This window comes from Petaurus breviceps, unplaced genomic scaffold, assembly GCF_028583685.1.
Source record: "Petaurus breviceps papuanus isolate PSGF00001 unplaced genomic scaffold, PetGlider_PUasm1.0 174, whole genome shotgun sequence".
Lineage (NCBI taxonomy): Eukaryota > Metazoa > Chordata > Mammalia > Diprotodontia > Petauridae > Petaurus > Petaurus breviceps.
This window is the reverse complement of record NW_027185761.1, coordinates 2,230,576-2,361,575: the sequence shown is the minus strand read 5'-3', so window position 1 is coordinate 2,361,575 and position 131,000 is coordinate 2,230,576. Positions and strand designations below refer to the sequence as shown.

Below are 131,000 nucleotides of genomic sequence, written 5' to 3'. Positions count from 1 at the left end.
TGTGTGTGTGTGTGTGTGTGTGTGTGTGTGTGTGTGTGTGTGTGTGTATAATGGATACACTTCAGCGGGGGAATTAGGGAAGACTTCATGGAAGAAGTAGCCTCTGAACTGGAGCAAGAAAGGGGATAGAATGTCAACAACAGGTGAAGACAAATGGGGATTATTATTCCAGGTTTGTTGCAAAGGTACAAAGGTGAGATAAGGTAGGAAAAGTCTGGGGAATAGCAGTCTACTTTGGGTGCAGCATAGAGTGCCCAAATGAGAGGGCCAAGAAATAAGTTTGGAAAGGTAAATTGAAATTAGATTTGGGAGTTATATTTTATTTGGTTGGCAATAGGCAGCCACGGGAGGTATTTGATTAGAGGAGTAAACTGTTTGAATGTGACTGAGGGGAAGGGAACAAGCAATAATTAGGCACCAACTACTGTATGTCAGCCACTGTGCTAAGTGCTTTACAGATATCTCATTTAAGTAGGAAGATTACTTTAGTAATGAAGAATGAATTGGAGAAGTTACAGGATGAAGGCAAGGATACCTTTAGGGAATGATCACCACATTCCAGGTGAGAGGTGATGAGGAAATGCTAGTGAGCATAGAAAAGAAGGGGTGAGAAAGATATTCTGTATAAAGAAAGCCTGGGACTTGTCATGTAAGGGATAAAGGAGAAAGGAAAGTACAAGGATGATACCGGGCAACCTCTAATCCGGAGGTTGCAATGCAATTCTTAGAATCATTCTAGCGTCATAGATTTTGACTTTTATGGCACTCAGTGTCTATCTAAAGGTTACAGTGGTAGCAAGTGACTAAGCCAGCATTCAAACTCATGGCACATAACAGAATAATTTTAAAATGGAGTACTCTATCAACCCCAATCTTATCATTTCATCCAGGGAACTACTCACGCAAATGACACTTTTGAAATTCTTGCTTTTTAAGTTCTTCTAAGTATATGTTATTTTTTTAAGCAAAGAAAACAGGAAGTAGGATTGCATGCAATATGAACACAGATAGGGCAGGGTATTAAGGGTGTAGGCTGGGAATCATAGTGTGTTGTTGGGATTACACTAAGGACAAGCCTAGACTTGGCATTTTGAAGCAGTTTAACAGGGCTGTCACTAAACTTAAAGATACTTGAGTCATTTACATTATGAATGTGTATGTGTGTGTGCCTGTGTGTATATAGATAAAGTAAAACAAATGTGGGGATCCAGGATATTTTTTTCAGAGACTTCTTTTCCTGCCCCTCACTCCATGCCATGCACCTCCCCCCCTATCCTGACCACACATACATGCACACATCAGAACTTCCTCTTTAGGCCACTGGGCCTGAATTCCCTGAATGTGGTCTCCTTACTTCTGCTCCCAGAAAAATGTTGATTTCTCTGGCACTGAAAATTTAACTATCTCATTGCTGGACATGAATTTTAGTAACAATACCAGGAAAAGGTTCCTGTTCCTTAAGCACTCCCCTCTCCCCCAAGCCCTTTTCTTTTGACATACCTATAAACTCAACAGAGGAAGCCCTCTGTGAATAACATCCTTCAACTGATAAATATCAGTTGGTATGTAACTGGTAAGTCTTAGTTGCCTGGAGGCACTGAAAATTTATTTGACTTGCCTGTCTATGATCACACATGGCAAGTACACATCAGAGGCAACCCAGGCCTTCATGACTTCAAAGCTGGCCCTCTAACCACCACGCAACACAGCCTAAAACTGAAAATGTCCTGAACAGGTCTATTTCCAAGTTCTGTATTTCAAAATTATTAACACATTTAGTAAATATTAAAGCCCAGATGCAAGCCCACGTCTCTCCTGGGTCCACTTAGAGTGTGCTTTCTGTTATGGCATGTGGTCTCTCCACATAGATTTGACAATCCTTGATTTCTAATTTTGTTTTCATTTTAATTAGGCATCAATAATATTTTGGTGGAATTGTCACTATTGGATTTTAAGTGAAATCTAGATGAATCTCTCTAATATCCAGTATTCCAATGGGTCTTCAAACTCATTAATGTGAATATTCCTTCCAGTGACATGGATCTCAGCCCCTCCAACCTATGTGATGTATGTCCATATTCTCCCATAAGTTTGCAATGAGAGTTCCACCAATCAATCGGCTGAGGCATCCTTCCCATTTTCTTAACATTACAAAGCTACCAGTGAAACATAGAGGCTGTCCATTGGTTCTCACTTTGGTCCATCTTGTTCATCGATAGATTTCTTTGATCACACAGAACTAAGAATTTTTATTCAGCTTGTGACAAGACACCAGAAGCATTTTTGATGTAATCCATCAGCAAATAAAAAGAAAAAATGGAATTTTAAAAAAATTTTAAAAATCTTCTATTTTGGTGATTTCATCTTTAAGGGGACCTTTGTAATAGTTATAGGAGAATTTATCAATCTTTATATAATAGTTGATTTTCTATAGTATTTTTCCCTTTTGGATTTACAAAGTGCTTTACAAACATGATACCACAAACCAGTGTATCTATCTTCTGTTAGTTACCTTCTTGTTCTTGTTTAATCATTCAGTTGTGTATGGATGTTACTGTCCAAGGGAGTTTTTTTTTTGGACAAAGATACTGGAATGGCTTGCCATTTCCTTCTCCAGTGGATTAAGGCAAACCGAGGTTAAGTGACTTGCCCATGTTCACACAGGTAGCGAGTATCTGATATCAGATTTGAACTCAGGTCTTCCTGGCTCCAGATGCTATCTCCACTCTACTTTTTGTTTTATTTTGTTTTAGGATGAGCAATTGTTTCAGAATAAGCAAGAAATGACCCATATCTTTGCTTGAAATGAGGTTACAAAAGTTGGGTTAATTTGTTCAAAGGGTTTAAAAATATTTTAAACTGCTGTTTCTGTGTGATTAAAAATGGAGGTAGCTGAAACATCACAGCAAAAGCTGGTGAATAGTAACTGTCCTTTATAGAGCTTTTCAGGGTTTACAAAGTATTTTCTTTACAACAACCCAATGACATAGGGAACACTGACTACATCACCTCCATTTTATAGAGGGGAAAAGTGAGGCTCTCAAGATCTTAGAAGATTTTCTTATGGATTTTGGGTGGTTGGAAACATTCAGATAATTGGGAAGAGGTTCTGAAAATGAAAAGATTTTTTAAAAGTTTTAAAAAAGTTTTAAGTAGAAGAAGTTATCAAAACAGAGGTATCATATTGGGATGTGACCTTATGTGTCATCTAGTTCAGTCCTGCACTTTATAGATATGGAAACTAATGCTCAAAGAAATTTTTGAAAAATTTTGAAATTTTTCCAAGGTCACACAAAACAGCAGAAGAGCAAAGATTTGAACATATGATCTCTGAAACCAAATTTTACATATTTCCCATTTAATAACAATAATAATAAAAGCTAATGTTTATATAATGCTTACTATGTGCCAGACTCTGTGATAATGCTTATCTCATTTGTTCCTTACAACAGCCTTGGGAAGTAGATGTTATTGTCCCCATTTTCCAGATGAGGAAACTGAGGCAAATGGAGGTTTAGTGATTTGTTCAAGGTCACATAGCTAGTGTCTAAAGTAAAATTTGAACTCATATCTTCCTGACTCCAGGTACAGAATTCTATCCACTGTGCCTTCTAGAGAGCTACACTTCCTCTTATTAGAAAGTACCTCTTGCATCATAAGTAAAATTTTATATTTAAAACTTAAATGTAAATTCACATACATGTATTACAAACTGAGTTTCTTCCTAACAGGTATGTGTTTTCACATAGTCTCTCTCCAGTGCTTAAACTACCATCTTTCTTTAACCCTTCTGAAATTAGGGGCATTTTCCAAACTATTTATACACTATGGCTGGTGGTAAATAGACATTTTTGTATATTCTCATCTCAGATAATATCATTCGGGAGAGAAGTTTGTGTCTGCCTAATTGTGGGCAAACCAGAACAGGACTGAAACTTATTCTTCATTCCAGACCCTTCAGGTCATCCTTAATGTTATTTCTGGGTCTTTGCCATAGAATATAGGCTTATGAAGGAACTATAGCAAACTGGATAAACAATGTTTAGACCTGTCTTATTGTGGATGCATCCATAGCCAGAGGCAGCTAGGTGGAGCGGTGGATAGAATGCTGTGCCCGGAGTCAGGAAGATCTGAGTTCAAATCTGAACTCAGCTATTTACTATCCGTGTGACACTGGGCAAATCACTTAACCTGTTTGCTTCTGTTTCCTCCTCTGTAAAAGGACCTGGAGAAGGAAATGGTAAAACACTCCATTATCTTTTCCAGGAAAACCCTAAATGGGGTCATGAAGAGTTGGACTTGACTGAAATTACTGAATAACAAAAACAACCATAGTTAGAGCTTAAGTCCCAATACACTATTTTATTTGCATAGTTATACAGTATATACACATATATAATACACACACTACTGTACATCTATCTATCTATCTATCTTTTCTGTATAATTTTCTAAAAACTTATTTCCAAGATGTTTTGATCAGAAATGATTTTTTTAATAGTCCACCTGTTTTATTTTGTTTTTTTTTTTAATCATCCCTACATGGCAATTGTTTATGTATGTGACTTACTCAACAGAGCTTTTTTTCAATTGGTATATTCATTATTTAATAATTCTTGAGAAGATACAGGCCACTGATTTTTTGCAATTTGCATAAGCACACTTTAACTTATGTTGAAAGCTGAGCTTTTTAGTCCTCTTGCTTTGGAAGTACATTAATATTTCTGTGACCTTTACTAGATGGCAGATGAGAAGTATTCAAAAAAGACAACCAAAAATAAAAAAAATCAAATCCCCTGCCACCCTAACATGTATGCATCTGACATGTAAGTAAAACAAGTAAAACAGAGAGAAGTCCTTTCCAGAGGGAATAAGAAAAACAATGTGACTTGCAAAGTTCAAATGGAGTGTCCATTGTTATTGATGGTCTTATGTCAATGTATTTTTCAATATGTGATCATTTTTCACTGTCTAATTAACAGTAAATGGAATTTGAGTTCTTTATATATATATGTGTGCATAATATTACATATTATTTATATATCCAGACATGTATGGTATGTACCTATGTCTATAAACATACATGTGTATATACATGTACACATGAATTTGTGATTTCATTGGTATAGGGAACTCCCAGGGTGCAAATACTCTCCAACAAAATTGATGGGTAAGTATGTATGTGTGCATATACATACATATATATGTATATATAAAATATATAATGTGTACACATTTATATACATACATTTTTGTTCATTTTTTTGTGAATTCATGGACTTTGGCATGCCAATATTGTCTATGTTTTTGTTTTGTTTTGTTTTTGGCAAAGATTCTGGACTGGTTTGCCATTTCCTTCTCCAGAGGATTAAGGCAAACAGAGGTTAAATAGACTTGCCTGGGGTCACACAGCTAGTAAGTGTCTGAGGCCAAATTTAAACTCAGGTCTTCCTGACTCCAAGCTCAGAACTCTATCCATTGATGCATTTAACTGCCTCTCATATGTGCTTATATTAATATAAACTTAATATGAGAATATATAAAACTAAGTAACTTCTCATAGTACCAGAAACATTGTTTTAAGTTGAACAGATATGAGGTAATTAATTTATCATAAATGCACACAGAAACAGTATATTCTATACAAATAGGGAAATAGTATATCTATACCAACAACAATAAAAATGTACAAATGTGTCAAAAGTTGAGCTACCATAAAATGTTTCATTGCTGTAAACTAACTACTTCAATGCTGCTTTCTAGACCAAAACCATCCAGTTTTACTCAAGAAACTAAATTCCAGCTAAGCATCATTGTTTCTGAGAGCCAAACTCTACACAGAAAAATAGTTCTCAGGCTGTACAGTCCACAGGTAAAAAAAAGAATAGGTGTCATCTGAATTTTCGGTAAAGTTAAATGTCATTGGTTGGTGAGCAGTCTAAATGTATTGGGGACAGAGAAGAGTTGCTTTGAGAACAGTTATTGTTAGCATAGCCATACCACCAATAATAAAGGATGTGCAAATATATCAAATAAAGGAACAATACTACTCTTACAGGTTTCTGCTAAGTTGCATGAGTATTTGTTATGACAACAGTATCAAACTCCATATAGAGAAAAAGCATTCACATTTAGCAAAGAACAAGATTGGTCTATTGGCAAGATTTGTTTAAAACAATGAGTAGTCTTCATTTTCAAAAAATAGAATAATTCCTAAGAAGAATGATCTTGAGTACAATTAAATTTTCTTTTCTGGACATTTTAGGTATAAATTATCATTTGTGCATATGTACCTCTTACAGAGAGTCATGAAAACATTTTTGTATTTAAGTGAACTTTTTTTGTTGTTAGTAAAATGATACAAACTCATACACTGTTCTCTAGATGTAATTTTTGCCCTTGTCTGTGTTTATTATGGTCAAAATGCTTTAGATCCAGGCAAAAAATCAAACTCAGAAACATATTTGGGCATTCCCTTATTCAAGTAGGAGTTTGTTTCTCTGTGTGTTTTCTCACCTGTGTGTATAATGTATTTTATCCATCTTGGCCATTCTTATTTTGAAGCATAAAAATTATAATATAGTATTATATAATTCCTTGGGAATGAGCTGGCCAGTTGTACTTTTCCTATTCACTAGCTACAGCTATTCAGAATAAATGATAATAATAGAATTTCTATGTCAACTTATAGTTCATAAAGTGCTTTATGTATGTTATTCAAATCTCTCAACAAGCATTTGGAGCATATACTATAAAGAACTTTATCTACCTTTTAAATTTTTAGGAAACTGAGGCTATCATTCATTTAATAAGGAATTATTAACTGCTTGCCATGTTTTATTCATTAGGGATACAAAAACAAAAGCAAAAACAATCCCTGATCTCAAGAGGCTTACAATCTCACCAAGGAAGACAGCACATATTTACAGTAGTAATATAGAAAATGGACACAGGATGATTTGGCGGTGAAGGGACTAGTGGTTGGTAGCATCAGGAAAGGTGGCATTTCAGCTGAACCTTGAAGGAAGCCAGGAATTCTGAGAAGCAGAGGTGGCAAGGGAATACATTCCAAGCATGGAGGACTAAGGGATGGTGGCAAAGAGATAGACTGACCTGTATGAGGAGCAGCAAGAAGACCAGTTTGATTGGACCACAGTGGGTTAGAATGGAGTAATGTGCAATAAGGATGTAAAGGTAGATTGTAGTCTAGTTGTGAAGAGTTTCAAATGCCAAAGAGGAATTTATATTTGATCTTAGAAGTAGCAGGCAAATGATGGAGTTTTTCCTCCACTTAAAAGTATTTATTTTTTCCAATTACATGTAAAGATAGTTTTCAACATTTACTTTCATAAGATTTTGAGTTCCAATTTTTTTCCCTTCCCTTCTTCCTTTCCCTCCCCCTTCCCCAAGACAGCATGCAATATAATAGAGGCTATATGTGTAAGGTAATATTAAACACATTTCCACATTAGTCATATTGTGAAAAGAAAAGTCAGAATAAAAGGGAAAAACCACAAGAAAGAAAAAAAGAGAAAATAGCATGCTTTGATCTGCTTTCAGACTCCATAGTCCTTTCTCTGAATGTGTGTAGCATTTTCCATCATAAGTCTTTTGGAATTGTCTTAGGTCTTCAAGTGTGGTCCTTTGACTGAATCCAAATTTCACAGAAAAAGTCCGCATAATGAATGGATTTGTTTTGTAAAACTTGGATTCAGTCAAAAAGCCACACCCAAGGACCTAGAAGGCCACATGTACCCTTGAGGCCACAGGTTCCCCACCTGTCTCAGATCAATATATTGCTGAGAAGAGCTAAGTCTATCAAAGTTGATCATTATACAATGTTGCCGTTACTGTGTATAATGTTCTCCTGTTCTGCTCACATTACTCAGTATCAGTTCATATAAGTCTTTACAGGTTTTTCTGAAATCTGCCTGATCATGCTATCTTATAGCTCAATAGTGTTCTATTACAGTCATATACTAGTTCAGTCATTCCCTAATTGATGGGCATCCCTCCAAATTTTAATTCTTTGCCACCACAAAAAGAGTTGCACATGTAGGTTCTTTCCCCTTTTTATGATCTCTTTGGGATATAGACCAAGTAGTGGTATTGCTAGATAAAAAGGTATGCACAGTTTTATAGCCCTTTGGGCATAGTTCCAAATTGCTCTCCAGAATGGTTGGGTAAGTTCATAACTCCACCAATAATGCATCTGTATTTCAATTTTCCCACATCTTCTCCAACAATAAATGAAGTTTTTTTTTTAGGGCAATTTGGGGTTAATTGACTTGCCCAAGGTCACATGGCTAGTTTTTGTGTTAATTGTCTGAGGTCTGGTTTGAACTCAGGTCCTCCTGACTCCAGGGCTGGTGCTCTATCCACTGTGCCACCTAGCTGCCCCAGTAAAGTTTTTAAAGCAGAGGTTAAGTGACTTTTCTAGGATCATCCAACTAGCAAGTATCAGGTCTCATTCTGACACTCCACCTGTTCTGCCTTCCTTAATTTAGGGGATTCTGACTTATGAAGAAAGATGAGATGGCAATTTGGGATAGTAAGTGGTGTGAGCATTTGATTGGGATCCAGGAACCTGGCTGTGTGTGCCTTTGGGCAAATCATTTTATATTCATAGGTTTCAACCTTCTCACCCATAAAACAAATATGTTTATCTGAGATTCCTCCAAGCAATGTCTATTTATGAACACCTGACTCAAGGAACATTTAAGTTGGATGGAAATTTAGAGATAATCTGGTCTAATCACCTTGTTTTATAGATGAAAGGACTGAGGCTCAGAGAGATTAATTTATCTTCTGAGGTCATGCATGTACTAAGTCAATACTTGGGGTAAAGTTGTTTAATTTGTGTGTGTGTGTGTGTGTGTGTATGTGTGTGATGGAATCCTTCAGTAGTCAGGGGAAGCCCGGGGATTCCTTCTCAGAATAATGTTTTTAAATGCTTTAATATTCCATTTTTAATAATCTCTTATTTTACAATTAGAATCTTTTAGATCAAAGATTCTTATGTGGGGTCCATAGATCCCCAAGGGGTCCATGGATAGATTTCAGGGGGTTTGTGAACTTGGATGCAAAAAAAAATCAATCTTTATGTTCATTAACCCCTAAATGAAATTTGACATTTTCTTTAATTATGAATTTTTAAAAAATATTTTGAGAAGGCAGCAGACTTAACCAAACTGCCAAAGAGCTAAACAACACAACAAAGGATAGAAACCTCTGTGTAACAGATTATAGACCTCCAAACTTCTATTTAGTTAGATACTGCATAGTAGTTGGTGCTGTGATCCTCAGTCCAGGAAGACAGGTACCTATCTAAGCCATTCAACACAGATAAGAGGAGCTTAGCCTTGACAAATAGTATTCGTTAAAAAAAAAAAAAGGCAACAACCCCCCCACTTCTGATGTAGTGAGTGTTTAATACATGTTTATTGTGTTGAAGTGAAGCATTACAACTGATAAACCTACAGACACACAATGTGGAGTTTTTTCTGCAATTTTTTATTAGCATAGAGTATACACTTAATGACACTTACTGGACAGGATGCTCAAATGGCTTAACAGTTTGTTTTACCATCCCATTGAAAGAGTTGTATGGTTCCACCAGAGTAACCATTTTTGATAAAGGTCCCATGTGCCGATAATTAGGCACGTCCTTACTTTCCCATATGGTGCTGTAATTAGAAAAAAAAAGCATTTAACAAATATGAAACCACAAATCCTTATGTCTTGAAGCTATTATTCATTCATAGGTGCTCATATAAATTTGGAGAGCTGTAGAGCACATTGGACTGGGTGTAGGAGACACAGGTACTTCTAGTTTGAAGTACATCCCAACTTGTACACAAATTGTGGATCTTCATAGAACATTCCTAACAAGTCACCATGCAGCCTCTAATTTAAAGATTTTCAGCAATGAAGAGCTCATTATGTCATGGGATAGCCCATTCTATTTTTGGACACAGGGAGAGAAGTAAAACAAACATGGCTGCTTAATCACCTTATAGAACTTTCCATTCTGACACATGAAATATATGTCTTTTCCATCTACCTTTTCAGTAATGGTCAGGCATTTCAGACTTGTTTCCCATTAAAACTTACCTTCAAAAAATGCTCCTACTACTTCTAACTGACCTAGATGACAAATAATATAAATTCTGGTCATAGATTTTTGGATTTTTAAAGGGGCTAAGCTTTTTCTTTCCCAGTCCTGAAGAATGTAAATTAAATGCACTGACTCATTTAAACAGAATCTGGAGTTACTCTCCAGTTAAATAGGGGACGGAGTCACAAGTATTAGGTACGATTATAAGCACAGCTTCTTTTTTTCTCATGCTTTTAAGTTGTGGTTTAGGTAAAGAATCAAGTAGATGAAGAAATCCTACAGTGTTAAGTTTTTATTCTAATGATCATTCTAATGAAGATAGAGCTAGCATGCATGATTTGTGCTTGCCCTAGACCTTCTGAGCCCAAATTTTGAGAAAAGGCATTCCAAAATGTTTTATTATTAGCTTTTAGAGAAGGTAGCATGCAAGTATGAAAGTCCCCATCTTCTAGGATTCTACTGAATTTGGAGAATTAAGCAAATGCATTCAATGGTTCCAAGCAATTCCTGGACATCAGTATTATTTTTTTTCAGTATCAATAATCTCTCACAGAAAAGAAGCATGGTATAATAGAGAGAGGGCTGGGATTCAGTCATGAAAACTTGGTTTCAAATCCTACCTCTGACATAAGACTACATATCCTTCATTTAATGTCTCTCTGATGATACCTAGCTGTGAATTATGGAATAACACCATCTCCAAAGAATCAAAATTGCAAATGACAATGTAAGTGACAAGAGACAATGGAAAATGACACAGTAAGCATCATGGGCAGCTGTATGGTCCCATTTCTCATTCAAGAAATGGCATAAAGGATTTCACCCGGGAATTGTACAATGAGAAAAGAAGATGTGTTGGTTATTTATTGAGAGTGAAGAATAACAGAGAGCCTGAGTGCTGCACTGGTACCTAGAAAATGTTGTAAGGCCTACAAAGTTGTAGGTAAAGACTCAGTAGAGGATCCATGGGAGAATGTACACAGGAATAGGATGGGAGTAAGGAGGGAGGGGAAGGGAATAACCATATATACATACATATATATAATACTGTGCTAAATGCTTTAGATATATTATTTCATTTGTTCTTCAAAACAACCTGTGAGGTTGGTGCTATTATTATCCTCATTTGACAGTGGAGGAAACTGAGGCAAACAGTGGTTGAATGACTTGACCGGGGCCACATAGCTTGTAGGTGTTTTGGGTGTGGAGTTGAACTCAGGTCTTCCTGATTTCACTAGGTGGTGCAGTAGATAGAGTGCAGGTCCTGAAGTCAGGAAAACACCTTCCTATTTTTAAATCTGGCCTCAGACATTTATTAGCTGTGTGACCCAGGGCAAGTCACCTAACCCTGTTTGTGTCATTTTTCTCATCTGTAAAATGAGCTGGAGAGGGAAATGGCAAACTACTTTAGTATCTTTGCCAAGAAAACCCCAAACAGGGTCATGAAGAGTCAGACACAAATGAAATGATCAAAGAACTACCACATTGATTCCAGACCCAGAGCTCTACCATCTGGATACCTGTATGAGAATGCATGGATTTTTTCCAGACTGCACTGATGAAGACCACAAATCCATCCATGTACTGAAGGATAACAATTTTTAAGACTACCTTCTAGGTCTTTAAGTATATGTTTTTAAAATAAATTTTTAAAATGCACTATATCTCCACTTATATGATGAGAGAGATTGAATTAGTTATTGGACACAGATAAGCTCATTTCTTTTTTGAAATTGACACTCCAATTACATCATGTAAAAATGTATTAATTTTTTATGCTTCAATTAATTACCTGTAAGTAGAAATCAACAGATGAGAATCATACCCAGGTGATAATACCCTTCAGGATGCTTTAAGTAATGCTTAGTTCAGGATCACAGAGCTAGAAGAAATCTTGAGCTCTTATAGTATATGAGTTCACTGTCTTCACACAGCAGCCTGTCCACACTACCCAGAATAAGTCTTAACTCTTCTATTCTTTTTTTTTTGCTTTTTTTTTGGAGGGCAGTTGGGTTTAAGTGACTTGCCAAGGTCACACAGCTAGTTTTTGTGTTAAGTGTCTGAGGCCGGATTTGAACTCAGGTCCTCCTGACTCCAGGGGTGGTGCTCTATTCACTGTGCCACCTAGCCACCCCCTTAACTCTTCTACTCTTAAAGAGCAGATTATCTAGATCTAGTAATAACAAGAACCTTTTAGTTGTTTTCCCTGAATTCAGACCCCTCCTTTCCTTCATCCTTCATACATCCAATTGGATATTACTAAGACACAGAGCTGACCATGTCACTTCCCTGACCTAAAAGCCTTAGTGTCTCCAGGATAACATACAAAATCTTCTAATTGGTATTTGATATTTAAAGGCTATTTCTGTCTAGTTACAACTGATCTTTCTAGGTTAATTATACATATATATGTATATGTATATGTATGTATATACATACATACACACACATTTCTCCCCTTGCACACTGTACTTGATACTGCATCTTTTGCCTCCATGTTTCTGTATTTCAGTGCTTTGAATGCTCTCTCCACTCACCTCCACCTGTTCAATCAATCAATAAACATTTTCTAATTAACTGCTACATTCCAAAAACTGTGCTAGGCATTGGGGATACAGTGATAAAAAGAAAACAGTCTATGGCTCCAGGAAACTTATATTCTATTGGGATAGACAACATATACACATATAAGTAAAAACAAATTCTATCAAAATAAATACAAGGTAGTTGAGGGAGTATCTGTGGTAGTTGAGTTGATATGAAAGAAACCATGTGCCTAGAGGTCAGCCTGTTCTAAGACACAGAGATGAAAAATGGAAGGGAGTTTGTGAGGAATAACAAGAAATCTAATTTGGTTCTTCCCACCAAAATCCTTGGCACTGTCAAGTGGTGAAATGCCAGAAACTGATATGTTTTTATCAGGGGAAATAATCTTAAAGAACAGGCATTCACATCTACTTTGTTACTGTCCCGTAAGGTCCATGGGATCTTTCCATCTGATTTGCAGCTGAAACTTTTCCAACTTTCCAGTTGTCTTCTCCAATAAAGTAAGAATAAATAAATAATAGAAGCCCTTGATAGCTCTTTGATAGTCTGGATGAGAATCCAGATTAGGATAATGGTCATGTGAGTGGACCAAAGTGGACAGATCTGAGAAATGATGAGGAGGTGGAATTTATTAGATATAGGTAGGCGATGAGAATGAAAAGTTGAATGAAGTTCCTTGATAGATTAAAGTCCCTGTCTTGCTAAAGTCTCCTGGTACTTAGCACAGTGCTTTGTAAATTATAAAATCTTAATAAACATTTCATTCATTCATTCATTCATTGTATGGGTATGTATTCTAGAAAAGTCCTTGAAAAATAGGTTAGATTACATAGCATTCTTCAAGGTCCAGCTCAAGTACCTCCCATGATATGAGGTCTTTCCTGATTCCTCCAGTTGTTAGGGCCCCCATATTACTTTGCATTTACTTATTTGTGTGTATGTGCTCTCCCACCCCCAGTAGATTATAAGTTCCTTGACAGTAGGGGCTATTTTATTATTTGCCTTTACATCACAGAGCCTAACAGAGTGGCTGGCACATCGTAGACAATAAATACTTGCTGAATTGATTTCAATAAAGTATAATAAGGTAATGTTAGAAATTGAGTATTGGGGAGGTCGAAATGACCTTGTTGCTCTGAGGGTACGGAAAAATTTTGGAACACCCACTAAAAGGAATTCAATAGGAAGTTAACAAGGGATAAATAAAAGAAAAATGAAGCAGCAGTGCAGGCTCATTTGGTAATAGGTTGCAGAAATCTGTCATGGCCCCAGTCAGTATATCTTCATAGCAATAAGAGTAAAAATGTATCAAGCTGAACAATTAGGAGAAAATTAGTTCATTAGCTTCTTGTGATCTACCTGTCATAGTTAGTCCTGGACTTAATCATTAGAGGTATTTTTTTTAATGGAAAACAAAAACCACTGAATGGCTTCTTACAAAGAAATAAAAGTTAGCTACATAGTAAAGGTCAGGTGAAATTGACCCTTAAAGGTCAAAGGTCAAAGTTAACTCTCTTGCATCACAGAAAACTTGAGACTGCTTAAATTCAGTACACTGTGTTTCTTGATTAGAGAATTCTAACCCAGTGTAAGCAGGATGATTTTCTCTGTTAAACTGTATTTTCACAGTTCATTAAGTATTATATTTCTGTAAAATATCACTGTTTTTCAGCAATCTCACTGTAAGAAATCAAGTAGATGTTAACTGTTATAAAGCTGAGAGAGGACAGCTTGAATAGTTGGATCCAATACCAACCTTTGTCAATCATCTCTTAGGGTCCAATTCCACCCAACAAACAATTATTAAATGCCTTCTAGTCAATGAATTAGGTGCAGGGGATTAAAAACAATAACAAAAAAGCAAAGTTCTTGTCCTCAGGTAACATACATTTTACATATACACAGATAAGTAAACAGAAGGCAATTTGGAGAGGGAAAGTTACAACAGGGGTGGGGGGAAATAAAGGAGATTTCCACTGAGAAGGTAATACCTGAGCTGAATCTTGAAGGAAGATAAGGATTCTGAGAAATGGAACAGAAGGAGTGTATTTGGGCATGGGGTGAGTGAGTTGTACCAATGTACAAAGGCTGGGGATGGAAAACAGTCTGGGAAGTAATTCAGCTGGAATTTAGGGTCTGTAAGGGAGAATAATGTAACATAAGGCTGGAAAGAGAAGTTGGAGCCAGACTGTAAAAGGTCTTAATTCCCAATGTCTGAGTTTATATTTTGCCCTATAGATGAAACAGGGCTATTGCAAGATTTTAGTTAAGGGATCATATCACAAATAGATTTTTAGCTTAATGAGATTACTTTGGCAACTTTAAGGAAGATGTATTAGACAAGAGAGAATGTAAGCAAGTAAATACAAAAGGGGTTATTACAATAGCCCATTTTAGAGATAATGAGGGCTTGAATAAGGATGGTGGTGATATGAGTGGAGATAATAGAGAAATAGAAGCAATGTTATGGTGGTAGGATCAATAAGACTTGGCAACTGATTGTGTTGGGTAATAGAGAAAGGTAAATCAAGGATGACTTTCAACCTGAGGAATTGGAAGAATGGTCATATCCTCATAACAGAACTTAGAGGAAAAGTAACTTTAGCAGTGAAAGAATATTATTCCCTTTTGGACATATTGAGTTTGAGATGTCAGTGGGAACTCCTGGTGAAGATATCCTGGTATCAATTAGCAATAGATGACTAGGGTTAAGGACAGAGATAAGACAGACAGATCAACATATAGCTAGCCTCCTGGATAGAGAGTTAAGCTACATAGATTTGGTAAGTATTTACATGAAGCTGATAATTGAATATATGAAACTGGTGAACACAAATGGAGAGAGGGTCAAATGAGAAGAAGGTTCAGTCTAGACACTTGAGGACACCATGCGTGGGAGGTAGGAAATGGATGAGTAAATAGGAAAGAAAAATGAAAAGTAAGAGTCATAAAAGTAAGAAGAGTGAGTAAGTAAAGTCATAAAAGAAGAGAGTAGTGTTGCAAAGGCCAACAGTAAAGAAAATATGCAGGAGAAGAGGCTAGTTGATATTCCCAAATTAAAGAGAAATCAAGAATTTAATAGTTAAGAGTTTTTTTTGAAACCTTGGAGGGAACAGTTTTAGTAGAGTGGTAAGGTAAGAGGCAGCATAAGAAATTAATGTGTGTGCAATTGGGGAAATAAGATATATAGGCACTGGGGTATAGAAATCCATCTTGCCCTACTAGAAAGTTATAGGGGAAAGGGGGAGGATATAAGAGAGAGCAGATCGGGGAAAGGGCTATTCATTAGGCTTGCTATCTTGGGGTGGGGTAGGGGAAAGACGGGGAGAAAATTTGTAACTCAAAATCGGTGGAAATTAATGTTGAAAACCAAAAATGAATAGATAAAATAAATTTTAAAAAATTAATGTGTGGGTAGTGAAGAAGTAGAGATGAATAGGAGTAGACAAATCTTTCTAGGAGATTGGCAGTGAATGGGAGGGGAGTTCTACAGGCCAATAGGTTGAGGGGATGGCGTGGTTAAAATTTTTTTTTAAGGATGTGGGAAACCTGGTTATACTTGTAGATGTTAGGGGAGGAAAGAAGTAGAAAGAGAAAGACTGAAGATGACTGAGAAGGAAGAAATGTTTTCTGAGACAAGTGCCTGGAGTAAATAAGAGATGAAAGGGCACAACTGAGAGATTAGCTTGACAAGGAAGAGGAAACTGGAGCAAAGTTTAAGTGACTTCCCTATGGCCATAAAGTTAGTACACACTAGAGACCAGACTAGATATAGGACCTTCCTAACTTCTAGGGTGGTTCTTTATCCATCACATCACACTAGCTCACTATTTAAGAAAATTAAATTTGTAATGGACCCAGTCAGCATAGTTTTATGACATTCCAATGGCATATTATAACATCAGAGTGGAAGCGAAGCAAGCAGGGATCATCCAATGTTAAGGATTGGCCGGGCATAAATACCAGAAGGAGTAGAGGACAAGGGATTCAAGAGTATAATTGAACTGATAATCTATGAAGTCAAGACTATGAAAAGTAGAAATTGTGATCAAAAGAAAGATGTTGGAGAAAGAAAAGAGAAATGATAGTGGGAATGGAAGTCTTGGTAAGGATGAAGAATTGGTTCAAGACAAATGACCCTGAGGGAGAGATGAAACTAATGAGGTTTATCAACAGAAAATGGAATGTTAGAATTTGAGATTATGGAGACACAGAACAGGGTGATGGTGAGTTATAAATTTAGGAAATTTTCCTTATGTCTGCCTGAAATTTGCTTCTAACTTTCTTTGCTTTTCAGGCAAAAGATCCCCAGCTCCTTCAACCAGTCCTCATATAGGACGATCTTCAGTTATCTCCCCATTTTTGTTGGTCTCTTGTGGGCATGCTTAGTCCTGCCCATGTTCTCCATGTAACAACCATGACTGAGCACAGTACTACAGACATGGGCTGATCAGGTGTAACATTAATGGGATAATAAGATCTTCCCCACCCACTAACAGGCCTTACATAGAGTCCATTGGGGGAGGGACTTGCCAAAGGAGGAGCTTGCTTAGGGGGAGGCTTGCTTGTAGGAAGTCTTCCACACCTTTTGGTACTAAGTTGATTAAGTACTGAGTCATGAGGATTGTGATTCCTTATGGCTCTGAGAAGTATATATGTACTCTGAGTTGGTAGTGATTCCTTCTGGCTCTGAGAAGTATATATCTATATATATATATACATATATATATATATACACTCTGAGTTGATATTTTGCTTTGATGGTTCACTTATGAGAAGGACTGTTTGATTTCCTGGTCAAGCCTCTAAGTAGCCACATGTTCAAAGCCCCTCCAACTATTCAGATATTGTCTGTACTCCCTCGATCCAGTGATGTATGTAAAGTGTATAGCAATATTGCTTTCCTCAGACAGCTGGAGCCTTGTCTGCTGGTCTTTATGCTAATTTCTCTGTATTTTCTCTGACATGCAGGGTGCTGACCTTTTCCCTGAACTAGTGAATGTAATTAAAAATAGAATTGGTAACCCTTTTCTGAGCAGTCTTTCCTAGAATAGCAGATAAAAGAACCTGTGCTTGCAGGGCATTCTGTGTATACTAGGGTGCTTGCTGTTACATCAGGGCAAAGGACTTTCTGTATTTTCATAGCACAACTCTTTGTGTTGAATCAGAACTAATATCACCCATGGATTTGGAATGTTTGATTTTTATGCTGTCATGAAGATACTTCATTAACGACAAAGACTAGTGATCCTGAGGTTCCATCATGAAGACTCCCAATGGTACATCAGAACCATTATAGAATATATATTGGACTTGTTAAATTCCCAGTGGCACAAGGATGAGTTATCAAGTGAGCCAATCACATGCTAGTAAATATTTCTCTTTTTGAGAACAAACATAAATTATAGCTTGCAGAGTCGTCTTAATGTGGATTTTTATCTCTTTAAAAAAAAGTTTTCCTCATATGAAATAAACAAAATACTCAGTTTTACTTAATTTTCAAAGATTATACTTAAATCCTATTGCCTGGAAGTTGATTCACCTTTAAGTAAACTCTACAAAAACATAGCTGCACCTTGTGGGTATGGGTGGCATTTGAAGAGTTGAATTTAGAACAAACTGACAGTTCAAAACCATTACATTTAAGACCTTTGTTGTGTTGGGTTTTAACTTTGCCTTCTGTTCTCTATTGTCTCAACTTTGTCATAACAGGAAAAACACTGGTTTACCTAAGTTCAGGTACAGTTTCTTCTGAACCAGATTGATGAAGAGATAGTGGGGCCCCTTAGAAAGCAAGAGCCTTGCTTTTCTTTAACTAACATCAGGGCGCATTTAATGCCATGTGAAATACAGAGGGACTGGTAAAATATTATTAATAAATAATTTGAATACTGAAATGTAAAAAGCTACTAAGGTAGTTGAGCTATCCAGTTTCCCCTACTGCTAAAAAAGGAGATTGCTGTAACGACTCCCTTGAGCAGAAAAAAAGATAACAACATGAAATATGACTTCACCATGATTTTCTGAGTTGTGCTGTCTAGGAAAATATGGTCAAGGAGATGGTTCCAAGTCTTTTGATGGGTACAACATTTGAGACCTTACCTGAACATATCTATGACATATCCCTAATTATGCCTCCCTTTTAAAGATGAATGGCTCTTTTTACTTTAGGTGGATCTCTGATTCAACAAAGGGAGAAAATATATACATTCAGTCACTTGAGGGGGTAAGTAGGTGAGGGAAGACATTCTCCTCATCCACTTCAAAAGGAACATTTATGGACAAAATCATAGAATTTTGGAGTTAGTGGCAGAATTAGGGTTAGGGTTAGGGTTAATCTATATCTGAAAAATAATACTCTCTACAACATACCTAACAAATGGTCACTTACCTTTGGCTAAAGAACCCCAATATTGGAAAACCCACTACCTCCTAAAAAGCCTATTCCATTTTTAAAAAGCTATATTTGTTAATTTTTTTATATCAAATCTAAATTTTTGCACATTGCCATTTGTCCCATGGGGCCAAGCAGAACAAGTATAACCCTTATGTGATATGACTAATAATTAAAATATCATATATTTAAGATAGCTATCATTTTTCCCTACTCCCTTCCCAGGCTTCTCTTGTCCTAGTTAACCATCCCCATTCCTTCCACTTGATTTACATATAGGATGAACTCAAGAATCTTCATCATCCTCATTGCTCTCTTCTGTACTGGGTTAATTTGAATTTATAAATGTCCTTCCTAAAATATGGATATTTTTAGTGTTGTCCCATATGCTGTTTTATTTTTATTTATTGTTTTTCTGAACTTGAAAAACACCAATGAACACAAATATTTCTACATACAAAGAACTAAAAAAGAGGATTGTAAACGGAACTATCAATATCCATTATATACATCTTGGTTTTTTAAAGTATGTACTGAATTCAGCAAGTTAGATCCAAAGGGGTCCTATCTGGTTGCATTTGCTTCTGAACCTTCTGCTCTACAATGTGCATTTTAAAAATGCTTCAAGGACACTCTTTTCTATTCTTTTTTTTCCTATGTTCATAACACAGCACTTGGATTTATTGAGGTTTTCTTATATCAAATACAATATCTCTTTCACATATTGAACATCTAGAAGCTTAATGTAAAATTTGTGGTCCAGGAAAATTTCTAACAGGTTTAAATTTAGACCATCAAAGTTAATGCTACTTTATCACAATAGCTATAGGTCTATGCTTTGTTTTGGAAAAAAATAGAGATAAATAGAAAGAGATAAAAGATAGATATATACGTAGATGAGATGGGTGGGTTGATAGAAAGGAGAGGTGATGGATGAATAGATGACAGATGGGTGGAGAGATGGTGGTAGATGGATGGAGAGATAGGGACAGAAAGACAGAGAGACAGACCAGCAGGCAAACAGGCAGGCAGATCATTTTGAGTGATTTGACACTATGATGAAGTTAAAACAAAGAACTGAACGTTAAATAGAGTAGCTCTTTTTTTTTTTTCAATCAGTTATTGATGAGTCATTGCAGACTAGCACCTCTAATATTGGTTTGTGCCATTTTCACATTTTCAGGACCAGTTACACTTTGGAGTTTTATAGTTTCTTTACTCTAACAAAGTAGAACCAGGGGCCAAAATGTCACTAATTTATCCACTTAATAGAAACCCATAGATGCCAGCAGCACATTCACATTTATACTCCTATGGTCATTTGAAGGCAGTGCTTCAAAAAATCACTTTTAACTTGATGGCAGTCTCTGCACTGGTCAAGGAAAGAGTACCAGGGATACCCAAGAGAAAGGCCCTTTTGATGAGTTGATGGCAGACTCCAGGTCCTATCTGGACAGAGTAAGGACCTATCCCAGATTATACCATTTCCTTTATCTACAAAAAAGAGTCATTCTGAATCTATTTGAGACATGGATTTACATTTTTAGCAATGCATTATTTTATTTCTAAGACCAAGGCTTCTAGCTTGTGCTTTCAAATTTGAATTATAATAAGCAATAAAGCGGTTTGTTTCTTTACTGGCAGCTTCAAACCAAGAAGCCTTCAGGAAGCTAGCATCTAACAGCTGTTCTTTTCAATTTGTAAATGTGATGTTTGAAAGATGGTTATTATCTTCAATAGGATTTTCTGTTTTCTGAGAAATAATGCAATTATTCCCAGGAAAAAAAAAGTGATTCACAGACAAATGAAAAATGTACATGGTTTCTAAACAGCATGCATTTATTTAGTTATTGCAGGTACATGTGTTGAAATGCAGAACTGCAAGTCTAACTAGCAAGGTTGAGTCCAAGCTAAAGCAAAGCAAGTTCATGCTTCTTTCCACATACATCAACTTTTGAAACCCTGATGGGTGAGGACTGATACTGATCCCTTGAAGTGTGAAAATGAACTCATCCTTTTTCTTGAAAAAAAATGTTGCTCCTTCATTTTTTTAACCAAAGCAAATTCATTTTTAGTATTTAATTGTTCTTTAATGAAATAACCATAATTAGGATTTTCCCTCTAATGGATCTAAACAAATTGAATAATAGTCTTTGTACTTACCTCCGAACTGCTGAACTTATGGATGGGATTGTTGGTGGAACATCAGAATTTGCTGGGTGGGTAGCTGTGAAATGAACCTTGGCAGCATATCCCGGAATATTTCCAGTGCTGAAGAAAAAAAGTTAAAGAGAAAGAAGGGAAGAAATTAGAAGAATAAAATGTAAAAAAAATCATGTTGTGTTTTTGTTGTTTTTTTTTAGAAGAAAAGGAAAAAAAATCTATGCCCTATATTTTCCCCTTCTAAATTTGAAGGAATGGAGTCTGACTGCTGAAACTGGGATGAAAGGCATAAATTTGTGGCATGATCATATACAGAAATTTCAATTTTCTCTTGTTCTGGGGTAAAAAACAAGCACACAAAAAACCCTGACAATGTTCAAAACATCAATTGCAATTTTCCCTTTTCCTATTATTTAGAACTTGCATATATTTTACAACTATGATTCATTGTCAAGAATGACATTTCATAAGAAGGAAAAATCAGGAACTAGTGGTTTACAAAAATATCAGGCATCAAGTTCATATATAACCTGGCAATGCTTATTTGAATATTTGTCCTCAAAACCACTTACATTTGCATTAACTCTGTTATTTTTCAAATTGTCACTGGGACACTGTATTCTGTATAAGTGATTTAGGATATTCTTGAAAATGTGAACTGTTAATTTTAATATAGCGACATATGAGTCTGTGTCAATATCATTTAATATCCTACCAAAAACAGAGGCAAGAGGAAGGAAGAAAAAGTGAGAAGACAGGAAGAGAGAATAATTGGGTTCTTTTTTATTGTAAATATTCTATAATAAAAGCTTATTTAACAGTGAGATTTATTTTTTAATGCCTAAAGAAAATAGTTTAAGCAATCATTTTCATAACTAGTTCATAAGGTTAAAAAAATAAAATTAGATAGATGAAGTAATGTGAGTGTAAAAACTTACTCTATATTCTAATTTCAAAAAGATCATTGACTCAGAGTTTGAAAAGGCCTTTCTAGAGTTTCTAATTCCAATTCCCTCATTTTACAGATGAGAAAACTGAGATCACTCTTTCTACTATACAACATTGCCACAGATCTTGATTTCTTCCATGTTGAATACTTCCTCTACCAATCTAGCCCTAGGCTAAAAAACACGGATGCAAAGTGAGTAGGAAATTGGAAAAGTGTATGTAAAGGGCATGTGTGCAGTGTGAAAAGATACATTTCTTCAGTGACATATCAGTCAATAGATCAAGAGATGTCATCAACATCAACTCAATTCCTAGTTTATTACAATAAAAGTTATTGAACTAAGGAGAAAAGAATGTAGAATCTCTGAGATAGAAGACATTGAGATGAAGTGGCAAGACTTGTGGATTAAGATTCAGAAGGAACCTTAAAAATCTATTTAAACCCCTTCATTTTAGAGATGAGTAAATAAACTATGAAAGACAATAGAATTTACACAAAGTTCCAAAGCTAATTTGTGGTCATGCTATGTTTAGAAACCAGGTATCTAGATTAGAATTCTAGTCTACTGTTCTTTGCCTAATTATCTAATATTACATGAATACCTCTTTTGTCCAACATCACCAAAGAAGGAGTTGTTCTTCATGGATGAGTTTTCCAAATAACTGAAACTCATCCAATTAAAGTGTAAAGATTTAAAACAATTAAATTATTTTTGATGGGTCTTTTTATAAAATATATCATAAGGTGGGCACCCATTGTTTGGGAAATGGCTAGATGAATATGGTATATGAGTGTAATGAAATATTATTTTGTGGCAAGAAATAACATATATGAAGAATTCCTGGGAAGACAAATGAAGCACTATAGAGTGAAGTAAGTAGAAAAAGGAAGGACAGAATGCACAAGGGACACAATAATATAAAGAAAAATAATTGTAAAAGGAGGATTTGCCTTGAATAACTATGAAGGCCAATCCTGATTATGGAGAACAGATAATGAAACGAACCTCCCTCCTCTTGGCCAAGAGGTAGAGGACTCTGGATGCAGAATTTTACAGACATCATCAGAAGTGTCAATTATTTATATTGAACCATTTCCTTTGTTACAAGGAGATGTTGAATGTGAGAATGGTCAGGATTAGTGCCCCAAATGACTATCATATAAAAACAAAAGTCCTCAATGAAGCATTTTAAAATTAAATAAAAATTATTACATATTTCCAAATTTTCTGAAAGCAAATATACTAAATAACAAACACTATGCAATAACATATAGGGTCACTACACTAAATGGGGCCAGACTATTAGGCTGTTGAGTTTTTGTGTCTCTTATTTTTTCTTCTTTGCAGTCAGACTATCAGCTTTCACTTCATGCTGTTGTCACTGTGTTTGTCTCTTAACAGTTCCTTTTATCAACTAACTTTCTAATTTAGTGATTATACTCTGCCTTGGGTTGGAGAACCAGAAAGTAAACCTTCTTAAAACTGTGTCTAAAATAAAAATGAATGGACTCTGAATGAGATACTTTGGAGGTTCTGCTATGTGTAGATTGCATGATCCATATTGCAAGGACTTTGTAGTATTCACTCTAGACTCTGTGGTGTTAACTTCAGCCTTTTGTAATATTCATCTTGTCCATCCTCAGGCCTTCAGAAACAACAACAAACTTATCCAGAGACTCAGTCATATCTTAGAGCTGAGATTCTTAATTTCATTTTTATGTCATAGACTCATTTGGCAGCCTAGCAAAGAACTCTTATGAAAGGTATAAAATATATGAGATTACAGAAGAAATTGATTATATTGAAATACAGTTAGAAAACTATTTTAAGACAACACATTCTTGGACCCCAGGTTAAGGACTCTTGCCTTAGAGAGCTGAGGATACAGAATAAATGACTTATGGATTAGTAGGATGACATGGATATCATATCAGAATTTTGAGAAGGTAGCAAGGTGGTGAAGTGGGAAGAACACCAGATTTGGAGACAGGAAAATCTGAGTTCAAATTCAGCCCCAGAACGTTACTAGCTGAATAACCCTGGGCAAGTTACAACTTTCCTCAGCCTGATTTTTCTCCTCTCTGAGGTGGGGACAATAATAACCCCTACCCCACAAGGTTATTGTAAGAATTAATAATTAACAAGCCTTTATTGAACATCTACAATTTTTCAGACACTGTGTTAAGCACTGAGATAACCTTTGTAACATGCTTTTTAAACCTTAAAGTTCGAGATAAATGTTGAATATTATTATTGTATTCATAATAATGTATCTGTGAAAAAATTAAAAAACAAAAATATTCATTGAGTAGCTCTTATCATGTGTAAGGTACTGTGATGTATACTGTGGGAAATACGAGCAAGTAGAAGATAATTATCTTTGCCTTTGAGGAACTTCCAATCTAGTTGGAGAAGTGGGGGCAAGTGAGGTTTTCTACTGTATTCTACCTACATAAGGCCAGAGCTGAAGTCCTGTGATCTTTTTGGAGGGCCACGTTGTAGGAAGAATATTGATAAGCTAGAGAGAGTCCAGAGGGGAGTGACCAGGATGGCAAAGGAACCATACAAATATCATTATTGGGTCATTTAACCTGGGGCAGAAAATGCTTAGAGTACTTCAAGAGCTCTCATGTGGAAAAGAGGTGCCCTGTATCAAAATGCTTAAAATATTGATTTTTTGGCAATTAGGAGCAAAAATGTTTCAACATTTATTAGATTTATCTAGAGGCAGACTTAGCTGCCTAAGGAGATAGTAGGTAGCCTTGCACTTGAGGTCTCCAAGTAAAGACTAAATTGACTATTTGTTGGTATGTTGTTGAGGGGATTCTTGGTCTGGTATCTTCTGAGGTGCCTCTTAATTTTGATAGTATATGATCTTGACCTCAACATTCTGAAAATGTAAATAACTATGTTTTAAATAATAGTTAAACAGAATTAAGGAACAGGCGAGATGACTCAAAATAATACATGGTTAATCATTAATCATTCCTCTTTGATTTACCCTGGGAGTTGAATAGAGTCAGTAGCAGGGATATGGTGCATTCACGTCATCAGACACAATGAAATAAGGAAATTGCTTTTGGAATCTTCATTTCAGAGTATTTGTTATCAACTTTTCTTATTTCTTTTGTGTTTTCTCAGAAAGTGAGAAAAGATTCTATACCACAATGATAAAACTGAGAGAAACAGGCACAAGGTTACAAACTTGGCCTTTGTGCCAAGTTATTTAATGTGGTTCCAACTTCTCATCACTGGGGTCTCTTTCTGTCAGTGTGACGTCTCACTTGGAGATCCTCTCCTCTGGTTCCTCATTACTGCACTGGGGCACAGTCAAAATGCAAAGGAGGAGAAATGACCAAAACCACAGACAAAGGCAAACAAAGAACCCACCTAAGGATTGCTTACTGATAGATGCTTTCTATTTAACTCTAAGAAGACCAGGTCTTTATACAGAATGAAGAGACCTAGATGTGCAGACAGAGGACCTGGGTTCAACAACCAGCTCTACTACTTAGTACCCGTGTGCCCTTGGATAGTTTACTTCCCATCTCTGAGCCTCAGTTTCCTCATCTGTAATGAAGAGAATTGGGCTAGATGATCTTTAACATCCTTTTCAGCTCTAAATATATGATTCTGTGAGCAAAAGCAAGAAAGTGTCAGGTGTGTTCTCAGGACACGGCAAATAGTTCCATTTGGTGAGGGTGCAGGATGTCTGAGGATAGATTGCAGTCAAATAGTGAATGTCAGTTGAAAGAGTTCGAGCATTTTCTGGCATGCAATCAATGACTTCCATGGCTTATGGACAATAGAATGTAAGATCATTGAGAGCAGAGTCTATTTTCACTTTTGTCTTCTTATGTTCAGTGTCTAGTACTACTTGTTACGCAATAGGCAATAATCAATGATTATTGATGGGGCAACAAGGTGGCACCTTGGACAGAGCACCAGGACTGGACTCAAGAAGACCTGAGTTCAAATCCAGCTGTAGACACTAGCTGTGTGACCCTGGGCAAGTTACTTAACCCTGTTAGCCTCAGTTTTCTCATCTGCAAAATGAGTTGGAGAAGGAAATGGCAAACCACTCCAGTATTTTTGCCAAGAAAACCTTGAAGGGGTCATAAAGAGTCACACATGACTGAAACAAGTGAACAACAACATCAATAAATGATTTATTGAATTTAATTGGTACTGGTATATATTATTGATCTTTTCCTTGTTAATATTTGCCTGGAAGAAAGCAAATTTTGGAATATGCCTTTGTCCCTCATTGACCTAGATAAATGTTTGTTGAATGACTTATGTTGAGCACCCTGAAACTAACTTAAGGAGAGAATGACATCAAGAACAATGTGAAATAAATAGTATAGCTTGCTAGATTCCATAACACTAAAATAATTGTTGTGTTGTAATCACAGGGATCTAAAGAGTGAATTTTAAAAATCCATTTGGATAACCTATATCAGACATACATGTAGCACCTAGCATGTTAACTCAAAAAATTTCAGTCATGTTTGTATGAATTGCCATTGCCTAAATGTTGACCACTGGCCTTGAGGTTTAGTTTGGGATTTCCTTATACGAAAGTGGCAGCAAATGAGAGAAGTAATAACAGTGGAGCAAAATTATTGAAGTATGTCTGTCTCCCCAAGCATTAATTAAAGCTTCCATGCATATTACAAAGGAAATCCCCATCAACTGTGCTGGAGATTTTTTCCACTCACCCTAAGACACCTGCAAAATAAAAATATATCACTTAGGTTACAGCCTCCTATTACAGGGCTTTCATAAAGGAAAGAATTTAATGTGAAGGGCTTGGTAATCATGGTGGATTTTCAATAAACATATTTTGAATGAATTTTTAAAAATTGTATTGCACAGGGGAATGCATACTCACATATATAGTATATATATATTTACACAGGGTTTCCAAAAGTCTTAATGCAGCTTTAAGCTCAAAATGACCTAAAACTGCACTAAGATTTGGGTATATAGTAGATGTAAACAAATCTATGTATATATATATATATATATATATATATATATATATATATACACACACACACACACACACACATACATACATACATATGAAGAATGAAACTAGCAGACTGAATTTAGAAGTCTGTTGAGCTTTGAGAAATGAATGGAAGAACACAACTGATTTATCTTGGTCACTTGATAAATATCTGAGAAAAAGGCATCACTGATATTGCTTGTAATTCATTCTTGCTTAAGCTTGGAGCAGGTATGAGAAAAAGGAGTTATTTCTCAGCCTTGATGCATCCATCAGGACCTGGTGTCCAACAAGCATCCATCACCCCAGTTGGGGGCACTGTGAGGCTGCCCGATGGTGCTCACTGACTTGTTAAAGAGGGATGGAAACAATATAAGAGTGAACAGTGGGGTTGACAGAGGCTGGCAAATTGATTTTCAGCTTCTGTGCATGATGCAACACTGCCCCCATTTGTGGATATCAGACAGAAACCTTAGCTACCTTTAACTGGAGAGGTTGTAAATTTCATTCTGATTCACTGAATCACAACCTTTCGTATGATTTTTATTCCTGGATGTTAAAATTATGTGGCACTGACATAAGTGGCTCATTTTCCTTCTGTTTGTGTGGAGCCTGATTTGATTTGTGAAAGAAAAAAAGTTACTAGTTGGTCCCCTAATTTTATAACCACTTATTTTTTTTTGCCTCTGAATCATGAAAAAAGAGACAATGAGGAAACTAAATAATCTTAGAAGACAAAGGAATAGGAAGATGGCCATCTTGTTTTGCTTTTTCTATTTTCTTCTTAGTTCTTTCTATCTTTCTTAATCTTAATTTTTTCCATCCATCTTCCTATTTCTTTGTCTTCCAAGATTGTGTGTGTATGTGTATAATAATTCACATTCCAGATGTTTCTTTCACTAAATCTGACTTTCTTTATTATTTCAGGGGTGGGGAACCTGTGGCTTCAAGGCCACATGTGGCCCTCTAGTACCTCAAGTGTGGCGCTTGGACTGAATCCAAACTTCACAGAACAAATCCCCTTAATAAAAATATTTGTTCTGTAAAACTTGGACTCAGTCAAAAGGCTGCACCCGAGGACCTAGAAAGCCACATGTGGCCCTGAGGCTTCAGGTTGCCTTCCCTGCAACAGTAGGGATGGGCCTTGATTTGATTTGTGAAAGGGAAAAACTAAATAAATGATCATTTAATTTATTGTGTATAAAAGTATATTTTTGGTTTAAAAAATTAAGGCAATTATTTTATCTCTCTAGATCCAGAATCTTTCAGTGAAGGAAGAAAGGTAGGGTTTTGCATATCAAGACCTCCTGGGAACTTGGGCTCATTGGACTCTGATAGGAAGGGGTTCCTCTCATCCTGACTTCTGGGAGGAAGAAGGGGGAGGCAGGGCTTCAAGAACATTAGCTACTGTAAATAGAAGCATACTGTCCAGCTCTCAGTTCTATAGGCAGAAAGCCTCAGCACGGCTGGTAGACAGTGGCAGCTGAAATAGCAGTACTTTAATCAATCAACAAGCTTTAATGACATCCCCTTTAATATTACCTTCCACCTACTTGTATTTATCTTGTATATTCTGATTTATATATGATGTCTCTCCATTAGAATGTAAGCTCCTTGAGGACAGGGGTTGTTTTACTTTTTCTTTGCTCATATACCCAATGCTTAGCACAGTGCCTAGAAAAATGGTTGTGCTTTGTAAATACCTGTTAATTGATATTAAATATATACTATGTGTCAGGCACATAGAGCAACACAAAGACATAAGTGAAACAAGTTCTTGCCCTCAAGGAGCTTAAACTCTAATGCTGAGAGTTTGATTCCTTAGGAGTAAGAAGTCTTAGACTCCTCTGGAAGGAGACCTTGGAGCACAGGAATAAGGGGATGGAGGAAGATGCATGTAAACTCATTAAAATGTTCAATGTGGGGCGGCCAAATAGCACAGCGAGTAAGAGCACCGGCTGTAGTGTCGGGATGACCTGGAGATTGAATCCCAGGCTCAGACACTTAGCACCCACCCAGAAACACCTGGCCGTGTAACCTTGAGCAAGTTACTTAACCCCGATAGCTTAAAAAAAAAAAGTTCAATGTCTCTAAAGAGCATTTCCTGGACTTGAACTATTTCTGCCTGTAATATATAGCCGCGAATATGGTGTTGGAGAAGAGGAAACACTGTGATCTCTGGGGCTTAGTCTTTGGGTGGAGAAATTACCCAATTTTAAATTCTCCAGGTGGTGGCAGTGGAAAAATGACCCAGGGCAAACAGCTGTAGAAACTCAGCTGTGAGTATTCTTTCCTTGAGGGTCACCCTGGGGTGCCCTATTTTTCCACTCCCTTAGAAAAATGGTCTAGGTTCAAGTCCATCAAGTAAGATTCACAAGAGTTTTATCAACTTTATTACCTTTAGTCATACCTAAAGTGGCTGGGTCTTGTTCTTTCCTCAGTTGCCAATTCAACTGAATTCAAACAAGCATACATTTCTATTATAATCATTAATTGCTGTTGTTGTACAGTCATTTTTATCTGTGTCTGACTCTTCCTGACTCAATTTGGGGGTTTTTTGGTAAAGATACTAGAGTGGTTTGCCATTTCCTTCTCCAGCTCATTTTACAGTAATAACTAACTTTTTTTAGAGTTTTAATATTTCCAAAGTTCTTTATATACATAATCTTTTATTGGGTTCCTACCATGGGCAAGAGACTAAGCTAGGTAGCAGGGACATCCTAACACCCATAGAAATTAAGTAATACCCATCTTTAAGGAATTGCATTCTACTGGGGGACACAACATTTACACAGATTAGTAGTTACAAGATAAACTGGGAAGGGAAAGAGAGGACTAATGATTAGGGACACAGTGGTGAAATGGATATAATGTTGGGTCAGTAGTCAGGAAGACCCAAGTCCAAATCTATCCTCAAACAATTACCAGCTGTTTAACCTAGGGAAACCATTTAAACTCTGTCTACCTCAGTTTTCTCATCTGTAAAATGGGGATAATAACAACACCTACTTCACAGTCTTGTGAAAAGTTATTATTTGCAAAGCTCCTTGAAAACCTTAAAGCACTATATGAATGTTAGCTACTCTAGCAGGAAGTTGCTCTTAACATAAGTGTTGAAGGATGTTATGGATTCTAAGAGGAAGAGGCAAGAAGGGGGTGAAAGTCATGTGTAGGAGATAACCTAAGCAAAGGCACAAAGAAGGAGAAAGAGTGTTAATTTCAGGTAACAGCAAGTCAGGCAGTTTGGCTGGAACAGATTTGTGAAGAGCCTGGAAAATTAGGTTGGAGTTAGGCTGTGGATTAGCAGTTTTAAATAGCAAGCTGAGAATTCATGTTTTATCCTAGAGGCAAGAAGGAGCCATTGAAACTTCATGATCAGGGACAGATGTGACAGGCTGACTTGTTACTTGTTGCTCTCATTGAGGAGGTGTGAACTACTGGAAAGAGAATGGAACTGAGAATCAGGATACCCAGACTCCCATCTGGTTCATACCTTAGGGATATGATCTAAATTCTCTGACTCAGCAGTCTCATTGGTAAAACAGAAATAATCATACCTCTCCATACCTACTTACAAGATTTTTGCGAGGTGGATGAGTAAAATAAAATAGATATGAAAATACTTCAAAAATATTAAAGTGTTATACTATCATAAGGCTTTGCCATTCTTCTTATTGATAACATCATCATTATTCTCCAACCTAAGATATGATGAATGAAAGAAACAATACCCCTACAGAAAGCTGCTATGTCATGTAACTCGACCTCCACTTCCTGTAACTGATTATGGTTGAGGACCATAATCTAGGCAGTGCCATGGATAGACTTCATATGTTGCCCTGAGTAAGTTACTTATTTAATTTATGCTTTGATATTTCCATCTGGAATAGCAATTCTCAAACATTTTTACTTCAGGACCTCTCAATTCTTAAAAATTATTGAAAATTCCCAAGGAGCTTTTGTTTATGTGAGTTAAATCTCTTGATACAGTATTAGAAATAAAAAAAAAATCTTGGGATCATTATGAAAATAGTTCTGATCTCATCGACCCCGTAAAAGGATCTCAGGAATTCCTAGGGACCACACTTTGAAAACTACTAATCTAGAATATTCAGATAATATCTATCCACCCCACATAAACCATCAAAGTGAAACAAATATGAGATACTTTGAAGTACTTGAAAGTAAAAAAAAGAAAAAAATCATCTCAGTATTTAGAAGGCAATGGGGGAAATTGTCTTTTCTGAAAAAGAAAGAAAACCACTGAAAACTGCCTGTATTGTAGTAGAGGCAGGACATGTATAAGACTGAGGTGAAATCACTTCTGATTCTGTTTGGCTAATGTTTAGCTGCAAAACTACAATTGAAGGGACTACCCAAGACAATGGGACCACAAATGGAGTTGTGTTAATATAATTGTTATTGTTTCTACATTATGTTGTCTTTTATCTAGTTGTTCCTTTGGCTCTCTGTTCAGCCTACATATTTTGATTATATTTATCATGTAAATCACTATTTTAATTGAATTATGATCTACAAAAGAGGTGCTTAAAATTTTTGTTTCTCTTCCTTTATTGATCAGTTTTTAAATGTCCTGTACATTTTGAATAAAAAGTAAATTCTCAAATAAGCCATTTAGTTCATTACATATAACTGTAAGATATAATTTCCCAGCACTCCATTCAATTGTGTGATTTTTCTTATTTACCTTTATGATTGACTTATTGATGTATTCTAAAAGTAGGGTGCTGAATTCTTCCACTATAATGTTTTTGCTTTACATCCTTTGGCAATTCAATTAATTTTGTCTTTAAAAAAGTTCAGTGTTATGCTACTAGATGTATATACAATCAATACAGACATTATTTTGCTGTTAATGGTACTTTTTAAAAATATATAATGTCAAACTTATTTCCCTTAGAGTACTTCCAAGTACTGAAGTCATACCGTAACTTCTAATTTTCTGTAATTAGCTGATGCCTAACTCATCCCCACTCCCAACAACTCATTTTAAATGATCTAAAATAAGGATAGAATATCTTTCTGGCATAGTTGTGTTTTCTATGTAGGCAAGCTATTGTTGAGTTTTCTATTTTCATTTTATTTGTAACCCATTTTGTTTCTTTAGGAAAATCCAATGTATTAGTGTTCAAGATTATGTATACACCAGATCAAATCCTGATGGGGAAAGCAAGGAAAAGTGAGTTATTTTTCCAGCCCAGGTTTCCATAGGTAGACAGACAGAGAGGTCTGTGAACTGGTTTGGGCCCAAAGCACGCACCTAGGTGGAAGTAGTGTAGCAGGGTATGAAGAGGGCCCAGATTCATATCCCTCAGAGCCATACCAGGGCACTGCAACAGGGACAGGTGCAAACGGCCAGTTTTATCACCTATTCTTCAGCTGGCACAGATGCAAGTTGGACTGAGAAGGGGAATTGTGCATAGGGGTGTTATTCCTGGGTAGGTAAGTGGTGTACCAAAGAGGAAGGAAGTTTAGAAACCAGCATCAGCAGTAATGGGATTCAGACCCCAGGCTTAGGACAGAATCTCATATCTAGCTTGTAACCTAACATGCAGAACAATAACCAGGATAGGAATCCTAGGCCAAAGAAAAGATTATTATTCTGAACCAACAGAATTTGTCAGTTGGCTGGTAGAGGATGAATGCAGCAGTAGTCTCTGCTGGCTCAGACCCAAACCCAGTTCTGGAACTTACAGAGTTCAGACTGGGGGACAGCAATCAGACTTTGTCCTGATCAGATCACTTTGAGAGCACTGAAAGCTTTCGGGTCCCTAGACTGACTTTGAAATCCTAGAAAACATATCACTTGAAACTCCCAGAAAGCAACAACAGTACTAGATCTTTCCTCCAGAGGTGCTGCAGATCCCTGCCTCTCCTGAATATTCCAAAGTCAGGAATTAGTATGGAAGAATGAGCAAACAAAAAAAGAATTTCAACATAAAGAGCTAGTATGGTGGCAGGAAAGTTCAAGAAACAAACCCAGAAGAAGAGAATAAACTATAAGCAAAGCCTCAGAGAAAAACATAGCCCACACCAAAATTCAGTGATAATTCCTTGAAGACATGAAAAATTAAGAAAGAGTTAAAATATGTTTAAATAAATAAAACGAAAACATGAGGGAGAATGAAAAAGAAATGAGTGCTATAAAAGAAAAAAATTGAAAAAGGAATTAACAACTTGTAGCAAAAGGTACAAAAATCACTCAAGCAACAAACTCTAAATATTAGAATGGGCCAAATAGAAGCCAATGACTCCATGAAATAATAAGTATTAAAACAAAGTAAAAACACCCCTAAATAATAGAAGAAAATTCAAAGTACTTCATAGCCAAAGCAAATGACCTAGAAAACAGATGGAGGAGAAAAAATTTAAAAATCATTCCACTATCTGAATACCATAACTAAAAGAAGGGCTTAGACATCAGATTTCAAGAAATCTTAAAAGAAAATTGCCCAGATAGATCTCTTAGATGTAGAGGGTAAAGTGGAAATAGAAAGAATCAAACAGTCACCTCCTATAAGAAACCCTCGAATAAAAACTTCCAGTAATAGGATAGCCAAATTTATAATTTCAGGTCAAATCAAAAATACTTCACATAGCCAGGAAAGAATTCAAGTATTGAGGCTCCACAGTTAGCATCACACATAACTTAGAAGCCACCACTATGTAGGAGCAGAGAACTTGGAATACATGGCAAAGAATTTGCCAGGAGGCAAAGAGTATGGCCTTATAACCTCTTGGCTGTGATAACTTAGCCAGAAAAATTGAGTATAATGCTTAAGACAAAAAAGACCTTTGACAAAAGAGAAGCCTTCCAAACATTCCTGATGAAAAGAACAGAGATGCAAATAAAGAATTTGAAGTTCAAACAAGAGTTAAGAGAACATAAAAAGATAGACATGAATGAATGATGATAAAAGACTAAACAAAGATAAACTGTTTACAGTCAAATATGGGGAGATGATACATGGGTCTCTTCTAAACCCTATCATCACCAAGCTTGACAGAGAGAATTCATTTAGACAAGGCCTATGCGTGGTTCTGTTATACCTTAATAATCTTAAGAATAGAGAGGGGAAGAGAAATATACTAAGGAAAGGGGGGAGAGAAGGGCAAGGAAAGTTAGGGGAAATGATCTTACATAGTCAAGGTATACAAGTAGACATCTATACTATCACGAAGGAAGGAATCAGGGGTAATGACTGGCACTTGAACCTCATTTTCATGTGAACTGATTAAAAGAAGAGAAAATACACACAAACAAATTTGGGTGTAGAAATATATTTCACTCAACAGAGAAATAAGAGAGAAAGGGATAAAGTGAGCAGGGGGAATTTGAGGGAGAATAGATTAAGAGAATGACTCCTAAGAAAAACAAGCTTTAAGAATACATACAAATATGTGTAGCTCTCTGAGGTGGTGAAAAATGGTAATGTGAGAGCGTACCCATAAATTGGGGAATGGATGAACAAGTTGTTATGTATAAATGTTATGGAATGCCATTGTGTGATTTCTTATCAGAGTAATGATCAACCATAATTCCAGAGGACTGATGATGAAACATGTTACCCATCTCATAATAAAAAGATGAAGGACTCAGAATGTAGCATGAGACCATTTTGGGGGGTGGGAGGCATCGCCAATATGGAAATTTGCTTTGATAACTATACATGAATATAATGGTTTTTATTGTTCTTATGTTCTCAGTTAGGGCAGGGGCCAGGAGGGGGACTGTAATGCCATGCACAGAAGCTTTCCAGAACTGCTACTGTGAACAGCTTTTTTAAAGTTCTGATTACTCAGTATAGTGATCACTCTATTTATTCCATAACAAAGCAAAACATCCATGAAGAATCAAGGTACAGCATAATTCAAAATACAGCATTCACTATATTTCAACTTATCACAGAAAATCACAATATAATATTCACAACATAGTCTCAAAGTAAAATAGTCACTCTTAAGTTAATTCAATCAGTCACTTATCAGTTGTATCAAAGTACACAGTCAAAGTCTGCCACTCTTGGAACAAAGTCTTGATTAACTCAATTAGTCACTAATCAGTAGTATCAAAGTCTTCCACTCTTGGGCAAAGTCTTGATTAACTCAATCAGTCACTTATCAGTAACCATAGCCAAAGTACTCAAAGTACAATCGGTCACTTATTTAGCAAAGTCTTACTAAGTATCATACATAAAACCCTCCACCCACCTTAGGTCACTAGTAAACTATAATTCCATAATCACTCAGTACCCAAGGAGAGGGCTTTTCATCTTGTTCTCATGGTCTCAGATTCCCTGGATCCTCTTCCATGGTCCCAGATTCTACCTGGATTCAATGGCAGACAGCTCCCAGTTCCTTGACCAGCTCTCTGGGCAGGTCTTGCTCCACACTGGCATTCACAGCGTCTAGTGCATGTCAGCTCCTTCCCCATTTCTGCTCCAAGGAATTCAAGGCTCAATCAAGCCACAAACAAAGTCTCAGAATCCTGGTCGTGCTTCAGTCACCTGGGCTCCTGGGCTCCTGGCTCCAGATTCTGGGCTCCTGGCCCCTGGCTCTGGGGTCCTGGGATCCTGTTCAGAAGAAGCTCCACAACCACAAGTTTTCAGGACTCAGTTCAACATTCTTCTCCTGTTATGTCAGTAACAAGGGGCAGGAGTCCATACCTTCTGTTCCCCCAATCAGAGGCTTGATCAGTTACTAAATTAAGTACCTGTTACTTTTTGCCAACACAAAGGGATCTTCAAATTCAAAATTACATTACCATTACAGGGACTTGGAGTAGAAGTAAGGTTTGCCTAATTAAAACAAATAACATAAAATTTACTGGAAACTAGTATTTAAGTTCTTTGCATGTTTTGAGTTTCCCTATGCCCTCCCCAACCGTTCTATCAATATTGGCTTGTATAGTTTTCACACCTTTTTTTTTTTAGCTGCAGTGTCTTTTTACCTTATTTTGCCACTTTCTTTCTCATGTCTGCCTTCCAAAGCAGTGATTTTCTCATTCATTTCATGCTTTTATTCATTTTCTACTGCTATCTTTATGATTAAGTCTTACTTTTTCTGATAATTAATTCCAGATTACAGATAATCATTTTTTTAAATGATGCCCAATCCTTTTTCATTTTCTTTTAAAGAATTTTTAATACAACTTAATATGTCATTACAAGCCTTGTTTCTGGACCTGTTGTAATTAGTTATTTTCACTTTCCAGTGACTTCTTAGGCTCTTTAATCTATATATAATATGTGTTCATCATCTTGAAGTTTTTCTGCTTGTTCATTTCCTTGTCCCTTCCTTTTCCTTTTTTGAGGTGCTTATCCTTATCTCATGAGGATATCTGGTTGAATCTCCTTTCCCTTCCCTTTTTCTTTTTTTATAATTTATTTATTTGTAGGCATTTCTGACTCTCTTCATGCAGATGATATGAGAATCCAGATCTTTTACAAGTTCTGTCTCTGCTACTTTGCTTGAACCAGAAAATCCATACTAAATAATGTTGAGGTCCTCATTGATTGTCAAGTACAAATGATGAGAAATTTGGAGGAAAAAAAACCATGCCATCTTGAAATTTGTAATAGATAATAGGTGGTGCAGTGCAGAGTGTCAGGCCTAGAGTCAGGAGGGCTCATCTTCATGAATTCAAATCCAAATTCAAATCCTGCCTCACTTACTAACTTACTAGTGTGACCTTGGACAAGTCACTGAACCCTGTTTGCCTCAGTTTCCTCATATGCAAAATAAGCTGGAGAAGAAAATGGCAAACTATTATAATACCTTTGCCAAAAAAAAAAAACCCCAAATGGGAGTAATTAAGAGTCAGACGTGATTGAAAAAAGACTGAACAACAAAGAAGGGAAAGTGCACCTTAGATTTTATGGAGAACAGATCTCAAAGAGTGCAAAGAAAGAATCCCTTAGGATCTCATTGCCTAAAATTCAATCCAGGAGGGCTGGCATGCTCTCCAGAACAAAATTTTAAGAGCACAAACACAAATGATCAAGAGGAAGAAGCAAAGAAGTAGATGTCTGAAGAAGAATTCATGGATGGCAAACTCATTGATCAACTTGGATTTTTAAAACTACATACAAAAGGTGGAAGAAATGGCAATGGAAGGTAACTGAGGTGAATTAGAAGTGGGGAGGTAGTCCTGTAATAGTATCAGGTGAACCAAAACTCAGCATGAGCTGAGGCTGATGATGAATGGTAAGTATAATAAAAAATGTGTTTTGTTTTAGCTATGCTGTGGGCAAGAGGGAAGTCAAAGAAGGGGTAAGGTTGCTACTTTGGTTTGAATAAGATCATGAAAAAAAATATACCTAATCTTGCTTCCATGTTACAGTCAGATATTAGGTCTCCCCTTGGAGTTAACTTTCTTAGAATAAATACTCTCACTTGTATTATTACATTCTGGTTTGGTATAGCATCTGATCCTCTTAGTAGCCTGTCTGCCCTAGTCTGAATGCACACCAGTGTATGAGTGCCCTTTCGATAATGTGGTACTGATGACCAAACACATTACTTAGGATACAATCCAACCAGATTTATCTCTAGATGTGGACAGAGGACAATGGGATGATATATATACCTCTCTCTTCCTAGGCAATGTATCTTAAAAAAAAGCCTAACATCCCATTTGTTAGGTTTTTTTTTTGTCTGCTGTGCTACTTTATTGTTCACATTTTTCTTTCCAATGACCTCTTGTCTTACCACATCTCTTATTTTGTCTTTGTTTCCTCTACCAAGGAGACCAGTTTTTGGATAGGATAGAACAAAAATGTTCAGTGGGGAAATAAGACAGAACAAAAGTGCAGAGGCAGTAGAAAGGCATTTAGGTGTCCTTAATGAGTTCATGTTGTAAGGCCCACATGATCTTGGTCCCAGGGGACTGTTTGAGAACAGTTTTGAAGGGATGACCTCTGAGATTCTTCATAACTTTGAGATCTTGTGAGTCTGTGCAGTGATGACCAGGCATCTTTTGAAAAGCACGAGACTGGCTCCAGGGGAATTGTTAAATGGTTCTTGCTTTAGAGAATACAGTGAATCCAGTAGCTAAATGTGAACCACTTTAAAAAGGAGTTAGACAGAAACAAGAAGAGCTAGTTAGTCAAAGCCATCAATTTTCCTGACAGTAATAGGCTGCTAGAACTGATTGAATCAGCCCTATCCTAATACTCAGTAGTAAAAAATCTGAGACCAATTTTGTTACGAATAAATAAGCAATATTAATCAATTGACTTCTTAGGAAAAGTTTGAGAAGAAATCATGAAAATGCTTTATGTCAAGACCAAGTTTTCAGAGTAAAGAAACATACCAATAAAGAAAAGGAAAGGCTTTTTGTTTTTTTCTTAAAGGAAACTGCAACCTTGGAGGACATCTAGTGCCCAAACCTGTTAATCACACATTTAACATATTCAGGACTGTGTTCTGTTTCCAAATACAATCCACAAAGAATTTAACTTTCTTCTTTCAAAAGAGTATATTGTCAGGTTGATAATGTAATTGAATGATATTAAATTTGAATGTTAAATTAATTCTAGAGCATTTAACATCTAATAAAGTGGTCCTAGAAATATTGTCATTTTAATAACTAAAATGGCATAGAGGAATGAATTGATCAGTGTTTAATTCTTTAGCAAGAATGAATTTGAGAACTATATATCCACAGTGCTTCCATATTAGACATAGTACAGACACTAATTTTATTTTACAATTAAAATTAAGATATGTGTTTGTGAGGAGAAAAACACTCACTAAATTTTTATGTATATTGAATATTTATTTGTAAGGCAGATTCTCATATGCTACTTTAAAATGACTATGAATCAACATATTCCTTGAAAGTAATTGCCTTTATGAAAGGATGAAAATTTTTGTGAGTAATGTGTGAGTGTACATATATATCCACACACATGTATATATCTTTTCTAGAATTTAAAAAAGATACAGTTGTATCCAAATCAATTTAAGTCAAATAAGTTGAACCAATAAGTCACATAATAGGAAAGCTGCCAGGAAAACAAAACATTTTAAACATTTTAAAAGGAAACAATTATCATAATTTTAAGCCTTCACAGTATACTTCCAATCTAATAACCTGCAGTTGAAAAAGCAATTTCTTTCCACAGATGCATGAAATTATATTGTTCTCTTTTAAAATTTTTTATAGAAGTATATTCTGACTGTATTCTAAAATCCTTCTGGGGGAGGGGTTTCAGGTGCCAGAATCTATGATGTCATAGGTAAAGACAGTTTCTGGGGAGGAAACTTCACCATCTTGGATCCACTCTTCTCTAATCTATAGCGTTAAAGGTTGCCTGGGACACTTGCCCAGGATCTCATATATTATATATGTCAGAAGGAAGGCTTGAATCATGTCTTACTGATTTGGAGACCAGAACTCTATTCTCTTTGCCATGTTTTTCCTGTTTCATGTCAGTTACCTCTAATAAATGAATGAATGATGGATGAATGAAAAATACGTTATGGCCTTTGTGGTAAGCACTGTGGATGAAATATAAAACTAAGATAATCCCTGCTCTCAAGTTGCTTACTCTAATACAGGGAAACAACACAGGAAGTTTCAGCAGCAAGTCATTTGGAAAGGACCAGTGGTCCTTAGGGTACAGTCAAAGCAGATCTTAATGAATAATAATACCCTGATAGGTGGTCAGATTAGAGTAGCACCTTTGCTGTGAAGGCTTGCTGAGCCCTTTTGAGGGCTGCTTATCCACGTTTGGGGTCCATTTTTCACCTGTGGCTCCACGAAGTTGTAGCATGCACAGTGGCCACACTCTCATAACTGTCTTGGCAGATGGCTCAGCCAGGTTGAGGCTAAACCAGGCCTCAAACCTCTGCGAGAATTAGGGAGAATGTTAATCCCAAGAATGAAGATTTCCTCTGGTGGAATGGGCAGATAAGAACAATTTTCTCCAACAATCTTGAAGGTGGCTGAGGCAGGTGCTGTGGGAGTGCTTAGAGCTTGATTAGGCATGAGACATCAAGGTCATCCTCCATCTTGAGCCATTGCTGGTTGTCTTGACTTTTGTCCTTCCATTGGACTTTGATGACTTAGGAAGAGAGAGGGAAGCTGATGATTGCACAGTTCTGCCTCTCTTAAATACAATTCATGTGCAAATCGAAACATCACCCATGATGTCATTGGTCCTTTTCAAAATGAAGATGAACAACCCGCTATGTTTCTGATATGCTTCTGACAATAACATGGACTTATGGACTTTAGCATGGAGGACTTTCTTGTACACATCTTCTGTAACTGGGGCTTCCAGGAAAGAGGGGCTATAGCACCTGTAGGGGTGTGGCTGTACAAGGGATGTTCCTATGGAGAATGGCTTCCAGGACAAAATGGAAGCAAAAATGGTGGCACTGGTATCCCTGGGATACCGGGACTTTGGGGAGTAGGGTCCATGTTCCCAGTGGAGTCTGAGGGGACATGGTAATTAAAGTGGAGGTGGCAGTTTGGTTCATCTGGCATAGATTATCTTTTTCTCCTGCTTCCAAAAATACTCTTACCATAAAGACTAATAGATAGTTGTGAGAAAAAAATTCATCAATAAATCTATACTGAATGTCTACCATGTGGTAGGAAGGCAGCATTAGGTACTATAAAGAATACAAAGATCTTTGTACAAGGCCAGATGCCCACCAATTTAGTATTTTTGTCAAGTACAAAATCAGTATTAGAGCTGACAATCAGATCCACATTTTTGACTACTCTTTTAATATTCTGTCAATGTCTTAAATCTATTTATCTAATGTGAGACACCCTTTTTACCCTTATATAGTAAATGAATACTTTTTTCAAGTAAGGTATATGTTTTCCTTTAGTCATTATTTTGTAGTTCTTCAAAATTTGAAAATGCTCAATGATAGTCATTAGTCAATCAACAACCATTTAAGTGCCAACTATGTGCCAGAAATACGTCAATTGAAACAATTCTTACTCTTAAGGAACTTACACTCTATCTCTAGAGGCAAATACACATGTGAGTATATATAGAATAAATATATACAGATAAATACAAAATAAATGTCAGGTAGTTAGAAAGAGAGGGCATTAATAATTGGGAGGTACAGATAGGCTCCCTATAGAAGGCAGTGTTTGATCAGTGTCTTGAAGGAAGAGAGGAATTTTGAGGTAGAGGTGAAGGGAGAGTGTATTCCAGGCTGTAGCAGCAAGCACCCCAAGCGTCCTCAGGGTTTGCTTCCCATACAGGTTCTTGGATCTGCTTTGATAAAGGAAAGTAACTCAAAATGGGTTAACAAGCTTACTTTAATCAGTCAGACATATATCGTTTACCTTGTTCAGGGGAAAAAGGTCAGCACCCCGAACTTCAAAGTATACAGGCAGAATTATCAAGACAGAAACAGACCAAGTAGACAGATTTCCAAACTGACCAACCATTACATCCATACCCAGTCAACATCTGGGTTTCCACATCTGGGTTTTTCAAAGCCGGGGGGCTCTGGACAATGGCTTCCCAGAATTCAGAACAAATCACAGAACACTTCTCAAAGTGAGCCCCCAAAACAAAGCTACACATCAGGGCTTATATAGCCTTCTCCTGGCTCAGAGAATGTAAGGACCTTATTGACTCACTGGCCAATCAAGAAGTATCTACTGAAAAACAAGCCTCCCACCCCAGGCTTCAGGTGCACTTTAGCCTAGGGGCAGGGAAGATCTTCCAAATTTGCATTCCCATTACACAGGCATAAAGGATGATCAGTGTAAAGGTGCTTAGATGGCAGATGGAGTGCTATGTATGAGGAAGACAGAAAAGGTGGATTTGATTGGACTGTTGGATGCAAGGAGAACAGTATATAGTGGGTCTGGAAAAGTAAGATGGGGTCAGGAAGAGAAGAGCTTCAAAAGTCAAATAGAGGAGTTTCTATTTTATCCTACAGGTAATAGAGAGTCATTGGAGTTCATTGAGTAAGTAGAGTGACAATGGTTGACTCTTCAATTAAGTGAAATCACAGGTGACTTTATGAAAGATGATGTAGAGTGGGAAGGGACTTGAGGCAGGGAGACCAGTTAAGGTGCTATTGTAATAGGGAAATAGTACTAATAACCATTAGTATGAAATATACAAATACTAAATAGGTTATAATTTGGTGGCAGATCTGTAGCAAACCAGAAATGGAAATGGTTCATTCCAGTTTTATGGCTGTCTTTGTCCCTTCCGATTGAGTTGTCTCTTCAAAGTGATCTTTCTTCTTACTCAGAAAAGACAGGTTTCCTCATTACTACGTGAAATAACTAAATGTTTATGTGGAATTTTTCCTTCTCAGACCTCCAAGAATTTTATATTCAAGTTAAACAAGCCTCATTAAGCTCATAATATGTCCAGAGGAAGAAGGGAAACAAACATTTATTAATGTCTTACTACATGCCAGGCACTGTGCTAAACACGAATCACATAATTTCACTGGATAATTATGACAACCAAAGGAGATAGGTGGTGTTATTATCCCCATTTTATAGTTGAGGAAACTGAGACAGATAGCAGGTTAGAGAATTGCTCAACATTATACAACTATTAATTATCTGAGGCTGGATTTGAACTCAAGTCTTCCTGACTCTAGGGTCGGCACTCTATCCACTGTGCCATAATCTACCTCTTGCTATGCCACTAGAAGAGATAGGGAGTTAATGCAAGCATTGTGCTTGTTGTCCTAGAATACACAGTTTAGTAGGGTGATAATACCCAAGAGGCAAATGGAGTCCTTGGGTAGCTAGGTGGCACAGTAGATAGAACCTTGGGCTTACAATCAGGAAGACTCATCTTCATGAGTTCAAATGTGGCTATAGACAACAAATGTGTGACCCCAGGAAAGTCACTTAACCTTGTTTACCTCAGTTTCCTCATCTATATAATGACTGGGAGAAGGAAATGGCAAACTACTCCAGAATCTTTGCCAAGAAAGTGCCAAAATGGGGTCATGAAGAGTCCGACAAGACTGAAACAACTTAACAACAGTAACAACTTATGACTACAAATCTAGTACTTTTGAGGTCAGTGAGGTGGCATAATTGAAAGAGTACTGAGCCGAGAGTCAGAAGAATCTGAGTTCAAATCCAGCCTCAGACACTGAATAGATATGTGACCCTAGATAAGTCACTTAATTCTGTTTGCTTCAGTTTCTCATCTGTAAAATGAGCAGGAGAAGAAAATGGCAAACCATTCCAGAATCTTTGCTAAGAATCTTTTGCCATAGCACTCCATCTGCCATCTCAGCACCTTTACATTGGTCCCAAAGGGGATCACAAAGAGTTGAACATGACTGAAAAGACTGGGAAACAACAGTACCACCCAAGAAGGTATCCATATCATTACAAAATAGTGCATTAGAGAGGCACAAAATAAAGTCCATATGGGGTCTGAGGTAGAATGGCATTGTCATGGAAGAAGGTGAGGACAGGAAGGTAGGTCATCATTTTTTTAAAACTGAATGGTTCTTATAGGATGATAGCAGATAGATAATGGCTACATATTTGAAATACTGAGGACTAAACTGAATAAACAATTTGCCCAAAGTAACAAAAGAAATCAAGGGAACTCTTAGATACTGTCTCCTGACTATGTTCAGTGACAGGAAACAGAAGAATGAAAAAGACAATAAATAGAACCAAGTTGTTTAAGCCAATAGGGAAGGAAAACAAAGCTCTGGTCTTCACATGCAAAAGGGCCCAGTTCTGAGTCTTGACCTCTCTGGAGCACAGTTTCCTTAACTGAAAAATATACATAAAAATGACACCATTACCTTACTCACAGGGTTGTTATAAAAATTAGTTGAAATACTAATTTTCAGGATGAATATTTACAAAAATATAAATTGCCAAGATCAATAGAAGAGGAAGTAGAATACTTAAATAACCCTATCTTAGGAAAAGAAACTGAACAAACCATAAATGAACACTCCCTAACAAAAAAATCACCAGGACCAAATGGATTTACAAATGAATTCTATTAAATATTTAAAGATCAATTCATTCTAATACTAAAAACTAGAAAGAAAAACAGGCAAAGAAAGAGTCCCCCCAAATTCCTTTTACAACACAAATATGGTGGTGATACCTAAGCTAGGAGGAGCAAAAATAGAGAAAGAAAACTAAAGACCAACTACCCTACTGAATAGTGTTGCAAAAATTTTCAGTAGAATGTTAGTAAGAAGATTACTACAGCAATATATCACAAAGATCATACACAATGACAAGTGGGATTTATACTAAAATTCAGGGATAATTAAATATTAGGAAAATTATCCACATAATTGACCATATCAATAACAAAAACAACAAAATCATATGATTAGCTCAGTAAAAAGAAAAAGCTTAAATAAAAAACTTATTCCTATTAAAAATACTACAAAGTATAGGAATAAATGGAGCTTTCCTTAAAATAATAAGTAGAATCTATATAAAACCCTCAGCAAGCATTATCTGTATTGGGGAATACACTAGAAGCCTTCCCAATAAGATCAAGGATGAATCAGTGATGCCCATTATCACCAGCTTGAAATGTTAGCCATAGCAACAAGAGAAAGAAAGGAAATTGAAGGAATTATATTAGCCATGAGGAAACAAAACTATCACTCTTTGCAGATGATATGATAATGTACTTAGAAAACCATGGAGAGTCAACTAAAAAAATTTTGTTGAAATGACTAACTTCACCAAAGTTGCAAGATATAAAATAAGCCCATTTAAATCATCAGTTTTTCTATATATATAAAACCAACAAATTCTATATATAACCAGCTGCAAGAGATAGAAAGAGAAATTCCATTTTAAAGTAACTGTAGATAATATAAAATACTTGGGCATCTACCTGCCAAGACAAATCCAGGAACTACGTGAATAAAATTACAAAACACTTCACACAAAGTCAGATCTAAACAAGTGGAGAAGTATTAATTACTCATAAGAAACTGAATCAATATAATTAAAATTATTATTCTATCTAAATTAATTTACTTATTCAGTGTCATACCAATCAAACTAGCAAAAATTATTTTATAGAGCTAGAAAATAAATAACAAAATTTATCTAGAAGTACAAAAGGTCAAGAATATCAAAGGAATCAATGAAAAAAAATGTGAAGGAAGGTGGCTCAGCATTACCAGATCTCAAACTGTATTACAAAGTGGTAATCATCAAAACAATCTGGTACTGGCTAAGAAATAGAATGATGGATCATTGGAATAGATTAGGTACACTATAAATAGGAGTAAATGACCATAATAATCTAGGGTTTGACAAATGCAAAGATCGAAGGCTTTGGGACAAAAACTCACTACATGACAAAAATTTTTGGGAAAACTGGGAAACAATATGGCACAAATTAATATAGACCAACAAATCACACTGAATACTAATATAAGGTCAAATAGGTACATGATTTAGAAACAAAGGGTGATATCATAAGCAAATTTTTTATGGTGTTATGATTATTATAGGGCCTTGTCTAGATTTCATTCTTTATTTCACCATACTAGCAAAGACAATACACCATTCTTCACATGCAGAAAATGTCATTGTGGACATCATTCTTCTCCAAATGACCTCCCTCCCCCATTAGCATAGTATTTTGAGGTTTTTTTTTTCTGGTAAAAGAGATAAAATGCACTAATCTCACCATATTGCCTCATCTGATTGGCAGCATTCTTTTGCAATGTAATATTTTTAAAATAGTTTTCACATAGGTGTAAAGGATTATCAATTTTACATTTAAAAGGATCTTAGAGATCTTTTGGCAGAGCTCCCTTTCACTTTACAGATTATAAAAATGAGCGTCTACATCCATATATGTACAAAATAGAGCTATGATTTAAATACAGATTGCTTAATTCTAAATTCTAAGAGAAAGGGTTGCATAGTAGATGGAGAGAATTCAGAGAACAGATGGTCCGGGTTCAAAACTTGTCTCTGACCCATATAGGCTCTGTGGCCTTGGGCAAGTCACCTAACCTCTCAGTGCCCTCAGGGGACTCTTATAAGAGCATAAATTGCAGAGCAGGTACATTGGTAGACAGGGTTTTGTCATCAGGACTTGCCTATTGCAATGGAATTGCAGTATCTGTACCAAAATTTCCAAATTCAGTTCTCTGCAAGCACATATTTCTCAGCCATATAGCCACTTTTCATTTTTTTGTAACTAAGTTAACCATTAATTTCCCGAATTAATGAACACCCATTTTTTCAAACACAGCTTACTAGCTTGTAGTTGTATAAAGTATCTTTGAGGTCCGAGGCTTGCCCAAAGATGTAAGGTCACCATCAGGATCATCTCTGTCATCAGGGTTTAATGACTCAGCATGACCACTGTGAGGATGAAAGAAATATATTATTTATAAGAAAAGTGGGAAGGGTAGGAGAACTCCTTTTCAAGTCCACTAGTCTATTTAGTAAGATGGCCCCAAAGTGTAAATGCCAACATACTCCTGCCATAGTATCCCTTTAGCATCATAAGTTTAGACATAATAGTAAGTACAGAAGTCATCTAGTCTAACCTCCTCATTTTACAGATGAGGAACTGAGGAGAAAGATGAAGTGATTTGCCCAAGGGCATAAAATAAGGAGCAGAGCTGGAATTTGAAGCCAGATCCTTTGATTCCAAACCCAGAACTCTTTCCATGGTAGAATGCTTGCTCTGCAGAAACATACAAGAGCAATGTCAATTTTTGAAATCATAGATCCTTAACCATTTATTGGATCTAATTCTGTGAAGTGATCAGTTTCAGGAAAACAGGAAAACTCTAACAGTAGGGGCTGAATCACCATTTTGTGAATGGAAATGAACTCTGAGACAAACTTTTGGGCTATGCTGTGGCCTTACTCTTCTTCTTTTAGTCAAAGTGGGCCCATCTGAAAGACAGGGTTGGTTAAAATGATAACAAGAGTTTTTCCCAGCTCAGAAATTCTATAATACCCCATAGAAGTCATGTATAATAGCTAATAATATTATAGTCAATTATCTAGGCTTGGGGGCAGTCAATCAATTGGCATTTATTAAGTGTCCACTATGGACCAAGCACTGTGCTACACCATTTAGATAAGTTGAGCTTGTTTTATCAATGATTTATAAGCAAGGCTAAAGGGCCCTGAGGCCCACTATCATTTTTATATCAGTTCCATATTTTTATTGCACAATAATAGAAAGTTTTACTTACGTGTACAGAGGAATGTATTGAGTTCTTCTACTTGGGCTCACACTAGGAAAAAGAGAGAAAACATCGGTAATTAATTTAGAGATAAGAATTTAATAACTGTTAGGACCAAAGATGAAACTAGTATTTCTAACCAGCCTGACCCTCCCTTCCCTAACCCCAGGAATAATAGGTTTTCGGGGACCTTGCTTTAATTAGTTCAGGGAACATTCTACTATCATCTAAACCAGTTCCTGAAGATTCTCTCAGGGCCTTAGCTCTAGCTTATTCTGATCCCCAGAACTCACCATAAAGGGAAGAATCGGACTTCAGAAGCCCTGCCCCATCAATGAACAACACATGATGAGAGAGCTCCGTTGGCACACCTTATATAGCCAGAAAACCATTTTATAAGTTGTCTCAACCTACCACAGCTGCTACTTCTTATTGATGCAAGCCTTGGAACTCCTGATAATGACCTGTTGCTCATTGACCCATTGTGATTTCTCCTGTATATTTCCCTTACTCTCTTTCTGGTTTGAACTCCCAATTTAAGATCCTGCTTCATGTTCTCCATATTCCACCATCTGCCTGAGTGATGCTTCCATCAACTCACTCTGAATGCTTTACTTAATCCCCTTACCCCATTTCACTTTTCCATAACCTATTTCACTTCTATCAATATACTATCAACATACTATCGATATACTTCATACCTGTCTAGTCACAGTAAGACACAGAAAGCCACCTCTTGTGAGCTGTTAACCAGAACAAATTGTATGGAGGAAGCCACAGGAATACTTGTTTCACAGTCATTTTTCAGTCATATCCCAGTCTTTGTGATCCCATTTGGCAAGGATACTGGAGTGCTTTTCCTTTTCCAGCTCATTTTACAGATGAGGAACTGAGGCAAACAGGGTTAAAGTGACTTGCCAAGGGCCACACAGCTACGAAGTGTCTAAGACCAGATTTGAATTCAGGAAGATGATTTTTCCTGACTCCAGGGCTGTTGTGCAATCCAACGCAACACCTACCTGCACAGCAGGGCTAGGTAGCCCTAGGTGATAATTAATTTTTGACCATTTGGAATTCCTTGTTGGAGGAACATCTAAGAGACAGATTGCAGAGTACATAGAAGAGAGTATGGTGGAAACCAGGAAAGGTCAGAAGGCATCAGGGTCTGAAAGGTTTTAAAAGTCAAACAGAAAATTTTATATTTCTGCTTGGAAGATTATTTTGACACCTGAGTGGAGGATGGGTAGAAATGGGGAGAGGCTTACAATAGGCAGACAAACCAGTAGGCAGTTGCAATAATCTAGGGATGAGGTAGTGAAAGCCTGCACCAGAGTGGTGGCAGTGTCAGAGGACAAAAGCGGTAATATATAATAGATATTATGAAGGGGCAGGATTTGGCAACTAATTGGACATGGGGCTAAGAGTGAAGAATCAAAGATGACATCTAGTTTGACATCCTCGGTTCCTGGGAGGATGGATAATTGTGGCCTCTGCAGGAAGAGGGAAGTTAGGAAAAGGGAAGAGTTTTGGGAAAAGACAATGAATATGAAGGTAATGAAAGTGAATTCCAAAGGGAAAGGGAAATTTTGCTCTGTGAGTTGGAGCTTTGAAGTTACTGGAATATTGTATTCTATGATATATATGTCTTTTTTATCATGATTTTTACTAATTAACCAAATTAATCAAAATTATTTAACTGTGAACTCAAGTTCTGACTGAATGTTAACCTATATCTGAGGGAATAGTCTGGGGAAAGGGAAGAGAGGAGGGGTTAACAAAATAGACAGGAAAGTAAGAAGGAAGGATGGAATGTCTGGCACTTGACAATGAACCTGCAGATTCCCTTCACCCATATCAAGTTCCTGTTGCAAAACCAGGTCCCACTGGTCCCAACTGATGACAACTGGATACTTGTCACATTAATGGGCACTTGGTTTTGGTATGATTATTTTCTTTCTTTTTTTTTACTCCCCCCACCCCCTTTATGCTTAGGAGAAGCTAAAGGATATTTCCTTTAAGCTCTATCTTTTTTCTTTCCTATTTTTTCTAGGCTATAATGTATATTGTATTTCTCAATGGTACTGTGAATCATATTTAAAACCACATTTTTTGTAAAGCTGAAAATATTAAGAAAAAATATTGTCTTCTAAAGCCTTTCCCAGACACCTGGGATAAATCTCTTCTAAAGGAAAATGATTATAAAATACTATTTTAAAAAGAAATTTAAGGAAAGCTATTTGTCTAGGACAAAAAACCATTTTTGGGGAGTTGGGGTGGGATGGGATTAAAGGTTTCATCTCAAAACAGATGAACTCTTTCCTTGTTTACATTATCAGCTCCCCTGTCTCCATCTGAAAGTGATTGGTGCTAGTACTCAACCTTTTCCATTAAGAAAAGATAAAGATATCAATAGAAGAGAGGAAGCCCCTTTGTTTAACTCCTGGAAGAAGTGGGATAGTGACTTAACTGCTCAATTCTGGGCATATCATACCTCAATTCAATCCCAACTTTATGTTAACATACTTTACAAAAAAAATTAAAATGGGAAGGGGAATAGACTTGATTATTGCTGCCATTGAAGTGCATCGGAAATCACTCCTGGAATTTTTTCTACTAGGTGATATGTCTCCCAACTCTGAATGAATTAAAAATTGTTTTTAATTTTTAAAAAATTTTAAAATTAAAAAAATTTATTATTACTATTAATTATTAGTATTATTAGCAATAATATGACATATAGAATGGATAATTGGACTGTCATTAAAAAAAACTATTGCTGAATCCAACAAGTACAAAAAAATGAAACTTACTAATTAATTGGTCTTTTTGGTGACGTGAAGGATCTTGTCTGAAATCTGTCCCAGAGGCTCCCAACAAACTAAAACAGTTCTCAGAATGAGTGGGGGGAAAAGCAGTTGATAAATCACTTACATTTTCAAGTTTTTTGACATATATTTAAGCAACACAATTTGACAGTAAGATTTTATGGCAAACAATAGAAGTAGTGGAGTTTTCAACTTTATCAAGGTCCATAATGCAAGTGAAAGGTTCTCAAAAGTGTTTCTAATATTTCCACATGTCCAGTGCTTATTTGACTTAGTCTTGATGTGACAATGTTTATGTTGATTTTTTTAGCTCACCTTTTTCTACTATCTCATCTATTTGCTCCTAATTAGAGAAAGTGATTGAGATATTGTGGACCTTATTTAATAACTGGAATCAGAAATTTTTTGTTTTTTTTTAAGTCAGAAACAAATATTCTGAAACAAAAGTGGAAAGGGGGGTAAAAAAAAAAGAACCTATATTGGTCAAGATATAGGCTTAGGTGCATCCATCAATTACTTCCCTGCTACAATGTCTCTTTACTAATAAGATAAACAATGCAAGGATAGAAAAAGGACCTATTTTTCATTCTCTGATTCTAGAGCAGAATTTGTTGATGGTGTTAATTGGGTTTAATCTGTTCATGTAACATCACAACAAAAATTGTGCCATTATAAAAATACTTTGGAGCCCTAGGTGGTGTTCCATTTATTTCCATCAACAAAACTTCTACGAAACAAAAGAATTTGGGCAACTTTTTGTTTTTTAATGGTACTGATTTTAAGGAATGGTAGTTTGTGTCCAGTACTGTGTAGTATAGTAGAAATTCCTTGAATTTAGGTGCATACTCTCCTCAGCATGGTTACAAGTTTAAGGGGTGATCCCACGATAGCCCTAACCAAAGGGCTTGAATCTACTCTGAAGTTTCCCTAAGAATTCAGGTCTGCTCCAAGGAAGTGCTGGGTCTTTAGGGTATATGAAATAAATTCAATTTGACAAATGTTCATTAAGTTCCTAGTATGCTTGGGCATTATGCCAGGTGCTAGAGACATAAAAATGAAATAGTTTGTTCCTTCATTGAGCTTATATTCTATTGTGGTGGAGGTAGGTTAAGGTTGATTTTATCAAGTCATATTAACTTAAGGAGCAGCACAACATAGTGGTCAGAGAGGTGGCCTCACAGTGACAATGACCCTGTGTGACCCTGGTGAAGTCACTAAACCTTTTAGGGTCCCAAGCAATTCTCTAAAATTAAACAATACCAAGGAGTTGCCATATACGTTCGTAGAGGGAGTTTCTCCACATATAGTTCTCGATGCCAACGAAATCACAAGTCCAGTGGCAAAAAAGGAAACACCAGAGAACCAACTTGACAAGGAATTTTACTGGAGAACTGTCAAACCCTTGCAGATTATTCACTTGAACATTGTAAAAATGCAGTTTGAAACCAGTTTTAAGACCCATTTATCATTCTAGAACTCTTCTATTTGCCTTCAGTCACAGGAACTCAGAGAGATCATTATAGATAGTTTGAGTTAGAAACAGTTTCATACATTCTAAAAAGTGAAAAACTGAATTAAAAAAAAATCTAAATGCTTTTAGCATGGAGCTCTAGAATAATTGAGTGACTGCTTGTAAAATGTATTAGCTTCACATCCTTTAAATTATTAATCATTTACTTTATTTACTATTTCCTTTGATCAGGGCGAACATGGAAATGGATCTGTTATTATGCCCTGAACACACTTACTTGTGCTACATTTGAATAACAAGAACAAGAAACTTGATGAGAAAAATTCACTGACCTGACTCATTGATGGCATCGCTTCATATCTTTTCAGTGTACTACTCTGTGCAACGGGGTCAGCCATCTTTTCAAATGTCGTTAGTGGTGGGTCAAGCTTTGGTGGATATATTTGATCCAATGGAACTGCTTCATACGCTCTATGTCATTGACAAAACAGGGATAATCTTTGGCCAAAGAATTGACAATTGGATTCAGCAAATGTAATACAATTGGATATAAAAAAGCAAACCTATTTTAGGTTTAGCAAAACCACTTTTCCTTGCTTACCAGGGTCCCCTCCAAATCCAGGTCCCCTGTGGGGGGGGGAGAAGACCATAAAATTTCCTTTGTCCCATTGCTTTCCTGATCCCCGATAAGAGCACACTACCCTGTTAGATGCCATCATTTTTTCCATGTTAGTTATGTTGCGAAAGAAAACACAGACATCCCCCCCCCAAAAAAAACTCAAGAAAAATAAAGAAAGTAAAGAAAAATATGCTTTGATCTAAATTCAGACTCCCCAGTTCTTTCTCTGCAGATGGGACAGCATTTTTTTTATCATAAGACCTTGGCATTGTGTTGGATCATTGGATTGCTGAGAATAAGTAAGTGATTCATAGTTGACCATTGTATAATATTGGTGTTACTGAGAACAATATTCTCTTGGTTTCACTCAATTCATTTTGCATGAGTCCATGTAAATCTTTCTAGGCTTTTCTGAGAGTCCCCTGCTTATCATTTCTTATAGCACAATAGTACTCCACCACAATCATATAGAACAACTTGTTCAGCCATTTCCCAATCGATAGGTATCCCCTTAATTTTCAATTCTTTGCCATCATTAAAAGAATAGGACTCATTTCTAAAATATACAGAGAACTGAGTCAAATCTATAAGAATACAAGTCATTCCCCAATTGATAAATGGTCAAAGGATATGAACAGGAAGTTTTCAGAGAAAGAAATTAAAGATATCTATAAGCACACGAAGAAATGCTCTAAATCACTATTGATTAGAGAGATGCAAATCAAAACAACTCTGAGGTACCACATCTCACCAGTCAGATTGGCTAAGATGACAAAACAGGAAAATGACAAATGCTGGAGAGGATGTGGACAAATTGGAACACTAATGCATTGCTGGTGGAGTTGTGAACTGATCCAGACTTTCTGGAGAGCAATCTGGAATTATGCCCAAAGGGCTATAAATAATTTCATACCCTTTGACCATACCACTTCTAGGGTTGTATCCCAAAGAGATCATAGAAGTGGGAAAAAGACCCATATGTACAAAAATATTTATAGTAGCTCTTTTTGTGGTAGCAAAGAATTGGAAATTAAGGGGGTGCCCATCAATTGGGGAATGGCTGAACAAGTTGTGGTATATGCATGTTATGGAATACTATTGTGCAATAAGAAATGAGGAGCAGATGGACTTCATATGTACCTAGAGAGGCTTATACAAACTGATGCTGAGGGAGAAGAGTAGAGGCAGGAGGAATTTGTACACAATTACAGACACAACATTATGTGTGATGACCAACTTTGATAAACTGGACTCTTCTCAGCAATCCAGAGACATAAGTCAAACCCAAAAGACTCATGATGGAGAGAGATGTTTACATCCAGAGAAAGAACTGCAATTGAACCCATATTGAAGCAAACTACCTGCCCTTTTTCGTTCTCTTGTTTGGTTTTGTTTCCTCTTTCCCATTCTTCATTCCATCTTTTACAATCCTTCTTTATAACCTGACTAATGCCTAATGAGAAAGTATTTGCAGATACTATACTTGATTGTATGCCACCATGGGGGGGAGAGGGAGGGAAGGAGAGAAAATTTGAAACTCAAGGAATTGTGGTAATGAATGTTGTAAACTAAAAGTAAACAAATTAATAAAGACCCCCCCAAAAAAAGAATTGCTATAAATATTTTTGTACATACAACCCCTTTCCCTTTTTATCTTTTTAGGATAAAATCACCAGTAGTGGTATTGCTGAGTCAAAAGGGTAGCCCTTTAGTCATAGTTTCAAATTGCTATCTAGAATGGTTGAATCAGCTCACAACTCCTCTATGTGCATTCATGTCTCAATTTTCCTACATCCTCTACAGTTATCATTTTCCTCTTCTGTCATATTAGCCAATTTGATAGGAATGTGGTGGTAGCTCAGAGTTGTTTTAATTTGTGTTTCTTTAATAAACACTAATTTAGAGCATTTTTGTATGCTTATAGATAGCTTTGATTACTTTGTCTGAAAACTGCCTGTTGATATCCTTTGACTATCAACTGAAGAATGACTCTTATTTTTATAAATCTGATTTAGTTCTCTACATCTTTGAGAAATGAAGTCTTTATCAGGAAAATTTGCTGTATTTTTTTTCACAGTTATGATTACTGTGTATTTCCCTCCATCCTATTTTCCCCTCTGTTTATCCTACTTTCTCTCTCCTTTTATCTGGTCCATCCTCAAAAGTATTTTGCCCAGGCTTTTACCTACCCAATACACCATCCCTTTTATCACTCTCCCCTTCTCTTATACCTTTCCCCCTCCTACTTTCTGATAGGGTAAGATAGATTTCTATACCCAACTGAGTCTGTATGTTACTTCTTCTTTGAACCAATAATGATGAGAGTAAGGTTCATTCACTCCTCTCTTCCACTTCCCCATCTTCCCCTCTACTATAAAAGCTCTTTTGTACCTCTTTTATATCAGATAATTTATCCCATCCTACCTCTTCCTTTCCCCTTATTCCAGTGTATACTTCTTTCTTAATCCTTATTTTTTCTTAAAAAATAATCATTCCATCATTTTAAATTCAAACCCATGTGGGGCGGCCAGGTAGCACAGCGAGTAAGAGCACCAGCTCCAGTGTTGAGAAGACCTGGAGATTGAATCCCAGGCTCAGACACTTAGCACCTACCCAGAAACACCTGGCTGTGTAACCTTGAGCAAGTTACTTAACCCCAATTGCTTAGGGGCGGCCAGGTGGCTCAGTGAGTAAGAGCACCGGCTCCAGTGTCGGGATGAGCTGGATCAAATCTGGGCTCAGATACTCAGCACCACACCCAGAAATAACTGGCCATGTAACCTTGAGCAAGTTACTTAACCCCAATTGCTTTAAAAAAAATTCAAACCCATGACTTTTATCTATATATACTTCTTACTGCCCTAACCATGAGAAATGTTTTAGGAGCTACAAGTATCATTTTCCCATGTAGGAATATAAGCAGTTTAAAATGATTGAAACCCTTATTATTTCTCTTTCCTGTTTACTTTTTTTATGTTTCTCTTGAGTTTTGTATTTGAAAGTCAGCTTGGTCTTTTCATCAGGAGTACTTGGAAGTCTTCTATTCCATTGAATATCAGTTTTTTTCTCCTGAAGGATTATATTCAATTTTGCTGAGTAGGTGATTCTTGGGTGTAATTGTAGCTCTTTAACCCTCTGGAATATAATGTTACAAGCACTCTGATATTTTAATGTAGACACTGCAAAATCTTGTGTTATTTTTACTACTATTCTGTGATATTTGAATTTTTTTCTTTCTGGTTGCTTGTAATATTTCTCTGTGACCCAGAAGCTCTAGAATTTGGCTGTAATATTCCTGGGAATCTTCATTTTGGGATCTCTTTCAGGAGGTGATCATTGGATTCTTTCAATTTCTATTCTACCCTCTGGTTCTAGAATATTGGGGCAGTTTTCCTTGATAATTTCTTAAATGATGATGTCTAATTTCTTTTTTTAGTCATGGCTTTCAGATAGTATGATAATTTTTAAACTATCTCCCTTGAATCTATTTTCAAGGTAAGTTATCTTTCCAATGAGACATTTCACATTTTCTTTTGTATTTTGTATTTTTTAATTTTGCTTTATTGTTTCTTGCTGTCTCATAAAGTCATTAACTTCCACTTGCCCAATTTTAATTTTTAAGGAATTATTTTATTCCATGAGCTTTTGTACCTCCTTTTCCATTTGGCCAATTCTACTTTTTAAGGACTTATTCCCTTCATTGGATTTTTGTAGCTCTTTTACCATTTGGTCTATTCTGTCTTTTTTTAAGGTATTTTCTTCAGTATTTTTTTTTTTGTGCCTCCTTTACCAAGTTGTTGATCCTTTTTAAAATGATTTTCTTACATCACTTTCATTTCTCTTCCCAATTTTTTCCTTTACCTCTCTTACTTGATTTTTAAAATCCTTTTTGAGCTTTTCCATGGCCTGAGACCAATTCACATTTTTATTTGAGGTTTTGGATGGGCAGTTTTGACGTTGTTGTCTTCTTCTGAATGTGTGTTTTGATTTTCCTTGCTACCATAGTAACTTTTTATAGCCAATTTTATTTTCTGTTGTTTGTTAATTTTCTAGCCTATTTATTGAATTCTAATTCTATGCTGAAGTGGGGCTCTGCTTTTGGGACTGAAAGGGCACTTTCCCAAGATTCAGGGTTTTTGTGCAGCTGATTTTGGAGATAATTTTAGGGACTTGTAAATTTTCACTTTTTCCAAGGTATCATGATCTAAGGAGAGGTGTATTTACTACTCTCTTGGACTCTGCTCTGGTCTGTGAGTGACAAAAAGCACTCTTTTCTGCTCTGGAACATTGACAACCAGAATCCCTGCTCCCCTGGGTTTCCAAGTTCTGGTGTGCTAGTGTTTCTCTTTACCCTAAGACTGTAACTCACCCAAGACCAAGACAGGGATGTGTGTATGGGTGATACAATAGAGCTGTGCCCTGGGGTCAGCAAAGGATCCCCTGTATTGTCCTAACTAGTTGTATAACTCCTCTTACTCTCTGTGGGCTGAGAGCACGGGAAATAGCCTCTGCCATAGCTGATTCAGTTGGTCCCAAGGTCTACTTCTAGTTGTCACTAGACTACACTCTGCTCTTATCCCCATGGGACAGACCTTTCCTACTGACTTTCTAAGTTGTCTTGGGTTGGAAAATTGTTTGACTTTGTCCTTTTATGGGTTCTGCTACTCCAGAATTTGTTTTAAGGCATTAGTTAAAATTATTTGGAGAGGAATTCAGGAGAACTGCCTTTTCTCCACCATCTTGGCTCTGCCCTATGAGTAAAGTTTTCAATAAACTTCTCAAAGTTAAAAAAAGTTTTTGAAATTATTTTGACAAAAGCATAAGAAAACCATAAGCACCAGCTTTCTGTAGTGGTTTCTGAAAAGTCAGCTTTTCTCTAAGTGAGCTTAAGAATGTTATCAAGGGGAGGCTAGGTGATGCAGTGAGTAAAGTGACGGCCCTAGAGTCGGGAAGATCCGAGTTTGGTTCCGTAACCTTGGGCAAGTTACTTAACCCCAATTGCCCTCCAAAAGGCAAAAAAAAAAGAATGTTATCAAGTGCATTTTTTAGGGGAAAAAAATGAAAAGCCTGCAATGGTAAAAAAAAAAAAAGCCATGTGACCTTGGGTAAGTCACTTAACCCCAACAGTCCTCCAAAAAAGCAAAAACAAAAACAAAAAAAATACAGTAACATTCCTGTAATGGATGGAAAACCATAAGCAATGTTTAGGAAGAATTCATGGGAACAATACAGTATTGAAATCTTTCTCATTGAAGAATTATCTTCCTAAAATCAGGTCAAGAAATTTTTAATTTGTTTTTTCCTAAGAAGAAAAAATATTAACCTCAGAGAAAAAAAATTATAAACCTACAAATATTAGCTCGTGGAAGGCAGAGGCTATTTAATATTTGTCTATATATTCTCTGTTCCTGTTCCAGTGCCTGGCACATGATAGGCACTGAAATGAATATCAATATTAATTGATTAATAAGAACTCTTTTGCTTGTTTCTTTTGTTGTTTTGTCTTTTTTTCTAAGGCCAATTCTTTCTTGGTATTCCCAGGGCTTGGTACAGGGCCTGGCATGTAGTAAAGTGCTTAATAACTGCTTACTGACTTCACTTGAATCTTTTAAATTGTGTCAAAGAGGAAGCTTTGTTCTGTTAATAGTACTTTCCTTGAGTTCTTTTGAGGCCTTAAAAGCTAGCATGGTCTAGAATCAGAGGACCTGGGCTTGATTTCCAGCTCTCCTATTTGTTACCTCTCTAGGAATAATACCTAGATTGTCTTAGAGATCTGCTGTGAAGGAAAGCAGTCTTTAAACCTTAAAGAGCTATATAAATGTATGTTAGCATGAGCAGCAGCTGACCTTCATGTTGTCCTTAAAAGCATACATGTATGTTACCTCATTTGATCCTTACAACACCCCTAAAGAAGTAGCTACCCTAATTTTATGGGAAGCAGAGGTTCAGGGAGGTTGGGTAACTAGTCTGAAGTTATATAGCGAATAACTCTGTGGTGGAATTGGAACCTGAATTTGAATTTGGTCTTCCTGCCTCCAAATCCAGTTCTCTAGCTACCCCATTCTGCTCCTACATCGACTGCTAAATCCAAAATGAAACAACTTACATATTTCTCAAATATTCAGCTACTGAAATGGAAATAAAGATTTTTGTAGGACCTTATTCTTAGGGAGTGAAGGGGGAACATAGAGGCTGTCAAGTTTAACTCCTTTATTGGATAGATAAGAAAACTGAAAGCCAGAGCTGACTGGTTCTAAATATCTGAGCCAGGATTTGAACCCAGGTATTCCTGGCTCCAAGTTTAGTGTCCTATCTGCTAGACTGTATTTTTAAATTTGGCAAAAATTCTATGACAGGAAAAAAGAATTGCTCACTTTTGTGTACTGGACTTGTAGAATGATTCCTTTACTTTCTGTTCCTCACTTAATGCTGCTGGAACTTTACCTTCTTCACTCTTTGGGAAACAATAAGAGTGACATCAAAATATGTTGGATGTGACTTTCAGATTAATTTACTAACTTTATTAAAGTAGCTAACATCTATATAAGCTTTCAAGTTTGCAAAGGACTTGACATTTCACTTGATCTTCAAAGTGAAGTCTGTGGTGTTATTATTATTCCCGATTTTTGGATAAAGTAACTGAGGATGAGACAAATTAAATGATTTGCCCAAGTGTCTGAGGCAGGATTTGAATTCAGATTTGAAATTTGAACTACTCCAAGTCCAGTAGTCTATCCAGTATGGTACCTAGCTCTCTATATGTGTCTTTCTCATAGGCCAGAAGTATCTGATACATGTTGTTATCGAGATTTTAGGATTGTAGATTCACTCTGGAAGAGTCTCTAGACTACATCTGGTTCAACATCCTCATTCTGGAGATGAGAAAACTGAAACTGAGGAATTTTAAGTGATCTGCTCAAAGCCAAATAAATAGTAAGTAACAGAGTCAGAACTGGCACCCATGCTTCCTGATTCCAAGCACTATTTCCATGCAATATTAATAGCCAGAATTTATATAGCTTTTTAATATCTGTTAAGCACTTTCCAAATACTATCTCATTTTATCTTCAGGACAATAGTAGGAGATAGTATTATTATTATCCCCATTTTCCAGATAAGAAAACTGGGGCAGACAGAAGTTAAGCTATTTGCCCAAGATCACACAGCTAGTAAGTTGCTGAGATAGTACTTAAACTCAGGTCTTCCTGAACTCCAAATGTTAGCATTCTCTCCACTGTACTACCTAGCTGCCTTTACCCCTAGTAGTGATATTTTATCTGTAGTCTCTAAAGCTAATGTGAAAGAGAAAAAAAAGTTTCCAAATAATAATGAAAAAGATAAAAAATAAAACAAAATCAATGTCAAACTATAGTGGATAAAGATATCTGTAATGGAAACAGTCATCAGTTCTATTCAGAATAATAAATATAACCGTTGTTAGCATTTTGAAAAGACATTGGATTTATTTCTTGATAAAATGAAAAACAATTTGTAAAGTGCTTAGCACAGTGCCTGGGATGAAATAGATGCTATCTATATCTTTATTCTTTCCCCTCTTCTTTGTTCTACTCCTCATGACCCTGATGATTAGTTACTTGGGAAGTACCTGATTTCTGGATTAATTCCCTGAGCAAGGTATAGACAATGAGTACCTTTTTCTGAGTAAAATCCCCAAAGCTTCTTAGCCAGAAGGTATTTTATCTCCTACCACAGAGAGGCACATTTTAGCCATGGGCAACAAGATTGTGGGATGCAGAACTTATTTGCAAAAAGTTACCAAATGAGATGGTGGAAGATTATGAATAATTTCATTCCCCTCCCCCCCCACCAAAGAAAAAACAACCCAAAACAACAACAGCAAAAATCAAAAGAAAAACAAAAATCTTGAGTGGTAGAAGAGAAAACAAGATTGCTGAAAGCTTGGTTTGAAACCAAATTAACTCAGATAATTCCAGGAACATTTCTATGCCCCAAGAGCATACATTACTTGAATGAAAATAAACTGATGAAATGGAACAAATCTGTCAACATTTCTATAACAAATTCTTTTCATCATTAGTGATAGTGGGAACAAAACATTTGGACTTTGACACATCAGTCTCTGATGTGATATATAAGTAAATATAAAGGGCACTAAGGATGACAATAAACAAAGCAAAGAGTCGACCATTTCAAGCACACAGAAAAAAAATCCATGCAGGAAATGATATGATTTTTAAATCATGGAGAGGTTAGTTTGTAGAACACCTTGTTGAGGGGTGATGGTAATTTGGAATCACAGATTTGAGAAGACTGAAAAGGAAGAAAGGGGCCAGGCTATGAAAAAAAGCCTTTAAGAACTCAAACCAAGAGCTTATATTTTCATTTAAAACTACACTAAGACTTTTGGAACACCCTACATGTCTTGGAAAAGAAAACTTTATCGGGGAAATTTGCTACAAAAAATTAGTTGTTTCCCTTTGAATCTTAGCTTTGTTGAATTTGTTTATGCAAAAACTAAAATTTCTTGCAATCAAAATTAACAATCTTATTTTCTAAAATTTTCCTGTCTCTTGTTTGGTCTTGAACTTTTTTTAATCCACAATTCTGATAATTTCTTCCATGTTTCTTTAATTTGTTTATGATATGATATTTTATATTTAGTCAATGTTTCCATTTGGACACTAGTTTAGTATAAGGCATGAAGTGGTCTAAATTTAACTCCTTTTGTAGTATAGTTTGAAATCTGGGACTGCTAGACTCCTTAATTCTTCCTTGTTCCTTGTTCTCTTGAGATTCTTGACCTTTTTTTAATCTCCATATACATTTTATTATTTTTTTATTTCTATGAAATAATCCTTTGGTAGTTTCATTGGTATGGCATCAAATAAGTTATTTTATGTAATATTGTCTTTTTATTGTATTGAGTCATCCTACCCATGAGAAGTGAATATTTTTCCAATTACTTAGTTCTCTGTTTATTTCTATAAATAGCTGTTGTTGTTTGTCCTTTGTTCTTGAAGAGGACCGTGACACCAAGGAGGTGATGCCATGACTGGCAAGTAAATTGGATTTAAGTGAGGGAGGGCTGTGCAAAGTCACCAGCCTTACTCTCTCCTCCAGAGCCATCTGGGTCCAGTGGCAAGATATAGATCAGGATCTATAAACAGTAGTTTGTGTCTAGATGGATATAGTTCTTAGATGTATATTGGTAGGTAGACTCCTAAGTATTTTATATATTCTCTAGTTCTTTTAAATGATATTTTTCTACCTTTCCTGCTGAGTTTTTTTTAGTACTACGTAAGAATGCTGATGATTTGTGTAGATTTATATTCTGCAAGACTGACCAAGTTATTAAGCGTTTCAAAAAATTTTTAATTGGCTCTTTATGTGTCTCTAAATATACCATCATATAATTGGCAAAAGTGATCATTTTGTTCCTTCTTTATATATACTTATCTCCTTAATTTTTTTATTTCCATATCTAGCATTTTTAGTACAGTGTCACATTGAAATGGTGACAATAGCCATTGTTGTTTAATTCCTGATTTTTTGGGAAAGAATTTTAGTTTATTCTCAATCAATTGATCAATAAACAAGCCAAGAGATATTTTATAAATTGTTGTATGATTGTTCACAGGAGATATTGTTTTATAGTTTTCTTTTCCTCTTTTAAGTATTCCTGGTTTATGTACCACAGCCATATTTTTGTCATAATATGAATTTGGGAAGATTCCTTCTTTTGCTATTTTGCAAAAAGTTCATGTAATATTGGAAGAATTCATTGATCTTTGAATGTTTGATGAAATTTACTTGTAATTCTATCTGGTTCTTGAGTTTCTTCTTTGAGAGTTCATTTATGGTTTGTTCATTTCTTACTCTGAAATTGGATTTTTAAAGTTTTCAATTTCTTGTTCTACTAATTTCAGTATTTTAATAAATATTCATTCATTTAAATTGTTGGTTGAATTCACAAAATAGTTCATTAAAAGTTTTAATAATACATCCTTTATTTTTTTCTTTATTTATTGCAGATTTTCCTTTTTAATTTTTAATATGGCTAATTTAGTTTTCCTTTTTTCTTTTTAATAAAATTGGCTAATGGTTCATTCATTTAAACCAGCTTCTGGTTCTATTTAGTTATATAATTTCTTTGTCTTAATTTTGTTAATTTTTAATTTTAGGGATGTCCATTTTGGTGCTTAATTTTGCTTTTCTATTATGTCGCATTTTTCAGTTGCATTCTAGTATTTTTAGTTATGTTCTCAATTCACTGATTTTACTTTTTCTTTCCACTGAATGCTGTCCCAGGCAGAATTCATGAATTTAGTTTCTTTGCATAGTCTATTGTGTTATATTTCTATCAGAGAAATTGTGCTAAAATGTTTCCATTGTTGAAGAACACTGCAGTTGGAGTAACTTATTACCCTCTGAGTAGGGGAGCAATGACTGAGCTCCCACTCAGTTCAGGATTAGGGAGAGCTTCAAAGGAACATGACATATCATTTTTAAAAAAAGCCTAAGAATCTGTTTCCAATGATTTTATGGGTTCTAAATTGATTGACTCTACCCCTATATGGGTATAGAGAAGATTGATCCATAAAGCAATGAGTAAATATCCATAGGAAAAATTCCATGATCTAACATTTCAAGAGTAAGAAGTGTATACTTCAATCAATGTGTTCTAGTCATTGGCTAGCTACAATGGAGAACTCCGGCTTCCCTTCTTGTAATGCCCAGAGGTAACTAGGTGGTACAGTGGATGGAGCACCTAGCCTGGAGTCAGGAAGACCTGAGTTCAAATCTGATCTTAGATGCTTTTTAGCTATATTACCCTATGCAAATAATTTAGCCTGTTTGTCTCTGTTTCCTCATCTGTAAAATGGGAATAAGAATAACACATACCTCCCAGGGGCTGTTACAAGGGTAATAATTAATAGTAACCATTATATAAATCTTAGCTATTATTACTGTAACAGTGGCTGGCCTCCAAAGAAATAAAGAATGAGTGTGCTAAGGAACATGTGGCCCCACATTTCACTTAAATTGTTAAATTTGTTGGCATATAATTGGGCAATGTAACTCCTGATAACTGTTTTGAATTCATCTTCATTAATGATATATTAACACTTTCCATATTTTATACTAGTGAATTGGTTTTCTTCTCTCCTTTTTTATCATATTAACCAAGGATTTATATATTTTATTGTTTTCTTCATAAAACCAACTTCTACTTTTATTTATTCATTCAATATTTTTCTTACACTCAATTTTATTAATCTCACCTTTACTTTTTAGGATTTCCAATTTGGTGTTTAATTGCAGATTTCTAATTTGTTCTTTTTCTAGTTTTTCTAATTACATACCCAGTTTATTGTTCTGTTCTTTCTCTATTTAATTGATGTAAGTATTTAAAGATATAAGTTATCCTCTGATTACTGTTTTGTTTTGATATGTTGTTTCACTATTATCATTTTCTTTAGTAAAATTATTTATTATTTCTGTGACTTTTTCTTTAACCTGCTCATTCTTTAACATTAGTTTATTTAGTCACCAATTAATTTTTAATTTATGTCTCCATGGCCCCTTATTAAATGTAAATTTTATTGCAGTATGATCTGGAAAAGGATGCATTTAATATTTGTGCTTTTCTGAATTTAATCATAATGTTTTCATGGCTTAATATATTGTTAATTTTTTAATGTACCATGTACATGTACTGAGAAAAAGGTGTATTCCTGTCTATTCCCATTTATTCCCATTCTAGTCCCTCTTCAGAGAGCTATCATAATTTAGATTATCTAAGATTCTATTCATCTCCTTTACTTAATTCTTTTTTTTTTTGTTAGATTCATCTAGTTCTGAGAAGGGAAAGTTGAAGTTCCCCACTATTATAGTTTTGCTATCTATTTCACATTGTAATTCATTTAGATTTTCCTTTAAAAATTTCAATAATATAGCATATGGTACATATAGGTTTAGTATTGGTATTACCTCATTATCTATGGTACCTTTTATCATAATGCAGTTTCTCTGTTTATATCTTTTAATCTATTTTACCTGTAACCTTTTCTGAAATCATAATTGCTACTACTGCTTTTTTTTGCATCAGCTGAATCATAATAAATTCTACTGCTGCCCTTTATTTTTACTCTATATGTATTTCTCATTTTTAAACGTGTTTCTTGTAAACAATTTATTACTGGATTCTGGCTTTTAATCTATTCTGCTATCCCATTTTATGGGTGAGTTCATCACATTCATGTTCAAAGCTATAATTACTAGTTGTACATTTTCCTCCATCCTATTTTTCATCATTTTTTATCCTTCTCTATCTCTTTTTTACCCTATCCCTCCTCAAACCTCTAAATAACTTCTAATCACTGCCTTCTTAGTCCACACACCTAAGAATTCCTCCCTTATCCCCTTCCCTTACCCTCCTATTACTTAATCTACCCACCCTTCTAAAAATCTCTCCCTTATCCTATCCCTTCACCCTCCTATTTCAAGGTAAGTTAAGGTTTTTATACTCTTCTAGATATGTTATTCCCTCTTTAGCATATGTATATATTATTCCCTTTTTAACATATGTATATATTATTTCCTCTTTAATCCAGTTCTGAGGAGAATAAGGTTCTAACTCTATCAACCTCCACCCCCTCCACCACCTCCTGCTGCTACTCCATTCACACCTCATTTGTATGAGATTAACTGTTCCATTTTTTACTTCTCCCTATTTCTATTTTACTCTCTTGTTCTAAAACTTCAGGACAATTTTCCTTAATTTCTTGAAGTATGTTGTCTAGATTTGTGATCATAACTTTCAGGTAGTTCAACAATTCTTATATTGTCTTCCCTTGGTCTCTTTTTCAAGTCAGTTGTTTTTCTAATGAGATGTTTGACATTCTCTTCTACTTTTTATTTTTAAAATTTTGTTTTATTATTTCTTGATCTTTTATGAAATCTTTATCTTCCTCTTTCCCAAATCTAACTTTATGGTTTTTTTCTGCAAATTTTTGGATCTCTTTTTCTAATGGTTGATTTTCTTTTCATAATTTTCTTGAGTTTCTCACATTACTCTAATTTTTTCCCTCAACTTCTTCAACCTCTCTTATTTGATTTTTAAAATACTTTTAAAGCTGTTCTAAAAACTTTTTGTGGGCTTATGACCATTTTGCTTTTATCTTTGAAATAAAAGTAGCTGTTTTAACTTCACTATTTTCATCTGAGTTTGAACCCAGATCTCCATCATATCTCCATTATCAGAGCAGCTATTTATGGTCAGGTTCTTTCTCTTTTGCTAACTCATGTTTTTTAGTGGCTAATTTCTTGTCTGTGAACTTTGTGTAAGAGTTAGGCTCTAGTCCCAAGTTGTGAAGGATAATGTCTCAGGTTTCAGGCTTTTTTGTGCTGATGTTTTCTGAGTGGTATTTAGGCAATTTTAAAGAGTTATTTTGCCCAATTAAAAACCTTGTTATGAAACCAGTAGACAAACAAGTATCTTTGGATACCTCAAAGGAGAAGGGAAGTCATTGGACCATTGTGCATACTGCAATCTGGCAAAGAATCATTTTGTTATTAATAATGTCTTTGTTAATTGTTGTCAGTGTGTTTCCAAAGAAGAGACTGCTGGGTTCAAATTCTTGTACTGGGAAATTCTAGCTTCAAGTCACTTGACCTCTCAATGCCTCTAAAAACTAAGGCCATGAGTTATAGATTCTTCAAAGGAGGGAATTATATATACCATGAGTTCTCCATACTGGCAAAATCCCAGGACAAGATCACTCCTCCCCTCAAAATAAGGTTCTTCCCTAATGTAGGATTTAGAATTTTTATACTATGTTCTTATTTTTGCCCCTGATTCACTGTCATTCTAGAGGAAAGTATCTAAAATTGGATAATTAAAATACTTTAACCTATAGAAAGGAAGGTTCCTATCTATTTTCTTTGATTAGGAATGAGCTCAAATGGTTAGTAAATTAACAAAAATAAATATTTTTTTCTTATAATATAGTGTTGATATTCAAGTCCACAGAATACAAAACAAATAAACCATAAAACAAATAGGATATGTCTTACTTTACATTTTGCATCATCAAATGAAAACCTTAATGTGCTTAAACTGCCTTGCATTTTAGATATATCAGGAATAACTTTCATTGGGCTTGTCCAACCTGAAAAAGAAAAAATATTGGGTTTTGAGCTAAGAAACTAATAAGGGTATCTTCTTTCTCATTGACCAGACACTTTTCCTGTTTGAAAAAATAAATATTAGGTTAACTAATTTTTCAGTGGTTGATATTACTTGTCTCAAATCATAAACAAAATGGAAACTAAGTATGAACAAGTAGAATATATGCAGAAAACTATTTAGTGGTTTACTGCTTATATTGTTTGTTATTATGAAGAAAAGAATGCTAATTTGATTAGAAAAGGACTATGTGGAGGGCTATAGGTTGCATGTTCTAGGTGCTAGGGTTGATCCTAATACTTAAAATCATTTTTCAAAGGACAGGGAGAGGAGAGACCAAAAGCACATTTTCCAGAAGTGACTGTATTTTGAGAGTACTGGAAAATGGTATGGAAAGATTTTCCAGGATACTGAAGGACTAATAGTTTGTTTAGAGACCTAAGAGACAGGACAGTAAGGAAAAAATTTTAGTGACCATCGGCAAGCACCATATTGTTCATCCTGTATAAAAATGATCACCAATTATCTCCCCCTGGCTCATTTACTTGGAATAGGTTCAATCTTAGGATTTCATGCTAAAATCTCTCTTTTGGCTTGTACCCTCATCCTAGGTTTCCCCTATGAAACATCAGAATTTGATATATTTTGACCACCCAAGGGTACTGCAAAAATATCATAATTTGGCTTCCATCTAGGTCTCCATAACACAAAGGGAAAAGAATTCTTAGTTTCCATGTAAGCACTAAGATTAATAATACATTAAATACAGGGCCTTCAATCTGACAAATATATGCTTAAAACAATAAACAATCAAAATAACTCCCCTCTCTTTTCCTGTGAGCTTCTAACTGCCCTATGAATATATGTAGTTTTCTAAGCCCATCATACTACTCTGGAGTTGAGGCCCCCACAAAAGCACCTAGGTTTCTAGAAAGTAAAGCAACCCATTTGCTTAAGTGAGTCCTACTCACTTTCCCCAGTGCCTATATATTTCTCCAGATTTATAATACTTAAGGTTAAGTTCTTCTTGAAAGGGAAAAGAATGAGGGATTGCTACGTAGACAAGTCCTGTTCCTTATACCTGAACCGTCTATGTAACTCACAGTACCTGTTAAAGGCAAGGTCTGAATTTATTCCTCCACAATGAGTTTTTTTCTTTTGTTTGTAAACTCTAGCTCCTGCTTGATCCAGGGGCTTCTTGCTGTTCTGTCTCTGGCTCCATCTGCTGACATTCATGGGGGTAATATAATTCTTCATGCTCTTATAGAGGGGATTCATGACATGGTTTGGGAACTGGACTAGATAACCTCAAAGGCTCCTTCAAACTCAGTAGTCTATGGATGTCTAATATTCACAATAGGCTTGCCTTGCAGTAATGGTAATGGTAATTTGAAGATCTTCCCTCCCCCTTGGCCCCTTGATGGTCTTCAGTGAATTTGAGGATCTTCCATGATTTGAAAATATACTCTGCCCCCTAACAGGCTGAATGGGATCACATGGAGCCTGTGGTGGGAGGTTTTCAGGAATGCTCACACCTTGTTACTTTGTGATTGGGCAGTGGGTCACGAGGGTTGTGATGGTCTCTGACCCTGAAGAAGGCTATGTATACTTCTGAGGTGAGGTTTCGCTTTGGGGCTTACTCATGGAAAGAGTTGTGTGATTTGGCCAGCTGAGACTCTGGGCAGCCGCTGAGACTCTGGGCAGCCGTTGAGCCCTTGGCTTTGAAAACCCAGATGTTGGTGCTTCTCTCTCTGGTAAGTAGCTAAGTATGGATATAATGGTCAGACAGCTGGAAGCCCTGTCTGCTGGTCGGTTTCTCTGTCTGTATTTTTTGTCTGCTTGTATTCTTTGAAGTTCTGGGTGCTAACTTTCCCCCCTGAACTAGGTAAATGAGATATATTTGATTAAAGTAAGATTGTTAACCCCTTTGGAGGTACTTTCCTTTAGAAAAGTGGATCAAAGAACCTGTGCTAGCAGCCATCCTGGTAGGGGGCTTGCTGCTACATTTGCATGGTTACCATATCTTCTTGGGAACTAAGTCCCTAACCTAATAATAATACTTCAATACCCCAGTGGATATGCAACTTCATTATTGCGGTTATTCCTTCTAATCGTACAGATGCAACATGTTCATATCTTATCCTATACCATTCTCATCCATGTGCTTCCAAAAATCCCTCAAAGAGATTCCCCTACCTAATAACAATGATGACGATGAAGATGATGATGGAAGCAAGAAAGCAGCAAGTGGTACAAAGGACAGAGCACTGGACTTGGTATCAGGAAAATTTGTGTTCAAACCCAGCCTCAGATATTTACTAGCTTTGTGACCGTGGGCAAGTCACTTAACCTCTGTCTGCCTCAGTTTCCTCACTTATAAAATGAGGATAATTATAGCATCTTCCTCCCAGAGTTGTTGTCAGGATTAAATGAGACATTTGTAAAGTTCTTCACAAACCTTAAAGTATGATATAAATGCTAGCTATTATTATTAATGAAATGACATTTAGAAAATGCTCTTAGTTTTATAAAGTACTTCCCGTACACAATCTCATTCATCTTCACAACAAATCTGGGAGGCAGGTGCTATAGGTGTTACTATCTTTGTGTCCTGCCCCCTTTTTAGAAATGAAGAAACTCCTCTTTTCCAAGAGTAATTATGTCACCTATGATCTTGATTTTATCACTACCTACTTCTTCTAAGACCTTCAATTTTAATTCAGATCAATGTTTATTCATCACCTCCAGTGCACAAAGCACACCTCCTCTCCACTTTCAACTATTCCCTCTTCATAAACTTGTCTTTTAAAAATTTAAACCAGTTTTTTAAATTTCTCCTTTCCATTAGCTCTTCTCTTTTGCCTTCTAGCAGACACAGGTGAGCCATATGCCATCATTTAAATAAATGAATTGCAAGTTATACCACCTGGGGTCATAATAGTTTTCTTAGGCCTCAGCTTATTTGAGGCTTTAACTTTGCTGATACTTTTTATTCAGGTCCATGTCCCTCTTTTATATTCTTCCTTACAAATGTACACTCATCCATATTTTGTAGATACCCTTTTAAAATAAAAATCATGAGAGAGCTCTCTATATAGTCCCATTATTTTCTTCAGATGCCACCTAGCCTTTTTCTTCATTTGGATAATTATTTTTATATGAAAGAAACTTTAGAGAACTCTGCTAATGAATATTGAATTAGAAGGATTGGTTGATATGTGGGGAAGAAGAGAAACCTGAAAGATGGTATTTGGTAATAGTAAAAGCTATAACAAGACAACTTTTGGGGGGTATTTGTAAGTGGGAATTAGTCCCCATTTATCAGTTAACAAAGTGGCCTAGATAGCAGGTTGGACTATAATCACATTATAGAGCTTCAAAAATGTAATCTAGAATTATTCTCATAGACCCCTTGGCCAAAAAAAAAAAAGTTGCATAAAATAATACCCTGAACAAAGGGTTTTTTGGCAGTCTAATCAAGTAAGTTTGCCAAAGCAAGACCTTTACCCAACCTAAAGAATTTATTCGTTTTGAGTACTGCTTATCTCTTTGAGTTCTGGATGGTATGCCTTCCATAGAAACACGAACCTAAAGGTCCCCAAACTTGTGCTCCTGACATAACCTAATCTACCAAAATGGCACATGTCCATGGAACTTGTTCACTCCTTCCTCCACCATACCTGACATTGAAAAGTTATAAGTACTGTAAAAAAAAAAAAAACACAGCCAAAAGCCACCTTTTGTTGGCTGGCCTCTGCATCTAACTTGATTTTAAATCAAGAAAAGAGGCTGGGTTTGCTTTACCTGTTATACTATTTGTAGTAACAATCTGAGGTTAGCTCTTGGAGGGTGTTCAAAAGCAAATTTCATCATCATCATCAACAAACATTTACTGCCTTGCCTTTCACAAATGGTAGAAGTTTGAGTCAACCCTTTCATTTTTTATGTAATAAATAAGCAAAACCTTTTATTAAAGGAAATTTTCACTTTTGGGAATAGAAGTATGAAGGTAAGCCCAATTTGTGAATTTGCTCTTCTTCTGTGTTCCAGACAAAGAATATTGGGTTTCCAGTTATTATATATATTGCACAAAATCATATGAATTGAATGGATTCACTGTAGGGAAAGGGTGGAGATTTAAAATATATTTACATTATCAACTCTGTCTATTGTGACTAAGAATCCAAAGCATCTTAATATGAATTATTTATGGCATATAAATAGAATTATTGTGTGGGGTATGGGGACCCCAAAAATCCCCTACTCAAAAATTAAAAACCAGAGGTGTCTCCAGGTAAGGACAGGAAGTTTTTATTCAGTTCTTGTGAGAAGAGGGCATTTCTTCCACCAGTGCAAACCAGTGGAATGAGGCATATTACAAAAGACAGAGAAAGGTTCTATACCCTAATGCAGACAATTCCCCTCCCACCACTGTCCCTTATTCCCATTGGCTGGGAGGCAGGCTTATAATTTAGGCTAGAAATTCTTCCCAATGACAAAAAGCAGAGAAGCCCACCACTGTCCCTTATTGGCTGGAAGTCGGATTCACAGTCTTAGCTCAAAAAAGGCCAAGAACAGGGAAACAGGATGTGGTTCATGTCCTTTGGCAAAGGCTAAATCAAGGGAGGGGAAAAAGTGTCAAGCAAGGGTGGGGGAAAGGGAGAAGGATCCTGAGTTGGGTAATTCCTTAGGAAAACAGGACTCAAGTCTGTCCCATCTCGTAAAGGTGTGTCTCTGGTTTTGAGATAGTTTCTCTCTCTTTCCCCAATCTGAGGAGTCTTCATTCACAAAGGGTGTATCCCACTCACTATGAAACTACAGAGATTCATAAAATTTAGGGTGGTTTGAATCCCCAGACAAGTACCAGATTCTAAAATGACTACTACAATTGAAAGACAAAGTACTACTGTAAAAATTATTTCAATTTCTTGTAAAAAGGTCACAAAACATAAATGGAAAAGCAGCTGCTGAAATAGTTAAAACCTCCCTTCTGGAGCAAACTTAAACGTTTCAACTTGATGCACTGGTCACCTAATGGATAAAGAAAATATGGTATTCTGTCTAACAACTTATTAGCTAGATATGTGACTAACAAGTAACCACAAAGAATGAATTTCACAGTCTGATTTTATAGAAAAATAAATTCTATTTCTTACATAGAAGAGTTTTCAAAACTGCAGAAATCATTCTGGCTTCAGGATAGAACATAAGAACTCAGTAATAATAGTAGCAAAAATAACAATACACATAACTGCACTGAGTTAGAACTGGAAGAAACCTTAAACCTCCTCTAGTCAAAACTTCCTTGTTTATAACAGATGAACAAAGTGAGGCCTTGAGAAGTTAAGTAAAGTTTCCCAAGGTCACATAGCTGATTAAGTAGCAAAGTTAGGATTCAAATCCAGGTCAACAGAGGATATGGATGGGGACGGGGTGGAGAACCTTGTTCCTTCACCATGCTATCAACTTAGTCTTGGATACTCAGACACCTTCCCATCTCCCTCAGTTTCCTATTGCCTCCAGTCATAGGGCTGGAGGGTAGAGTACCAACATCCTCCCAAAGCCTTTCTTTTAGAGGGCAGAAATCAGACTTCCAGTTCACTCCACTTTCCATCTGCAGTTCTGTTTGGTTTCAATTCCAAACTGGTGTTTTCCCCCACCTTTGTTTTGCAACTTACTTTTGTGTACTATCTTCCCCTGTTAGAGTATAAACTCCTTGAGGGCAGATACTTTTTCTTTTTCTTATTTGCATCCCTACACAGAGTAGGTGCTTAATAAAAGTTTATTGAATTAAGTTGAAATCTTATTCTTTGGAACTGAACCCAAGCAGAACTGCAAATAGAAAGGGGAGTGAGCTGAGTCTAATTTCTTTCTGCTAAAAAGGAATGTCTGGAGAAAAACTTAGTACTTCAGTCCCTAGCCCTCCAGTCTGAGGGGAGAAGAAGCTATGAAAGGTGGGAGGGCTTGAGTTATCAGTATAATGATGAGATTAGAAGTAATCAGCTTATTCCGAGAGGGGCATTTTGTTATATGGAGTTGAACCCCAAATGGAAATGCTCATGTGAGGCAGGAAGGAGAAAGGCATATTTAGGAAATGCTGAGAAGTCCTGTGTGTTTAGACTAGGGTTTCTTAAATTTTTTCCACTCTAGGCCCTTTTTCATGTTTTGGCAGTGTTCATTATCATTGCATGGCCTGAGAGCATGCTCAGTGCAAAGTGTACATGCTTTGTGTTCAGAAACAAGGCTGCAGTGAAGTTGCAAGATGCAACATTGCCAATTGCTGCTAGAAACACCTCTATTTGTTACACATTTGATTTTTAATACATTTTTATCATTGTGCATTCAGAAACCTTTTATTGTTGCCAAATTTATATGGGGTACTACCCATAGTATAAGAAGCACTGGTTTAGACTACAGAGATATATTAAAAAGTAGCAACAGTAGATAAGGCTAGAAAAGTAGATTAGAGTGAAAACAGAGATGGACTGAACAAAAAACAGAAGCAACAGCATTTAAGTGCTATGTGCCAGGTATTGTGCTAAGCACTGCATTTACAAATCCAAAAAAAGATAATCTCTTACCTCAAGGAAATTATATTTTGAAGGAGTAGCGAACATAGTGGCTACAGAAGACATTTTGGTCTTCGTGACGACACCAATGTAGTTGATTGACATCCTTTTTAGAAGCTATGGTAGTGTTGCTTAGATTACTTATTGTTCCAAGAGTAAGAGATGAAAAAGAAGTATGGGAGGAGCATGCTTCCAGGAAGACGGTTAGAGAAAAGAATGGTCTTGAACCTTGGAGGACTGAGATACAATCTTCATGAGATACAACACTATGTGAGTGCTTACCAAACTGAATAACATGGCCCCAGGGTTCCAAATGGCTTAGCTTCTCCAGGACATGGTCTCTGGAAGTCTGGCTGTGGCCAGAGAGAATAGTGAATCTGAATTTCAATTTTACTTAACAGGTAACAAGAGGCTAGCGATGCATTTTGAGCAGTGAACGGGATATTCAAAGTTATGATTGTATCTTGGATTTCTAGCCAAACCTATGGCACTTTACAACGAGACACTTCTTATTGGTAGAAAGATTGTTTAGGTGAAGCTTCTTGCCTTGATGAGGGACAGAGCTGATTTGAGAACTTTGGGTAGGAGAGACACTCTTCATTTTTCTCTCAGAAAAGATACATGGTTCTAACCTTTGTTCAAAACTGACTCCAGAAACATGGAGAGAGGCAGTGAGACTTTGAAAGCTATAGACATATATACTCAACATATCCTTGATTTCCAGCTTGCTTTCATAGAGACTTTGGGGAGTATCCCCTTGGGTGAAATCAGGTTGTTTTTCAGTTGAGTTCTCCAAAAAATAATGTAAAAGTGGTACTTTCAAGTTTGATCAGCATTACTATCACATTCTTATGTCTAGATAATCAACAGAACAATAAATCAACCCCCCCCCAACTGTAACTTGCCAGGTTCTGAGATATAACTATTCACTCTATAAATTCAATAATTGCATTTCCCAAGCTGGTTTGAACTGCCTTCAACTCAGAAGTCAAATACAGCTTTGAAGTTCCAAACATGGGTGATAGGTGACTTCAACAAAAGTTACTTTTTTTCCTTAGAAATATTTTCTTCCTTATGTCTGTCAAAGGTACCACCATTCTTCTAGTCTCCCATGCTTGTAATCTCAATAATTATCCTTCACTTTTCATTCTTCCTTACTCCACATTTCCAGTCAGTTGCTGAATCTTATTTCTATCCTTACAATATCTTCCATAGCTGACCTTCCACTCACAAAGCTACCACCTTAGTTTATAACCTCATCATCTCTTACCTAGATTATCACAGCAGCCTTCTAATCAATATCCCTATCCCAAATGCATCCCCACACCAATCTACTATGTGTTGTGCCTTGCACTGGGTATACAAACAAAAGTAAAAGGTAATTCCTACTCTCCAGGAACTCATCATCTTAATGGGAGAAGACTACACGTAAGTAGAAGCTGATGAGAGGAGGGTAGGGGAAGAATACCTGGCATGGGAGAATGAAGGACCTGGATCTAGATTGGAAATGATGAGATGAAAGCTGTGGGTCCCCTCTTTAAATGGAGACTATGGGAGCAGCTCTCTATTGTCTATCCTCCACCCTCTTTAATCCATTAATCCTACAGTTCCACTAAGCCCTTTTAAAGCATTTTACACTGAAGTGTTCTTTGCTTCTTGCCAACACTTACAACTTACTGTCTAACCTTTATTTTGGAATCAAACATGAACCTACTTGAGATGTTTACAATCGTATTCTCTCTACTTCATTCTTTTCCTTATGTCAATACACACTCCACATAGCTGCCAAAATGATTTTCTAAAGTATAGGTTTGACCATGTCACCTATCTGCTCAATAAACTCCAGTCTCTTTGAAGATCTCTAGGATCAAATGTAAACCTCTGTGTGGCATTTCAAGTTCTTTACAGACTCATCCTTTTGCTATCTTTTAGTTTTAGGTTTGTTTGTATTTTTTTGACATAATACTCCCCTCCATGCATTCTATGGGGCATCTACACTGGCTTACTTGCTTTTCCTCACACATTACAGTTCAATCTCTTTCCATGGTCTTGTACTGGTTGTTCTCTATGTCTAGAATGCTTTCCTTTCTAACCTTTAACTCTTAGAATCTGTCTTTCTTAAAGAATCAGGCCATTCTTCAGCAGACCTTCCTCTCTATGGATAACTTCTATCTATTCTGTGTTTAATGTGTATGTAACAATTTATGTATATGTTTTCTTCCCAAATAGCATGTAAGGTCCTTGAGAGCATACACTGTTTCTTCTTTTTTTATCCCCATGACTTAGGCAAAATTCCTGACATATAGTAAATGTTTCATCATTGCTTTATTGTTCAGTCATTTTTAGTTGTATCCAACTCTTCATGACCCTAGTTGGGGTCTTTCTTGGTAAAGATGCTATAGTGGTTTGCCATTTCCTTCTCCAGCTCGTTTTACAGATGAGGAAACTGAGGCAAGCAGGGTTGAGTGTCTTGCCCAGGGTGACACAGCAAGTGTCTGAGGCCAGATTTGAACACAGGAAGATGAGTCTTCCTGACTCTGGACCTGACACTCTATCCATTGTGTCACCTAGCTGCCCTCATAAATGCTTATTGATTAGGTCTTCTATTGTACTAAATTGTGTTATATGTTCTTTCCTTTTTATTTAGAACTTTCCAAATTCGTGTCTTATTGCCACAATTAGATAGTAAGCTTCTTGAAAGTTGGACTACATCTTCTTTGTATCTTCCATGTATAGGGTCAATCATGTAATATGTATAGGTATATTCTGTTTCAATTTAATAGATCTATGGACCACACCCCCACTCCTCTAACTGGGTAAAACATTCATGTGAGAGTAATAGCAATGATACTACATAACTAATTATTTTGAATTATTGGTGAGACTAAAGGAAAGACAATGAACTTTTTTGAATCACAGTTTCTATAGGCAGTGTTTACTGAAGGTAAATGAGTTCTCACTTGTCAGTCAATAAACTTAAGTGCCTACTATGTACCACTAATGATCTACCTTTGAATGGTTTGACCTACAAACATTCTAAGAGACAGTTGAATCAGATGATACCTTACAACTATAAAATCCTGACTCTCACAACTGTATTAAATATACATTATTTTTGTGTATTCTTCTTTCCTAATTAGAGATGTTTGCTTACAAGATTAAAAAAAATTCTTTCAAAGATGCTAACCTAGAATTATGTCTTAAGTCCCCTGGTTGGTGATCTATGTCTCTGAAGTCAAAGACAATTGACAGCTAATAAAGCTCTGTATGTAGGTGGCCTGAGTTATGATTTACATAAATTTTAGTGGCTACGTATTCTTTTTTGATAAGTAGAATATGAGTTTACTTAACAGTTAATTAGCTTCAGATCTCTTTCCTCTATTATTGTACATTTTATTTGGCATCTGGCAGCTGCCACTGCTGATACTTAATCTTCCACAAGATCTAATTTCTGATGGTTGTTGGTATCCTCTGGTAAATACACTTTACAGTAATTACATTGCCATCAGCTCTTGCCTTGATGACAGATTTTAATCCATAACAGGATTCCAAAACCTGTTATAATCTTGTTCTACTGACAAGGATTAAACTTCCTTATCCTATTAATTTTAGGATGGGGCAGTTTCTGATTTTGTTAGTGTTATGGTGGGGGTCTGCCCATGCCCAAAACTGTTGTGGTTTAAACACCTGGACACCAAAAACTGTTGGGGTTTCATGATGTGTTGTGGTAGAATCATCTCAAAGAATTCAGTCAGACTACCTGTAATCTAAGTATAGGGATTTATTGAGATTGATGCCTCTCATGAAGTAGGCTAAGTTCCAAGAAGAACCAGCAACTTCAGAGAAAGCAAGATAGACTTTTATAGGGTAAAGATGCAATTATGTAACAGAACTCATGAATACTAAAAAGGCAGGAGAGGTTTGTTAAGGGATTAGGTAACAGAGGAAGGGTCTCACTCACAGGAGAACTGTGCATGCAATTACCCAAAATGCATAAAGAAAAACCCATATATATATATATATATGATATGACATTATAGGGGTCCACATCCTGTTCGGACATCCTGTGCTGCTTTCTGATTGGCTGGCTATTGTGGTCCTGAGACTAGGTAGATGTGGTTGTGCTTGAGTGCATGGATACACCTGTTTCTGTGGGAATGGGTCTGGGGGCAGTGAATAGGTAGAGGCAGTGGCTGGGATCCCATCACATGGATATGCCCGCTGTTTCTGTGAGAACTATGAATTTATGGGCACACCTATTGCTCTAGTGAGCTGTGAGGCATATATGAAGAAATTAGGATACTGGTGGGGAGAGGGGGAGAGGCTAGGTAGGTACAGTGGTCCTGCTGTTCACTGGGGCCTATAATGAAGTTAGGATATTAGGGCTGGGGGAAGCTTTATTAGCATACCATCATTAGTATTTCCAGATTATTCCAAAGTTTAAACCAAAAATTAAACCAATCACTCAGTTAACAGAATAAGGTTAGAAGTTGAAGCTACATAGGAGAAGAATTTAGGAATAAGAGTGAAAAAGCCCACTTAATTATAAAAAATTATTATAAAAATTGAATGATAATGATCACAAACCTGAAAGTGATGGGTAGAAAATTTAGAATGAGGACATTAATTCAATATGAGGAATATATAAAACATCCCAATGATTAGAGCTATCTAAAACTAGAATGGGCTTCTTTTGAAGGGTTGTCAATTCTTTGTCACTGGAGGTTTTCAAGTGAAGGTTGGATGACCACTTATTAGGGATATTATAGACAGAATATACCATTTGGGTATGTTAGAAATAATCATCTTACCAAGAATTCCATCTGTCCATGAATGAATTTGGGGGAAAAAAAAGATTTTCATTTCACATTCAGACGACTTGACCTTTTACCCCTCATGAAAAGGCTCAAGCACCCTTTAAGATAGCTACAAAAGCCCTTTTTATACTCCTCCTGATTTGAATTTCCCACTTTGTTCTCCATTGGCTAGATGTAACCTCCTGAACCTCCCACTTCATGTTCTCCTCCCTGATAGGTTCCCCCTCTAACAGCTCCTTAAGCATGAGTATAAGCTTCTGACCTTTTACCTGATCAGAAGCCTGGTTCTGCTCTCTGATTAGAACCAGTCACCACTGACTCACACTCTGCTATCACTCAAAGCTGGTAGGAGCTTTAATCCTTTGGGAACAGAATTTCTTCGTTTTCCCACAGGTAGAAGTTGGATAAACGACCTTAGGAATCCTTTCCAGCAATGTAGTTCTGTGCAAACACTATATGTGTGTTGCTTTTTATTGCCATTCTGAAAGCAAAGTGCAACATCAATTCCGTTCTACTTCTGTTTTTCAAAAGGGTAATAATAGGCAATACAGGAGCATTGCTTATTCTGAAGGCTTAAAACATACGTATCAGAAGGTTAAAAACAAGTTCCATTTAGAATCCCCTCTAAGTTCTTATTCCAATGATTTATCATGATCTTCAAATATCCCTTGTGTTCTTGTAGGCTATACCAGGGGAGTGTAAGATTTGAAATATTATACCAAATTAGAAAGGCTTTGAATATAGACCCAGTGACAGACTGCAGAATTGTGATCCAAGGACCAGTCTTGCTAAAGTTGGAAAGAATTTCTCATAAAGTTGTTGATCAGTCAGTCAAAAAACATATGTTAAGTGCCTTCTGTGTGCCAGGCACTGGACTAAGCACTGGACATAGGACTAAACGTAAAAGACAGTCCTTGCGCTCAAGGAACTCACAGTCTAATAGAGGAAAGGATATGCAAATAACTATGTTCAAATAAACCATATAGAATAAACTGGAAATAACCAGCAGAGAGAAGGCACTAGAATTAAGGTTGGCTACAGGGTGGTGAATTTTTTTTTTTTTTTTACCATAGGAACTCCTAACAACCTACTACTAAGTTATAGTAGTAGTTTTGCTATTGCTGTCAATGGAGATCACTCTGATAAAATTATGAATTCATGAATATCAAAATGTATAAAGTATAATTCTATAAAAATCCTATGCAGATATCATTGTAGATTAGAAATAACCCTGGATTCCCAAAAAGATTCCTATGGAGTTGAAGGTCTGGAAGGTTCTATTAAGTTGGAAAGATTTTAAGCATGGCCCTTGCAACCCTTCCTACTCTCTCTGAAAAGAAAAAATGAAAACAAAATAAAATCCTTGTAACAAATAAGTATAATCAAGCAAAATAAATTTCTATAATAGACATGTCCAAAAAATGTCTCATTCTGTATATTAATCCATCATCTTTCTGTTAGTAGGGTGGGGGCATTCTTTACTATTAATCATCTCTAAACATGGTTGATGATTGAATTTATTTGAATTTTTAAGTCTTTCAAAACTATTAATTTTTATGTTGATATTAAATTGTTATCCTGGCTGTGCTAACTGTCCCTCTGCACCAGTTCATAAAAGTCTAACTAAGTTTCTCTAGAACTGTCTCTTCCAAGATTTCTTACAATACAAAGGTATTTCATTACATTCATATGGACTATAATACATATTAATTGGGATTCTTAGATTTGTTGCTTTACTAGTTTTCTTTTTTTAGTAGCATATCCAATTTATTCTTTCCCTTTTCTTGAAGAGAATGTTTAGAGACATAAAATTTTCCCTAAGGACTATTTTAGATGAATTTTTTAAAATTTGGCATGTTGCCTCATTGTCATTATTTTTAATGAAATTATCATTTCTTTGATTTTTTTCTTTGATCATAAATTCTTTAGGACTATGTTATTTAGTCTCTAGTTAATTGTTAGTATTTTCTTCAATGGCTCTTTATTTAATATAATTTTTTTTGCTTTTATTTTTTTGGGGGGAAGGCAGGGAAATTGGGGATTTAGTGACTTGCCCAAGGTCACACAGCTAGTAAGTGTTAAGTGTCTGAGACCAGATTTGAACTCAGATCCTCCTGACTCCAGGGCTGGTGCTCTATTCACTGCACCACCTAGCTGCCCCTTTAATATAATTTTTATTGTATTATAGTCAAGAGGTTTTTAACTGATGTTCTACATTTATTTGAGATATGCACTAATATATAGTTTTTGTAAAAATTTTATTTACAGTCAAAATATGTGTGTTCCTTTTTATTACCATTTAATAATTGCCAGATATTTATCATATGTAATTTTTTAAAATTCTGTTTAAGTCCTCAATTTTATTATTATTTTTTGTTAGATTTCTCTGGCTGTAAATGGGTTGCAATAAAATCCCCCCACTATAACAGTTTTACTCTCAATTTATTCCTACAACTCATTTAGCTTTTCCTTTAAGTAATTACATGCTATAACATTTGGCATATCTTTCTTAAGAATTTAAATTAATTCATTGCTTATGCTTCAGTTTTGAACATGTTCAGTTTAATTTTGTTTTGCTGTTTCCTGATGTCTTATGCAATCAATAGCTTCCAATTGCCCAATTCTAATTTTTAAGGAATTATTTTATTCAGTGAGCTTTTGTATGTCCTTTTCCATTTGGCCAATTGTACTTTTTAAGTTTTTTTCCCCAGTGAATATTTGTAAATCTTTTTTCCATTTAGCCAATTCTGCTTCTTAAAAAATTCTCTTTGGGCGGCTAGGTGGCACAGTGAATAGAGCACTGGCCCTGGAGGATCTGAGTTCAAATCTGGCCTCAGACACTTAACACTTACTAGCCGTATGACCTTGGGCAAGTCACTTAACCCCAATTTCCCTACCTTCCTCCCTCCAAAAAACAAAAAAAATTTTTTGAGTGAATTTTGATACATTTTTTCCATTTAGGTAATTCTGCTTTTTAAGGTGTTATTTTTTTAGTGGCTTTTTTTTTTTTTGCATTTGTAAAGCCAAGCACAAGCAGCTCTCCAAAGGACTGCTGCTGTGAATAGCTTTAACGTTTTGATCACATAGTATAATGAACTATATTTATTTTTATTCAGCAATAAAATAAAGCAAAACATTCACATAAATCAAAGTTCAACATTCACAGCAATATAACATAACAATTTACTACTAAAGTAGACACACAGTTTTAAATAAAAGATATCATCCTGGATACAAAGTACAAAGGTCTCCCAGCCTAGGCCACATTGTCTTAATCTTGTCAGTCAGAAAGTCTTCTTTCTTCTTGAATGGAGACTAGCTTCCAATCATCCTTAAGGGGTACAAAGAACAAAGTTCTCCCACCCTAGGTCAGAGCATATCATGATCTTGTCAGGCAGCACTAAGCACCCAAGGAAAGGTCCTTTCATCTTGGCTCTAGGCTGACTCCCAAATTCCATGGTTCCCCTTCCATGCTCCCAGTTCCTGTTTGAATTCACCTGTCACCTGGACCTACAAATAGGCAGCTCCCAGTTCTTGTTCCAGTTTGAAGCTCACAGTGACCAGTCCACCTCAAGCCCTTTGAAGTCTCTTTGCTGATAAGTATAATCTAGATGATCTCATATAATACTCTTTGATACTGATCACATAATAATTAGAACACATTTTATGTAATAAAATATTAGCTATTTTATCATTGATTTTATATAGCCCAGAATGCAATATTTTGTCTTAAGATCCATATTTTACTGCCACCAGCTGCTTAATTTTTTTAATAGTACACTCATACATTACTCACACATACATATAAATAATCCTTTCCCTCATTCTGGAACTAAAAAAAAATAAAACTATGTATTTTTATTTACCTCCAAGTCTTGCTCTGATGGAAGCATCAGATACTTTCCTGGAATTCCACCTTGGGTCCTCATTTAGTTCTTCTAATAGTGTTGTCCGCTTCTTAATTTCTGCCTTCAATCCATGGTCTGTTAAAGGGACTCGTTGTTGAGGCTTCACATCACAGTAACTTGCTAGGTTTGGGATAGTTTTGCCAACTCCAGGGAGCAAATCAGCATCGCCTCCAGGACTCATAAACCCTGAACAAGGATCACCCAATGGTACATCATCTCGATGTGGAAATAAAGCATAATCTTTCCCAGGAGGTGGGGGATAAGGACGATATAAGTGATAGTCTGGCTGGACAGGAGAAGGAAAAGGGTGAAATTTCAGGAAAGCAGGACTGCCTTTCTCTTCAAAACTGCCATATAAATGTCTATCCTCATTTCCTCTCACAAAGGGCATGTTCATTCTTTTCAGTAGACGACAGTAGTGGGGGTAATCCATTTTCTTCAATGGCACTTTTACTGCATTGATGGGATGCTTAGGGATAGTGATCTGTTCAAATCTATGATCTGATATCATTTTGGCTTTTTAAAAGTTTTAATGTATACAATTTAAAATAAAGACTTCATAAACGCTTTTCCAATAAATGGAAATTAGGGTTTGTGTAGGATAAAAATTTGTCCACACTTCTAACCTGCAGGGTAGTTTAAATTGCTTTAAAAAGGGGGAAAAATGATTTGCCCTCCTATCCCTGTCTCCAAAAGACAGTCATGTAGTAGAAGAACTTGGCTGCAGAAAGAATGATGAGTTACTTTGTTGCTTGGCAACAGTAAAACATTGACATGTATTGAATATGGAATTTTATACATCATAATATAATTCCTAGGAAAAACAAACAATTAGCCTTTGTTTATAATACTGCTGTGTTAGCATCTTTACCAGAACCCATGAAGATGTTTTCCCTTCTAAAAAAATTGAGTTTAATTATAACTAACTATAACTTATTAACTAATATTACTTGAGAAATATAAATCAAAATCTAATTGTCAGACTAAATATAAGTAAAAATATTCTAAGTATCTACTTGACATAGTGGTAGAGTCCTGGATAAGGAGTCAAAAAGATCCGAATATCTTGTCTCAGATATATACTAATTGTGTGAGCCTGGGCAAATAACTTAACCTATCTGCCTCAGTTTCCCCATCTGTAAAATGCAGGAAATAATATAATTTTTCTAGGTTTTGGAGAGGATAAAATGAGATGCTTTGTTAAAGTGTTTTGCAAATCTTAAAACGATATATTAAATGCTAGCTATCCTGCAATTATTTTCTGTACCTGCATGAAACAAATATTTGACACACTCTCAATAGAAGAATTGAGATGAGTTTATTTTCTTACTTATCCTAAATGACACTTAATCCCCTGAGTACTAATGAAGATATTCTTGCTGGACTTGGCTCTGAGGTCTTATAGTACTGAGCTAAAAAGGAGAATGAAAGTTTGTCGTATTCGGGGAAAAAACAGATTAAGAGATAACAAAAAGCTTAAATTGTCAATATTCCTCTCAAAAATAATACAGAAACATCAAAAAATGAAATGGGTACAAATGTGCAAGAGGATTTTTGGAGAGATGTTCAGATAAATGATCAAGTGAGATTATCAATGCAATAATAAAATTTTAACAATTAAGAGAGTTGAAGGTAGAAATGTCCGAGGAAAAATATGTTCAAACAATATCAACAGAAGTATCTGAAATAAAAGTTATTTCCTTAGAATACAGATAATGGATATAATGAAAGGATTGAGACTACTCTTCATTTGTACTATGACCTCCAATGCCTTGACCCCTCAATTTTCTTCCAGGCTATCCTCCCATGCATTAACCACTCTCTCAGCTGAGAAATCTTGTCTCACATTTTTCAGAAAAAAAAAATTGAGGCCATTCTCCATGACATCCCTCTTTTCTCATCTTTAGCTCCTGTCACTCAAGTATCTTCTACCTCTATTTTTCTTCACCCTGTCTCACAATTACTCTCACTAAGACTAATCGCTCTACTTGTTCAAGTGATCTGACCTCATCCCTTCACAACCTGAATCCAATCATCTTTCCAACATCATTACATAGTCCCCCTCTTTTCACATTCTTTGATCACAACAAATTGGCCTTCTCACACAAGGCCTTCTATCTCTGTGCCTTTGCACTGGCCTTCCCCCATACCTGGAAGGCACTTTTCCTCCTTATCCTTACTTCAAAGAACTCTTCTCTTCCTGGAAAACTCAAGTATGATCTTCTACATAGAGCCTTTCCTGATCTCTTCACTCCTCGTACTTCCAAATATCCTGTATGAAGCTACCTACTATTTAATTGGTATTTATTCTGGATATACCTAAATAATTTCACTCGATAGAATGGAATTTCCTCAAGAGTAGGGATTGTTTGTATTTGTATACCCTTACTTGCTCTTTAGAAAGGTCACTTTGACATCTGGATGGAGAATGGTTTGGAGGGGGGCAGAGATTTGTGGCAGGGAGAACCAACCATCAACCTAATGCAATAGTTCAAGTATGAGACCATGAATGGTAGCAACATTAGAGGAGAGAAGTGGCCTATGTAAGAATTATTAAAAATATAAAATGGAAAGGCCATGGAAACAGATTGGACCTGGAGGATGGGCGAGAGTGATGAGTCAACAACGATATCTAGGTTTTCAAGCCTAGATGACTGGGAAGAAGGGGGCACCGTTAACAACAGGGAAGTTGGGAAGAGGGAATAGTTTGAAAGGCAAGATAATTATTTAAGTTGTGGACATAATGATTTTAAGATTGTCTACTGGACATCCAATTCAAGATGTCCAGTAGGAGCCTGGAGGTCAGCAGAGAGGTTACGGCTGCACACATAGATTTATATTGCAAAGGAAGAATGAATAAGATTTAGTAATTCTAAAATTCTAGACCAGAATAGCTGGAAGAATATTGAACAGAAATATGGAAGAGTGGAGGGAGGATGGATTTTTAGGAAAATATGAGATCTCTTTTGGATATAATAAATTTGGATGTTAAATGGAAAGCTGAAGGGAGTTATCCAGTAGGTAACGGGCACTGTAGGACCGAATTTCTGGATGAGAAATTAGCAGACATCTGCTCCTGGCATCTGATCTTCTCCAAAAGATTGCAACCTCTGACATCCCCACTCTTTACATTTATCCCTCTCTACTGGCTCTTTTCCTATTGCTTACAGATATGCCCATGTCTCTCTCGGGCACTGGGCATACAAAGACATCCTTGGTAGGTACTAGGTATACAAATACTTGACAATTGAAAAATTAAACAAAGAAAAATGAACTAGTTCCTGCCACTTATTGTACTGTTTTTTCTGTGTGATGATTATTTGATACAAAGAGATTTAGAGGGAGAAGGAAGAGTATGAGCTTCATGTGAGAAATGGTAGGAAAGCAAATGAGACAGAAGGTGCCTTAGAATAATACAACCACAAACAGTACTCTCAGTTTTAAAGAGGAAGAAGGGAGATTAAAGTAAACCTGAGGAAAATGTGAAGGCATTGCATTTGGAATTGGAGGGTTTGGAAAACTTGGGTTGGAGGCACAGCTCTACAACTCAGTACCTGTAGAGCTTTGAACAAAACACTTTACTTTTCTGATTTCAGTTTCTTCATCTGTTAAATGAAGGAATTGCAGTCAATAACTTCTAAGGCTCTTCCAGCTCTAAATCTTATGATTCTAAAGCCCTGCCATGTGAGAAGTCCTTTGTGAAGAGTTCCTTTGGTTTGGCATGGCTGGAAAGCATCTCTTCTGTTACTTCTTAGAATCTTTAACTTTCTTCAAGGCTCAGTTCTACATGCCATCTATAGTCCTGTAAGAACTTTTTCTGGACTCTCCAGTTGTAATTGCTTCTCTAGTTTATCATGTATATACTTAACTCTTTATCACATATTGTGGTTTCACTAAAATTTCTTTCCATCTACTCTGCATTTTTATATGCTTAGTTATGACTATGTTGTCTTCTCTGTTAGAACTATAAGCTCTTTAAATAGACTGTTTTATTGTTTTTCCTTCATATCTCCGTCACTTAGCACAGTTTAGGAACACAGTAAAAAACCTAATAAATGCTTGTCCAGTAGTTTGTCCAGTAGATTGATGTAAGTAGTTCCCTACACATATGGATTGAAGTTCACATTTAGCCCACATAGGGGCAGCTAGGTGGCACAGCTTGGAGTCTTGAAGAGCTTAGTTCAAATCCTGCCTCAGTCACTTATTATCTGTGTGACCCTGGGCAAGTAACTTAACTACCCTCAGCCTCAGTTACTCCATCATCAAAACAGGAATAGTAAATAGCACTTACCTCACCAGCATTGTTGTGAGGATCAAATAATTTAACATAATTTTAAATAGCTACATAAATACTGGGTAATAGTATTTATAGATCTACAATACTATATAAAAGATATAAATTATGATATGACATGATGTGACATGACAAGATGACACAATATAATGTAACATATTATTAGTTATATAATTATACATTATGGCTATTATATATTAATAAAAGCTGTCACATTATTATATTATATGATAGAGCTATCATATTAATAAAAGCTATTATGTAATAATTATATTATATAGCCATTATATTAATAAAAGCTATTTTATAAGTTATGTAACTATATTATATAATTATTATATAAATTATGTAATAATTATATTATATAATTATTATATAAATCGTGTAATTATTATATTATAATATAATATAGCTATTATATATTAATGAAAGCTATTATATAAGAATTACATAATAAAAGATATCATCATTGTTTAGAATAATGCGTGACACCGAGTCACGCTTAATAATAGATGCTTAATAAATGTTTACTGATTATTATCTAGGTGGCTCAGTGGATAGAGTGCTGGGCCTACAACCAGGATTTGAGTTCAAATCTGAATTAAGACACAATAAATTCAGACCCTGGGCAAATCACTTAACCTGTTTACCTCAGTTTCCTCATCTGTAAAAATGAGCTGGAGAAGGAAATGACAAATCACTTCAGTATCTCTGCTAAGAAAACCCCAAAAAGGAGCTCCGAGGAAACACACACAACTGAAACGACTGAACAACAAAATTGATCACAAGTGTAGTTTCTGTTATATTGTATTCCCTCCCAGTAGAACAGCAACTTCGAGGCAAGACACTATTTTTTTTTTTCCTTTTGTGGGTGTGGTTCCTTGAAAAAAAGTTGTTGGGATGCTGGTTCAACTTGTGATTTCATTGGTTTAGGGAAAGCCCCTAATGAAGAAATTCGTTCTACCAGCGCAGGTCATCAGTTTCTCTGCAATTTTTAGTCTTTGAGGCTGCCTACAACACCAGTTCTCAAACTCTTTAGTCTCTGGACCCATTTACACTCTTAAAAATTATTAAGAACCCCCTGCCCCCAAGAATTTTTGTTTATAAAGCACCTCTTCTTTGATATTTATCTTATTAAAAATGAAGACATCTTAGTATTATTTTGCCCTTGTGAACACATGTGCCTTGCATAAGATAGTGAATACAGTTGAGGGAAGCTGCCCCCCTGGAGACACCCCCTGCCCCATGGGAACTGATGAACTCTCCAAGAGAAACCCTTGCTTTAGGGGGGACTGGGCAATCAAGTAACTGAAAGGTTCCAGAATCACAGTTGGAAGAAACTTCTTAAGTCGTCTAGTCTTGTCCCTAGTCTTACATCTTCTCCCTTCCTATCCCACGCATCTTTACTTATCTAAACTCTAAGAAGCCTCCACTCAGCGTCCCGTTCTCATTTCTGAGAAAACCCGCCCCCTCCACTCCCCTCCTATCACTGGTCCCATCGCTGGTCCAGCTCCCTCCCTCTTTCGCCCCGCCCCTGCGCTCTGTCCATTCCATTGGCGCAGGCGCAGACGAGCCGAGTTCATTTCGAGCTCCATGGCAACGATGTTCGACGTTCGAGGCCCAGTGCCAGTAAGAGGCGTCGTTGGGATGGAGGGCGCAGCCCGGGAAAGCCGCCTTCGTGGTTGTCGCCGCTCGCAGTACCTTTCTCCCCTTTCCATCCTCCTCTTGCTGTTCTTGCACCTCCAGGCGTCCCCATCAAGTAAGGCTCCTCAGGTTTGGCTCAGTGAGACAAGCCCCAGGGAGAAGGGAGTTGGAGAGGAGCAGGCAGACCAGGCAGGGATAAATCTAGCAAAGAAAGTGAGAGTAATATGGGGCGAGCCGGGACTCAAAGGGAAACGCCCCAGGGCCGTGGTGAATGGGACCTGTACTGTCCGAGTTCTTGAGAGGTAGAGCAGTGCAGTGGAATGTGCACTAGGTCTGGAGTGTCAGAGCTTTGGGGTTCGAATGCTCTCTAATCCCTATCTGTCTTGATTGCTCAGGGTTCAAGTTTTCTCATTTATATTGATTGACCTAGATGGCCTCTCAAGTTCTTTCTGGCTTAAAATTGTGATCCTGTGTATAATAAATTAACAAATGTCTGTCCTTTGTAAACCTTAAAGCACTGTGTATAATTGAGTTAATTATTTTTATACATTCTAGTAGTTTTTTTTTTTTTTTTAAGAAAATAACTTACCAATGACAATGGCCATTTTTTAGTGGAGGAAAATGAAGCTGATCTTTTAGTTTCTTTTGAAAGTTACTTAAACTCTCAGAGATCATCCCTTGTTAAATGAAGGAGTTAGATTATATTGACTGCTAAGGTCTCTTTCAGCTCTAAATCTATGATTTTATAGAATACAGTTTTCTTATGCGTGCTAAAAGTGTATGTTAAATATATTAATACTTAAGTGAAGGGGCAGTTATGAGGCAGTGGAGAGCGCTGGACTTGGAGTTAGGCAAATCTTTTTGAATCTTCCGTTAAACCTTTTCTAGCCTAGGCAAGTGACTCTGAGCTGTCTGTGCCTTAATTTCACCATTTGTAAAAGGAGAGGTTTGGATTTGACCTCCAAGTTCCCTTCCAGCTCTAAATCTGTGATCCCATGATGCTTTATAAACTACTCCAAAGCCAGAGTTCTGCATTTTAATGTGTTCTGTGTGTGTAACAGTCCAGTCATCTTATTGTTGTATTCACACAGTAGCGCAGCTGGATTTCACTTCTATTTCAGGGCATATGAGTTCAAGTACCGCCTTTCCAGTTGATTCTCACATCTATGTATCTAGCTATAATCATTCTCTTAAGTGCTAATCATGAATCAGCAGCTGCCTCCTGTTTATCTCCTACCAGATACAGGATAGGTGTCTCAAGCTGAATACTTACAAAATGTAACTCATTATTTCTTCTACCCTCAAAACCTGCCAAGCGTCCAAACTTCCCTGTTTCTGGTGAAAGTGCTAGCATCCTCCCAGGCACCCAGTTTTATAATCTTGGAGTCCTTTTTGTGTTTTTCCCCTTATTTTTATTACCTATATCTGATCATTTGCCAAGTCTTGTTAACATCTGTCAGCAACTTCTCTCACATCTGCCCTGTCTCTTCCTTTCTATTTACATGACCACCAACCCAGTACAGGCTCTCATCACCTTTCTCCTGCACTACTATAACATCCTCTTAATTGATTTGGCTGATTCTGGTCTCTCCTCTCCAAGCCATTTTCTACTTGATTTTCAGATAATCTTCAAAAAGTGATCATTGGTACTAACCTGTTAGGAAGATGACTTTCCCATTGCTTATTGGATAAAATACAGACTCGTTACCTTGACTTTGTAAGGTTCTCCATGGTCTTGTTCTTGCTCTATCCAGTTTTACTTTATACATTGCCCTTCACGAACAATACATTTTAGCCAAGCTTTACTACTAAACATTTCCCGATCTTGATAGTCCATCTACCATTTTGGGGTATTTGCACAAGCTTATTCAAACCATATCCTCTTTCCTCACATCTTCATTGCCCCCAGATCCTTGTTTTCCAAGCTCAACTAACCCCTGCTCTTCTAGTCGTAGTAGTAATCTCTCCCACAATTTCCTTTTACTATATTAATGTGTTTATATTTTGTGTACCCCAATAGAATGTAAACTCCTTGAGGGCAGAGACTTTTGTTTTTATCATTGTATTCTTAGTGTCTAGATAGAACATAGGAATATAGTAAAAGTTTAATGAATATTGGATTTGCTCCTGAATATAAATTTGAGCCATGAAGGTAGAAAAGATTAAGATTCTTATGTTTAAATTTGACTTTCTTTTTTTTTTTTGGTAGTTGATACATTTACAATTCAGTTCTTTAGTTAGATTTTTAAACTTTGCCCATACCTGCCCATATAGATATTTTGGTTTAATAAAATATGATGCTTCAACATTGTCACCTTGCTGTCAAAAAAAATTATTAATGATACTAGAGCTCCATCTATAGGTTTAAGGTGTACACAGCAGGAATTTTTTTAATTTTTAAAAATGTTTGTTTTGATGGCCTTGACTGTCATTGTAAACTCTTAAGCCTATGTCTTCATATTAGTTTAGAACTGTCCCTCTGATTTTTCTCTAGGATGGAAAATAACTTAGATAATTTAGAAATACTTATTAAATATTTCAATAAATGGTTGAAAGTTGATTAGCAAATTATAGGAAGTAGTTTACATTTAAAAGACTACTTTGCCCTTCATCTCAGAGGGTATCCTTTAACTGAGAAGTTTCCATCTATATTATCCTTTATTTTCTTGTTCTGTATTTAGGCAATTTTTAAAAATGAAAAACACTGTATGAACACATTACTAAGAAATTGTTGCAGAGTTTATTTAGAATGTAGAAACACTAGAGAGGTTGAGAAAAGTAGTCATCTTGTGGAAGTGTAGACTCAGGGTGGTTAGGCAGGAAAAATAAATGCATATAATGGGTGCTACCATATCTGTCGTGAATTAGAGGACAACAGAAATCCAGTAGTGGGTCTTCTACTGTTAATACTAGAACCATTGATCTTTCTTGACCCACAGAGAATCAGACTAGTTTTATTTACTTTCTTTCTTCCATCACCATGAACAGCATATACTTGAATGGACTCCTTCTGACTTCCTTATGCTGTAAATGCACCTCCATTAAACCAGTCACCCATATTCAAAACCTCTTTGTTGCTTTTGTTTCCCTTACCTTTTGCATCCAATCAGTCTTGTTGCTTCTGATTATCTCTTGAACCTGCCGGTTCTCACCACTAAATACAGATTCTCTGAACTTGATTGGCATGTACTTCATCACAGCAAACTAATTGGTTACCCTACCCCCCATGTCCATTCTTCACACTATTTTATAATTTTTATATTTTCCTTAGCACTTAGTACAGTGTGTTTGCATATCCATGAAGCATTTATTATACTCCTACTGTCTGCTGAGGGTCCTATATGTTAGGTGAAATAAAGAGTTAAAATATGGTCACAGTCCTCATGGTTTTTCAGGTCTTGTTAAGTAAATCCTTAGGAACAAACAATTATTGAAGTGTTTTTGCCAGTGGGCTCAATGCTGGGGAGTAGTTTTTATTAGAATTGCTCTGCCCTTATCCTCTCTGTAGAGTAGTTAGATAAATGAAGCTATACATAATATGCAAAAATCAATAAATAAGCAACACAGACTTCAGTATAATACAAATGGCAGCTGACATTCATGTAGCCATTTAAAGTTTACAATATGTTTAACATATTCTTACAGTTTATCCTGAAAATGATAGTAATAGTTTAGCATTTTCATAGCACTTTTAGCATTGTGAAGTCTTTATCTGTGTTATTTCATTTGATCCTCACAAGGATCCTGTGAGGCAGGTACTGTTATTATTCTTATTTTACAGATGAGGAAACTGAGGTAGAGAAGTTAAGCAAATTGCCTGAAATCACAGACATAGTAAGTGAGGGACGACTTAAACTCAGGTCTTAGACTCAAAATCTAGCAAAGTCAGTATTGCAAACATTATTCTTCTCATTGAGGAAACTGAACTTAAAAGGCCAACAAAAATGATAGCTGACATGTTGCACTTTAAGGTTTAGAAAGTGTTCTAAGTATATTATCTCACTTAATCTTCGCAATCCTATGAGATAGTTGCTATAGATCTTGTTTTCTCCATTTAGGAAACTGAGGCTTAGAGTAGATAAGTAGCTTTCCAAGATAGTGTCACATATATAGTGTCAAGGGAATAGTACTTGAACCCAAGCTAACGTGATTCTAGGCCTAGCCTTCCATCTGCTATATGACATTTATAAAAAGAACCATTTGGATTTAATTGAATGTATAGGGATGGTGGGCAAATCTCAGTTAGTGCTGCAAAGTGACTAATGAACATAGATTTTGGTTGGGCTGAGAAGATGTGGTGGGATGTAATTTATTTTTGGAGTAAAGCTAATAGACTATTGTAGGCATGGGAGACAGCTTTGCAAAGAATTGGATTCTGAAGAAGGAATAATGTGTAAATTCGACAGTGAAAGTGATTATGAATCAGGAGATGATTGCTGTTAGGCAGAATGAGAAAAGAACTAAGGCTGAAATTTGTGCCAGATGTTAATAGTATGGGCTTAATAAGCATTTATTAAATTCATTGTTGTTGCTGTTATTTTTAAGTGAATTATATTGCTGCCTTTGTTTTTATATCACACTTATTTATGGATCTCCCCTCCCCCATGTCTGTAATTGAACCCTCCCTTGTAACAAAGAACAGTTAAGCAAAATTAATCTCTTTGCCAAGAGGAGGGAGGTATGTTTCACTATATGTTGAATTTATATTCACATTGATCTCTTGGGTGTTAGGATGTTGCAGAAAAATTTTGAGAAGGTATTTGGTTGAATCTTTATGCTTTAGGGGTGTAATTTAATGTAGCCTTTTTGTATCTCAATCTGACCTTGCATTTTTAAGGTATGTAATTTCAGTTATTATGCTAGTAGTGAGATTTATGCAACTCAGTAAACATTTGATAAGAACCCACACTGTACAAAGTCCCATGCCAAGTGAATGGGGTTACAAAGACAAAAGAACCAGTCTCTTTCCTTATGGGAACTTTCATTCTGTGCCAGTGAGGGGAGGGCAGGGATTATTGTCCCTGTTGGGAAGTGAAAGGGTGAAAGGAAAGAGAAAACATTTCACTAGGAATATGTGAGGAAGAAGGAAACACTGCAGCTGGGAGGGAGAATGGTGGTGGAAGGTAGTACTAGAACTGAGCCTGGAAGGAAGAAGATAAGGTGTGTAAATAGGAGAAATCCCCACATTTCGGATTAGGCTTTTCAGTTGCAGGGTGGTGAGAGCTGTCATGTCTCCAGTTTGATTGTAACATAGCATGAGAGTGATGTGAAATGAGTAAGGCTGCACAAGGAAATTGGATTCTAGTTGTGCAGGACCTTGAATGACAATATGAGGAATTTGTATTTAATACTAAAGGAGCTAGGGGATCATTAAAGGATTTTGAGCAAGAGAGTGACATAGTCAACACTTGGCCTTAGTAAGATGATTTTGACAGTTCTATGGAGGTCAGATTGGGGAGGGGAGAGACCTGAACCAAGGGATACCATGTGGGACATCATTATAGTACAATGCATGTGATGATAAGGATCTTAGATCTAGGACTGTAGGATACCTCAGAAGATATCTGGTCCAGACTTGTCATTTTAAATTGAAACTGAGGAGGTTCTGACTTGTTCATTTCCTCACATAAATTAAGCATAAGAAGAGGAATTTGAACCAAGGCCCTCTGACTCCAGAGCTAATGCTATTTACACTATTCCTGAACCAGGATCGTGGCAGCAGAAATGAAGAGAAGGGGATTGATATGAGAAATGTTTTGGAAGTAGGGTTGATATGTTTCTACTGATTGGATGTTGTATGTGATGGAAGGATTATGAAATTTATAGAGACACAAAGATGATCAAGCTCTCACAACTTTTTTGGAGAAAATAACGACTTCAAGTTTTGGATATATTAATGTTCATTGGTTTATTTTGGCTATGAACTAGAATAATTAGGGAGTAGTCAAGAAGTGGCTTAGGCCTTAGACACTTCCTGGCTGTGTGACCTGGGGCAAGTAACTTAACCCTGTTTACCTCAGTTTCCTCATCTGTAAAGTGATCTGGAGAAAGCAAAGACAAACCACTCCAGTATCTTTGCTGGGAAAACCCCACACGGGGGTCCTGAAGAGTCCAACAGGACTGAAAACAACTGAATGATTAGAAATCTGTTAGGATTCTCTGGCAATGATGTCTTTCAGGCAGAGCACCCATAATTGATCTGAGTGGGGGATGATAAGGTCAGTGGACACTAAGTTTACATGATTGAGAAGGACTGAGGAGTCATTTTGTTTTATCCACACACATACTCATCCCTCTTATGCAAGGGCACACATTTGCAAAACAACTGGTTATGAAGATTGTAGAAGATAGAAAATTCATGAAATTATGCCAAATTTACTTCTCTTGCTGTCTTCTCTATCCCTAAACCCTAACCTGTTTGTAGGTAAACCTGATTCTCTGCCAAATGATATTTGGCATCAACTTTAGCTGATGTAGCACTTGTTGGGAGGAGTGGGAATGAAAAGGCTCTGAAACTCTCTGGTATCTAGGATCAGAGAAATGATTCCTTTTCATAGACTTAAAAAATACATATTGCTTTATCTTTGTAATCCCCAGTGCTTAGTATAATGCATTGCACATAGTAGACACTTAATAAATACTTGTTGATGGATTTTTTTAAACACCCCAACTGCAATTTTTTTCAAGTTATAATAGTCTGTATTTTTTAGATTTGATACACCTTTATTTTAAAATCTTCACTTTATTTTGGAAACTTCAGGGGGCAACTGGGTGGCACAGTTCATAGAGTGCTGGTCTTGGAGTCAGAAAAGACCCGAATTCAAATCCAGCCTTAGACATTTACTCACTGTGTGACGCTGGGCAAGTCATGTAACCTCATGTAATCATAAAGGTGATTAACCTTATCCTCAGTTTCCTCATTTGTAAAATGGAGGTAATAATAGGAACTTTCTCACAGGGCTGTTGTGAGAATTAAATAAAGCTACATGAAGTACTTTGCAGATCTTGAAGCACTAACTAAATACTAGCTATTATTTTTTTCTCTTTCTTGAGAAATTACCAACGTCTTTTGAAATAATTTGTGACAAGAGTTGGGCATTGCAGAACTTTAATTGAGACCACTGATTTAAATATTCTTTAAAAGTTACAGACACACTAAATTCTTGTTATCATACTTACCTATAAAAATTCTTTTCATAAGGCATTTCTGTGTGGGGAAAGAGAACAATTTAGAGGGAATTTAATTATTTAAATCCCTAAGGAACTTAAGTTTCCATCTAAGACATTACAGGATAACTAGCCAGTCTGATGTAGTAGAAAAGCCCCGGTTCGGGCAGCTAGGTGGTGCAGTGAATAGAGCGCTGGCCCTCGAGTCAGGAGGACCTGAGTTCAAATTCGGCCTCAGACACTTAATACTTACCAGTGGTGTGACCTTGGGCAAGTCACTTAACCCCAATTGCCCTGCCTTCCCCACTCCAAAAAGAAAAAAAAATGCCCCTGCATTTCAAATCGGGGAATCTGGTTTTGAATCCTTTTTATTACTTGTGTGAACATATGCAAGTCACTTAGATCTCAGGGTTGATTTTCTTATCACCTAAATGAGTGGTTAGAGTAAATGATGTCTAAGACTTCTTTTAGCTCTAAATCATCAGTTCTCTGTGAAACACAAGAGTAGTGTTATAGTAAGGCTAAGGCTGTGAATGTACATATTTCAAATTTGCTTTTTTCTTTTATATCAGTAGGAATAAAGTGTAGTCTGTGTCTTCTGGGGATATCTATATAATGCATCCCATGATAAATATTATTTTGAGCACACAAGCATGAATTTATTAAATTTAAATAAATAATTTGATAACAAATAATGTAGAGGGGCCTGAACTGATAGGACCATTTAATATTATTATGTATGTCCAGCACAGTCATTTGTTTTAATAAATGATCGTTGAAGGTCTGAACATTTGGTAATGTTTTCTTATAAAAAAAGCTATTAGTTCAGTGATAATAGGTTTACAATTCTCTTAGCAGTTTAATAACTGATGCTAATAATTTAGTGTAGACAACTTAACTTATCTTTTCTTTTATAACCTAAAGTACTGTTAATTTCTTTCAAATTTCTTTTATAGTTGGATATTTCTATCCCAAATGGTACTTAAGACAAGTCATTGAGGATGCAGACACAGTGAAATTAGTAGGATCAACAAACCTTCCAGGTATTCCTAAATTAAATAATAAACAATCAATGCTTCTGAGAAAGTAATATGCATACCTTCGATTAAAGTCCATTTTAGCCCCAGAAATTACAAGTCAGTGCTATGCCTGTTCATGTCCCCAGGATCATTTTTACCATGTGGTTCTGTCCATCCAAGTTCAACCTTGCATGTTGCACATACTTAAGGTTTTGTGAGTAAATGATATGTGAAGTATCTGGGCAATTAACCTTTCCTCAAAGTTAATTTAAACACTTAAAAATATATAAAGTATTATACCACTAGTGTCAAAGGCATACATTGTAGTTCTTGATGTAGTTTTAAAAATTAATTCTGTGCATAATCCAGATTTTGAATTCAGTCAATCCAAATTGATGTAGTTTTACTTTGAGATCCACAATATTTAAATGAGATTAGGAAAACCAGAGGGGGAAAAACTTGTTAATCTATTTATTTATTCTATTTTTGTTTGTTAAAGTAGGCTTCTTTTGAAACAGTGAAAGTTTAAATTTAACTTTTGGTACTTTGGTGGTCCTTCAAATTTTATTTTGTGTGGCATGCCAGGTTGATTTTAATTACTTGAGGAGGCTATTATTTTTGTTGTAATATTTTAATACCTTTTTCCTCTTTCTGCCTTCTCAAGTCTCATAATTCACTACTTTGCCTTTTTTCCCGATTCATGGTCCTCATTCCAACTTCTGGGTTTTCCAAGGTAACAATTCCCATTGTTCAGGACTTCACATTACTCCAATGACCTGAAGAAGGCATTTGTAACAGTAACAAATATATTCATTTGCATCCTAGAAGAAATTTAATATATTTTGCTTTTCAATTTACAATTTGTAACATTATGGAATATGAATTTTAGTTTGTTAATCTTGCAGCTGTTCTTGGTGATTATCATATAGCCCATTTAATTTAGTTATAAAATGGAAACATTGTTAAATACTGTAATTTGCTTTCTATTAAATTTTATACAGTGAGGACTTAAGCTGTATGAAAATAAGTAACAATTATATTGCAGAAGTAGGTCTGTATAGAAGTGTCAGACTCAAGGGTCGTAAAACTCACATAGCTGGAACCAGGTTAAAAATGTAATTTGGAAATGTTTAACAAAACAAATTAAATTATAATACATCATAGATAATGTTAATTTGTGATTATCTATTATGGGGCTCAGCTGTTTCTATTTGGGTTTGACTAAAATCATTAGACAGTATTTCTCTAGAGATGTAGTAATCTTGTTGTTTCTTACAGTTGCATATGTAATTTTTGTGGAATTGGTACAACTCTGGATTCCTAAAACAAAACCATAGTTGATTGTTTTTAAAATAAATTTTTATTGATATCTCAAAAAATTTTAAATTTTATTACAACACCAAAGCTTTTTCCAGTATCCTTTCTCCTCTTCCCTCCCAGAGAGCCATTCCATGTAAGTTGAAAGTTTTTAAGGCAGTCATCTATGAGCTTTCTGGTATCTTCAACTCAACCATCACATATTCTATTACTGTTTGATTGTTTTTTTTATAAATAAAGCAATAAGAAGACGGTTTGTATAGGATTGAGGGGGAAGGAGCACTAATGTCCCATTCAATTTTCTCACTTATCGTGGTCAAAACTTTTGGTTATACTTCATCTTCCCCCGTATTTTTATTGCTTCTGTGAATGAAGATGAAAAAAGATTTGTTAAAATTTGTTTATGTTTGAGGGGAAGAAGCAGAATGAGCTCATGTACACATAGTCCACATAGTCAAACCCAGGATAAATTGGGAGATAGAGAGAAAATGCCATCAAGTCTCTAGACTCTGACAAACTCCTTTCTTGGCTTCTGAAAGAAAGGGTGAATGTAATTGTTGAGCCACTGACAGATCTTAGGAAGATTTTGGAGAATATGAGAGGTCATAAAAGACTAGATGGCAGATATCTTCATTTGTTTTTTAAAAAAGAAAATATAGTAAAGTCTGTAAGTAATAGGCCAATAAATTGGACTTTTATTCCGTTTTGTAATCTCTTTTTTAAAGCAATGATTATTAAGTATCTACATGGCTAACGTTGATTACAGAGGGTCAGTGTAATCTGACTAAAGATATTCATGATGGGCTAACATTTTCCTTCTTTCTTTTTCTTCCTTCTTTTGAATGATGGGGGATTAGTAGCAGTAGTTTATTTATATTTTAACCAAATCTTTGACAAAGCCTCTCTTGCTATCGTTGTTGGAAAGTTGGTGAGCTATGATGTATTATGAGAGTTAGGGTATCTAAAACCATATAGGTAGTAGTCTAGCTATTCTCTTCCCAAGACAGATAATCTCTGGAATATTTGGTTCAGTTCTGGGACCACATTTTGGGGAGAGTGATGAGCTAGAGGGTGATCAGAGGAGAACAGATAGTATTTGAAGAGTCTTAAAATCATGCCATATGAGGACTGGTTAAAGGAGCTATAGATGTTTAATCTGGAGAGTTGTGTGTTTTGTTGTGTCTTGTGGGGTGGGGCAGAGGTGGTTTGTACATATTTTAAGAGTTGTAATTTCCAAGATCGTGGGTAGAGTATTTAGTGGTAGAGTGCTGGTCCTGGATTCAGGAAGACTAATCTTGAGGTCAAATCTGGCCTCAGACACTTACTTGCTCGTGACTTTGTGGGCAAGTCACTTAAACCTGTTTGCCTCTCTTCCTCATCTGTAAAATGATCTGGAGAAGAAAATGGCAAACCATTCTAATATCTTTGTGAAACGCATGTGTGCGCATACACAAACACACACACAAACCCATGAAGACTCAGATATGACTGAAATGAGTGAACAACAACAATTTTGAAGAAACATTAGACTTAATCTCAGAGGACTGAACTAGGAGCATAGGTGGAAGTTTTATATCACAGAATTGGGCTCATTATAAATGAAAACTTTTTAATAAATAGTGCTGTCCCATATTGGAAGGACAATAGGAGGCGCAGGTTTCTTCTTCCTTGAGGTTTTTAAGCAAAGTGTGATTGACCGCTTGTTGGGTATTTTGTAGAGTGTGTTCTTATCTTGATAAGGGTTGGACTAGATGGAATCAGAAGTCCCTTCTCTTTTTGTGTTACTCTGAAGAAACCTTAGAGATCATCTTGTCCAACCTCCTTATTTTTATAGATGATAAAACTGAAGCTTAAGAGGGCTTGTGTGACTTGCTACAAGCCACATAGCTTGGAATCTCTTTATTTTTATAGTTTCTTTTGAAGCTTTATTTTAAACTCTAGCAAAATGTGTGTGTGTGTACATAAGATATTAATTTATATGTGACTTAATTTCTTTAATTAAATTGAGTGTATACCTCATAAATATTCAACACTAGATATGTTATGAATATATGCATATTTGTTGGGGGTGGAGAATCTAAAGTTTAGACTTCAGCCCTCTGTTGTTTTTTTTTCACGTTGACCCATTTTGTTTCTCTAGTTGTCTGGTCTTGACACTTCACTATTGAGGCCAGAAGTTCATAGGAGTTGTCATGTATGATATTTGTGTTCTTGCTGATGTGTTACATATGGGTTTGTGTGTGTATGTGTATGTATATGTATGCATGCAAAGCCACTTCATCCATAGGGTAGTCAGCATCTAGATGAAAAGCTGCTGGCATCTTATACTGATTTTTTTTCTTGGAGACTCAAGGAAATGATTATGATTCTTAACATTAAGTTGTTTTGCTGATACATGGAATCTGCAGTTAGAACAAAGACTTGACATACTGTTTTTAAAATGTTGCTTGACTGTTTGGATTGAGTGGTAAAGAAAAGTCATATTGTGAAAATGCTTAAAAATGGGTCGATATACATCCCATAGAGGAAAACAGTAGACCTGAAACTTTCTGAGGAGGCACCCCAAAGATAAGTTTAATCAAATCATGTTATGTGGGAGGCCATGTTGTATGAGGGAAAGAGAACTGGCCTGGGAAATAGAAGTTAGTGAGTCATTCAACACTTAAGCACTGGGGATATGAATAAAGGTAAAAACCTTGTTCTTTTCCTAAAAGTTCACATTATCAGGAGGGAAGTTTATATATAAATACTACGTACATATAAAATATATTTATCTGCTACTTATTACCCTACCTTTATATGATTTTGGGTAAACAATTTAAATTCTTTGAATCTTACTTTTCCCATTTGCAAAAATGAGAATATTAGATAAACAATTTCTAATACTCCTCTTGTTCACAATTTGAATATGGAGGGAGGAGTAATATATTTCCTCTGTTCTAGAACATTGTTACCTGATTAACCTTAGGCAGGTCATTCAGCTTCTCTGAGTCTTGGTTTTGCATCTGCAAAATGAGAAAGCTAGCCTTCAGGATGATATGATCTCTGAGGGCCTAACTGGCTCTCAATCTATGATCCAGTCTTCCTCTGAATAGGAAAATCAGCTGTGATCCTTAAAAATGACAAGATGATTTCTAAATTCTCTTCAGCTCATGAAGAATCCAGTTATATGAGTTAGAAATAATCCTTTTGAAAATCAAGTAAGCAAAGTACCTTCGTGCATATGTAACTATTTGGTTATATGTTATCCCTGCAAATTGATTTCTAATTTTATATAGGAAGTTTATTTACTCTTCAGTTTAGGAATTCCTTCAATTTATAAACTATCTTTACAAAAGGAACAATAGACAGGACAAAGTTCAGGCAGGAGTATTTTAATCTGTGTTATAATTTCTGATTAAAGAATTCTCTTTTAAGAAGAATCTACATGATGGTAGGGAAGTAAAAGTATTGTTGAATTATAAAGAAATTTATTAGAGACATTGAAGGAAATTAATGGAAAAGGAAGGAAAAACATTTCTATTATTTTAAATTACTTTCTAGATTCATAAGGCAAAGCTAAAAATATTTTTCTTCTAGAAGTAATACTATATTATAGAATTAGAGTAACTATAAAAGAACACAACACAATCCTGACATCTTTGTTTTTATGGGGGAAATTTTATAATGCTAATATAGTATGTAAAAATCATTATAGAAATATAATTCACAATTTTTAATATTATATTTCAGTCAGAATTTATGTCATGTTGCATCACAACAGTCCTCATATACTATGTGTAACCAAAAGGCTGCGCAATGCAGAGTTGATAGACCCAGTATTCCACTGGCATGCACCAATTGGTAATGCTCTTCCAGGTAAGACTTTGTAATTTTTATTATAATTACTGAGAGACATATTTAATGTACTCAGTAGGGAAGGTTATGGTAATTGCCTCATAAGTGAATTTATCCCTTCACTTAATGTTTTCCTTTAATATTTAGATGAGGTTTTTTAGTTTATAGTCTAAGGTTGTAGTAACTATTTCCTAGGGAGGATAAATTTAAAGTAAGGAAATGCAGACACAGCACAGACCATTGAGCTGTTTGAGGGAGTTCTATAACCTCTAAATATTACAAAGGAAATTCCATACTGTTTGAAATATGCAACTTGCTTGTCTAGCTTAGATTATTTTGTTACCTCTTTAATTATTTGTATATATTTTGAGAAACATATTTGTTCTTTGGTGTCTAAGGGAGATGTAAATATGTACTTAGAGATATGTAGTCATAAATAGAGAGCTTTATTTTACTTGACTAGGCACACCCAGTAAGACTATTGGAGAATCAGTTCATAATAGCTTTTACAAATTGTTCTAAAATATTTTGCCAAATAAGATTTTTGACATAACATACTATTATATTTGTTTCAGTTTTTATTTTTATTAGTCACTGAATTACTATTCAGTATAATACATAGCATTTCTAAGTATTAAAAATTATGCTTTTAAGTATTCTCTACCCTTTGGTTTCACGTTAATCGTATATTAATGCCTGTAGTTATTTTGATTTAGCAGCTCTCCTCTGTTCCATATGTCATACTTTTTTTTATGTCTTCAATCTTTATTTCTGTGCTGACTCCTTTCCTTCTGCTTATAAACATACTCAAGTCTTCTATGTTCAAAAATCCTTCCTTTGATTTTACTGCTCTTTCAAATTGTCATCCTTTTTTCCTTCACTATCAAATTCTAGAAGGAATCATTTATACTTGCTACCTCAACTAAATCACCTACTCATGCCTCAGTTTCTTCCAGTTTAATCTTACTTCTATACCTATAATTTTATTGAAGATTTTTTTTAATCAGCAGGATGGCTGATAATGTCTTTATTTCCAAGGCTTATGACTTTTTTTCAGTTCCTCTTCCTACTTGGTATCCAGTATTTAATACTGCTGGATTACCTCCTCCTTGATACTCTCCCTTCTTTTGACTTCCAGATTAGTTCATTTTCTTTTACTGCGTCATCATCTTCCTCATAGACATTAAATATGGCTGACTGCCGAGAATCTGTTTCTTATGTTCTTCTCAGTCTTGGTTTTTCACCCTCTTCTCTTTGAAGTCAGGTATTTTTTTTGTGCCTCACTTCTAAGTCAGAACTTAGCACGGTCCCTACTCTATAGTAAGCACTTAATAGATGCTTATTCTATTTTTCTGATTCCTCAGGCACTTCAGTTATCAAAATGATGCCAAGTATACATCTTTTCTTTTGATATTTGCCTAACATACTAATTCTTTAATTCATAATGTATATTGGATATTTTCACCTGGTTGTCCTATTGACATCTAACACTCAATTTATTCAGAACCAAAGTGATCATCTTTTCTCCACACTTTGACATTCTTCCTAACCTTTCTATTTCTGTGGATGCTACTGTTGTCTTCCATTGTTCAAAATCTCTGTGCAAAACCTTGCCTTCAGCTTTGACCTTTTCCCTCTCATACTAGATCATTTCAGTTAAGTACTATATAGATTCTACCACCTCAGCATCTCTTAAATTTTCCCTTCTGATTCCCCCTTCAATCACCTCAGTTAAGGCCTTTATCGTCCTTTGACTATGTTCTCTTATAATAGCCTTCTAACTGTTCTTCCTCCAGTCTTTTCCCTCTTCGATATATCATTTACTTCTCCTAGTCTTCCTAATATAAGCAACACTGTTTGCATTGTTCTTCAATTTAAAAACTTTCAGTGCCTCATTTTTCACTGATTTAATAATGTATAACTCCTTATCTTTGTATTTCCACAATTCTGGCTCCAACTTGTTTCTGACTTTCTCTCATATTCCTTCTTATCACAGTCTGTACTACAGCCAAATAATATATCACCATATCCCTTTCACTTCTGCCCTTTGTTCACACAATCCTCAAAGCCTTGAACAGACTTCCCTTCTTCCTTTTAAATCCTTTACCTTCTTCAGGATCCAACTCATACAATACCTCCTTCATGAAGATTTTTAAAATTATTCTCAGTTGAATACATCACTACTTTCTCATATTTCTTGTTGCAGTCTATTAAGACTCTATCATTCTCAAGGAACATATTCTGCTTTCTATTAGGTGTGTTTTTTTGTTGTGGTTAATGTCTTATTTTTCCCCCCTTACCTTTTCCCACCATTCATCAATATTTCCTGAGGGAAAGAGTTATGTCTTATTTCATCTTTGTATGAGAAGCACCTATTAGAGTACTTTGCATATGACAGATACTATTTAAATGTTTGTTGAATTGCCTGGAAACAATACATTTATTTGCTGTTTACACACAAAGAATGGATTTGAGTCTGGCCTAGATAATAGGGTACATTTTACCAATCTAAATGAATAAATATAAAACTATCATTTGCAAAAGAGTGTTTCTATAGTCATTCATATTTGTGTTTCACAAATGTGTTTTTCTATTCTTTCCCATTCACTGTTGTAATTCTCAAAATGTTTTTTGCTTTTGCTTCTCATTTGGTAAAAAAATATATATTTTTTACCATTTAATTTAAAGAAATCCAAGTTAACATAGCTGTTTTTATGTTCAGGCCTGCCACAAATCCAGATTGATGCATTGTGCTCCTACTGACCTGTTGGAAGAAGCATCCAATCACCATCTCATTTCCTCTGGGAAGAGGTTTTTTTATTGCTCTATTCACCATTTTTTTCCTTACCCTGTTGGCATTGTGCGATTATGCCTAAGGATAAACATTTCTACTTCCCTGTACGTTTATCTTATTATCTTTAATGAAAGAAAAGAAGAGAGAAAAGCAGCATATGTAAATGTGTGCTAAAATCACAGCAAACATTTGTTTTTAGAAATAAAAACAGTCTAGTTCACATTTTTATCTAACTACAGAAACTCCTAATCCTGTACACTAGAGTTGGCATTCTTATATTCACTATAAAATATCACAGAAGAGTGTACCATACCAGATCAGACCGTTGTTAGTTATATCCATTCTTTCAAGAAGTACTTGACTACTTGCAATCTACTAATGTCTTTGAAAAATACAAAGCTGTAAGACTTGACTTTTCCCTCAAGAGCCCATAGTGGCTTCTCTAGCATTGATGATCTTATAGCCTTACTACTAATTAGATACTTATCACATTCTAATGGGTACTCACCTCATTCTTCCTACTATTTTGGAAGCTGCCTGAGGTTAGGGACTATATCTTACTTCTCTTTGTATGTTTTTGCCCCTAGACAAATACTGTCTACAGTACTATACATTGTTCTTACTGTATAGTTAAATATTTTTTGAATGAATGAAACCACTGTGTTTTTTTTCTAGGAAAGACCCCTATCTCTATAAAAGCATCATAGAATTCTCTTATTTTTACATTGCTATATGTGCAGCAGTATACAGGAAAAAAAGTTTGTTCCTATTATTGACTTATTCTATAGGAAAGATTTTTCATCTTTGGCACTAAACAGTTTTCTTCCTGTTAGAATATTCAGTGGTAGCTGATTACTTCTAGTTTTTAAAGTTATTTCCACCTCAAAAAGTAGTTTGGAACTATAATCAGACAGATAGCTACCCACAAATGAACATAAAACTTAACTGTGAAAAGCACACCCTCTTCCAGATTCAGGGGATTCTTGTCTTCCTCTCTCAGAAACACAAAAATACGTAAAAGGAAATCAATATTTAAAAATATCCAATTGTTAAAACTCAAGGGTACCTCTCCTGCATGAAATTACAATGAAAGAAGATAATTCACATTGCTGTTACTTTTATAAGAATGTGTTTTATTAAAATTAAAGATTCTTATCATATCCCTATGGAAGGAAATCCAAGTATTTGAAAGAAATGCAGTAAAATTGGGTTCTCGGTGGAATAAATCTTTTACCTTTCTTGTTGAGGCTTCTGTCAGGTTTCTGCACTAGTCTATTTGAAATTTAATCTTTTATTTTCTCTTGTTATCTTTACTTGATGATAAGAATAGTAACTAATATTCACATAGATTATATGCATAGTGTTTGGAAAGTTCTTTATATTCACTAATTTGACACTTATAACGACTCTGAAAGGTAGCTATTGCAGGTCTCCATTTTGTAGATGAGGAAATTGAGGCTTAGAGACCATGATCATACAACTTGTAGGTGTCAGAAGTGGGATTGAAATTCCATCTTCTTGACCTCCAAGTCTATCACTCTTTCAACTATGCCACATTGTCAGAAAGGTAGTTTTATTAGATATTTATGATTGAGCACTGGCCATGGAATCAGGAGACTCTGGGTTTGGATCTGGCCTCAGACACTTAACACAAAAACTAACCATGTGACCTTGGGCAAGTCACTGAACCCCAATTGCCCTCCAAAAAGCAAAAAAAAATTAACAACAACAAAAAAAAGCTTTAAAGTCAATGAATCTAAGTTCCTTATTGGGGTGTCCAGGTGGCGCAGTGAGAAAGAGTGCCAGCCCCAGCGTTTGGAGACCCAGGATCAGTTCTGGCCTCAGATACTTGGCACCCACACAAAATAACTGGCCATGTTACCTTGAGCAAGTTACTTAACCCCAATTGCTTTTAAAAAGAAAAGTATTTATGACTGGATATTCTTGACAAAATACGTTATCAGCCACTACAGTTGTGTGCAATTAAAGAATTGTGATTGCTAGTTTTATAAATAAGCATCTGTCATACTTAAGATCTCCTTTACTTCTTATAACAAAGTTTTTTTCTGTTCTATTTAGTAGTTGAGGACAATGATTTCTTTGATTTTAAAACTATTTAGATTATAGACATAAACTTTCTCCATTACCTTACAGTGGTGTGAATAATTATTGCAACTGTAAAAAAAAAACACTTGAAAAGGATTTATTAATCTAGATTTCTTTTATTCATCAAGCATTTTTGAGTTCCTCCATAAAAAATAGTGTAACACTGTGCTAAGTCCTTTGGGAGACATAAAAAAGGGAACTTGAATTTAACAATATACTTGAGGGGGAAAGAACATAATGAAACCATTAGAAAACAGTTGTGGAAAACAGCAAATGTTAAGTGAACATGGGTTAAAGGAATTAATATTGGAAGAAAGAGTTAAAGATTTCTTGGAGAGACTTCACTTTTGAACTGACTTATATAGAGAGTTTGGGTTAAGGATTAGTAGAGAAATTGGAGAAAGTCATGAGGTATAAAAACGGTAGTATGAGCCCAAGTAAGGATTAGAAAGTTTGTGTGATTTGTGCAGTAAAATATAAGGTTATAAAAGTAGTGGGGGGAAATTAGCATCATTGTGAATGTTATTCTAAGGTGGTTGTGTTACATGATGTAGTATGACTTGTGCCTATGAACAGTCAAAAATAAGTGAAATAACTGGGTGCTTGAGTTTTTTGACTTTGTCAAGGTATTGAAGCACAGGTTGCATTTAGATAAGCACTTGGAGTACATGTAGAATAAATGTGATTTATTATCTTTTCTGTCTTTGGCACTGTTAAGTTTTTTCTTCCCAGGAAGGACTTCAGGTGGACTGGACACTGTGAGCTTCAATATGGAGTGGGAACTCTATGGAGAGCTGGACAAGAAGCTGGGAGCTGTCTCCCTTTGAACTCAAGTGTCAGTTGGTTAGATTCAGGCGAGAGCTGGGACCATGGAAGAGGAGCCATGGAGACTGAAAGCCTACCCGGAGTAAAGATGAAAAGAGCTCTCCATGGGTACTTAGTAGTGACTGAAATTGTAATTTATAGTGACCTAGGAGTGGATGGCTTGTGTAGTTCCCACTACCCCTTAAGAGGGTATTGAATAATGACTGATGACTGACTAGTGATTGATTTGTAATTTAAAGTGCCCTGTGGGTGGAGGATGTTGACCTTTTTTACTTTATAGTTGAATTAAGTATTTTATGATTGACTAAATTAATGTACTTTGTTTAAAACTATGTGATGACTTTGGTGAAAACTATGTGGCCATTTTAGTGATAAGTCCTTGGATCCTCTGTTTGACTTTCACAACTCTTCATAAACCTAGCTCCTCCTCCATTCCCTGCACTTTTTGAGTCTTCTTACATCTCTCACTCCTCTTCCAACCATGTGTACTTCAGTCTAGTGACACTGGCCTCCTGGCTGTTACTTGAACAAGATTTTTTTTGTTATTTAAACATTTGAAAAAATGATTTAATTATTTTTAGTTTTCAGCATTCTCTTTTATAATATTTTGAGTTCTAAATGTTTCTCCTTCCTTCCCCTTCCCCCTCCCCAAGACAGCATGCAATCTGATATAGGCTATACATGTACAATCATATTAAACATATTTCTACCTTAGTTGTGAAAGAAGAATCAGAACAAAAGGGAAAAACTGTGAGAAAGTGTAATAGTAGTGAAATTTGAAGATCCCTTGTATTGCCAAGCTGAGAGGTACTTAGCAGCTAGTTTCAAATTAAGCCTCTGTTAGAGAAACAGAAGGTATGAACCCCTGTGGCTGACATAACAGGACGGGGTTGAACAGAGAGCCCTTTTTGCTGATATAACAGGAAGGGGCTGAAGAGGGAGGAGCAGTACTGTATATGAGGAAAAACCCCAGCTGGGAAAGTCAGAACTTCTTGGGATGAGCACCTGAAGGCTAGGATGCTGCTGCTGGACTGGGACTTCCATGGAGAAAGTGATTTTGATTTTGAGAATGGAACTTATGCTGCTGAGGACTTCCGAGGGCCAGCAAGAGCTGCTGAGGCTGCTGAGGGTTTCCAAGGATCAGCCGGAGCTTCCAGAGGAAGCATGACTGTAGTGTAACATTGTGAATGCTGTATTTTGATTTTCTATGAATGTTTTGTTCTGATGTGTTACTGAATAAGTAGAGAGCTCACTATACTATGTCATCAGAACCTTTAAAGCTGTTCACAGCAGCAGTCCTCTGGAAAGATGCTCCTGTGTGGCTTTACATTATGGCATAGTCAGCAGGATTACAAAGTATAGTGCCTCTATTTGTTCCAAGATCCATGGCCATTTGGATTGATATTGTATGGCCAAAGATCCTGGAGGGGTGGAATATAATAGTAATGAAATGTGAAGATCCCTTTGTATTGCTAAGCTGACAGGTACTTAGCACCTAGTTTCAAATTAAGCCTCTGTTAAAGAAACAGAAGGTATGAATCCTTGTTGCTGACATAACAGGAAGGGGACAAACAGGGAACCCCTGTTGCTGATGTAACAGGAAGGGATTGAACAGGGAGGAGCAATACTATATATATAAGGAAAAACACTATCTGGGAAAGTCAGAACTTCTTGGGATAAGCTTAGTGGAGGCAGAGCAGCTGCTGCAGCATCTGAAGGCTGGGCTACTGCTGCTGCTGCTGGACTGGAACTTCTGTGGAGAAAGTGATTTTGATTTTGAGAATGGAGCTTATGGTGCTGAGGATTTCTGAGGGCCAACTGGAGCTGCTGGAGCTGCTGAAGATTTCTGAGGGCCAGCTGAAGCTGCTGAAGACTGAGGAAGCATGACTGTAGTGCCAGTATTTTGTATAAATGTTGTTGTGGCTTTGTTAATGTGCATGAATGTTTTTGTAGCTTTGTTAAGCCTTAACTTCCTAGGAATAGAGACTGTGAAGGATTTAAGGTGGACTGGACACTGTAAGCTTCAGTGTAGAATAGGAACTTCACAGAGAGCTGGACAAGGAGCTGGGAGCTGTCTGCCTTTGAACCCAGGTGACAGTTTGGTGAATTCAGGTAGGAGCTGGGACCATGGAAGGGGAGCCAGGGAATCTGAGAGCCTCCCTCAGATCAAGATTTAAAAACCTCTCCGTGGATACTGAGTAGTGACTGATGAAATTGTAATTTATAACTGAGCGGTGGATGGCCTGTGTATTTTCCACAACCCCTTAAGAGAGTACTGAGTAGTGACTGATATTGTAACTTAATTGCATCCCATGGGTGGAGAACTTTGACTATTGTACTTTGTGTCACTTAAGGAGGCCTCCTTACAGATGAATGAGTTAAGGATTAAGGAGGCTCTCCTCCTTAAGACTGATTGAATTAAGGACTTAACTAAATGATTGATTGTCTAAATGAATGCACCTTGTTTAAAATAGAATCATCGAATGATTGAGTTACTAAATGATTGTACTTTGTTTAAAACTATGTGACCGCTTTGGTGAAAACTGTGTGGCCATTTTAGTCATAAATTGTTGAGTTGTGACATGTTGAATGCTGTATTTTTGATTTTCTGTGGTAAGTTGTAACATTGTGAATGCTGTACCTTGATATTCTGTGAATGTTTTGCTTTGATTTGTTATTGAATACATAAAGTGTTCACTATACTATGTAATCAGAACCTTGAAAGCTGTTCACAGCAGCCATCCTCTGGAAAGCTGCTTGTGCTTGGCTTTACAGGAAGGAAAAAGCAACAAAAAAGAGAGGAAATGGGATGCTTCAGTCTCTATTCAGATTCCATAGTTCTTTCTCTGAATATAGATGGGATTTTCCATCATGAGTCTTTTGGAGTTGTCTTAGATCATTGAATTGCTGAGAAGAGCTAAGTCTGTCAAAGTCACACAATGTTTATGTTATGGTATACAATGTTCTTCTGGTTCTGCTCACTTCAGTCAGCAGCAGTTCATACAAGTCTTTGTAGGGTTTTTGGAAGTCTGCCTGCTCATCATTTCATATAGAGAAATAATATTCTGTTGCTTTTGTATACCACAACATGTTCAGCCATTCCTAAACTGATGGTTATCCCCTCAATTTCCAATTTTTTGCCACCACAAAAAGAGTTGCTTAAGTATCTTTGTACATGTAGGTCCTTTTCATTTTTTGAATGATCTCTTTGTGATATAGACTTAGTAGTGGTATTGATGGATCAAAGCTGGATCACAGCTTTATAGCCCCTTGGGCCTAGTTGCAAACTGCTCTCCAGAATGGTTGGATCACTTCACAGCTCAACCAACAATGCATTAGTGTTCCAATTTTCCTGCATCTTCTCCAACATTTATAATTTTCCTGTTTTGTCATGTTAATGACTCTGATAAGGGTGAGATGATACCTCAGAGCTGTTTTAATTTGCATTTCTCTAATCAATAGTGATGTAGACAAGACTCTTTACTCCATTTTTTTTTTTACTTTGGGCATGTTCACTGTTTGTCTCCCTTGCCTAAAATACTCTCCCTCCTCAGTCTACCTCTTGACTTCCTGGCATCCTTCAAGTTCATCCTAAAATCCCACCTTCTACAGGAAACTCTTTCCAGTCCCTCTTAATTCAAATGACATGGTCAGACCAGTGCTGGAAATGTCATTTTGCCAACTTTGTGGAGAATGGAATCAAGAGAGTAGAACTTGGAACAATATTTACACACTTGTCTGGAAATTCACTGGTCAGGTGGGGTGAACATAGTGCAGAGCATTTTGTGTGTGAAAAGAGAGAAAAAGACAGAAGTAGTATCATTTTGGGAGGATACTACAGAATGCCAACCCAGATGAAGGAAAAGTATTCTGAATTTCTAATAAGATAAATAATGTACTTGTTGAGTAATATAGATCACAAACCTCATCCCCTGAAACTGTGTTTGGCCTGCTGCTGTTCAGTGTGGGTTAAAATAAAGAAATGCTGGAAGAATTGCATTGACTTCCAACTTCCATCTGCTAGAAACACCGTTTAACTGAAAGCATTGCAACTAATAAACTGCTGCCTTTTAGCATTTTCATCTCTTAGAAGTTGGGGAAGCAAGGAGGGGAATATTACTCTGGACTTAATTTTTGCTGAGGGAGGAGGAACTAATTGATAGAGTAGAAGTGATAGGAATCTTAGGAAAACTGATCATGTTTTATTAGAGTGTGTTATGACCAGGAGGGGAATTAGAAACATAGTCAGACATGTGACCTTTAGTCAACTTTTCCATCTAGGAAAGCATATTTAAAAAATTCACTCATCAGAAGTGATAAATACGATCCTATAAACTTCACCAAAAGGTAAGACAATTCGTATGCATGTTAGGAGCCCTTGTAAAAATTAAAATTTAATAATATAGATGTGAATTATCCTAATAAGGAAGAAAAGGAGAAGTCATTTAGAGATTGATTTTACTTCAGATTTTGGTCTGATTTTAAATGCACCTATACAAAAGACATATGGGGAGTATTACAACAAATTTCAACTGGCATTCACATAAGTACTTGTTAGTTATAAACAGGTCCATGTATAACAGAAGATTTGATTCTCATAAGGCCCCTGTCAGTGAAGTAATTAAGGACTGTCTCTGTTTTACATATGAGGTAGCAGGCCCAAAGATTATGTGACCTGCTCAAGATTAAATAACTGGTGGAGCCAGCACACAGACCAAGGTCTCTTGCCTCCTCTCTCACTGTACTTCCTAGTATGTCATAAATGCGTGGCATAGCCCTTTAAGGTTTACAAACACTAGAACTCAGCATGATTTAGGGAAAGATGGGTACAAAATGACTTTTGTATCTGTCTTTAGGATAATAACTGTAAGATCAAAGAGAAACCTCAAGTTTGGTTTATTAACAGGCAGAAAACAGAAACATCCAACTTCCATTTTGGTTATATTTTCACAGTAATGGAAAGACATCATATTTGAAAGGCCAAACAAATTTAACCAAAAAAAGAAATTGAAGGATTGTGGGAAGATAGCAATCAACAGACTCCAACAGAAAAAGCTAGAAAGAGAAATTCCATTGAGCATAAATACAGAAACTACAAAATACTTGGGAGCGTGTGTTCCAATTTTCACCCAGAAACTATATGGATCAACTATGAAACATTTTGCAGTATGTAATTTGAGAAACAGTAATTGTTCATGGATAGGCCAAGCTCACATAATAAAAAATAAAAATGCAGCCTAAATAATTTGCTATTCAATGTCGTACCAATTTTAGAGCTAGGAAAAAAAACAAAACAAAAAAATTCATATGGAGAAGAAAAAGGTCAAGAATTACCATAATAATGAAAATGTGAAAAGACCTAGAGAAAGATATCAGTCAATTGAGCAAATCTCTGTGGAGGAAATATGTGAGAACATGGACAAAAATTAAGGAAAAATATGGATTGTTGTGTTCAGCACCAATGGAGGGAAATACATTGGTGAAATCACAGACCTATTTGAAGTATTTAAATATTACAAGAATTGACTTATAAAGACAGTGCAAATTTTTCATTGATTTCTTGGTAAATGATAGTTTATGACTAATATAATTTCAGTTACATGTGACTGAATTTTCTACTTACGCTTCATTTGTTAGTAGATAATAACTTATGTAGAGGTGGTGCAGTGGATAAAGTGCTAGGTCTGGAGTCAAGAAAATTCATCTTCATGAATTCAAATCCAGCCTCAGACACTTACTAGCTATGTGACCCTGGACTAATCACTTATCCCTGTTTGCCTCAGTTTCCTCATCTGTAAAATGAGCTGGAGAAAGAAATGGCAAACCACTCATTACTAAGAAAACCCCAAATGGGGTCATAAATAGTCAAGACACAACTGAAAAATGACTGAACAGCAGCAACAACAAAATAGTTCATGTATATTATATGCTTGAATAAGAAGAGTTTGTATGTTAAAATAACATACCATATTTCAAATGTGAATATCAAATTTGATAGCTTTTAGACAAAAATAATTATAAATTAATTAGACTGTAATCCAATGTTGAAGAAATTTCTACTCTGAAAAATTTATATGTATGACTAGATTCTTGACATGTTTTCGTAGTCATGAAATTATCAGGCTTTGGTTCTAATTTGGATTAATGTAATGCTCTGATCTGGTGCAGTGATTCTTATATTATAAATATGGCTGTGTTTGATTTTTGGCCATCTTAATTTCTCTTGATTGTTGGTTTTATTTGACTAGATATTCTTTACTATAAAGGCTCTTGAACAAACGAAATTATTTGGGAGTTTGATTTGTGTATTTTAAAAGTAACTGTAATCATCCACCACCATTTTTAAAGACACACAGAGAGGCACAAATTAATTTGTGTGCTGGTGTGAATATACATATATATATATATATATATATATATATATATATATATATATATATATATATATATATATATCTTACAACTAAATCCTCTGATTGGATGCCTTTGCTGACAGGTCATCTGTAGGATAACCAATCAGTCTGGATTTATAGCATCTAATTAAAACAAGAGAAGGTAAGACATTACTTTGAATTTTAACAGATGTTACAAAATTTATCTTACTGTTGTAAGAAGGACTTTTGTATTAATTTTTGTACAAATCTATATGGTTGTAGGGAATAAATCATAGTCTCTAGCCCTGATGTGAACATTGAAGTGAATGCACATTCTAGCTGTAACATAGATAGAAAAATTTAAAACAGTTGCAGAATGGGATACTAGAATAACAAATTCTGTGATATTCTCAATAATAATAGCTTTATATTTTTAAAGTAAAAAATACTGTTAATACTTTATTTATATGTATTTCAAATTTTGAAGTATTGTTTTTTCCCTTTAGTATGTATGTGTATATTTTATATATGCATCTATATATAACATTATCCCAATTAGTACATATATTGAATGCCATGAAGTGTTTGCATATATTGAGTCACACTTTTAGAAGTTATACTTATGTGAAATAGTTGGTTCTAGCCCAGTGGAAATATACAATGTGAAATCGAATAACGCAGCCACTTTTGGGGATTCATTTTTTTGCACTCATTAGGACCTAGCTCTATATTGCTGCACACACACGCAAAATGAGCTAGGCATTCTGAAGACAATATGGCACAGTGGTTACAGAGCTGATCTTAGAATCAAAATCTGGATTCAAGTCCTGCCATTGACATACACTGGTTGTAACCCTGAGTGACTCACTTCACCTCTTAGCACCATAGGCTTTGTTAGAGCCAGTTTATTGAAACCACAGGTTCAGTAAAAAAAAAAAAAGTGGTCATTTATGGGATGAGTTGGCAAAGACATTATAGAATGAGATAGACCAGCAAAATATAGGTTTCTTCTAGATAAGAGAAAAACTTTATTTTGATACATCTGTAGAGAACATTTATCTTGCAACTTCAACTATCTGGAATCTACTGAAGAACTAAAAAGGAAGAAAAAATAGTAGAGTACCTTCTCTGTATGTGTGTGTATCTTCTATATATGTATATATGTTTATAGACACACACTCTATACATGCATATATATATATTCATTCCTACAAATAAGAAAGCTTGTAAATCCCTTCAGAGACTAATAATTTTTATTTTAGTCACAATTTTATAGGCTTTATTTGATTTTCCAGCCCAAAGCATACAAATGAGCAAAAAGTAATTTTTTTTCAGCAAAAAAAATTATTATTGAAAATAAGGGAGAATATAGGGAAAACTCCTAGCAAATATTAGAAATCAGACAGTTACATCTTTAGTCATTTAGTGATGGAGCAGGCAACCCTACATACTTTAATCCCCAAGGTCATTAATTAATTATAGGAGCACAATATTATTATCAATGTTCATGATGATGACCCTTAGCAAGAAAATTTTTCTTTATGTTTAGAATACTTTGTTCAGTTCAACAAACATTTTTCAAAACTGATTGTCCTTAAGACCTTATGCTAGATGTGAGTAAGAAGGTTAAGAGCTGTATGACCTGTTTTAGGAAAATATCCCTTAAAACAAATGTGTTGTCATTTTTAAGTTATTTAAATTCACACATGGGGAAAATGACTGATAATGCCAGAGATATATTATTGTAATTTAAGATCTTTACATTATTTCTCCTTTTTCTTATTAAAGTAAGATGATGTACATCATGGTGGTAGAAATTGGTAGGACTTTTTTTGATCGTTTGAGCAAAAAGAAGTATTACAAGGGAAAATTATTGTAGTTTGTATTGCTGAAAATAGTAGCTTTTGAAGTTTGTTGTGGGAATAGAGATAATGATGAAACTTTTGTGGTATGAAAAATATATAGGATTTGAGCTTTGACCTCAAGAGGTGTGTGTGTGTGTGTGTGTGTGTGTGTGTGTGTGTGTGTGTGTGTGTGATGGAGAATAATACATAAAGCTCTATTTTTTTTCAACCAGTATTGTGCTTGCTATGTATAGCACCCTTTACTTCTTTTTTTTTCAAAGCATTTGTGATATATAGTTGTGTGGCTGCAAGTCTTTGACTTTTCTGATTCATCACTCCTAAAAACCTACCCTTGCCTATCCCAGTCTTTGCACTGAAGTCACTAGGTATCAAAGTATATATATATTGATTTAATTTAAATGCCTTATCAAGTTCTTCATAGATTTTCTCTAACTTTTCATTCTCTGAAACAGATGTTGACACATGAGATAACAATTATTTTTCATGGTGGTCTTTTTGCAAATATTTATTATGAGTACTGCAATACAAGGACCAGACATCCCATGAAATGATTTCTAAATCAACTTCACCAACTCCATTATTTGTCTACCCAAGAAGAACTTGTGGGCCGTCCTTCAATTTAGTTGCAACTTCCTTTTGTCTTCTGGTTTCATTTATAGCAAGAATGTCAAGAGTGGAGGAAGGGTTCAGGATCAAGTGACAAGCAAGATGGTGGAGTAGTTGCTTCCAGCAACCATCACAAATCCCAAATCGCAGAAAAAGGAATTATGGGCCAGATATAGAGGAATTTCAGCTGAATTAAGAAGTTAAGAAGACAGAAAAACCATTCAAGGTAAAGAAAAAAAAACTTTATCAAATAACAGCGGAGAACTTGACTACTTAGAATTTTTACTTAGCATCCCACCCCACTCCTTCCCCTCTTCAGAAACTACTCCATCTGCACCAGGCATAATTGTCCAAGCAAACTTCAAACTTTTGGTCCAGATGTTGGAATCCCTGCCCATGTTCCCCATGATAGTTATTTATTCTGACTTCCTCTGCCCCCAAACCTTCTTCTACTCCATTGTCAAATGCCTACTGCATAAGAGGCAACATTCATTGATTTGCCAAGCCAGGTAAATCCTTTGGGAAGGGAAAGGTAATTCAAGGGAATAAGGTGGAAGACATAGGCAAAGTAGAAGGTGCAGGCAGTGCAAAGTATGGCAGAGAGACATAGGTTAGAGAGTAAGGAATGACTATGCCTAAGGAAATGGCGACTAGAATTCAGCTGGGTCAAGTTATATACCCGCAGAGGTCACTGAGTAGGAGCATAGGTATAACCATCCTCATGTCCCTCTGTACAAAGAAACTGGGGAAAACCAGTATGACCAGTCTTAGGATTCTGTGCATTAGTAGAATATGGAAGGACAAAGTGTAAAGGGAGGAAACAGAGACAGGTGGTTGGTAACAAATGAGAAATGTGGAAAGTGCAGAAGTTCCATGGAGAAAATAACTCACAAACAGATGAACAGAGTATACTAGAGACGGAAGAATGAATAAAACTTCAGAAAGAAGCCAGAGAACATGGATCAATTATTAGAAATATTAAGAACAACAAAACAAAATTGTCCAGTGAAAAAGGTAATTCTGCAGACCATCCCTTAGTTCATGGTAGAACAGCAATAAATTCTGAAATGGTTCAAAAGAGAAATAAAACTTTTTTTAAAAATGAAGAAATTAGGAATGAATTTAAATAAGAAATAATAGATCTCAAAGCAGAATAAAAAAATACAAATAGAGGAGTAGGAAAAATTAAAAATGTGATGAAAACTTTGCCCAAACAAGGAGATCTGGGAGATGTAGAGGAAACTGATTTAGAACATAAAATACTGACGCATAAAATACAAGGCAGAAGAGAAGTATAAGTGAGCAATGTCAAAAAAAACACATGACTTCTATACAAGTTAACTAACTTTGAAGACAGGAAGTCTACAGATAACTTATGGATCTTAGTACTTCCTGAAGAATGTGACAGATTAAAGAAAGAAAGAAAACAAAACAATAAACAAACATGAACACCCTACTATATGAAACAATACAAGAAAACTGTTTGGCCTTTGAATACAGACATCAAGTAACTCATTGATAACACAGATCACTGTGAAAAAGAAAAAAAATGCATCAACTTCTCAGGCATGAAGTGCTTAAATTTCACTACTGCAATAATAAACATTTTGGAAGCAACCAGGATAAAGACCTTCAAATTCCAGGTAGCTCAAATAATGAAGGATCATCATGTCATCAGAAGAAATTGCAGCAAAGAAGGAATAACATTCTCCAAAATCAAGGGGCTTAGGTTACCACCCTAAATAATATAATCTAAAACCAAGACCAGTGAACAATGAAAAATGATAGACTTTTCAGCCAGAGAGGCATTTGAGGCATTTCTGCTAAAAAAGAAAACAAAGTGCTAAACAAAGATGAGCAGATTATTTGACTTACAACTCTGAACAATAGAATCAGAAGAAAACAAATTCGATTCTCAATAAAAAGATTTGCTATTAAAATAAACTTCTTATTTTATAACAAGCTTAACTTGGAGATATTGCGGGTTTGGTTCCAGACCACCACAAAAACCGAGTATTACAATAAAATGTGTCACACAATTTTTTTTTGTTTACCAGTGCATATAAAAATGCCATTTTCACATAATGCCATAATCTATTAAGTGTGCAATAATATTATGCCTAAAAGACAGTATATATACCTTGATTAAAAAACTCTTTATTGCTAAAACATGCTCTCCATCATCTGAACCTTCAGCGAATCATAATCTTTTTTCTGGTGGAGGTTCTTGCCTTGATGTTGATGACTGCTGACTGATTAGAGTGGTGTTTGCCAAAGGTTGGAGTAGCTGTGGTGATTTCTTGTAATAAGACAACAATGAAGTTTGCCACACTGATTGACTCTTTCACTTGAACACTTAGAAGCTATTGTAGGGTTCTCAATTGGCTTAATTTCAACATTGTGTCTCAAAGGGGGAGCCCCAAAGAGAGGAGCAGAGATAGGAATAGCTGGTCAGTGCACACTGTCAGGACACACATTTATCAATTAAGTTTGCCATCTTATATATGGGCACAGTTTGTGGCGCTTCAGAACAATTGCAATAGTAACATCAAATGTCACTGATCACGGATCACCATTACAGATATAACAATAATGAAAATTTTAAAATATTGTGAGAATTACCAAAATGTAATACAGAGATATCAGGTCAGCACATGGTATTGGTAAAATGGCCCATTGGACTTGATCAATGCAGGATCGGCACAATTTGTAAAATTGTAAAAAAAAAAAAAAAAAGGCATTATCTACTAAACACAATAAAGTGAAGTGCAATAAAATGAGGTATGCCTGTACTGTGGAGTTGTTATTATTATTGTTTTGGTGGTTGTTTAAGGAATTCATTTTTGCTGGAAAGAATAGAGAGGGATCAAGGCACCATGAGAAAGAACCTGAGTCAATAGATATGAGGGGAAACTTTTAAAGAATCTGGAAAAGGAAAAGAGAGAATAATCTCTAAACTAAATCCCTTGACTCATTATAAGTAAATCAGTGTATTTTGTGGCAGTGACTATCAGATTGAGATGTTATACAAATGAGGGGAGGGAAGAAAATGGCAGAGGGGGGAGGCCATTCTCCTCTTCCAGGCCCATAGCTAAATTGTGAAATTATACTAATTATTTTAGTCTTTCAACCAGAGTAGAGATTATGAGAAACTAGGATAATAGCAATGACTAGGAGGCACTGGTATGGAGGGAATTAGAAGGAAGATCTCTGAAAGGTGTCAGTAAAGAACGTTCCCATAGAAGAGTTGCTATACATACATGCATACACACAACATGTGTGTTTGTATATGTATATGTGTGTGTATTTGCAGTGGAACACTGGTTCCATATAATGAATTTGTCTGGGAAAGGGGGAAATGTGTACATTAGGAGATCATCTCTGAGAAATGTTTGCACTTCTTTGGACATCATCTCTTCCAGGAGAGGGGATAAGAATCCTGAAAGGTGTCCAGCTAGCGATGGTGTTAGATTCTCATTCAGCCAGGGGTAGAATAATAATACTGCCTTGAGAATGAAATCTGACTATGGAAAAGGCAAGAGCTATGACTAGGTTTCATTTAAAAATGGAACACTATGACTTAACACTACACAGCACTGCTCCCATGTGATTGAGCTATTTCCTCAATTGATATTTCTAAGAAAATTTTCAGAAGAAAATAGGATGCTTTAAGATCTATAAATGCAACAACATAGGAGATAGAAGAGGGGGCTCACATTAGTCTTTCTAATGCAAAATTCACCTTCATGAGAACACAAAGTAAAGATGAAATAAAAAAGAGCACAGCCTATGAATCAGAAAATAAAGTCGAGAGTTAGAGTGGAAGGGAAGATAAATAATGAGGACAAAGCGAAAGAGAACTTCTTGGAAAAGTGCATGGAAAAAGAATGTTCTTGAAAGCAGAACCAAGAAAACAGTGTGCCCAATGATCACAAAAAATGTCTATGGGAAAACAGTAAGTCCTAGAATACTGAAACTGTATTTATAATTCTAATGGGAAAGTTTGCCCCCGAAGGAAAAAAAAATGGGAAAATGCCACATCACTCACCTGTATGAAGAGGTGGGTAGAATATTAGAGAGAGTATAGATTCAGAATCAGGAAGACCTGAATTTAAATTCTGCCACACTAGTTGTGTGACCCTAGACAAATCACTTATCCCTTCTGAACTTTACTTTTCTCATTGTAAAATGAGACCTTGAACTTGATGACTTCTGATGTCTCTGCCAATTCCAAATCTATGATTCTATGTCAGTCAATAAGCAGTTAATGAGAGTACTTATGTGCTAGATACTATGCTAAATACTGGGGTTACAAATAAAGACACACTTAGAGTTTAATGACGGAGACAACATGCAAATAAATATATACAAAGCCAGCTACCTACAGGATGAACAGGAAATAACGGAAGGAAGGCAGTAGAATTAGTAGCATTAGGAAAGGGTTCCTGGAGAAAATGGAATTTTAGTTGGGATTTGAAGAAAGCCAGGGAGATGAAGAGGAAGAACATTTCAGGCATGAGGGACAGTTAAAGAAGATACCTGGAACTGAGAAGTTCAGTGTCTTGTTCTTGAAAATGAAAGGCAGTCAGTTGTCACTGTATTGAAGAGTGTTGTTTGTCCTTCATTTTCAAAAAGACCATTGATGTCACAGGTGATGACTTGTACATGAATTGGATTTAAACAAGGCAGAGTTGCACAGAGTCATCATCAGCCTCACTCTCTTTTCCTGAGTCATTGAAGTTCAGTTGCAGGACAAATGTCAAGATGACCAGCAGTGGCTTGGGATGCATTGGATGACCTTGGCATCCAATCCCTGACCAAGTTCTAAGTGGAGGTGCTCCACAATGCCTGTTTCAGCTGCCTTTATGGCCAGTGAAACAAATTGTTCTCATCTGCCCATTATGCAGGAAAAGTCTTCACATTTTGGGGGTAAACATCGCCCTACTCACTGATAGATTGGAAGACTGTTGTTTACACTCAACCTGGTTTAGCCCCACTGCTGAGAAGGTTTACTGTGGCTTGGCCACTGTACATATATATCTTTTTGGAGCCATAGGTTAGGGTTGGGTAAATCAGGTATATAAGCAGTCCTGATGAGGGCTCAGAGATTCTAGACCTCTTGTACACCATAGGCCCATTGAAAAGTACATAGCAAGTGGAGGGAAGGTATTGTAAAGTATAAGATTGAAAAGGTGAGAGGGGTCTGAGTTATGAAGGGCTTTGAAAACCGAACAGAGGATTTTATATTTGAACTTGGAAGTGACAGGGAATCACTGGAGTTTATTGAATATGGGGAATGTGACATTGTCAGACTTGTGCTTTAGGAAAATCAGTTTGATGGACAAATGGCAGATGGAATAGAGTAGGAAGAAACTTGTAACAGGGAGACAAACCAGCAGGCTATTATAATAGTCTGTATATGAGGTGATGAGGGTCTGTACAAGAGTTGTGGAAGTATAGAGGAGAGAAGTGGGACTCATTTGAGAGATGTTGCAAAGGTTAAATTGACAGAAACAGATTGAATATGGAGTGCAAGAGATAGTGAGTATTCAAGTATGATGCCTAGGTTGTAAGCCTGGGGAATTGGGAAGATGATATGCCATTGATAGTAATAGGGAAGTTTGGAAAGGGAAAGGTTTTTTGGGGAAAATGAGTTCAGTTTTGGTCATGTTAAATTTAAAACGGCTTCTGGAAACCAGCTCTAGATGTCTGAAAGGCAGATGGAGACGTGAGACTGGAGATCATCTGAAAAGTTAGGTCAGGGTTGGTAGCTTTGAGAATCATCTGCCACAGGGATGATAAAGCTACCAGAGTTGATGAGATCATCAAGGGAAGTAGTATAGAAGAGGAAGAGAAGAGGAAAAAGGATAAAGCACTGTGGGACATCCTTATGCTTATTAGGCATGACTAGTATGAGGTTCTAGCAGAGGAAAGGAACTAAGAAGGAGGAGGAGAAGAACCAGGAGAGTGGTCTTTGTACAGTTGTACTTGGTTGTTGTGTTGGTTAGTTTTACACAATTGCTTTTTAGCCTTTTAAATTGTTATAAAGATGATTCCCTAATTATGGAAGAGGAAGAAGAGAGATATCAGTAATAAAGGTTATGTAAAATAGGATAAATAAAAATAGTAACAACACTAATTTGGGACAAAGTAATGACTTAAAGGAGGAAGGGAAGAAAAATTGATACAAAAGTAAAAAGTGAAGGAAAAACACAATCTTAACAATTATAGCTTTAAATGTGAATGCAAGCAATCTGTTAGTGCAGAATGGATAAGAAAGGAAAAATCAACAACATATTGAATGGTCTTCCAAAAGTCTTAGTGCATTTTAAAAGTTGTTATACCTTTAAACAGAAACATAAAGAATGAAAAAGGACTGATAATTATAAAAAAATTTTAATCATAGTGTTTCACAAAATAAAACAAAATTTTGAATGACAATATCCAGACATAAGCAAGGAAACCATCTTGTATTAATGAATAAATTAATTTTACTGATAAAAAGTTATAAAGTAAATGTTAATTGAATTGCTGGAAGATTCATATTATAAGGATAATTACAGGAATTATAATACTTCTCCTTTCAATGGATAAGTCTAAAAGAAAGGTAAAAAAGAAAATACAAGACAACAAACTTTTGGAGCAGTTAGGTCTGAAAGACTTAGGATCTCTAAGGAATGTGAAAAGTAAAGCATATACATATGTTATAGTACTACACATAAAAATAAACCATGTGCTTAGACACAGAACGTTTACAAATAAATGTAAAAAATAGAAATACTAAACATTCTTTTTTTTGGAGGGGTAAAGGCAAGGCAATTGAAATTAAGTGACTTGCCCAAGGTCACATAGCGAGTAAGTGTATCAAGTGCCTGAAACTGGATTTGAACTCAGGTCTTCCTGAATCCAGGGCCAGTGCTCTATTCACTGTACCACCTACCTGCCCCTAAACACATTCTTTACATATTTTAGTGCAGCGAAATTGGGAACATGAGCAAAAGATAGCTTTAGAAATGGAGATTTGAGTGGCATCCTGAATAATGAATGTGTTAAAGAACAAGTATATAAAGAACATTTACATGAACTAGAAAAATTATCAAATAGCATTCTAAAATTTATGGGATTCTATTTAATTGCATGATTGAAAAAATATTTCTTAAAAACCATCAAAATAGAAAAAAGAATTAATGAACTGAGTATGCAATTAAAAATGAGATAATCAACACATTCAAAGTAAGCACAAAAGAGGCTATCTTGAAAATTAGAGAAAGAAATAGATATAATGGAAAACAAAAAGACTATAGAAATGATAAACAAAATTAAATTGGCATTTTCAAAAAACTAACAGTGGATTAAACTTCAGGAAATTTGATTAAAATAAGAGTGAATAATGTCAAATTAATAAAAAATGAACAAGGAGAAATCACAGCAAACAGAAAAAAATATAGTTATCTGAGCCTACTACACACAATTAAATGCCAGAAAAACTCATAATTTTTTTAAACAGAGGACTACCTACAAAAATATAAAATAGCCAAATGATCAGCATGAAAAAAGAGAGCAACCAAATTTCAGAAGGTGAAACTGAACAAATTGTAAAGTAAATAAGAAAAGGGGTCAGTGGGAGAATAATCTAGTTTAAGCATTTATGAATGAATGCTATCAAATGTTCAAAAAAGCAGTTAATACCTACACTACAAAGATTATTTGCAAAAATTAAGAAAATAATACATTCCACCAAACTTACTTTTTGAGCAAATAAAGTCCTAATATGTGAACTAGGTAAGTTCAGAAAGGGAGGGTAGGTTTTTTGCAGGGAAAGATGAGTTCTGTTTCAGACATACTGGATTTTGAGTTGGCAATTGGTGATACTTTACCACTGATCCATTCCCTTTCTCTTCTACTCAGGGCCCATGCTTCTGCATGTTTGTGTAGGTAGCCACTTTCCCTAAGGCATTGATTGTTGGTAGGATTCAATAAACAACATTATTACATATTATGTATTAAGTAGTTTATAAAAATTTGGATTTGTGGAAGGGGTTTTTCAATTGTTTCAGTTACCTGTGACTCTTCCTGCCCCCATTTGGGGCTTTCTTGGTAAAGATACTGGAGTGCTATATTTTTCTTCCTCCAGGTCATTTTACAGATGAGAAAACTGAAGCAAAAACGTTTAAGTGACTTGTCCAGGGTCACACAGTTAGGAAGTGTGTAAGGCCAGATTTGAACTCAGGAACACTCATCTTCCTGACTCCAGGCCTGATGCTCTATCCACTGCACCACCTAGATTCTCTTTGTGGAAGGGGTAGTATAGGCTAATCAGACTCCTTTTCTCTCAGTGATAGTGGAGGGAGATGTTAAGGAAAAGTTTATGCATATATGAACCTAAGAGCTTTTAAAATACTAATCTGTGGAAATACTCCTGCCATCCTGGACTGATTCATATGTGGGACTCTGACTGAGCAGATATAGTCACTAAGAAAGGATGTAGAGGTGTTAGACCTCATTGAATGAGTTATATAGTGAAATTTGAAATAGGGAATGGGTACATATGTCTCATTTCCTAAACTAGATAGTATTTGGACATAAATCTTCTACTGGTATAGTTTTTAGGATCTTTTGATCCTAACCCTGATTCTGAAACACTTAGGTTTCAAATTCCAGGAATATTTAATCCTCTCTTCATTGCTTCCACTCAGAAGATGGTTCATATTGGTATAGAATTTCTTTCTTTACTATTTCTTTTTTAATAATTATTTTTTAAACTGCTTTGTATTTATTTTTGTTTTTTTTGGAGGGGAGAAGGCAGGGCAATTGGAGTTAAGTGACTTGGCCAAGGTCACACAGCTAGTAAGTGTTAAGTTTCTGAGGTTGGACTTGAACTGACTCCAGAGCCAGTGCTCTATTCACTGAGCTACCTAGCTGCCCCTTTACTATTTCTTAATAGTAATCTATTACTTAATAGTAAAGACAAAATCTTTAGAGACTTTTTTTCAGAAATTTATTCCTAGACACTAGATATGGCAGAAGAGTTTAAGGGATAAGCAGATAGTAGATATCTCCTACATTTAGCTCATTGCTTTGGATATGGTAGACCTCAACAGAGACCTCAATTATCAGCTTGTAAATCAGTAAGAAAGTAGTTTAAGACTAGAAATTCTAGTTTAGTTTTTTACTTGAAAGTCCTAAGTAATTAAATCCATTCTAAATGCAATATTTAACACATTTACAACTGAAACCATTGATTTCAAAATCATTAACAAGTGATAAACTTTGTTGTATTATTTGAAATGAATAGAGCATACTTTGCCTTCTGCATCAGATTTCCTGATAATCTTTCAGCTAGTTAAGTTAAAAATTCTATTTCTTGTAAGAAAAATAAGGTTTAAAAGTCCACTGAAATCCCTAATAATTTGGAGTACTAAAGAAACTTCGTATAGAAGTATTACATTATTTAGAGAAAGTAATGTTAGAACATAGATATAAATGTAAAACAGCAAAATTAGTCAGTTTAAGCAGTTTTACTCCTCATGGTCATGGCCATTGGTCAGCTTATTTAACTAGCACAGAGTCCAGCAGAAAAATGTTTTCCTGTTCATCTCTCTCCACCAACAGAAAAATTCTTGGTGCACCAATGTTCAGAAATTCTTTTAAGTTGTTAATGTTTTCTGTTTAGTGAAAGCTTGCCCTGAGTTAGGCTTCAGCCATGACAGGATTGTATTTATTTGCTGAAGACATAGCCTCTATTCCATTTTGATTCCTAAGGAGTTTTAATTCCCTGCCCCTGCCACCATGTCCTTTCAGTGGTTTCACTGGTACAGGGTATTTCCACTAAGGAAACTTTTACCGTTGAAGATTTGTAATTGATATGTAGCTTATATTCTTTGGGGGCTTCTTGCAACTTAGAGAGGTTCAGTGACCTCATGATCCAAAGACTAATATGTCAGAGGTGGTACTGGAATCTATGTCCTCTTGACTTAGAGTTTGACTTTCAACCCACTATGCTTTGATACTTCTCTTAAAGTTTATTATTAAACACATTATTTTCAAATGAGAATCAGGAAATTTTTCTGAGTATCATCTGAGGTGAATTCTAACTGTTATTTTTCATGGATGTGGTATGTTAAATTGATAGTTAAACATTTTATTATCTAAGAAAAATGGTTATCTGAAGCAGTATTGCCAACTTCCATATTGATATTCCAAACAGTAATTATATAGATATTGAAGGGGTTTTGTAGTCTATTCAGCCTATGTTCCCACAAAATATAGCAATCCTGTCTCATCATAGCCTCTAATATCTGCAGCGTCAAGAGTTTACTATCTCTTGATGCAACTGTTTCATTGCCGTATACCCCTAGTAGTGAAGAAGGTGTTTCTTTTCAATTTGACATTTGACTCTCTACATTATTCATTAACTTTTAAATGTTCATATATATTTTCATTCCAAATAGGCCATAAATTCCTTTAGGAGAGGGATTGTGTCTTTAATTTTCTTAGCACATCATAAGAGCTCAATAAATACTTGATTAATTGATCTTTCTCCCTATAACCTGCTTGACTACTTTATTTGCACTCTGAGGTCTTTTCCTGGAAACAAGATCCCCTTAGCTGACAGACATCATAATTAGTCCCTCCCCTTCTATAACCTTCTTAAATCTATGCCAATGTTAGAATCTTTGCAGTTGAATGTTGAGAGTTTTGTTTTGGTTAGAATTTTATTTTGGTCATTTATCATAAGAAATTAGATTAAAATTCAGTGATCAAGAACTATATTTTATTTCTTTATTAGGACACTCCTCTGTAAAAGTAACAACAACAGGAAGCCTTATATTTTCTAACTTCAGTGAAGAAATGAGTGGAATTTACACTTGTTCACTTTCATATAAACGTACAGCAGAAGAGATAGAAAAAACTATCCATCTAAAATATGTTTTATATGGTAAGAAGAACATTTTTTTCTGCCTTCAACTTTTTTCTTTGAAATGTATAATTTCATTAAAATTTTATAAAGACATATACTGTTTTTGCACACACGATCACAATATCCTTTTTCTTGGTTTGGGTAATAGCAATACTAAAATTAAACAAATGGAAACCATAATACTGAATAACAAGAAATTACATCAAATAATAATATTTGCTCAGCAATTGGATTGTTATATATATATGGGGTCTTTATTTTTTCAATGTCTTTCTTGTGGTATTCCACCAGGCTTATAAGCCTAGTAGTAGCAATTGTTAGTTACTTTATTTAATTCCAAATCGTTTTCCAAAATGGTTGTGCTGATTCTTAGTTCCATCAATAGTGCATTACATCATTACCATTTTGTAACTGAATGATTTAAAGTCTATAAAACCCCACTGTTCTTGTTTGTTGATTATGAAAATAACATTAATTTGGTAGAGTAAAACAGAAACTTACAGACTTTATTCCCACAAAAGTTCTTCATTACAAGATTCCTTGAAAAGTATAACAAGAGGAATAACCTTGTTCAGTAACTCTCTGAAAAGAAACATTATATAGACCATAAAATATTTATATGTTTGTCAGTTATATGCCTACCACTTTGGGAAAGATCCAGCATTACCTGTGTATGGTGAGAGAATGAGAGTGTATTGGATTGTCTTCAGGAGATTTCAGAGCTCCTTGAATGATCCCAAAGCTCTCCTGGAAACAGCAGCTCATCTTTTTAATACTAATATTTTTCCAGTTTTGTTGTGGTGGGTATGAGACATGGAACATAGTCATTTCTGAAGAATTGAAAATGACCATCATATGAAAGACAATGGGTTGGAGCACGGTGGGTATGAACAAGATGCAGCATATAACTAATGAAAGACTTTGAATAAGTCCTTCCTTGTATCTCCAGCACTTAGCACAGTGCCTGGCATACAGTAAGTGCATAATAAATGTTTGCTGATTGACATGTGGTAGTTAGGATTTGAACCCCAATCCTCAAATTCTAAATCTATCATTCTTTCCATAACACCATACTGTGAGGATATTGAGGGATTAATTCATAAGATATAAAAATTAGAGGAAGAAATTAATGAAATTACATCACTAATGACAGAAGCTTTAAAGTTTGTCACCATGATAACGTGGAACAATAATTCAAAAATGACAAAGGCAGTGGCTTCCAAGTTTTCTGATTGTACCAATGGAAGAAAAAGATGCAACTACTCTCAGCATTCAGAAACCTGTTTGGAAATGTTATGAAGGCAACTCAATATATCTGGTTTTTAAATCTGAAAAAAGTCAATTATTTTTGAGGGAACAGTATTTTGCGGGGAGAGTTGCAAAAGACAACTCACTGGAAATCCCCAACACAAGAAAGGTTCAAGGAGAATTTTTTAGAAGGTGCTGCACTCAGGTCTAGGAGGAAAACCTGTGGTCTCATCAATGTAAGTATTCATTCCAATCTAGAAAGCACAACCAATTCCTATTTGCCCATCTTGTATCCTGTATGATTTTTATCCATGTCCTTCCAAAAATCTGCAACCCAATCTGCTATAGATTTTTCTTGCTTTCTTCTCATATCACAAGGATATTGAAGAGAAGACTTAGGCTGTCCACTTGTCATTCTTTGTCCTCCCCATGGGTAAAGGCCACTTTTCCTTCCTATCACACATTTTCTCTGATGTCATCTTTTTTCCCTAAATAGTATGCTCCAGTTTGCATTCAGAATTCATCAGGTTCTTTCTCTGGAAATGGATAGCATTTTTCATTGTAAATCATTAGAATTATCTTGGATCATTGTATTTCTGAGAATAGCTATTGCTGTTACTGTATGCAGTGGTCTTATTTTGATCATTTCACTTTGCATCAATTCATGTAAGTCTTCCAGGTTTTTCTAAAAGCATTCTTCTCACTATATCTTAAAGCATAGTCATATTTCATTCCAAACATATGCCACAACTTGTTCTGTCATTTCTCAGTTGATGAGCATCCCCTCATTTTCCAATTCTTTGCCATCTCAAAAAGAGCTGTTATAAATATTTTTGTACATACAAGTCATTTTCCTTTTTATTTTGTTTCTTTGAGGGTAAAGACATCCTAGTGGTGTTGCTGACTGTGCCATTCTTAAATTTTGTACTGTGTATATATGGAAACATACATATAATATGATGTACATATGCTTATATTTACATGTAAACTGTTCTAAGTTTTTTGGGGGCATCCTGTATATAGAATTTAGTTTATATGTAAACACAAGGAGCTTTTGTTTTTGAATGATTCTTAAATAATTTAAACATTTTAATTAAAACCTATAATTTACTGAAAATGTTAATTTTGTTTTTCTCTATGCAGTGAATCTTACTTATGTTTTATTTGTCTTGCAGCTTATGTAAATCCTGATTTTTACTACCAGTTCACAGCTCGATATCATTCTGCACCCTGCAATAATATCTATAATGTCTCATTTGAGAAAAAGTTGCTTCAGATTTTGAGGAGACTAGTTCTCCATCTTTCCTGTGAAGTAAGATTATTGAAGTCTGAATGTCATCATGTTAAGATGCAGAGAGCTGGTTTACAAAACGAATTGTTCTTCACCTTTTCAGGTAGATATTATTCATCTTTTTAAGGATTCCTAACATTCTTAGGAAAAACAATTGGCTTAGTTTCACAACTGAAAAAAATTTTTGGGTTGTGAAATTCAATATTTTAGTGTATTTGCATTTTATGATTCAGTACTAGTGATATGGAAACAATCTCGCAGGATGGCGACTCAAGTAATCCAATAACCACAGGAACTCTTTTTTCCTGCATGTTGTTAAATCTTGGTGGTTTCCCTTCCATTTTTTTCTCTTCCACTTCTAGACTGATATAAACTTGGTATAGTTCTCTCTGGGCCTAAAGCCCTACGTAATCCAATCAAAAAACATTTATTAAATGCTAACTTTATGCTAATTTCAGTTGTAGTTTGGAGTTGGAAAGACAGTTTGAAATACATACTTCAACTTATAATGGGAAAAGAAATAGATGGAGGGAAAGGAAGACCAATCTCAACCTTTTTTCCCTTCCTCAAGCCCCTACAACTCCTTTGATAGTCTTATCTCTAGCATACAATATATCTCCTGCTAGCCCCCATTCCCCAACCCTCAAAACCCATTTATTTACACAGGATCAAAAATTTAGAGCAGGAAGAAACCTTTGAGTCACCAACAAGTTAGGTCAAATCAACCAGCACTTTATTAAGTACTAATCTACGCCAGGAACTGTGCTGAGTGTTAAGGATATAAAAAAAGGCAAAAACAGCCCCTTCCCTTAAATTCAGTCCCCTAATTGATGGGAGGGAGGAACAACATGCAAACTACTATGCATATATCAGACATATACAGGGTAAATTGAAGGTAATCTTAGAGGGAAGGTACTAACATTGAGTGGGCCTAGCAGAGACTTCTTGAAGAAGGAATAAGGGACAGTCATTGAAAAGGCATGAAGTCAGCAGATGAAGTGTTGTGTGCAAAGGCACATTAAGGAGGCCATTGTCCTCAAATTGTAGAGTTTGTGGAGTGGGGTAAGAGAGGGAGGAATAAAACATAAGAAAATTGAGTAGGTAATGAGGGCCTTTGAAAGCCTGAGAGGATTTTATATTTCATCCTGGAAGTGAAGAGAGCCAGTGGGTTGATTGAGTAAATGGTGGCTTGGTCAGACTTGTACTTTATGAAGATCACTTTGGCATTTGAGTGGAAATGAACTTGTTAGGGAGATAGCTGAGGTAGGGAGATCAGCCAGAAGGCTAGTACAACAGTTCAGCATGAGGTAATATGGACCTGCCTCAGAGTGGTGACCGTTTCAGAGGAGAAAAGGGTGTGTGTATCTATCTGTCTATCAAAATATATTATATATGTATCACATACACACATACACATACATATGTGTGTATGTATGTGTATGTATGTGTATGTATGTATATGTATATATTTATATAGTTGCAAATGTACAAACCTCATTATTGGACAGATGAGGAAAGCAAGGCCCAGACAGATTAAGTGAATTGCTTAATGCCTTTTCGTATCCTTTCATCATTTATCAATCGAAGAATGACTCATATGCTTGACTCTGTTGTCTATATTTTTTAGAAACAAGGCCTGTATCAAAAGAACTGTATAAAAATTTCCCCCCAGTTTTCTGCTTTCCTTTTAACGTTGGATGTATTTATTTGTTGTTTTAATTTAATGTAATAAAGATTATTTATTTTACATTCCATAAGGCTTTTTATCTCTTGTTTGGTCATAAATTCTTCCCTTATTTGTAAACTCTTCCATGATTTCTTAATTTACCTATGGTATCACCCTTAAATGTTTGTTAGAATTCACTTGTGAATTCATCTGGTCCTGGGGATTTTTCCTGAGGGAGCTCATTAATAGCCTGTTCA

The 131,000-nt window shown here is 35.8% G+C and overlaps 2 protein-coding genes across 2 annotated transcripts in view; one reads left to right on the top strand and one right to left on the bottom strand.

Annotated features, from left to right (window-relative positions):
- Window positions 1-9,537: 9,537 nt before the first annotated feature.
- SPMIP7 (sperm microtubule inner protein 7) lies at window positions 9,538-82,280 on the bottom strand. Its single transcript, XM_069084511.1, has 10 exons — window positions 81,728-82,280; window positions 66,369-66,458; window positions 64,953-64,961; window positions 58,680-58,752; window positions 52,019-52,157; window positions 50,201-50,268; window positions 47,400-47,441; window positions 46,444-46,551; window positions 21,222-21,329; window positions 9,538-9,686 (listed from the first exon to the last, which is right to left on the bottom strand). The coding sequence occupies exons 1-10, from the start codon at window positions 82,278-82,280 to the stop codon at window positions 9,545-9,547; spliced, it is 1,332 nt and encodes a 443-aa protein (XP_068940612.1). The 3' UTR covers window positions 9,538-9,544.
- A 5,350-nt stretch (window positions 82,281-87,630) lies between these two features.
- The window catches only part of ZPBP (zona pellucida binding protein), a 131,853-nt gene continuing 88,483 nt past the window's right edge, over window positions 87,631-131,000 (top strand). The window contains exons 1-5 of the mRNA XM_069084510.1: window positions 87,631-87,822; window positions 95,831-95,917; window positions 100,943-101,068; window positions 126,407-126,556; window positions 128,962-129,180. Coding sequence (XP_068940611.1) covers window positions 87,657-87,822; window positions 95,831-95,917; window positions 100,943-101,068; window positions 126,407-126,556; window positions 128,962-129,180 — 748 coding nt within the window. The 5' untranslated portion in view covers window positions 87,631-87,656. The remainder of the gene's footprint in view (window positions 87,823-95,830; window positions 95,918-100,942; window positions 101,069-126,406; window positions 126,557-128,961; window positions 129,181-131,000) is intronic.

Coding starts and splice junctions, on each gene's coding strand:
- SPMIP7 (XM_069084511.1), bottom strand. CDS start 82,280: ATGATATCAGATCATAGATTTGAACAGATCACTATCCCTAAGCATCCC. Junction 52,158..58,679: donor TACAAGTCCAGTACACAAAA/GTGAGCAATTCT, acceptor TCAATGACATAG/AGCGTATGAAGCAGTTCCAT. Junction 46,552..47,399: donor CAATACATTCCTCTGTACAC/GTAAGTAAAACT, acceptor TCATCCTCACAG/TGGTCATGCTGAGTCATTAA.